Source organism: Lepidochelys kempii, chromosome 14 (assembly GCF_965140285.1).
Source record: "Lepidochelys kempii isolate rLepKem1 chromosome 14, rLepKem1.hap1, whole genome shotgun sequence".
Taxonomy (NCBI): Eukaryota; Metazoa; Chordata; order Testudines; family Cheloniidae; genus Lepidochelys; species Lepidochelys kempii.
The window spans coordinates 49,969,644-50,099,469 of record NC_136393.1 but is presented as its reverse complement, the minus strand read 5'-3'; the positions used below and the strand labels follow the sequence as shown (position 1 = coordinate 50,099,469).

General features: G+C 67.9%; 12 protein-coding genes and 2 long non-coding RNA genes across 18 annotated transcripts in view; 8 read left to right on the top strand and 6 right to left on the bottom strand.

The window, feature by feature from the left end:
- The window catches only part of SLC44A4 (solute carrier family 44 member 4), a 4,457-nt gene extending 1,080 nt beyond the window's left edge, over window positions 1-3,377 (bottom strand). The window contains exons 1-5 of the mRNA XM_078848388.1: window positions 3,275-3,377; window positions 3,085-3,159; window positions 2,375-2,453; window positions 1,940-2,039; window positions 762-894 (exon numbers count right to left, since the gene is read on the bottom strand). Coding sequence (XP_078704514.1) covers window positions 762-894; window positions 1,940-2,039; window positions 2,375-2,453; window positions 3,085-3,159; window positions 3,275-3,377 — 490 coding nt within the window. The remainder of the gene's footprint in view (window positions 1-761; window positions 895-1,939; window positions 2,040-2,374; window positions 2,454-3,084; window positions 3,160-3,274) is intronic.
- Window positions 3,378-8,288: 4,911 nt separating this feature from the next.
- Window positions 8,289-19,843, bottom strand: EHMT2 (euchromatic histone lysine methyltransferase 2). Its single transcript, XM_078848710.1, has 26 exons — window positions 19,672-19,843; window positions 19,056-19,312; window positions 18,622-18,694; window positions 18,390-18,487; window positions 18,131-18,307; window positions 17,695-17,817; window positions 17,417-17,528; window positions 16,780-16,881; window positions 16,383-16,528; window positions 16,009-16,152; window positions 15,149-15,372; window positions 14,806-14,991; window positions 14,304-14,386; window positions 14,078-14,184; window positions 13,864-13,986; window positions 13,670-13,771; window positions 12,976-13,080; window positions 12,445-12,599; window positions 12,107-12,274; window positions 11,874-12,018; window positions 11,497-11,574; window positions 10,900-11,015; window positions 10,638-10,724; window positions 10,443-10,521; window positions 9,637-9,812; window positions 8,289-9,106 (listed from the first exon to the last, which is right to left on the bottom strand). The coding sequence occupies exons 1-26, from the start codon at window positions 19,706-19,708 to the stop codon at window positions 8,926-8,928; spliced, it is 3,384 nt and encodes a 1,127-aa protein (XP_078704836.1). The 5' UTR covers window positions 19,709-19,843; the 3' UTR covers window positions 8,289-8,925.
- A 6-nt stretch (window positions 19,844-19,849) lies between these two features.
- Window positions 19,850-21,626, bottom strand: LOC144929368 (uncharacterized). The gene is made up of 3 exons (XR_013634601.1): window positions 21,545-21,626; window positions 20,295-20,349; window positions 19,850-19,956 (listed from the first exon to the last, which is right to left on the bottom strand). It is a non-coding gene; the product is annotated as an uncharacterized LOC144929368 (long non-coding RNA).
- Window positions 21,627-23,257: 1,631 nt separating this feature from the next.
- On the bottom strand, window positions 23,258-25,814 carry ZBTB12 (zinc finger and BTB domain containing 12). The gene is made up of 2 exons (XM_078848711.1): window positions 25,589-25,814; window positions 23,258-24,868 (listed from the first exon to the last, which is right to left on the bottom strand). The coding sequence occupies exon 2, from the start codon at window positions 24,585-24,587 to the stop codon at window positions 23,295-23,297; it is 1,293 nt and encodes a 430-aa protein (XP_078704837.1). The 5' UTR covers window positions 24,588-24,868; window positions 25,589-25,814; the 3' UTR covers window positions 23,258-23,294.
- A 1,584-nt stretch (window positions 25,815-27,398) lies between these two features.
- Window positions 27,399-40,505, top strand: LOC140904545 (complement C2). Its single transcript, XM_073326942.2, has 18 exons — window positions 27,399-27,786; window positions 28,246-28,479; window positions 28,664-28,849; window positions 28,982-29,155; window positions 29,414-29,536; window positions 29,825-29,961; window positions 30,744-30,885; window positions 31,922-32,068; window positions 32,236-32,325; window positions 33,503-33,643; window positions 33,992-34,083; window positions 35,140-35,251; window positions 36,357-36,504; window positions 36,705-36,781; window positions 37,045-37,136; window positions 38,892-39,033; window positions 40,071-40,120; window positions 40,257-40,505. Exons 1-18 carry the CDS (start codon window positions 27,741-27,743, stop codon window positions 40,440-40,442), a joined length of 2,319 nt encoding a protein of 772 aa, XP_073183043.1. The 5' UTR covers window positions 27,399-27,740; the 3' UTR covers window positions 40,443-40,505.
- A 1,829-nt stretch (window positions 40,506-42,334) lies between these two features.
- CFB (complement factor B) lies at window positions 42,335-53,001 on the top strand. The gene is made up of 18 exons (XM_073326925.2): window positions 42,335-42,383; window positions 42,792-43,007; window positions 43,514-43,699; window positions 44,010-44,183; window positions 44,300-44,395; window positions 44,753-44,889; window positions 45,401-45,539; window positions 45,906-46,058; window positions 47,883-47,984; window positions 48,372-48,509; window positions 49,692-49,789; window positions 50,159-50,276; window positions 50,924-51,077; window positions 51,150-51,229; window positions 51,641-51,741; window positions 51,973-52,105; window positions 52,420-52,469; window positions 52,705-53,001. Exons 1-18 carry the CDS (start codon window positions 42,335-42,337, stop codon window positions 52,852-52,854), a joined length of 2,274 nt encoding a protein of 757 aa, XP_073183026.2. The 3' UTR covers window positions 52,855-53,001.
- Window positions 53,002-53,990: 989 nt separating this feature from the next.
- NELFE (negative elongation factor complex member E) lies at window positions 53,991-60,356 on the bottom strand. 2 transcript variants are annotated; one of them, XM_078848712.1, is made up of 11 exons: window positions 60,121-60,356; window positions 58,797-59,017; window positions 58,169-58,241; window positions 57,371-57,516; window positions 57,216-57,290; window positions 56,421-56,455; window positions 55,677-55,873; window positions 55,299-55,443; window positions 54,972-55,026; window positions 54,430-54,532; window positions 53,991-54,116 (listed from the first exon to the last, which is right to left on the bottom strand). In XM_078848712.1, the coding sequence occupies exons 2-11, from the start codon at window positions 58,869-58,871 to the stop codon at window positions 54,043-54,045; spliced, it is 978 nt and encodes a 325-aa protein (XP_078704838.1). In that variant the 5' UTR covers window positions 58,872-59,017; window positions 60,121-60,356; the 3' UTR covers window positions 53,991-54,042. The 2 variants fall into 2 exon arrangements, with proteins under 2 accessions (XP_078704838.1, XP_078704839.1); XM_078848713.1 differs by having other exon boundaries at window positions 58,797-59,013.
- A 53-nt stretch (window positions 60,357-60,409) lies between these two features.
- Window positions 60,410-79,412, top strand: SKIC2 (SKI2 subunit of superkiller complex). The gene is given in 31 exon segments (XM_078848387.1): window positions 60,410-60,511; window positions 61,314-61,435; window positions 61,532-61,641; window positions 61,775-61,892; window positions 62,228-62,342; window positions 62,424-62,498; window positions 62,921-62,974; window positions 64,077-64,288; window positions 64,434-64,625; window positions 64,933-65,078; window positions 65,231-65,377; window positions 65,574-65,658; window positions 69,753-69,859; window positions 70,237-70,383; window positions 70,501-70,600; window positions 70,871-71,083; window positions 72,201-72,311; window positions 72,429-72,540; window positions 72,829-72,947; window positions 73,482-73,619; window positions 73,704-73,841; window positions 74,316-74,420; window positions 74,869-75,028; window positions 75,769-75,894; window positions 76,136-76,197; window positions 76,199-76,322; window positions 76,401-76,421; window positions 76,930-77,070; window positions 77,456-77,653; window positions 77,912-78,051; window positions 78,823-79,412. Coding segments are annotated over 31 exon segments (3,852 nt in total). The 5' UTR covers window positions 60,410-60,498; the 3' UTR covers window positions 79,024-79,412.
- A 1,141-nt stretch (window positions 79,413-80,553) lies between these two features.
- On the bottom strand, window positions 80,554-85,059 carry DXO (decapping exoribonuclease). The gene is given in 10 exon segments (XM_078848709.1): window positions 80,554-80,698; window positions 81,147-81,242; window positions 81,682-81,773; window positions 81,775-81,817; window positions 82,018-82,096; window positions 82,099-82,269; window positions 82,640-82,786; window positions 82,789-82,859; window positions 83,531-83,928; window positions 84,887-85,059. Coding segments are annotated over 10 exon segments (1,248 nt in total). The 5' UTR covers window positions 84,911-85,059; the 3' UTR covers window positions 80,554-80,571.
- Window positions 84,892-91,333, top strand: WHR1 (winged helix repair factor 1). The gene is made up of 8 exons (XM_073326948.2): window positions 84,892-85,016; window positions 86,923-87,029; window positions 87,615-87,760; window positions 88,960-89,055; window positions 89,171-89,310; window positions 89,707-89,804; window positions 90,081-90,228; window positions 90,600-91,333. Exons 2-8 carry the CDS (start codon window positions 86,927-86,929, stop codon window positions 90,643-90,645), a joined length of 777 nt encoding a protein of 258 aa, XP_073183049.2. The 5' UTR covers window positions 84,892-85,016; window positions 86,923-86,926; the 3' UTR covers window positions 90,646-91,333.
- A 47-nt stretch (window positions 91,334-91,380) lies between these two features.
- On the top strand, window positions 91,381-97,675 carry NEU1 (neuraminidase 1). Its single transcript, XM_073326947.2, has 6 exons — window positions 91,381-91,582; window positions 92,857-93,049; window positions 93,534-93,796; window positions 96,487-96,669; window positions 96,824-97,043; window positions 97,268-97,675. The coding sequence occupies exons 1-6, from the start codon at window positions 91,478-91,480 to the stop codon at window positions 97,489-97,491; spliced, it is 1,188 nt and encodes a 395-aa protein (XP_073183048.2). The 5' UTR covers window positions 91,381-91,477; the 3' UTR covers window positions 97,492-97,675.
- A 1,230-nt stretch (window positions 97,676-98,905) lies between these two features.
- ATP6V1G2 (ATPase H+ transporting V1 subunit G2) lies at window positions 98,906-102,150 on the top strand. Its single transcript, XM_073326939.2, has 3 exons — window positions 98,906-99,018; window positions 100,314-100,414; window positions 101,573-102,150. Exons 1-3 carry the CDS (start codon window positions 98,937-98,939, stop codon window positions 101,744-101,746), a joined length of 357 nt encoding a protein of 118 aa, XP_073183040.1. The 5' UTR covers window positions 98,906-98,936; the 3' UTR covers window positions 101,747-102,150.
- Window positions 102,151-106,874: 4,724 nt separating this feature from the next.
- Window positions 106,875-117,069, top strand: DDX39B (DExD-box helicase 39B). 4 transcript variants are annotated; one of them, XM_073326932.2, is made up of 11 exons: window positions 106,875-106,979; window positions 109,841-110,079; window positions 110,775-110,902; window positions 111,147-111,239; window positions 111,398-111,581; window positions 111,810-111,928; window positions 113,162-113,293; window positions 113,383-113,492; window positions 114,261-114,405; window positions 115,720-115,867; window positions 116,188-117,069. In XM_073326932.2, the coding sequence occupies exons 2-11, from the start codon at window positions 109,869-109,871 to the stop codon at window positions 116,202-116,204; spliced, it is 1,287 nt and encodes a 428-aa protein (XP_073183033.1). In that variant the 5' UTR covers window positions 106,875-106,979; window positions 109,841-109,868; the 3' UTR covers window positions 116,205-117,069. The 4 variants fall into 4 exon arrangements, with proteins under 4 accessions (XP_073183033.1, XP_073183034.1, XP_073183032.2 ...); XM_073326933.2 differs by lacking the exon at window positions 106,875-106,979 and adding an exon at window positions 107,000-107,172; XM_073326930.2 differs by lacking the exon at window positions 106,875-106,979 and adding an exon at window positions 107,201-107,352.
- Window positions 117,070-121,866: 4,797 nt separating this feature from the next.
- Window positions 121,867-126,818, top strand: LOC140904543 (uncharacterized). The gene is made up of 6 exons (XR_013634599.1): window positions 121,867-121,977; window positions 122,613-122,656; window positions 125,053-125,099; window positions 125,342-125,437; window positions 126,021-126,066; window positions 126,497-126,818. It is a non-coding gene; the product is annotated as an uncharacterized LOC140904543 (long non-coding RNA).
- The last annotated feature ends 3,008 nt before the right edge of the window (window positions 126,819-129,826 follow it).

The window sequence follows — 129,826 nt, the reverse complement described above, 5'->3', positions numbered from 1 at the left end:
ACGCGCTATCTCAGAGTAGAGACTGAACGTTAGGTCGGGCGCCAGGAAAAAGCTAACACTAGAAAGAGCCCAGGGCTGGGCTGGCAGGGGGCTGCGGGTCGGGAGTGAGGGCACCAGGAGCTGGGGGGGCCCAGGGCTGGGCTGGCAGGGGGCTGCGGGTCGGGAGTGAGGGGCACCAGCAGAGCTGGGTGGGCGGGGGCTGGGCTGGCAGGGGCTGCGGGTCGGGAGTGAGGGGCACCAGGAGCTGGGGGGCCCAGGGCTGGGCTGGCAGGGACTGCGGTTCGGGAGTGAGGGGCACCAGAGCTGGGGGGGCCCAGGACTGGGCTGGCAGGGGGCTGCGGGTCGGGAGTGAGGGGCACCAGCAGAGCTGGGTGGGCGGGGGCTGGGCTGGCAGGGGCTGCGGGTCGGGAGTGAGGGGCACCAGGAGCTGGGGGGGCCCAGGACTGGGCTGGCAGGGGGCTGCGGGTCGGGAGTGAGGGGCACCAGCAGAGCTGGGTGGGTGGGGGCTGGGCTGGCAGGGGCTGCGGGTCGGGAGTGAGGGGCACCAGGAGCTGGGGGGGGCCCAGGACTGGGCTGGCAGGGGGCTGCGGGTCGGGAGTGAGGGGCACCAGCAGAGCTGGGTGGGCGGGGGCTGGGCTGGCAGGGGCTGCGGTTCGGGAGTGAGGGGCACCAGGAGCTGGGGGGGCCCAGGGCTGGGCTGGCAGGGGCCGCAGGTCCAGAGGGAGGGGCGCTGGGGGGGGGGGGCTGCGGGTCGCACGCACCAGGGTGGTGAGGGACAGGTTCAAGCTGGGCTCGCACCAGGCCTGGTTCAGCACGTCCGCAGGCTTCGTCCCAGGCAGGAGCCCCCACGGGCGGGACCACCCAGAAGGCGTCGGGGCAGGAGGCGACGCAGATCTGGAGCACGTCAGAGAACGTCACACAGCGAGCATCACGTCGAGGGGGGCAGATGGAGGTGACAGAACCCAGGAGTCCTGGCTCCCAGCTGCCCCACCCCCCCAGCGCTCTAGCCACCAGACCCCACCCCCAGAGTTGGGGATAGAACCCAGGAGTCCTGGCGCCCAACCCCCCTGCGACGAAGTGGGACTGATCTTAACGTTTTCTCTGAATACTGGGTGGGTGCCTCAGTTTCCCCTAGGCATTTCCTAAGTCTCTAGGGGGTGCGCTAAGGGGGTGGGATGGTGGCAGAGCCCTAGAGGGCCAGTGGGATGGTGTCTGCACAGAGACTGGCCAACACCCCGTCTCCTGGCCACTGATGGCCTGGGCCCCTCCCCGGCAAGATGCCAGCTGAAGGGGTTGGGGAACAAAGAGATCAGGTGCCCTCCTGGCCCAGGAAAGGGACAAAGGCTGAAGGAGGGGGGCGAGAGTTTCAGTTTGGGGCTGGCTGGAGAAATGGAGGGAGGCCCAGACGGGACGACTCTGGCTCCCTGCCCCCCAAGATGGACCCGACTGAGGGGTCCAGTTCTCTGTACCCACTAGCTCTGTGTTAGACCATGTTCCTGTCGTCTAATAAACCTGTTTCCCCGGCTGGCTGAGAGTCCCGCCTGGCTGCGGAGTTGGGGGCAGGACGCTCTGGCTCCCCAGGACCCCGCCCGGGCGGACTCGCTGGGGAAGCGCACGGAGGGGCAGGGGAGGCTGGAGGCTCCGAGGTCAGACCCCGGAAGGTGAACGCTGGGGAAGCTCCTTGCCCTGGGGACAGTCGGCTCCGAGAGAGAGGAGGGTCCCCAGAGTCCTGCCCGGCTTCGCAGGGAGCGGGTGCCCGGGGACGCCGGGATGCCTCCACTCCCTCCAGAGCCAGGGAGAGAACCCAGGAGTCCGGGGCTCTGAGCCACCCCCCCATACGCACTCTAACCACCAGACCCCCCCTCAGATGTGAGACAGAACCCAGGAGTCCTGGCTCCCAGCCCGCCCCCGGGAGAGGACCCAGGCGTCCGGGCTGTACCTGGGTGGTGGGGCACTGCAGCCCGTTCATTGCTGTCGCCAGGATGTTGAGGGAGGTGACGCACTGGAGCAGGTCGAAATACAGCACGTAGGGTTTGCCCCTGGGGGAGAGGGGGGTCAGAGCCGGGGGAGGGCTGGGGGGATGGGGAGGAAGAGGAGTAGGAGGGAGGGGGGACGAGGCAAGGAGCTGGGGGGGGGGACAATGACAGAAGGGGTGAGAGCCAGAGGCTGCCCCCCTGTACGCGACATTCTGGGGGTGACATGGCCCAGGGAGGGAGGATGAGGTTGGGGGACAGAGAGGGGGCACAGGGGAGTCGGGGGATGAGGTTGGGGGCAGTGGGGTGGTCAAGGAGGGGCAGCCATGGGGAATGAGGGGCAGCCATGGGGAATGAGGCAGGGGGGCAGAGTGGGGCACCGGGGGGCAGGGGTTACTCACCTGTTGCCCCCGATGCCGCAGTAGGAGCCGGTGGAGTTGCGGGGGTAAATCACCTGCCGGGGGTCCCCGTAGAGCCAGGCTGGGGGCAAGGGGTGAACTGAGCGACCGAGGGACAACGCGGCTCCCGGCAGCACCCCCCCCACAGCGCCCCCCGCCTACCCCCCAAGCAACCCCCACCCTGCTCCTCCCACTGGCCCCCTGGCCCTGCGGGGCCCCATTGACCCTCTGGAGCCTGGCGCTCCGCCCCCTGCAGCACGGCCCCCCCAGTACCGCCCTGGGGCAATGGGGCAGCCCTGACTGCCAGGGGGAGAGCCCCTGCTGTCCCGCCCCCCCGCAGTACAGCCCCCCAGTACCACCCTGGGGCAATGGGGCAGCCCTGACTGCCAGGGGAGAGCCCCCCTGCTGCCCCCGCCCCCTGCAGTATAGGCCCCCCAGTACCACCCTGGGGCAATGGGGCAGCCCTGACTGCCAGGGCAGAGCCCCCCGCTGCCCCCGACCGCCCCCCGCAGTACAGCCCCCCAGTACCGCCCTGGGGCAATGGGGCAGCCCTGACTGCCAGGGCAGAGCCCCCCTCTGCCCCCGCCCCCCGCAGTACAGCCCCCCAGTACCACCCTGGGGCAATGGGGCAGCCCTGACTGCCAGGGCAGAGCCCCCCGCTGCCCCCGCCCACCAGGCCCGTTGCCCGGGGGGGGGGGGGGGGCGTCACTCACCCAGGATTCCCACCACGATGTAGCCGGCGAGGAAGACCACGAAGAGGATGCAGCAGATGATGTCGGGTGCAGCTCCTGCGGGGGGGGGGGGACGGACACAAGGATGAGACCGTGGGGGGGAGGAGGGGGGCAAATGAGCCGAGCCGGGACCGAGAGACAGAATGGCTGGGGGGGACCAGGAGCCTCTGACCGAGGGGTGAAGGGCTGGAACGGGCGAGGGGGAGGAAGGTCGGAAAGACACAGACAGAAGGGGGCAGAGGGGGAAGCGCTGCGAGGGGGGGGTGAAGAGGCATCAGCGAGGTCCCGGGGGCTAGGCAGGCTGCGGGAAGGGGGGGTCGTGGGGGTTGCACTCACCTCTGCCGAATCGGGCCCCGGAACGAGGGATCATATTTACACTGTTCCCCTGCAGAGAGAGGAGAGAGAGCGCGAACGGCCTGAGCAGGGGGGCTGGGAGCCAGGACTCCTGGGTTCTCTCCCTGGCTCTGGGAGGGAGTGGGGGGCTGGTGGGTCTGAGCAGGGGGGCTGGGAGCCAGGGACTCCTGGGTTCTCTCCCCAGCTCTGGGAGGGGAGTGGGGGGCTGGTGGGTCTGAGCAGGGGGCTGGGAGCCAGGACTCCTGGGTTCTCTCCCTGGCTCTGGGAGGGGAGTGGGGCCTGGTGGGTCTGAGCAGGGGGCTGGGAGCCAGGACTCCTGGGTTCTCTCCCTGGCTTTGGAGGGGAGTGGGGACTGGTGGGTCTGAGCAGGGGGCTGGGAGCCAGGACTCCTGGGTTCTCTCCCCAGCTCTGGGAGGGGAGTGGGGGGGGGGGTCTGAGCAGGGGGCTGGGAGCCAGGACTCCTGGGTTCTCTCTCCCAGCTCTGGGAGGGGAGTGGGGGGGGGTGGGTCTGAGCAGGGGGCTGGGAGCCAGGACTCCTGGTTCTCTCCCCAGCTCTGGGAGGGGAGTGGGGGGGGTGGGTCTGAGCAGGGGGCTGGGAGCCAGGACTCCTGGGTTCTCTCCCCAGCTCTGGGAGGGGAGTGGGGGGGGGGGGGTCTGAGCAGGGGGCTGGGAGCCAGGACTCCTGGGTTCTCTCCCCAGCTCCTGTGAGGGGAGTGGGGGGGGGTCTGAGCAGGGGGCTGGGAGCCAGGACTCCTGGGCTCTGGGAGGGGTGGGGTATCCAGTGGATTTGGGGGAATCGGACCCAGGTGTCCTGGCTCCCTTTGCAGGAAACTCCCAGTGGCTACTCCCAGGCAGCGGGTGAGAGTGACTGGGGGGGGGCGTGTCAAGGTTATTTCTGGGGGGGTCAGGGCCAGGGCTGATAAGAGCTGAGCCATCAGGAGCAATTACCAGAGATAAGGGCCGGGCGGGGCAGGGGAGCGGGCCCCCGGACAGCGCCCCCTCGTGGGGGAAGTCCTGGCCCCTTCCCGCTGCACCAGCCCACCAGCCCCCGCCACCCGCTGCCCCGGACCTGGTGTGAACACCCCCCCCACACTTCCTTATTGCCCCACTCGAAACCACAAAGTCCAGCCCCACCTGGGGGGGCCACCCACCTTCCCCCCCACGAGTCTAGACCAGCTGTGAGCCAGGCTGGGGAGGCTTTACCCCCCCATAGACACCCTGCACCCCAATCCCCCCTCTGCAACCTCACTCCAGCTGGGGTCCCCCAACTCCCAGCCAGCCCCTGCCTCCCTCCCCCCACCCGGCATCTCAGGGTCTGTGCTGGGCTGACCCCTCCCCCAACCCCCTAGACACCCCTTCCTGCCTGGGGGACGGGGACAGCTGGCCGGGGGCCCGAGGGGGGCTCAAGCTAAAATCTCCTCCCAGCTCTTAGCAGGAAATTCCTCCCTGGGGAGCCCCGACTATGAGCAGCCCTGGGGAGAGCACAGAGCAACTATGGGGGGGCGAGGTGCCCCTCACTCCCAACCCACAGCCCCCTGCCAGCCCGGCCCTGCCCCCCAGCCCTGCCGGTGCCCCTCACTCCCGACCTGCAGCCCCCTGCCCCCAGACCTGCAGCCCCCTGCCGGTGCCCCTCACTCCCGACCTGCAGCCCCCTGCCCCCCCCAGCCCTGCCGGTGCCCCTCACTCCTGACCCGCAGCCCCCTGCCCCCCCCAGCCCAGCCCTGAAGGAGAGGGGGCTGGGACATGCCGAACCCGCCCCATGGACGGACAGACGGAGGAACCGGACGGGCAGCAGGTGAAAGGGGAACAGGATGGGGGGGGGGGAGAAGAGGAAAGGGGGGCCGGGGGCATAGGGCGGGGGGGCCGGCGGAGGGCACGGGAATGGGGGGGCAGTGGAGCTGGGGGCCCCGGGGGCAGGGGGGCAAAGCCGCCCGCAGAAGGGAGCGGAGACCTGGGCCGCTGGGAGGAGGGGGCCGGGCCGGGGGGGCAGGATGTGGGGGGAGGCCGCTGGACAAGGGGGAAAAGGGGGGGGTCGCTGGGCAGCACCCCAGGCCCTGACCGGCGCCCCCCCCAGCGGGACGCCCCGGCGATAACGGGGAGGGTCCATCCCCAAGCACCCCGGGGGGTCGATAAGGTTCCGGGGGGGTGGCACGTCCGGGGGGGGTTATTGAGGGGGCCGGCGAAGATGGGGGGTTATTTCAAATTCCCGCCCCCCCCCGGATCTCACCCCCCCCCCCCAGATCTCACCCCCCCCCGTGACCGCGGGACCGAGCCCCCCCCCCCGGATCTCACCCCCCCCCCGTGACCGAGCCCCCCCCCCCGGATCTCACCCCCCCCCCGTGAGCGCGGGACCGAGCCCCCCGGCTGCAGGCTGGACAGTTTCTATTTCCTGGTTCCTGGTCATCACAAACAATCGGCCCCCCGCCCTCCCGCGGTGCCCAGGTGAGGTGACCCGAGCCGAGCCGAGCCGAGCCGGGGGCAGGTGGGCTTGCCCTGGCTGGGCGGGGGGACAAGGAACGGGACTCGGGCCCTGGCCCCCTGTACAGCCCCCCTCGCATCTCCCCCTCTTGGGCCAAGGCCTTGGGAGGGGGCCCGGCCCGGCCCCCGCAGGTGTGAACTCGGGGGCGGGGGGCGTTACTGGCGCCCGTGTAGACAAAGCCCGGAGCAGCAGGACAGTCCCTGTGAAACGGGGGGTCTGGGCCCCCCCGGCTTCCCCTGACTCCCAGAGCCGGATCCACCAGAGCCCGAGACCCGGGACGGTGAGAGTTGGGGGGCCCGGCCCTCCAGCCCAGCGTTGATCCTGTTCGGGGGTCCCCCCGTGACCCCCTTCCACAGGGCTGCTGGGGACGGAGCCCTGAGCCGACGTTGGGGGGCCGCTAAGCCTCGGGGGCTCCGGGCCGCCGCCCCGCGCGGGGGGGAAGGGCCCCGGGGTGTCGGGGCCCCCGCGCCGCCGTCCCCCCTCGAATTCGGGCACCCCGAAGCCCCGCAAACCCCACAGGAGCCACGTCAGGGCCCGGGGGGGCTAAGGGGGAAGCCCGCTGCTGCCCCCGGGACCCCCCCCCGCCCGGCTCTGCCCCCCATTAGCGCTCCCCGTGTTCAGCCCCCCCCCACCCCAAGGTGTATGCTGGGCCCCCCGACAAGGAAACCGAGAGGAGACTCCCGCCCCCCCTTACCGTAGGGCGCCGGGTCCGGCTGCTCCCCCTTGTCCTTGCGCCCCATGGCGGGGCCGGGGGCAGCTGGGCTGTGGCCGGAGGCTGCGGTTAGAAATGGGCCGGGCGGGGCGGGGCAGTTACCTGCCCCCCCGCCCCACGTCACAGACACCTGCAGCGGGCCGCGCCCCTGCACCTGACCCCAAGCCCCGCCCCCGTGCGCCAGGCCCCGCCCCGCATCTCACCTGCGCCGGGTGCCACGCCCACCGCCCGGCCCCGCCCCGCCCGGCCCCGGGCCCCGCCCCGACACCCCCACCCCCACCCTGCCACACAACCCTCCCCCCACTCACCCCCCCACCCCAGTGCAACACCAGCCTCCCCCCCCCCACACACTCACCCCTCACAACCGGACACACAAACGCTGCCTGCCAGATTCACCTGGACCTCAGCCTCCCACCCCAACCACGCAGGAGACCCACAATCACCCCCCACGCGGCCAGTCCTCACCCCCGCATCACCCCCCAACGAAACTCATCACACGGTGACACCCCTGAACCCGCAACCAAACAGCCGCCTGCAGCCGCCGGCCGCCAGAACCTCCCCCCGCTGGGTGCCCCGGACCCGCAGGTGTGACACAAACACAAACCACCCCGCACCCAGCACCGCCAGGCCCACAAACACACCATCGCACCCGCTGCAGAGGGGCGGGCCCGGGGCACCCCGACCCAGCCCGAGCTGCCTGAACCCCCCCGAGGAGCCGACCCAAACAGCACCTGCCCACAACGGACCTCAGCAACCGCAGGAAACGCCCAACCAGGTATAGCCCCAGCAAGGGGCGGTGATCGCACCCCCCCCCCCACAGAGCCCAGCAAGGGGCGGTGATCGCACCCCCCCCCCCCACAGAGCCCAGCAAGGGGCGGTGATCGCACCCCCCCCCCCCAGAGCCCAGCAAGGGGCGGTGATCGCACCCCCCCCCCCACAGAGCCCAGCAAGGGGCGGTGATCGCACCCCCCCCCCACAGAGCCCAGCAAGGGGCGGTGATCGCACCCCCCCCCCCAGAGCCCAGCAAGGGGCGGTGATCGCACCCCCCCCCCCCCAGAGCCCAGCAAGGGGCGGTGATCGCACCCCCCCCCCCACAGAGCCCAGCAAGGGGCGGTGATCGCACCCCCCCCCCCAGAGCCCAGCAAGGGGCGGTGATCGCACCCCCCCCCCCCCAGAGCCCAGCAAGGGGCGGTGATCGCACCCCCCCCCCCCACAGAGCCCAGCAAGGGGCGGTGATCGCACCCCCCCCACACACAGAGCCCAGCAAGGGGCGGTGATCGCACCCCCCCCACACACAGAGCCCAGCAAGGGGCGGTGATCGCACCCCCCCCACACACAGAGCCCAGCAAGGGGCGGTGATCGCACCCCCCCCCCCCCACAGAGCCCAGCAAGGGGCGGTGATCGCACCCCCCCCCCCCACAGAGCCCAGCAAGGGGCGGTGATCGCACCCCCCCCCCCACAGAGCCCAGCAAGGGGCGGTGATCGCACCCCCCACACACACAGAGCCCAGCAAGGGGCGGTGATCGCACCCCCCCCCCCACAGAGCCCAGCAAGGGGCGGTGATCGCACCCCCCCCCCACAGAGCCCAGCAAGGGGCGGTGATCGCACCCCCCCACCCGGGACAAACACACCGACACGCCCTGGCCGTGCTCCCGGCGTTTATTGGGTTCAGGCTCCCAGGACGTGACAGGTAAAAAGGGACCAAGCCCAGGGGGGGCTTTGGAGCCGCGGGGGGGGGAGCCCCAGAGGCGCGGGGGGGGGGGCTCCTGCATTTCCTGCAGCGCTGCCTTGCTGCAGCCAAGGGGTCACTGGCTGGCCCATCCTCTCTGGGGGGGCCGGGGGGAGAACTGAGCCCGGGGGGAGCCCCAGGGACGGGGGCTCAGGGGCCAGTTGTGGCTGGCAGGGTCCGCCCGGGGGCTCAGGGGCCCAGGGGGGCAGGTTGGGGAGGGTCCCCCAGGGAGCACAGGGCCCAGGAATCTGGGTCCCCTCAGGGGTCCGGTCGGGGCAGGGTGGGGAGGGCCCCCCCGGGAGCACAGGGCCAGGAATCGGGGTCCCGGGCAGGGTGGGGAGGGCGCCCCCGGGAGCACAGGGCCAGGAATCGGGGTCCCGGGCAGGGTGGGGAGGGCCCCCCGGGAGCACAGGGCCAGGAATCGGGGTCCCGGGCAGGGTGGGGAGGGCCCCCCGGGAGCACAGGGCCCAGGAACGGGGGTCTCGGAGGCTCGGCCGGGGCGGGGTGCCCCCAGGCGGGCCAGGGCCAGGAGCGGGGTCCCCCGGGGGCTCAGGGGCCCAGCAGGGGCAGCCCCCCCATGTCGGGCAGCAGCTCGGGGTGGGCCTCGAGGCGGGCGAGGCGGCTCTGCTCCAGGGCGATGGCCTCGGCCGAGTGTTTGCATTTCTCCGCCCCGCACTGGCAGGTGAAGTATTTGCTCTTGATGTCCCAGAACCGGTCGCCGTAGTCGAACCTGGGGGGGCACCGGGGGGTCACTGGGGGGGGCTCCGCCCCCCCCCAGCCGCTCCCACACGCCCTGCCCCCAGCCCGGTCCTGGGCCCCGCCCCCAGCCCGGTCCTGGGCCCCGCCCCCATCTCCTCACCCCACAGCCAGCCCCAGGCCCCGCCCCCCGCCGCAGGACCCGCAACCCCATCTCCGCCCCCAGCCCCAGGCCCAGCCCCAGGCCCCGCCCTCAGCTCCACACCCCACCAGCCCCAGGCCCCGCCCTCAGCTCCACACCCCACCAGCCCCAGGCCCCGCCCCCAGCCCCGCCCCCAGGCCCCAGCCCCCGCCCCCGGCTCCACCCCCAGCCCCAGGCCCCGCCCCCAGCCCCACCCCCAGGCGCTGACCCCAGCTCCACCCCCCGGCTCCACCCCCAGCCCCAGGCCCCGCCCTCAGCTCCACACCCCACCAGCCCCAGGCCCCGCCCCCAGGCCCCAGGCCCCGCCCCCGGCTCCACCCCCAGCCCCAGGCCCCGCCCCCAGCCCCGCCCCCGGCGCTGACCCCAGCTCCTCGCCAGCGCGGATGTCGCGGCTGCTGAAGAAGGCGATGCGGGGGAAGCGCAGGTCCTGGTGCAGCATGAACACCCGCACCGGGATGATGTTGGGCTCGCACAGGTGGTTGATGAACCGGCTCACGTTGCCGTAGTAACGGGCATCGATGCAGTACACCTCTCCGTCCTGCGGGGGGAGGGGAGAGAACCCAGGAGTCCGGGCGCCCCGCTGTCCCCCCTAGCCCCCGCCCCGAGCCGGGAGAGAACCCAGGAGTCCGGGCCCCCCGCTGTCCCCCCTAGCCCCCGCCCCGAGCCGGGAGAGAACCCAGGAGTCCGGGCCCCCCGCTGTCCCCCCTAGCCCCCGCCCCGAGCCGGGAGAGAACCCAGGAGTCCGGGCCCCCCGCTGTCCCCCCTAGCCCCCGCCCCGAGCCGGGAGAGAACCCAGGAGTCCGGGCCCCCCGCTGTCCCCCCTAGCCCCCGCCCCGAGCCAGGAGAGAACCCAGGAGTCCGGGCCCCCCGCTCTCATCCCTAGCCCCCGCCCCGAGCCGGGAGAGAACCCAGGAATCGGGGCGCCCCGCTCTCTCCCCAAGCCCCCGCCCCGAGCCGGGAGAGAACCCAGGAGTCCGGGCGCCCCGCTGTCTCCCCTAGCCCCCGCCCCGAGCCGGGAGAGAACCCAGGAGTCCGGGCCCCCCGCTCTCCCCCCAAGCCCCCGCCCCCTCCCCAAGCCAGGAAAGAATCCAAAAATCTGGGCCCCCCGCTCTCATCCCTAGCCCCCGCCCCGAGCCGGGAAAGAACCCAGGCATCCAGGCCCCCTCACCTTGTTGTCCAGGTCGAAGAGATATGAATCATCTTCCCGTACATCGGCCTCCGCGTCTGAAATCAGCTCCCCCACGTACCTGTGGCAGGGAAGGGGGCAGAGGCATCACGTCCTGGGTGAATCCCAGCCCTGCCCCCGCCCCAGCTGGTGCCCCCCCGGAGGGAACAGACCCAGTCCCCACCCCGGCTCACTCACTCGCAGATGAAGGTCCCTTGGGGGATGGTTTGAAGGGCTCGCACCCCCCAGCCCATCTTGGCCGTCCGGTACAGCTGCAGTCGGACCCTGCAGGGGAACAAGCTTCTTGTTAACCTGTGGAACTCCCTGTCACATGACATCCCAGCCCACCAGTTCCAGTCCAGCAACCGTAACATTGATTCCTGTTAGCCTGGGGAACTCCCTGCTACTGGACTCTCAGGGAGAAGGAACGGTGGGTGATGCCCCCTCCCTGGGGACTCACTTGATTCCGCTCTGCACGACCCGGTTCTTGCAGTTCCTCCAGCAGGTGCACGCCTGGTTACACTCGAAGATGAGGGGCGGCTCGATCTTGTTGAATTCCTGGAGCAGGCGCCCATCCTGGGGGGAGGAGGGATCATAATCTCTGAATCGCTCCCAAATTCTGCCTCCCTCAGATGGGTTGGGGAAGGGGGGCGAAGCCATGGGAACTGGGGTCTGAATATTCATGTGGGTCTGAGGCAGCCCTGCAGCCTATGGGGGGGGGAATCTGCCAGTTTCACCTGTAGGTGTGCAGGCTCCCCCCTCCCCTGACAGTTTCATGGCTCCCCCTACCATGTGTTGGCACAGCCAGCTTCTGGGCTTCCCCCACACCCAATGGGGAAGTTTCCAAGCTACCCCCATTCTTCTCTCATCTGAGAGTCAGTTTCTAAGCTTCCCCCTCCTACAAGCCCCATGGCTCTTTTGTCTGCCTCCAGGCTCCCCCCACCACATGTGCTCTTGTCAGTTTCCAGGCTCCCCACTGCCCCCATTGCTGTATTTGGTGTCTATCAGTCCCGATCCGAGGCGCAGTGTCCAGGCCCCCCCACGGCGGGCGTCTCACCTTGTCATACCAGCAGCGGATGCTGAGTTGGCCACACAGGCAGTTGCTGGAGGAGCAATCGTCCTGGCAGGTGCAGTGCTGGGGGAGCGGGGGGCAAAAAGGGGGGGGACACAGCTTAGCAGGGCCTGCCCCCACCGCGGTTGTCAGTTTCCAGACACCCCGCCCCACCCAGTTTGCACCTTCACTGGTTTCTCAGCTCCCCCGTTTCCCCTCCAAGCCACCAAAGGCCAGTTTCTAGACTCCGCCCCCCAAAAACAATTCTGCAGTTGTCAGTTTCCAGGCTCCCCTCTCCCCAAAAAGGTTCTGCATTTGTCAGTTTCTAGGCTCCCCTCTCCCAGGAGGCGGCTCCGGGCGGCCAGGCGCCCCGGGGCGGCTACCTGCAGGTGTGTGATGTTGCGGTCGATGTTCATGGTGGAGGTCTCGCAGTTCTCCGAGATGTATTTGTAGTCGTCGGGACACGGCTCGTCATCCACCGAGTTGACGCAGGGGATGGGCACGTTCTCGTAGCCGCGGGCCACGTCCCTGGGGGGCAGGAGGGGTGAGACCGGAGCCGGCCAGCAGGGAGCAGCCGCGCGCGCCCCCCCCCCCCGCCCCCCGGGCCCATCCCCACCTGCTGATGATGCGTTCGGTCCGCAGCGCCCGGTTGAGGATGCCCTGCCGGATCTTGCGGTTCAGCTGCAGGGCGAACCAGACCTCGGAGTTCTCCAGCGTCAGGTCCACGGGGCAGTCGCCCTCCTTGTTCCGCACCTCGGGGTCAGCCCCTCGCGACAGGAACAGCCTGGGCGGGAGGGGAGGGGGGGCAGATGGGAACCCCGGAGTCCTGGCCTCTGACCAGTAGCCCCCACTCCCCTTCCGGAGCCAGGAGCGGACCCAGGAGTCCTGGCTCCACCCCCCCCCCGGCTCTGACCAGTAGCCCCCTCTCCCCTCCTGAGCCGGGCGCCCGCTCACATGACGCAGTCGTGGAAGCTCTCGCGGGCGGCGATGTGCAGCGGCGTGTCCCCATGGCAGTTCACGGCGTGCAGGTCACACTGCGCGTTCAGCAGGACCTCGGCGATCTCGGCGCTGCCCGTGAAGGAGGCCCAGTGCAGGCAGATGTTCTCCTCCTGCGGGGGAGGGGTTACGGGGAGCCTTGAAACCGGCAAATCCCAGCTCCGCTCAGAAATGGGGGGGCTGGAAACCAGCAAACGCCCTGAGGGGAGCCAGAGATAGTGGCCAGCACCAGGGATGGAGCCAAGACACCAACACGCAGACGGGGCGGGGAGCCTGGAAACCGACAGAGACTTGGGGGGGAAGCCTGGAAACCTACACATGCAAAGACAGCGACAGGTACAGATTTGGGGAGCCGGGGGGGACGGACGGACGGACACTGAGAAGCCAAGACACTGATTCAGAGAAGGGAGCCGAGACCCCAGCAGCTGGGGGGGGTGGCGGGGGGGGGGGGCTGAGCCAGCTCCGGGGGAGCAAGAAACCGCCACTCACGTTGTCTGTCAGGGTGACGTCGGCGCCACGGGTCAGCAGCATGCGGATCACCTCGATGTGCTTGTGCTCCGCGGCCCAGATGATGGGGGTCCAGCCGCCGTTATCCTGCCGGGGGGGCCACGGGGGAGAGGGGTCAGCGCTGCTGGCTGGGTGAGAGTGACTCCTGCTGCCCCCCGCCCCGCTGCCTGCAGCCCAGCCCCTAGCCCCGCCCCGACTTCCCGGGGAGAGCCCCCCGCTGCCCCCCGCCCCGCCCCACCGCCCCGCCCAGCCCCTAGCCCCGCCCTGGGGCCAGCCCTGACTGCCCGGGGAGAGCCCCCCGCCCCGCCCCGCAGCCCAGCCCCTAGCCCCGCCCCGACTGCCCGGGGAGAGCCCCCCGCTGCCCCCCGCCCAGCCCCTAGCCCCACCCTGAGGCCAGCCCTGACTGCCCAGGGAGAGCCCCCCGCTGCCCCCCGCCCCGCCCCTAGCCCCGCCCTGACTGCCCGGGGAGAGCCCCCCGCTGCTCCCTGCCCCGCCCCACCACCCAGCCCCTAGCCCCGCCCTGGGGCCAGCCCTGACTGCCCGGGGAGAGCCCCCTGCTGCCCCCCGCCCCGCCGCCCAGCTCCTAGCGCCGCCCTGGGGCAACGGGGCCAGCCCTCACTGTGACAGGGGGTGAGCTCCCCACACTGGGGGCCGGACGCCCGGGTCCCCGACTCACCTGGGCATTGACGTCCACCTGCCCCGTGGCCAGCAGCAGAGAGACCATGGCCAGGTTCCCGCACTTGGCCGCGTGATGGAGGCAGGTCGAACCATCCTCCTCCTGGGGGGGGACGGGGTGGGGGGAAGACTGTGTGGTGACTGGCAGACAGGTATCCCCCCGCCCCCCGGCCCCCCCCGTCGCCCCGCCCTGACCTTGCTGTAGACGCAGCCGCCCCGGCGGACGATGTAGCGCGCCGTCTCCACCTGGTTGCTCACCACGGCCTCCATGAGCGGCGTCCGCCGCGTCTTGTCCACCGCGTTGATGTTGGCACCAGCCTGGGGGGGCGGGGGGGGAGTTTCAGAGCCAGGATCTGACCCCGCCCACTGCCAGACGCCCCCCGCCCCGCCCCCGGGCCCCGCCCCCCACCTGCAGCAGCACGTGGCAGATCTCGAGGTACCCCTTCTGGGCGGCGGCATGCAGTGGGGTGCGCTTGCTTTGCTGGTCGCTCTGGAAGTTGGGGTCCAGGTTGTCCACTGGAGGGGGGAGGCAGAGAATCGGGGAACAGGATCAGAGCCAGGCGTGGGGTCACAGACCCAAATGCCCCCCCCATCACCCCACGGCCCCCCAACCCCTCCCCACAGCCCCCACTCACGCAGCATCAGCAGCACCTTCTGCAGCTCGCCCTGCTTGACCGACAGGTAGAGCTGGCGGGGGTGGAATCGCAGCTTCTTCCGCCTGGCGGAGCGAGGGGACGAGCCAGAGAGAGACGGGGTCAGCGGCAGGGCTGGTGGGGGATGCAGAGAGAAGGGGAGGCAAAGGGATGGCGCACGGGGGGGGTGCGGTGGGATCACAGGTGTGTGGGGGAGGGAGTCCTGGGGGGCCAGAGGGAGGCAGACTGGGGATAAGTGGGTGCCGTGAGTCACAGCTGGACGATACCAGGGGGCAGAGAGAGGTGGCTGGGGAGGAAGGTGGAGGCCACAGGGAGGGTTGGGAGGGACCCACGGGGCACTGGACTCCAAGGAGCAGGACAACGTACTGGTGGGTGCCGTGGGATCAAGGTGGCTGGGGCGGAGACAGGTGTGTTGGTGGGTGCCGTGGGATCACAGAGAGCAAGAGGGTCATGGGAAAGGGGGGGGAGGGTCGGGGGGTCCCACCTCTCAGCCTCCTGCACGATCAGGGCCTTCTCGAGCTGCTCGCGGCCCGGCCCCGGGCCCAGCCCCAGCGGCGAGATGGCAGCGCCCGACGGCAGGGTCAGCACAGGGCCCCCGGAGCTGTCGATCCCGTCGGCCAGTGGGTCGGGGGGGACCAGGCGCCCCTCGCCCTTCCCTCGCATCCGGGCGCTGAACGGGAGAGGAGGGGGCAGCAGGGTGGGGGAGTCAGAGTCCGGGACACCCCCTCCGTGACGCGGCCCCCACAGTGCCCCCCACCCCCTCCCCAACACTGACGCAACGTGGGGGCTCCCCACCCCCCCCAGCACGCGCCCCCCCGGCGGCTCACCTGGGCTGGCTGGTGTCGGCGCGGCCGGGGGTGTCGGGGGGCTCCTGGCCAGGGGGCGGGGGGGCGGGGGCGGAGGTGTCGGCCCGGGCGATGGTGATTTCCTGGGCCTCAGAGGCGTCCTCGCCGCAGTGCGGGCAGAAAATCCGCCCGTTGAGCTGGGACACGCAGCCCTTGTGGAAGCGGTGGGTCACCCGCAGGTCGGGGTGGCACTCCAGGAAGGTGCCCTGTGGGGAGACGGGGCCCCTCACTCCCGACCCGCAGCCCCTGCAGCACCCCTCGCTGCTGACCGGCAGCCCCCCAGCTTCCCTCGCTCCCGACCCGCAGCCCCTGCAGCACCCCTCGCTGCTGACCCACAGCTCCCCAGCTCCCTTCACTCCCGACCCACAGCCCCCCAGCTCCTCCGGCACCCCTCGCTCCCGACCCACAGCTCCCCTCGCTCCCGATCCGCAGCCCCCGAAGCCCGCAGCTCCCCTCGCTCCCGACCCGCAGCCCCCCAGCTCCCCTCGCTGCTGACCCGCAGCCCCCCAGCTCCCTTCACTCCCGACCCACAGCCCCCCAGCTCCTCCGGCACCCCTCGCTCCCGACCCACAGCTCCCCTCGCTCCCGATCCGCAGCCCCCGAAGCCCGCAGCTCCCCTCGCTCCCGACCCGCAGCCCCCCAGCTCCCCTCGCTGCTGACCCGCAGCCCCCCAGCTCCCTTCACTCCCGACCCACAGCCCCCCAGCTCCTCCGGCACCCCTCGCTCCCGACCCACAGCTCCCCTCGCTCCCGATCCGCAGCCCCCGAAGCCCGCAGCTCCCCTCGCTCCCGACCCGCAGCCCCCCAGCTCCCCTCGCTCCCGACCCGCAGCCCCCCACTCACGGCCGTGCAGAAGTGCCCGCAGCCAGGGCAGCACTGGTGTTTCACCATCCGGGCACGATGGGACTCGCACAGAACCATGAGGGGCACCCGGCTGGACGGGCGCATGGTCTCCCGCTTCAGCACACTGCAGCTGCAGCCGCTCAGCTGGGGGGGAAATGGGTCGGGGGGGGTCAGCCCGGACACCGGGGTCCCGCCCCTCCCCAGAGTCCCACCCAGCTGCATCTCAGTGCAGGGCCAGGGTCCCCAGATACCCAGCCCCCCGTGTCCCACCCCACAGTCAGCCACAGCTCGGGGCAGGCAAGGCTCCCTTCCCATCCCAAACACTCCGTGGCCCCCGCACGCCGCCGGCCCCCCCGCCGGCCCCGCCCCCTCACCTCCCCGTCAGCGCTCTCGGTGGCCATGCAGTGGCTGCGTGCGGCCTCGCTGAGCCGCTCGATCTTGGGGGCCTCCATGCGGCAGGAGCAGAGGGGCAGCTCCTCGAAGCGCTCGGTCTCCAGCGAGCTCGTCTCGTTGGACACGCCTGGGGGGGGACCCCAGTGGGGCCGGTGAAGGGTTTCAGGTGAAACCAGAGATCAGTGGGGGAAGGGGGATTTGGGGGGATTCCGGCAGGGTTGGGGGGGGAAGGGGAGCGTTGAACCCAGCAGAGTTGGGGGGCCCCCAAGGTGGGAGGGGGGTGTGATTTGGGGGGCGGGGGGTGGAGAAGGGGAGAACACAGACCGGACACTGCGGGGGGGAAGCGGAGGGGGTGCCCATGGGGGGCCGGGGTCTCACCTGCATTGTTGGGGGACAGCGCCCCCTCACCCGGCAGCTCCAGGCACCCCAGCGGCACCTCCGTGTACTCGCTCTGCCCGGCCGCGGAGACCCCGTTGACACCTGGCCGAGAGGGGGAACGAGGGGGCCGGGGGCCAGGGAAGAGGGAGCGACAGAATCGGGGCATAAGGGAGATGTGGGCAATGAGCAGCAGCTGCTCCCCCTCCCCTGCCCCCCAGACGCCCCCCCATTCTCACACCAGGATCCCAGCCTTCCGATTACCCTCTTGCCCGGGTCACACTGACCCTCCCCCGGCACGCCATCTTCGCTGGCCCATTTCTCTGGCACCGTTTGGGGTAGAAATGAGCCGCCAGTGCTGGGAAGCCCAAAGTCCCGGCTTCGCGGCGGTACCGACCTGGCGGCCTGGCATCCAACCCCCGGAGAGGGGGTGGGCACCAAAACCACCGAGGAATCCCGGCTGGGGAGAAAACACAGCAGGTGGGCAGGAGCGTGGGAGAATATCTCCCAGACCGGGGAGGCTCCAGACACGGTTCCGAGACCCCCGCAAAGCCCAGACCCTCCTCTCTCTGCCGCCACGACCCGCTGGGCCCCACCCCACTTGGTTCCGGAGCCACGGGCCACCACACGCCCCCCTCACCTCGCCCATCCTTGGGCCGAGCCTCCTTCCTCTTGCGTTTTCGGGACGGTTTGACCCAGGGGCTGTCATTTTTCCAGCGCTTCTTGGCCTTGCGCTTGGTGCTGGATGCGCTCTGGGCAGGGGGGAGCGAGTTGGAGCCGGGGGGGGGGGGGGGGGCACAGAATGATGGCGAGAGCAGGGGGGGCAAGGAACAAGAGAACAAAAAGGTCATGGGGGAAGAGAAGGAGGGTGAGTTCTACCACCACCCCTCCCCCATCCTGCCCCCCCCGGAGGCTCACCCTGTCCGACATGGTCCCGGATTCGTCGTCTTCTTCATCCTCTTCTTCATCCTCTTCCTCCTCCTCCTCTTCCTCCTCCTCCTCCTCCTCGCTCATTTGTTCCCCCACCCTGTCTGCCTCCGACTGGACAAGAGACGGACAAAGCTCAGCAGGGGGGGGCGGGAAGCAACCCAGGCATCTGGGCCTGGCTCTGACTGAGCTGGGATTCCCCTTCCCGTCCCAAACACACTGTGCCCCACCCCAGAGTCAGCCGCAGCTCAGCACAGGGCCAGGGGTCCTCAGATAACCGGCCCCCGCACCCCACTCCAGAGTCAGCTGCATCTCAGCGCAGGGCCAGGGGTCCCCAGATAACCAGCCCTCGTGCCCCTCCCCAGAGGCAGCCGCATCTGAGCGCCAGGCGAGGGGTCCCCCCGTGCGCAGCCCCCCCATGCCCCACCTTGCTGTCCGAGTCACCGTGCTCATCCACGGAATAGCTGTCGTAGAAAAGGCTGAAGTCCTCGCCCACCTCGGTCTCCCACTCCTCCAGGGCCCCCCCCACACCCCGGGCCCCCGAGGGGTCCCCCAGGGGGCGGGAATCGCTGGGCGGAGCCGCCATTTCCTCCGTCACCGTGATCTGGGGAGGACAACAGGTCAGAGCCACCCTGAGCCCCGGAAGGGAGGGAGGGAGGGACCCAGGTGTCCGGGAGAGGCCATACCTCAGTGCTGGCCCGCGGGCTGGATCTGTGCAGGGAGGACGGGAGCCGCTTGTGAATCAAATCCGTCCCGTAGTCCAGCTTCGGCCGCTTGGCCGGCTCTGGGGGGAGAGGGAATGAAGGGGGGGGGCAGGAGAGAGATTCCCCCCCAGCTCTGCTGATGCCCCTCAATCCTGACCAGCAGCCCCCCAGCTTTGCCATGCCCCTCACTCCCGACCCGCAGCCCCCTGGATACCTGGCTCCTCGATGCTCCGCAGGTCGTCAGAGACTCGGAAATGCAGCATCTCGGAGACTCGCTTTTCGGGGACCTGGGGACAGGATTTTGGTGGGGAGGGGTGGTCAGACACGGCACTCAAACCTGGAACAACCCCTCCCTTAGGCGGTGATGGAACCCAGGCGTCCGGGACATTGTCCTTAGGGGAGGGGCCGCAGTAGCGGTGAGAGGATGGGGCCAGGCATCGGGGACGACACCCCGGGGGAGGGTTAGCCTGGGGTGTGGTGCGAGGGGACCCAGGCATCCAGGATGACACCCTGGGGGGGCGCTAACCTGGGGAGGGGCACGAGGGGACCCAGGCGTCCAGGATGACACCCGGGGGGGGCGCTAACCCGGGGAGGGGCACGAGGGGACCCAGGCGTCCGGGACAACAGCCCTCCCCCGCCAGAACCCACCTGTCCATTGCTGGGCTTGGCCATGGTCTTGCGGGCCCGGTGGACCTTGGGCTTGGGGTCCGGGGGGGCGGTGGGCTGGGGATCCCCCGCGGGCCCCCCCTCCGGGGGCAGGCGGGCACCAGGCAGGCTGAGCAGCCGCATGGCCAGGCTCTGCACCGACGGGGGCGACTTGCTGGTGCCCGTCAGGGACATCTTGGCGCGGCTCGGCCCCCCCCCGGCCTTGCTGGGCGAGGAGGGGAGCGTCTTGCTGGCGTGGCCTGGGGGAGAGACGTGGTGCTCCTCACTCCCGACCCGCAGCCCCCCGGGGCCCCTCCTCCATGTCCTTCTGCCCCCCCCCCGGGCCCTTCACGCCCTCCCCAGAGCCTCCCCCGGGTCCCCCTTCCCTCCAGGGGCCCCTCACTCCCGACCCACAGCCCCCCGGGGCCCCTCCTCCATGTCCTTCTGCCCCCCCCCACCGGGCCCTTCACGCCCTCCCCAGAGCCTCCCCCGGGTACCCCTTCCCTCCAGGGGCCCCAGACTCCCGACCCGCAGCCAATCGCTCCCTCCCCGACCTGCAGCCCCCCGTCCCCTGCCCCACAAACCCACAGCCCCCCGGCCCGCAGCCCCCCCCACTCACCTGGCAATCCCTTGCTCCCCGAGCCGGTCGTGACCATCACGGTTGCCAGAGTCCCCTCCTCGTCGGGTGATCCTCCAGCCGCCTCCTTGGGGCCCCCAGACGCCTGGGTCCTCGCTGCCTCGTCCCCACTGTTTCCCGCTGCGGGGGGACTCTCCCCGCCCCCTCCCCTGCCGCTCTCCCCGTCCCGGGCCGGCATCCACTTCTCCTCCGGCCCCAGGGCCCTCAGCGGGGGCGGGGCCCCGGTGGGGAGGTCGCGGGGGGGCACCTGCCCCATGGCATGCTGAGCTGGGGGGCGGAGGGGATTGTCCATGTTTCAGCAGCCCCACGTTCGGCCGCAGGGCTGGCGTGGGGACCCGTCTGTCTTTAACCCGCCCCACGGGCCCCGGGCGCGCAGGGGACAGAGGGAAAAGGGGGCGTGAGGACGCCACGGGGGGCTGGCAGGGGGCGCGTTGGACGGTGTCACCGGGAGCCCATAACGGGGCCGGTGGCGTTACCCCGGCTGGGCCCTCGCCCCGGGAGCCCCCAGCGCCCCCCCCCGGCTGGGGCGATATCCCCGCCCCACGATCCACCGCAGAGCCCAGTGCCGGGGGGCATGGGGGGGCACTGCCCCTCCCCCCACTCACCTTTCTCCCCCGGCTCCTTCTCCGCCACCGGGGCCGCCCCCCTCGGCTCGTCCCGCTGCGGAGAGAGACGGGGTCAGAGGGTGCCCAGCGCCCCCCGCCGGCCCCCCACGGCCCGACCCCCACCAGCCCCCCGCCGACCGACCCCCAGCCGGCCCCCCACCCCGCACTGCCCCCCGCGGCCCGACCCCCACCCGGCCCCCTGCCGACCGACCCCCAGCCGGCCCCCCACCCCGCACTGCCCCCCATGGCCTGACCCCCTCCAGCCCCCCACCCCGCACTACCCGCCCGGCCCGACCCCCACCAGCCCCCCGCCGACCGACCCCCAGCCGGCCCCCCACCCCGCACTGCCCCCCACGGCCCGACCCCCACCCGGCCCCCTGCCGACCGACCCCCAGCCGGCCCCCCACCCCGCACTGCCCCCCACGGCCTGACCCCCTCCAGCCCCCCACCCCGCACTACCCGCCCGGCCCGACCCCCACCAGCCCCCCGCCGACCGACCCCCAGCCGGCCCCCCACCCCGCACTGCCCCCCACGGCCCGACCCCCACCCGGCCCCCTGCCGACCGACCCCCAGCCAGCCCCCCACCCCGCACTGCCCCCCCGCCGGCCCCCCACGGCCCGACCCCCACCAGCCCCCCGCCGACCGACCCCCAGCCGGCCCCCCACCCCGCACTGCCCCCCACGGTCCGACCCCCTCCAGCCCCCATCCCGCACTGCCCCCCCGCCGGCCCCCCACGGCCCGACCCCCACCCGGCCCCCTGCCGACCGACCCCCAGCCGGCCCCCCACCCCGCACTGCCCCCCACGGCCCGACCCCCACCCGGCCCCCTGCCGACCGACCCCCAGCCAGCCCCCCACCCCGCACTGCCCCCCCGCCGGCCCCCCACGGCCCGACCCCCACCAGCCCCCCGCCGACCGACCCCCAGCCGGCCCCCCACCCCGCACTGCCCCCCACGGCCCAACCCCCACCAGCCCCCCACCCCGCACTACCCGCCCGGCCCGACCCCCACCAACCCCCACCTTGCACTGCCCCCCCGCCGGCCCCCCACGGCCCAACCCCCAACCAGCCCCCCGCCCCGCACTGCCCCCCACGGCCCGACCCCAGCCAGCGCCCCCCCCCAGGCTGTACCGGGTCTGTGCGGGGGGGCCCGGGGAGTGATTCGCCCCCCCCATTAGCCGCTGTCTCATCAGAGACACCCGCCCCCCCTCCGGGCTGCGCCCGGACGCCTGGGTCCCTTCGCCCCTCCCCCACCTCGCCCGCTCCCGCCGCCTCCATGGCCCGGTCCCGGCAGGCGCGCGGCGGCAGCGCCCGGCAGTGACGTCACCCGCGGGGCGGGGGGATTTAAAAGGACCGCGGGCGGGGAGACCGAGACCCCGCCCCCAGCGCCCTAAGCCCCGCCCCCGGCGCCCTAAGCCCCGCCCCCACCTGGGGCCACTCCACCCCCCCAGCGATCCCCATTGGTGTTTCCCTGGGAACGTCGGTCCCGCAACCCAGACCCGCCCCCCCCCCCAGCTTGGAGAGAACCCAGGAGTCCGGGCCCCCAGCCCCCCCTGCGCTCTAACCACCAGCCCCCAGCCTCCCCAACGTCCAGCTAGAGAACCCAGGAGTCCGGGCTCCCAGCCCCCCTCCCCTCCCCGAGCTTGGAGAGAACCCAGGAGTCCGGGCCCCCAGCTCCCCCTGCGCTCTAACCCCCAGGCCCCAGCCTCCCCCACGTCCAGCTAGAGAACCCAGGAGTCCGGGCCCCCAGCCCCCCCTGCGCTCTAACCACCAGCCCCCAGCCTCCCCAACGTCCAGCTAGAGAACCCAGGAGTCCGGGCTCCCAGCCCCCCTCCCCTCCCCGAGCTTGGAGAGAACCCAGGAGTCCGGGCCCCCAGCTCCCCCTGCGCTCTAACCCCCAGGCCCCAGCCTCCCCCACGTCCAGCTAGAGAACCCAGGAGTCCGGGCCCCCAGCCCCCCCTGCGCTCTAACCACCAGCCCCCAGCCTCCCCAACGTCCAGCTAGAGAACCCAGGAGTCCGGGCTCCCAGCCCCCCTCCCCTCCCCGAGCTTGGAGAGAACCCAGGAGTCCGGGCCCCCAGCTCCCCCTGCGCTCTAACCCCCAGCCCCCAGCCTCCCCCACGTCCAGCTAGAGAACCCAGGAGTCCGGGCTCCCAGCCCCCCTCCCCTCCCCGAGCTTGGAGAGAACCCAGGAGTCCGGGCCCCCAGCCCCCAGCCTCCCCCACGTCCAGCTAGAGAACCCAGGAGTCTGGGCTCCCAGCCCAGCCCCCCACCCGCTCTAACCACTGCACCCCACTCCCAAATAAAACAGCTTGGACACTTCTTTCTTTTCTTTCCTTTTAATAAAAAAAAAGTTTTAAACAATCTAAAAACTGGTTGAAAGGACGTGGAGGGTGAGCCCCAGAGCCGGCGCCCCCCAGAGGGGGACAGCCCCACGCCCCATCAGCCAGCCCCCACCCCAGGGCCAGAGGGGAAAGGTCTGTGCCCCATCCCCGCCCCCGCCAGTCCCTCTCTAGTTCCTAGTGGCTAAATCTGCACTTGGCTAGCTGAAGGTTGCTAAACCCCTGTCTTGCCATCGGGAGAGACGGACAAAAACCTACTACTACCAGCTACTGGAGACGCCCCCTCCCGCCGCCGTAGGTCACCCGGCCCGGCATTTCGCTCTGCACATCCTGGGCTCCAATTCCCCTGCCGGGGATGTCCATTCTTTGGCTGCTGGGAAAACGCACCCGGCTCTGACCCGGTAGCTCCCCTCCTCTCCCCCTCCCCGAGCCGGAACCCGGGGTCCTGGCTCCCAGGCCCCCCTTGCTCTAACCACTACACCCCACTCCCCTCCCCGAGCCCGGGAGAGAACCCAGGCGTCCTGGCTCCCAGCCCCCCCCTGCTCTAACCACTACACCCCACTCCCCTCCCCGAGCCCGGGAGAGAACCCAGGCGTCCTGGCTCCCAGCCCCTCCCCCCACCCCGGCTCTGACCGCCAGCCCCAGCTGCCCTCCCGGCGCCCGCTAGGGCAGCAGGACGTTGATCTCGGAGACGCTGGCCTCCAGCACGTTCTCGGCGGTGGTCTTGCCGTGCTGCTCCTTGAGGTGGCGGCGGATGGCGGGCTTGTGGGCGAAGCGCACGTCGCAGTAGGAGCAGCGGTAGGGGCGCTGGCCGCTGTGCAGGTTCATGTGGTCGTGGAGGGTGGACTTCTGGGTGAAGCTCTTGCCGCAGACGGCGCAGGAGTGGGACTTGACGCCCCGGTGGACGTTCATGTGCCGGTTGAGGTTGCTGCTGTGGTTGAACTGCTTGCCGCAGCGGGGGCACATGAAGATGAAGTGCTGGGCCCGCATGTGGAAGACCAGCTTCTCCACCCCCTGGAAGGCCTCCTCGCACTTGGCACAGCGGATGCTGCGCAGCGGGTGGGGGCCCGCCGGCCCCCCGCGCCCGGCCCCGGGGCGCCCGCCGGCCTCCTCCGCGTAGGTGCCCCCCGGGAAGATGAGCAGCCCCTCGCCCTCGGCGTCCTCGGCCAGGCTGTAGCAGGCCTTGACCACGCCCTGCGGGGCCGGCTCGGACGGCGCCGGCCCCTCGGCCACCGTGGAGTTCACCTGGGCCTCCTGCTGCTGCTCCTTGGCCCAGCCGGGGGGCGGGGACCCCTCCTTGGCCCAGGCCGCCTGCTGCTGCTGCTGCTTCTTCTGCCGCTGGGCCACCTCCAGGGCCGACTCCACCTTGACGATGCAGATGTCGGAGACGCCGTCGTCGTCCCCGTAGTCCTCTTCTTCCTCCTCGTCCTTCAGCTCCAGCTCCTCCAGCTCCAGCTTGGGGGGCCAGGCCGGGAGGCGGTGGCGGGCCCGCTCCTGGGGCGAGGGGCCGGCCGGCGCCCGGGGGGCCCCCCCCTTGGCCGGGGGGGCGCCCTCCTTGAGGCCGATCTGGGGCTGGATGAACTGGGAGAGGGCGTTGCGGCACTTCTCCACCACGTGCTCCATCTGCAGGTAGCTGGCGGCCGTCAGGTAGTTGACGATGTCGCGCACGGCGAACTCCAGGGCCCCGGTGTAGCAGGAGAGGAGCAGGTCGGCCACGATCTTGGCGCTGTGCATGAGGGAGACCTGCAGCTCGGAGGAGGGGTTCAGCAGGAACTGGTCGCGCAGGAACGGGGAGCAGGCCGCCAGGATCACCTTGTGGCCCCGGAACTTCAGGCTCTCGGCCACGATGGTCACGTCGCAGAAGCGCTCCTCCGAGCGCAGCTGGTTCATGTTCCGCAGCGTGGCCGCCTCGTGGCCCGGGAGCTGGAACCGCAGCAGCTCCACGCCCGACGCCATGCCGGGGGGGGCCGGGGGGGGCCGGGGGGGGCTCGGGGGAGTTGTGGGGCTGGAAGGGGGAGCCGGGGGGAGTTGTGGGGGCTGGAAGGGGCAGCCGGGGGGAGTTGTGGGGTGGAGGGGGAGCTGGAAAGGGGAGCAGGGGGCCTGGAAGGGGGGGCTGGAAGGGGGAGCTGAGGGGAGTTGTGGGGTGGAAGGGGGAGCTGGGGGGCTGGAAGGGGGAGCTGGGGGGGAGTTGGGGGGCTGGAAGGGGGAGCCGGGGGGCGACTGGAAGTGAGGCCGGGCTGGAGGCAGACAGGAAGGACAGGGTTAGCTGAGGCCGGACAGCCCCCGGGCACCCCCTTTCTCCTTGTCATGCTCCCCCTTTCGCCCCGATCACACCCTGCCGGCCCTGGCTGCCTTCCCCGTGCCCCACATCCGGGGGGAGGGGGGACCGAGGCAGGCACCCACCTGATCGGCTGCAAAGTGGCCCTGAACCCACCCTGGACAGAGCTCCCCCACTGCGCCCCTCCCCCACTGCACCCAACCTCTGCGCCGCGCCCCACCCCCATTACACCCACCCCCCTGCACCCCTCCCCCACTGCACCCCAACCTTTGCGTCCCGCCCCACCCCCATTACACCCACCCCCCTGCACCCCTCCCCCACTGCACCCAACCTTTGCGTCCCACCCCACCCCCATTACACCCACCCCCCTGCACCCCTCCCCCACTGCACCCAACCTTTGCGTCCCGCCCCACCCCCATTACACCCACCCCCCTGCACCCCTCCCCCATTGCACCCAACCTTTGCGTCCCGCCCCCCTTACACCCACCCCCTGCACCCCATTGTGCCCCTCCCCCTTTGCACCCAACCCCCTGCGCCCCATTGCACCCCTCCCCCACTACGCCCCTCCCCCATTCCACCCCCCCTGCGCCCCATTGTACCCCTCCCCCACTGCCCCCTCCCCCTTTACACCCGCCCCCCCATTGCACCCCTCCCCATTCCCTGGGTGGCCCCCCCTCACCTGCAGGCGGCCGCGGGTCCCGGCCCCCCGGGGTTTCTGCCCCTCGCTTCGCTTTGGGGGGTTTGGGGGGTTTTCTATTTTTGCACAAGGAGCCAACTCCAGAGAAAGGGAATTAAAGGGGCCAGGCGAGGGGCTCTTAAAGGGGCAGGACCCGGCGAGGGGATTATTGTCCGCCAGATGAAAAGTAAACGGGGAAGGTAGGAGAGAGGACAGGGGGGGGGACAGGCAGCCCCACCACCCCGGTGCATCGTGGGATACGGGGATGCGTTGGGGAGGAGGCAGCCTCGCTGCATTGTGGGATACGGGGGGGAGGCGGACCCGGTGTGGGAGAGGGCAGAGGGGGAGGTGGCCTCAGTGCATAGTAGGATATGGGGGTGCGTGGGGGGGAGGCGGCCCCATGCATCGTGAGATATGGGGGGTTGGGGAGAGGCAGCCCCGGTGCATCATGGGATACAGGGGTGCGTGGAGGGACAAGGCCCCGGTGCGTCGTGGGATATAGGGGATTGTTGGGGGGAGACAGCCCCAGTGCATCATGAGATATGGGGGTGTGTGGGGTGAGGCAGCCCCAGTGCATCATGGGATACGGGGGTGTTTGGCAGGGCAAGGCTCTGGTGCATCGTGGGATACGGGGGGACAAGGCCCCAGTGCATCGTGGGATATAGGGATTGTTGGGGGCGATGGCCCAGTGCATCCTGGAATATGGGGGATTGTTGGGGGGGGAGATAACCCCAGTGCACACGGGGGTGTGTGGCAGGGCAAGGCTCTGGTGCATTGTGGGATACCGGGGTGCATTGGGCGGAGGTGGCCCTGGTACATCATGGGATATGGGGGTACGTGGGGGGCAGCCCCAGTGCATTCTGGGAGCTGGGGGCACTTGGGGATTTGGTGGCTACTTCTCCATCCAGGGGCCCCTTTAATTCTCCCTTTCGCGTCCTCCCCTTTAAGAACAGTGACGTCATCACGCGGCGCCAAGCACCACATGGGCGGGGGGGCGAGGGACATTTTTTACCCATAAAATCACCATGGAAACCACCCCCCCACACACAAACGTGCCCCTCCCCCATCTCCCACTCTGAACGTGGAGGGGGCTGGGGGCCCGGACTCCTGGGTTCTCTCCGGGTGGGGAGTGCGGTGTGGTGGTTAGAGCAGACGGGGGGGGGGCCGGACTCCTGGGTTCTCTCCCGGTGGGTTCAGGGAGTGGGGTCTGGTGGTTAGAGCAGACGGGAGGGGGCCCGGACTCCTGGGTTCTCTCCCGGCGGGTGCGGGGAGTGGGGTCTGGTGGTTAGAGCAGACGGGAGGGGGCCCGGACTCCTGGGTTCTCTCCCGGTGGGTTCGGGGAGTGGGGTCTGGTGGTTAGAGCAGACGGGAGGGGGCCCGGACTCCTGGGTTCTCTCCCGGCAGGGGCGGGGAGTAGAGTGTGGTGGTTAGAGCAGACGGGGGGGGGCCCGGACTCCTGGGTTCTCTCCCGGCGGGTGCGGGGAGTGGGGTCTGGTGGTTAGAGCAGACGGGGGGGGGCCCGGACTCCTGGGTTCTCTCCCGGCAGGGGCGGGGAGTAGAGTGTGGTGGTTAGAGCAGACGGGGGGGGGCCCGGACTCCTGGGTTCTCTCCCGGCAGGGGCGGGGAGTAGAGTGTGGTGGTTAGAGCAGACGGGGGGGGGCCCGGACTCCTGGGTTCTCTCCCGGCAGGGGCGGGGAGTAGAGTGTGGTGGTTAGAGCAGACGGGGGGGGGCCCGGACTCCTGGGTTCTCTCCCGGCAGGGGCGGGGAGTAGAGTGTGGTGGTTAGAGCAGACGGGGGGGGGCCCAAACTCCTGGGTTCTCTCCCGGCGGGGGCGGGGCCGCGGGGCTGGCTCGGGGCTCACTAATCCTGTACCCATTAACCGGGGATCCGGGAAATGAGCCCTTGTTTGTGCAGCCCCGTGCGTGTCACGAAAACAAACAGACCCTGACCCTGGGGGCCGCAAGGCCAGACCCCCGCCCCTTCTCCCTCGGGAACGCTGCCAGCCCTGAGCAGAGGGGCGGGGGGGGCAAGAGCCCAGCCCTTTCGCCTGGAGAGGGAGGGGCCTGAGGCTGGGCCTGGCCCCACAGGGGAGGGTCCCCATAGGAGAGCAGCCGGGGCCAGGAGCAGGTGCGCGGGTCCCCCCCAGGAACCACCATGGCCCCCTCCCTCTGCGCTCTCCTCCTGCTCGCCCTCCACCCAGGTACGGGGGGGGGGGTGCAGAGCCCACCAGGGATGGGGCGGGCGAGGGATGGGGAGGGAGTTTGAGGGGGGGTCGAACTCAGGGGGGGGGGTGGGACTGAAACATCCTCCCCGCACTCCTTCACTGGGCCTGTTTCTCGTTCCCCTTTTCCTGTCCCCCCATCCTGCTGCCCATCCCGCCCTCTCTCCTCCCGTCTTCTGCCTCCATCCCTCTTCCTGCCTTTTCCCCCTCTCGCAAGCCGCCTCGTTCTGTCTTTCTCTCATTCCCCTGTTCGTTCTGTTCTTTCTTTCTCTCCCCCCCTTACCAGTCTCTCCTTCCTTCTCTCTCTCTTTCGTTTTTTCTCATTCCCTTTTTCTTTCCTTCCCTCTGTCTCGTCTCTGTTCTTTTTTTCTCTCTCCCTTTTCCTCCAAATCTCTCTCTCTCCTCCCTTGGTCCCTGCGTGTTCCCCGTCTCCCCCAGGTGCCTGGGCGCAGCCCCCCGAGGAGGCAGCGCCCTCCTGTGGCCAGGACGTGGCCATCCGCAATGGCACATTCGCCCTGTCGGACGGGTACCGCCGGGGCAGCGTGCTCACCTACTCCTGCCCCCCGGGCTTCTACCCCTACCCCCTGGGCAGCCGCCTCTGCCAGGACAACGGGCGCTGGACCACGCTCCGTACCCCGAGAGGCTCCGTCTCCACCAAGCCGCTCTGCAGAGGTACGGGGTGCCCGGACACCGGGGTTCTCTGGAAGGGGAGTGGGGGCTGGCGTTTAGCGCGGGATGGGGTTGGGAGCCTATCCCCAGCTCTCGGAGGGGAGTGGGGTCGAGTGGGCTGGAGGGGTGGGGGGCCAGGAGCCAGGACTCCTGGGTTCTCTCCACTCAGGTTCCATTCTGGTTTCAGAGATCCGCTGCCCGGCGCAGCTGGCGTTTGAGAACGGCTCGTTCCAGCCGCGCCGGGCATCCTACCCCGTGGGCAGCGTCCTGACCTTCGAGTGCCTGGACGGGTACACGCTGCGGGGGCCAGCCCAGCGCATCTGCCAGGGGAACGGGCACTGGGATGGGGGCACCCCCGCCTGCGACGATGGAGGTGAGGACCCCCATATCCCCTGTATCCCCCAAGAACCCCCATGTCCCCAGGGGGCTCAGGGGTGGAGGTGGGTCCTGGGGGGTCGGAAACTGAGGGATTCAGGGGGCCGTTCTCACCTCTCTCTCCCCCCAGCTGAGCACTGCCCCAACCCCGGGGTGCCAGCGGGGACGACGAAGAGTGGCAGCCGGTACCGGCTGGGCGAGCGGGTCTCCTACCGCTGCCAGCCAGGGCTGTCTCTGGTGGGCTCTGCCCAGCGCATCTGCACGGAGGCCGGGGAGTGGTCGGGGGCCGAGCCCAGCTGCAGAGGTGAGTGATTCCCCGCCACCCCATCCCTTCCCTCCTCCCCTCCCCCCCATCCGTGGCCCAGGGCTCCCCCTTCTGGCCCTCTACCCCCTCCAGGTTCTCTCATCCCTGCAGCTCCTTCACCCCGCTCCGCAACTCCCCACCATCTGCCCAGGATCTCCCTCCCCTTCCCTCCTTGACCCTCTGTCTCCCCCACACCTCCGGCGCCGTGCTCCGTGCTGCCTGGCTAATGGGGGCCCCGCTTCCCCCCTGCCCGCACAGCCCCTTTCTCCTACGACCGGGTGGAGGACGTCGGGGCCGAGTTCGGAGCCTCCTTCTCCAACGTCTTGGGCTTGGCCAGCTCCTCGGCCTCCTCCAGCCTCAACACCTCCATCCTAAAGACACGTGAGTCTGCCTGGGAGTGTGGGGGGGGGCAGGCACTGGGGAGTCTGGGGGGGATTCTGAGGGGGTGGGGACCAGGGGGAGAGGGTGGTCTCTGCGGGGCGAAGAGGATGTGGCAGGGGTGGGAGCCCAAGAGATGGGGGTAACTCATGGGGTAGCAAGAGGCAGTGGGGGAGGAGGGAATTGAGGGAGTAGGGGTTGGTACTACGTGGTGTAAGGGAGGTGGTGCGCACGGGGGGGATCCCCCTCCCCAGGATGGTGCAAATAACCCCTCCCGGTTCCCCTGCCCAGCAACGTTCCTGGGCCGCAGGCTCATTCTTAGCGACGACAGCTTCCTTAACGTCTACCTGCTGGTGGACTCCTCGAAGAGTGTCAACAAAGAAAGCTTCCAGATCTTCAAGGAATGGGTGGAGAACATTGTGGACCGGGTGAGTCCGGGGTAGGGGTGGCAGCTCCGCTGTCAGGAACTATGTCCCAGCATTGGTTCTAAGCACCTCAACACCAGCCATGGCTGCTGCGGTTTTTCTAGGGGTCTCTACAATGGTTCTGGGCGCCTCAATGTCCATTGTGGATGCTGCAAGTTCTGGGTACTTGTATGTCAGCTCAAAGGTTCTTCACTGCCAGACATGGGTGACACAAGTTCTATGCACATGCCTGCTGGTTCTAGGTACGTCAACGCCAGCCATGGACGCTGCTTGTTCTCGGGGCTTGTGCGCAGGCGGTACATGCCGCAGGCCAGCCATGAATGCTACAGTCTCTAGATGCCTGCATGCCTGTTCTCAGTATCTCGGTGGTAGCCATGAGCACTGCAGATTGTAGCTTCTCACACATCAAATCTAGGTATTCCAGTGCCAACAATGAGTGCTACAAGTTGTAGGTGCCTCTCCCCCGTTCTAGGAATCTCACTGCCTTATATGGCTGCTGCAAGTTCCAGGTGCTCATAGGCTGAGTCTACCTACAGTGACAGCTTATGGGCATTGCAAGTTCTAGGTGCCGCCACCTTGGTTCTAGGTTATTCAATACCAGCCACATGTGCTGCAAATTCTAGGTGTCTCAGTTTTGGTTTTAAATGCCTCAGCACCTGCTCTGGGCCCCTCAGCACTGGGTCTAGGTCTCTCTCATTGCCAGAGCTCACTTTCCTGTTCTTTCTCATACGCTGTCCTCCTCTTCCTCTGTTTCCTGTTCCCTCCCTATCTCTCACCCGTTCCAGATTGCCAGCTTTGAAGTAGCGTCCAGCTTTGCTGTGATCTCCTACGCCACCAAACCCAAGAAAATTGTTGCCATTTATGATCCTGAAGCTGCTGAAGCAGATGAAGTTATCAAAAAGACAAAGACGGGGATGAATTTTCAAGGTTTTGCATGCTTCCTCTTCGTGTGGCCTCCCTAATGCATGGGGGTCTCGCGCTTTCAATACCACCCACGACCCGTATTAGGTGCCGCAGGACCCTGGGTATTACCTGGGTTCTAGATGCCTCAACACCTACCTTCAGACTGGGAGATGGATGCTGGTGGTCTCATCAAGCCAGTAATAAACCATCATTAGGGTTTCTAAAAATAATAGAATGTAATTTGCTAACTCAGAAAGCATTGCACCCACCATGAACTAACTCTATTATGGATCTTACTGTGACAGATAAAGAGGAATTGATCACTGGACTGGAAGTCAGTGGTTGCCTAGAGACCAGTGGTCATGACCTTGTTGCATTCAATATGAGCAAACAGAGACGGTCCCAGCCAGAAATATACATATTTAGTGCTTCAAGAGAACTAATTTCCCCAAACTAAGGAAATGCGAGTGGGACTGAGTGGGAGGAAATGTTAAGTTCTAGGTGCCTCAATACCAGCCCTTAATCTCACGAGAATTTTAGTTGCCTTAGCACTAGTCCTGGGCGCTGTTGGTTCTTGATGACTTAGCACCACGTGTGGGCACTATGCTTCTAGGCACCTCAACCCCATTATTGGTTCTAGACGCCTCAACACAAGTCCTGGGTATTCTAGGTTCCAGGAGCTTCAATAGCTGCATCTCCTTTAGGGCTCTAGATGCATCAACACCAGCAGAGCCAACCCATGCCTGCTGATGGGGGTGGGCAGAGCGAGGGCAGCTGGCTTCAGCAGTGTTACTGAGCAGGTTCAGTCCATGTGAGCATGCTCAGTCCAAGCGAAGCAGCAAATCTGTGGGGGAGGAAGGAACGTGCTCGCACATGCCCCCTCACGCATCACCTCTGAAATTGAGCTCTAGATTCCACTGCCTCTAGATAGATCTATTCCAGCTATTGTCATTACTGGTTCTAGGCTCCCCCACATGAGTTTCAGATGCTTCACTATATCCTGGGTTCTAGGTGCCTTAACACCAGTTCTAGGTATATGGGGTATTTTATCCTTTTGCAGATCATGGCAACGGGACTGGGACCAACATCCGAGCGGCGCTGCTGGAGGTGTATAACATGATCCTGTTCCAGAAGGAAACCTTCAACCGGGCGGGCAAGCCGGATGCGTGGAAGAAAATCCGGCATGCCATCATTGTGCTGACAGATGGTGAGGAGCAACTGTTCCATTCTTTGGGGGCCAGGGAAAGGGTTATCTGACCCCACCTTCAGTGGGTGTAGGTCAAGCTTCCCAACTGCATAGCCCATTGTCAATGTGCCCCTGTCTTGGGGGAAGGGAATGGGTCATATCTCCTAACCCATAGGATGTTGTTTCAGGCAAATACAACATGGGAGGATCTCCCAAGGATGCGGTTGTCAAGATAGAAGATGTCCTAGAGATCAAGCCAGACAGGAAAGACTACCTAGGTGAGTCTGCCAACACACTTGGGTCCATTCCACATGCCAGTGATGGTTGCAGTCCTTCACTGATGTGATCTACCTGTTCTAGGTGTCTCCATGCCGGTTCTAGGTGCTTCATTACTTGGCTGTGGCTACAGTTCCAGGATCTTGGCACTTCCAATTCTAGATTTGTCAATATCTTCCTTGGCGCTGCAATACCAGGATCTGGTGCTTCAGCACCCATCCTAAGCAGCTCAGTAGCTTACCACCAAGTTATTTGTACTGCTGGTTCTAGGTACCACTACATTTGTTCTATTTTCCTGAGACCAGACCTGGTTATGAAATGAGTTTTCTTCCCACAAAAAAGTTTTGATGAAAGCAACAAAGGCTTTTATTAAGAATTTTTTTCAGGCGTTTCTGGGTGTTTTTCAAATTTTGCCATTTTTTTTCAGTTTTAACTGAAAATAGATAGTGCCTGCTGAAAATTTTTGCCCAAAAAGGTCATTTTTCTTTGTTCAGGGGGAGGGACGTTCCACACTTAAACTTTTGAGTTGCTCAATTTGCTACCAAGTTTTCTGTTTTCTTGATTCTAGGTGCCAGTTATAGGTATGAATAATAATAATTCAATTTTATTTATATGCTACAATGTCCAAATTCCTCTGTGCACCCTATTCCTCACTACCCAATTCCTTCTACTGTGGGTTCTACGTACCTCAACACTGGTTCTAGGCATTATTAGGTCCTAGATGGTCCTAGGTCCTTGGTTTGTCAGAAGCTGGGAATGAGCAACAAGGGATGGCTCACTTGATGATTACCAGTTCTGTTCATTCCCTTTGAAGCACCTGGCATTGGGCACTGTCAGAAGACCAGATACTGGGCTAGCTGGACCTTTGGTCTGACCAAGTATGGCCTTTCTTATGCCCTAGTAATAAGTTTTAGGCACTGTGCCAATTCTAGGCACCACAGTACCCATCCTAGTGCCTTGCTGCTGGGCTATTTACACTGTTTGTTCTAGGTGCCTCAACACCATTTCTAAGCACGGCTGGGTTCCAAAATGCCCTAATAACTGGTTCTGGGCACACTGCTGGTTGTAGACGCCACACGACCAGGGACAGGGCTCTCCAGTGACTTTCCATCCTCAACACCAGCTCCAAACCCTTCCGATTCTCGCTGCCCTCATGCAGTTCCTTGACTTGCCTCCTAGATGTCTATGCCTTTGGGATTGGGACGCTGGAGGTGGACTGGGATGGCCTTAATGAGATCGCTTCTAAGAAGGAAGGGGAGAGGCACGCCTTCAAGATGGACTCAAGCCAGGATCTCAAGGCTGCGTTCGAGGATGTCCTGGGTACGTAGGGGCCAACCCATGCGACGGGTGCAGCGTCCCCCAGTCACAGCGAGGGGGCCTCGTCTTTGCAGGCTGTCTAGTCAAGCTGCCAAGGAGGAGGACTGGGGTGTCATGTCTCCCTGTTTGGAACTGGGTGGGGGCGTCTCTCCCAGAGGGGAACCAAGCCGGGGCGGGGGGGTCTCTTCCCATGGGGCACCAGTCTGAGGGAGCAGGGGCTCTGCTGGGACTATGGGGCCATGTGGGCTTGGGGATCTTCCAGGACAGTGACCCTAGGATGTGGAGGACACACAGAGGGATGTGGCAAGCAGTGACCCCGAGGACTAACCCTCTTCCCCCGACATGGCATAGACCCAAAAAACATCCACGATCTCTGCGGGCTAGGAAACGATTCGCTGAGTGCCACGTCCCAGCAGCGGAACCCCTGGCACGTTGTCATCAAGGTGGGTCTGTCTGCTGAGCCCTCTTCGGGGGACCGCTGTCCCGTTCCCTCCCTCCCTGGGGCTGGGACCGCTGTCCCGGACACCTGGGTCCCGTTCCCTCCTTCCCTCCCTGCGGGCTGGGACCGCTGTCCTGTTGTGGAGTCCCCAGGCGAGGCTCTGGAACTCCTTCCTACGAAGCCGGGCAGGACTCTGAGGAAGTCCCCTCTCTGGGAGCAGCCTGTCTGCAGGACACACAGCTCACCCGGCTTCCACCTTCCTGGGTCTGACCTCGGAGCATTCAGCCTCCTCTGCCCCTCCGTGCGCTTCCCACAGCGAGTCCCCCCAGGCGGGGTCCTGGGGAAGCCAGAGGGTCCTGCCCCCCAACTCCGCAGTCAGACGTGACTCTCAGCCAGCCAGTAAAACAGAGGGTTTATTAGACGACAGGAACATGGTCTAACACAGAGCTTGCAGGTGCAGAGAACAGGACCCCTCAGCTGGGTCCATTTTGGGGGCAGTGAGCCAGACAACCACGTCTGCACTTCACTCCATGTCCCAGCCAGCCCCAAACTGAAACTCCCTCCAGCCCAGCCCTGCTCTGGGCTTTGTCCCTTTCCTGGGCCAGGAGGTCACCTGATCCCTTTGTTCTCCAACCCTTCAGCTCTCGCCTTGCAGGGGGGAAGGACCCAGGCCATCAGTTGCCAGGAAACAGGGTGTTGGCCATTTATGTCCCCTGGCCCTTTGCTCTGCAACAATGACACCCCCTTATCCCACCCCCTAGAGACTTAAGAGATGCCTAGGGGAAACTGAGGCACCCCTACAGCATTCAGAGGAAACATTAAGAACAGTCCCACTTTGTCACACCTGTTCCCTCCCTCCCCGAGGGCTGGGACCACTGTCCCAGACACCTGGGTCCCGTTCCCTCCCTCCCTGCAGGCTGGGACTGCTGTCCTGGATGCCTGGGTCCTTTTTCCTCCCTCCCCGGGGGCTGTGAGCACTGCTGGTCCCCCTAGCAGTGTTGGGAGAGGAGGCATTCCTCCCACAGCCCCTCCCTGCATTGGCCCCTCTCCCTGTCCGTAGGGGACGACAGGCGCGTCGTGCCGGGGGTCCCTGGTTTCTGACTCGTGGGTCCTGACGGCCGCACACTGCTTCAACCAGGTGACAGACACGTCCCTCTGGAGGGTAAAAGTGGGTAAGGGACCCTGCACAGCACTCGGCCCTTGGAACCCAGGAGTCCTGGCTCCCAGCCCTCCTCTCTAACCCACCTGGCCCCACTCCGCTCCCAGAGCTGGGAGAGAATCCAGGCGTCCTGGCTCCCAGCGCTCTAACCACTAGCCTCTTTCCCGGCACGCGCCCGCTGGCAGAGTCGCCTCCGGCACGGGTCTCCCCTTGGCCCTTTTCCCCCTGTCCCGCAGCACGCAACCTTTTCTCAGCTCTGACCCGAGCGCTTCGTTCCCCTCGCCGCGCCCCCGCCCGGCCCCTGGGCAATGGCTTGTGAAAGCCCAGCCTGGCGCCTCGGCTCGCCCAGGTCCCGCTGACGGGCAGGAGAACGGCCTCATGGGCCGACAAGGGGAATGAACAGAGCAGGGCAATGAGCGAGTGAGCCGTCCTGCCGGCCAGTCCCAGCCTCTGGCAGTCCGAGGGCTGGGAACTTGGGCCACGGGGCGGCGTCCCTGCCCATCCCGGCTCGTAGCCACCCACAGACCCATCCTCCAGGAGCTTTGGCCTTACAGCACCCTCCAGCAGTGAGTTCCACAGGTTGTTGGCATGCTGGGCGACGCCTTGTGTGGATTTGGAGCCCGCTGCCTGGTCACTTCTTCGCCTGCCCCCTGGTTCCGGCGTTCCGGGAAGGGGTGAATAACGCTCCCCTGGTCCCACTCTCCAGCCGGCCCGGTTCACAGCCCCTCAGTCATCTCTTTCCCAAGCTGAACGGGCCCAGGTGCACGGACCAGCCCCTGAATCAGTTCTGTTCCCTTCTCTGCCCCCTTCGCTTTCCTGAGGGGGCGCCCGGAGCTGTGGGCAGGGTCCGGGGGGGCGGCTGGCGGCAGCTGTTTGGACTCGTGGCCGAGTCAGACCCACCCCACGTACCCCGACGCACTCCCTGTTGCGGGCACCGTCCCCCCAGGGCCCCAGGAGACCAGGCAGGGGGGAAGTCCCTGGGTACAGACTCGAACCCAGCCCCCAGTCTGCTGCCAGCCCCATGTCCCGAGGAGGAGCGTCCAGGGTGGGGGCCCGTCCCCGGGCTGTGAGGGGCGGCCGTGGGGCTGGGCCAGGGCTGAGGCTGTGTCTCGGGGCAGGGACGGTGGAGATCCCCATCCAGAGCAGGATCGATCACCCGAGCTACAACGTCACGGCCAAGGCCGGCCAGGGCATCCCAGAATACTACGACTACGACGTGTCCCTGATCAGACTGCAGAAGGCCGTGCAGTTCTCGGGGCAGGTCAGGTGAGCGCCCCCTCCTGGGGAGAGAGGGCGGGGAGCGGAGCCGGGGCCGGGGCCCTCTAGGGGGCGCCGGCTCCCATCTGCCCCCCAGGGCAGGGACTGGCTGGCTCAGGGGGGCGGGGAATGGGGCAGGGGTCTGTCCCCTCTAGGGGGCGCCGGTCCTGATCTGGCCCCAGCTCAGCGCCCGTCTCTCTCCTCCCCAGACCCATCTGCCTGCCCTGCACGAAGCGAGCGAACCGAGCTCTGAAGATGCCCCAGGGGACGACGTGCAAGGATCACGGTGCGTGCGACGTCCCAGGGGCCACGCCCGCCCCTTGCTGGGGGGCACACGATCGCCCCGTGCGTCCCTCGAGGCTGGCGGACCAGGGAGCGTCTCGCGGCACCGGGCTCCGCGGGCAGGGGCAGGAGGGCGTGGGGGGCGCCGCTCCAGGCTGTGGGCAGAGGCGGCCGGCTCGGGGGGCAGGGCTGAGGGCGTGGGGGGGCCCCTGCTGCCCTTCCAGGGAACCCAGGCGTCCTGCCCTGACCTGGCTGTCTGCCCTGCAGAGCTGGAGCTGCTGGGCCTGGAGCGGGTCCCCGCCCACTTCGTCTCCCTGAGCAGCGAGAGGTTAAACGTGCAAATCAAGACCAACAAGTCGGTAGGTGGGTCCCTCTGCCCCCCCCAGGGTTCCTGCCCCATCTGGGGGGGATTTGCAGCAGGGGAGAAACTGGGGGGGCTGACGGGGTGTCCCCCCCACCCCGATCTCTGCTGAGCTGTCTCTCACACAGTCTCTCTCGCACACCGCCACACACGGTCTCCCTCGCACCCCCCCCACCACACACACCCTGGTCTCCCTTACACACATCCTGACACACACACACACTTGTCACTCTCGGCGCGGTGACCTCCCCCGGGGAGACCAGGCCGCAGGCTGCGGGGGTTGTGCTGGGCCGAGCCCGGGCCGGAGGGTTGGGCTGCTCCGTGCGATCGGCGTCCGTCCCTCGGCAGCCCGGCTCGGTCTGTGCGGGGCGAGCTCGGCCCCGGCCCGGCTGCCGCAGTGATCCCCGGCCAGCCCCTGCCGGAGCGTCAGCCGGGCCGGGGCTCACCGGAGCCGCGCGGGTCTCACCACGGCAGCCGCACGCAGAACCGCGGACACGGGGCCGGCCCGCCCGCTCATTCTCACACAAGATTTTTAGGCGTCAGCAAAATGCCATCAAATCTGAACGAACCAGAGCGCGGTTCCCAGGCGGGCCAAAGAGCGAGGCTGGAGGTCAACAGCAGCGCGTCCCACACATGCGAGCGGGCGGCAGAAACCTGACGTCCTCGGACAAATCCGTCCCCCGCGCCGTGCCGGAGAAACCCCGACGTCCTCGGACAGACCCGTCCCCCGGGCCCCGCCGGAGAAACCCCGACGTCCTCGGACAGACCCGTCCCCCGGGCCCCGCCGGAGAAACCCCGACGTCCTCGGACAGACCCGTCCCCCGGGCCCCGCCGGAGAAACCCCGACGTCCTCGGACAGATCCGTCGTCCCCCGGGCCCCGCCGGAGAAACCCCGACGTCCTCGGACAGATCCGTCGTCCCCCGCGCCCCGCCGGAGAAACCCCGACGTCCTCGGACAGACCCGTCGTCCCCCGCGCCCCGCCGGAGAAACCCCGACGTCCTCGGACAGACCCGTCGTCCCCCGCGCCCCGCCGGAGAAACCCCGACGTCCTCGGACAGACCCGTCGTCCCCCGCGCCCCGCCGGAGAAACCCCGACGTCCTCGGACAGACCCGTCGTCCCCCGCGCCCCGCCGGAGAAACCCCGACGTCCTCGGACAGACCCGTCGTCCCCCGCGCCCCGCCGGAGAAACCCCGACGTCCTCGGACAGACCCGTCGTCCCCCGCGCCCCGCCGGAGAAACCCCGACGTCCTCGGACAGACCCGTCGTCCCCCGCGCCCCGCCGGAGAAACCCCGACGTCCTCGGACAGACCCGTCGTCCCCCGCGCCGGAGAGCCCCCTGAATCGCGCCCGGCACGGAGCAGCAGAGAGGGGTTTAGGGGGGTGAAGAGGACGGGCTGACCGGAGGCGGGTAACGGCAGCTACAGGACGTGGCTTAGAAACCGATTTGATCCCGTTGTTGAGCTCCAGAAGCCGGGCAGGGGAGTCGGGCCGCAGCAGCTCCCCGCCGGTCTCACCGTGCGCTGGGCCGTTCGTGGGGGGCAGGGGATCTCCTCTTTCCCCAGCACCAAGACCCCCGGCTCCGGCCAGCTAATTCCTGAATTGTCCACAAAACACCTCACGGCTTCGGAGCCCCTCGAATCACGGTTACGAGCTGGGAGAGAACCCAGGAGTCCCGGACCCCCCCCCCCGCCCGAGCTGGGAGAGAACCCAGGAGTCCTGGCGCCCAGCTAAGCCCTGGTTCTCGCCCCCAGCGCCCTTCGTGCATTGCGGGTGCCATCCAGCGTGACATGATCTACGCCAACGTGTCACACGTGTCCCAGGTGGTGACCGACCGGTTCCTCTGCTCCGGGCAGGAGGCCAGCGGCGGCTCAGAGGAGGCCTCTACCTGCAAAGGTGACATGGGACCTGTCCCCTCTGGGGGGCGCCGGCTCCCCCCGGCCCCAGGGCAGGGACTGGCTGGCTCAGGGGGGCGGGGAATGGGGCAGGGGCCTGTCCCCTCTAGGGGGCGCCGGCTCCCCCCGGCCCCAGGGCAGGGACTGGCTGGCTCAGGGGGGCGGGGAATGGGGCACGGGCCTGTCCCCTCTGGGGGGCGCCGGCTCCCCCAGGGCAGGGACTGGCTGGCTCAGGGGGGCGGGGAATGGGGCAGGGGCCTGTCCCCTCTAGGGGGCGCCGGCTCCCCCCGGCCCCAGGGCAGGGACTGGCTGGCTCAGGGGGGCGGGGAATGGGGCACGGGCCTGTCCCCTCTGGGGGGCGCCGGCTCCCCCAGGGCAGGGACTGGCTGGCTCAGGGGGGCGGGGAATGGGGCAGGGGCCTGTCCCCTCTAGGGGGCGCCGGCTCCCCCCGGCCCCAGGGCAGGGACTGGCTGGCTCAGGGGGGCGGGGAATGGGGCACGGGCCTGTCCCCTCTGGGGGGCGCCGGCTCCCCCCGGCCCCAGGGCAGGGACTGGCTGGCTCAGGGGGGCGGGGAATGGGGCAGGGGCCTGTCCCCTCTGGGGGGCGCCGGCTCCCCCCGGCCCCAGGGCAGGGACTGGCTGGCTCAGGGGGGCGGGGAATGGGGCAGGGGCCTGTCCCCTCTGGGGGGCGCCGGCTCCCCCCGGCCCCAGGGCAGGGACTGGCTGGCTCAGGGGGGCGGGGAATGGGGCAGGGGCCTGTCCCCTCTGGGGGGCGCCGGCTCCCCCCGGCCCCAGGGCAGGGACTGGCTGGCTCAGGGGGGCGGGGAATGGGGCAGGGGCCTGTCCCCTCTGGGGGGCGCCGGCTCCCCCCGGCCCCAGGGCAGGGAGTGGCTGGCTCAGGGGGGCGGGGAACGGGGCAGGGGCCTGTCCACTCTGGGGGGCGCCGGCTTCCTCCGGCCCCAGGGCAGGGCCTGGTGGGCTCAGGGGGCAGGGAACAGGGTCTGTCCCCTGTGGGTCTGAGTTCTGGTTTCCCCCACAGGTGAATCTGGCGGGGGGTTGTTCCTGGAGAAGAAGAAGAGGTATTTCCAGGTTGGTAAGCCCCTCCCCCTGGCTTTCTTGCCCGGACGCCTGGGTCCCATCCTCTCTGTCCCCGGGGCTGGGAGCTGTGCAGGTGGGGGGAGTTGTCCCAGATGCCTGGGTCCCATCCCCGTGTCTGTCTCCCCAGGTGGGCGTGGTGAGCTGGGGCACCTACAACCCGTGCCTGCTGAGGCCGAAGAAGAACGAGGAGGTGACCAGGAGGCTACCCCCCCGGGGCCACGTCCCCCGCGACTTCTACGTCAGCCTCTTCAGGGTGCAGGACTGGCTGCTCCGGCACCTGGGGGGCAAGGACAGAGAGACCTTTATCCCCTAGCGGGGACCCCCCGCTGCCCCCCACGGCCTGCGCCTGCCCCCACAATAACAGAGTGTTTGCTAACTGGGGTCTCTGTCTGGTTTGTGCCCCCCGCCTTTTTCCTGCCCCGGCCTCCAGCGCTGCGAGCTTCCCTATGGCAGTGCCCCCGGCCGCACATCCCCCCAGCGCTGCGAGCTTCCCCATGGCAGTGCCCCCGGCCGCACATCCCCCCAGCACTGCGAGCTTCCCCATGGCAGTGCCCTCAGCTGGGCATCTCCCAGCGTTGTGAATTTCCACATGGCAGTACCCCTGGCTGTGTACCCTAGGGCTGTGAACTTCCCCACAGCAGTGCCCCCAGCCGTGCTCCTGTGACGAAGTGGGAATGTTTTAATGTTTTCTCTGAATACTGTGTGGGTGCCTCAGTTTCCCCTAGGCATTTCCTAAGTCTCTAGGTGGTGCGACAAGGGGGTGGGATGGTGTCTGCACCGAGACTGGCCGACACCCCGTCTCCTGGCCGCTGATGGCCTGGGCCCCTCCCCGGCAAGGTGCCAGCTGAAGGGGCTGGAGAACGGAGAGATCAGGTGGCCTCCTGGCCCGGGAAAGACAAAGGCCGGAGGAGGGGGGGGAGAGTTTCAGTGTGGAGCTGGCTGGGGAAACGCGGGGGGGGGCGGCTGCAGGGGAAAGCCCGGGGCTGGGGGGGAAGGCCCAGGGCTGGGGGGGGAAGGCCCAGCACCGGGGTCCAGGCTCCCCCACAACATGGACCCGGCTGAGGGGTCCTGTTCTCTGCACCTGGACCATGTTCCTGTCGTCTAATAAACCTTCTGTTTCGCCGGCTGGATGAGAGTCCTGGGGAATCGCAGGAAATGGGGGGTGCAGGGCCCTGACTCCCCCACCCTCTGTGACAGCACCCTAGGGCTGTGAGCTTCCGCACAGCAGTGCCTCTTGCCAGGCAACCCAGGTTTGTGAGCTTCCCCATGGCAGTGCCCCTGATTGGGCACCCCAGCACTGTGAGCTTCCTCACAGCAGTGCCCCTGGCCAGGGCTGCGAGCTTCCCCCTGGCAGTGCCCCCAGTCGGGCACCCCCCCCAGTGCTGTGAGCTTCTCCACAGCAGTGCCCTCTTATCTCATTCCCTTCTCCAGGGGTCTGACTCCCCTCCCCAGGCAGGCAGGCCCAGGACAGGGGTGAACGGGTGGTTCTCAGCCAGACTGGGGGCAGGGAGTGGAAGGGGGAGGGCGCTGGGGGCCGTGACCCCCCTGTATACAAATACAGACCTTGGACTTGGGCCCCCCATGTGCTTGCTGCGTGTCTGGGGTGGGATTGGAGTGGGAGGCTGGGAGCCAGGACTCCTGGGTTCTCTTCTCACCCTCCTTTACCCGACCGAAGCTGCCAGTTCTTAGGAAAGGCAGTGGGTGCCCCCCCCGCCCGCGGTTTGGCCCCGGGCCAGGGGCAGCTGGCGGCCGGTGCAGGAAAGCGGAAGTTTATTTAGGGAGGGGAATAATTCGGGAGGGGAATTAATGGGGGGGGGGCATTTCCCAAAAGTCAGCTGGCCAGTTGGGCTGGGGGGGAAGGGATCCCCCCGCCTCCATGTGCCCCCACCCTTGATCCCCCTCCTGATGCTGGCTCATTCCCCGCCCCCCCCCCCCCCCGCCAATTCCCCTCAGACCGCCCCCCCCCCCCCGTCATTTCCCAGACACGCTACAGGGCAGGTTTCGCAAGGGGCAGCGGGAACTGGCAGAGACAGACCCCCCCCCGCCCCCCAGGTCCCCCTCAACCCCCTCCCTCCGCCACTTGCCCCCACAACCCCTCCCCCTCCCTCCGAGCACCTGCCCCAGAGCCGCCCCCCAGCCCCGCCCCAGGGCAGCGGGGCTCGGCCAGACCCGGCTCCGCTCAGCCCCGCACGGACGCACGAAGCGATGGGACCCGCAGCCCCACTGCTCGCCTGGCTCATGGCGCTGAGCCTCGGTGGGTCCCCCCGCCCCCCAACTGCCCCCCCGGCAGCCCCACAACCCGGCCCTCAACTCAGCCCCTTAACCAGGCTCCTTAGCGCAGCCAGCCCCACGCAGGGGCCTCCCCAGCCCAGCCCCCCAACCCAGCCAGCCCCTCCCAGCTCAGGGCCCCCAGCCTGGCTGGACCCCCCTGCCAGCCAGTCCCGCCCCCCACCCCGGGACTCGGTCAGAAAGGGGGATAATTGGGGTCGGTCCGACACATATTGCCCCTGCCCGGCAGGTGGGTTTTTATGGGTCCCACGCAAATGGCCGGGCGCCCCCTGGCTGGACGGGGGGGATATTTGGGGGGGCCCCACACCAATGGCCGGGCGCGGGGGGGGTCCCTGGCTTTGCCCTGACACTCTGGTGTCCCACCCCACCCCAGGCACGGCCGCCAGCGACGCCCCGAGCTGCGACCCCCAGGCGGCGCCGATCGTGGGGGGCTCGGCCAAGCTGCAGCGGGAGGGGCAGGTGCTGGTCTACCAGTGCCCCGAGGGGCAGTTCCCCTACCCCACGCCGGTCCGCCAGTGCCGCGCCGACAGCCGCTGGAGCCCCCTGAGAGCCCGCGACGGCCGCCCCTTCGCCAAGGCCGAGTGCAGAGGTGCGGGGCCAGGGGAGGCTGGGGGCCATGGGGGGGGCCTGGGAGCTGGGGGGGGTTGGGGGCCGGGGGGGTGTCCGGGAGCCGGGGGGGGTTCGGATCCCGTGCGGAGGCGAGGGGCCGTGGGGGGTGTCCGGGGGCCGGGGAGGGGCTGGGAGCTGGGGGGGGGTTCGGATGCCGGGGGAGGCGGGGGGGGGGTTCGGATGTCGGGGGAGGCGGGAGGCCGGGGGGGTGTCCGGGTGCCGGGGGGGGTTCGGGTGCCGGAGGAGGCGGGGGGCCGGGGGAGATGTCCGGATGCCGGGGGGTGTCTGGGAGCCGGGGGGGGGTTCGGATGCCGGGGGAGGCGGGGAGCCGGGGGGGGGTTCGGATGCCGCGGGAGGCGGGGGGGTGTCTGGGAGGCGGGGGGGGGTCCGGGTGCCGGGGGAGGCCGGGGGGGGTCCGGGTGCGGGGGGGGGGTCCGGGTGCCGGGGGGGGGGGTCCCGGGACAGACCGCCCCCCTGTCCCCGCAGCGATCCAGTGCCTGGGCCCGCTGGAGTTCGACAACGGGCACTTCCACCCGCGCCAGCCCCGCTACAACATCAGCCAGACTCTGACCTTCGAGTGCTTCGAGGGGTACACGCTGCGCGGGCCCCCCGTCCGCACCTGCCTGCCCAACGGGAAGTGGAGCCGCGGGACGGCCATCTGCGACGACGGAGGTGAGGGGGGAGCCGCGTGCTCGGGCAGGCCCCGACCTGGGCCAACGCGCCCCGACAGGGGTCCACACGGGCGAGCACGCCCCAAGCCAGGCTGACGCTCCCGGACACGCCCCGACAGGGGTCCACACGGGCGAGCACGCCCCAAGCCAGGCTGACGCTCCCGGACACGCCCCGACACGGGCCCACACGCCCCGACACGGCTTGGCACGGGCCGACACCCCCCAGCTGGGGCCCACACCCCCGACACGGGTTGACACGGGCCCACACCCCCCAGCAGGGGCTGACATGCTGACACCCCCTCTCCCCGCAGAGGGCCAGTGCCCGGATCCCGGCATCCCCATCGGGGCGATGAAGGACGGGCAGCAGTACCGGGTGGAGGATCGGGTCCGGTACCGGTGCGCCCGGGGGCTCGTCATGTTCGGGTCCAAAGAACGGACCTGCCAGGAGTCCGGAGCCTGGAGCGGGACAGAACCGCAGTGTCGAGGTGATGAGATGGGGGGAACGGGGGAGGGGGCGGCGTGGGGGGGAACGGGGGAGGGGGCGGTGTGGGGGAGTGACCCCCAGTTTCTCAGCCCCCCCCATTTCTTCCTGCCCCCCCAGACCCGTCCACCTACGACACCCCCGAGGAAGTGGCCTCCACGTTCATCGCCTCCCTCTCGGAGACCGTGGAGGTGGCCGATCCGAACCGGTCCACCTGTGAGTCACGTGTGGGGGGGGGGTTCAGGGGGGGGGAGGCCGGGGAGCTGAGGGAGGATCACAGTTTGAGGGGGGAGGGCAGCCTGCTGGAGTTGGGGGATCACAGGCCGGGGGGCAGGAATAGGGAGTTTGTTGTGCGGGGGGGGGGTCAGGATGGGCATGGGGGGGGCAGCTGGGGGGCCGTGGCTGAGAGGCCTGCCTGGTTGCTGGGGGAGGGGGCGGGAAGCCCTGCCGGGGGGTGTGGGGGTGTGGGGGGGCTCTGCCAGGGGGCGTGGGGGTGCAGCAGGGGGGCATCCGGCTGGGGTGCGTGGGAGGGCGGAGGGGGGTCCGGCCGGCGCTGACCTCCCGCCCCCCCAGCGGAGAACGTGAAGCGCAAGATCCGGATCGAGGCCGGCGGGTCCATGAACATTTACCTGGTGCTGGACGCCTCCGACAGCGTGGGGGAGGGCAACTTCTCCCTCGCCCGCGACGCCCTGGTCCAGCTCATCGAGAAGGTGGGGACCCGCCCCCCAAACCCCGGCACCCCCCAAATCCCCTGGGAACCCCAACCTCCTGCCCCCCAAAAAAACACCTCGGGCACCCCAAAGTCCCCAGCCCCCCAAAAGCTCAGCACCTCAGGCCCCCCCACCTTCACCAGCCACCCAAAGCCCCCAGCAGCCTGGGCAGCCCCTAAGCCCCCCAATATCCCCAACGCCAGCACCCGTGGGGCCTTCCAGCTCCCCCCATACCCGCCACCCTCCCTGGCCACCCCCCACAGACCTCACAATCCCCAGCCCCCCAGGACCTCCACAAGCCCAGGGGCTTGGGGGCCCCCAACTGCCCCTGCACACCCGCTCCCCACACCCCAACTCTGTGCACCCCCCGCAACCAGACCCTTAGCCCCAACCCCAGGGTGCCCCATAACTGAGCCCCTCACCCGGGGGGGGGCAGCAAGACACCTGCCCCGTGCCCAATGGGTGCCCCCGCGGCCCCCCCCCGCCCTGACGCTCGCCCCCCCCCCCGCAGATCTCCAGCTACGGGGTCTTTCCCCGCTACGGGGTCCTGACCTTCGCCACCGACCCCCACATCGTGGTCAGCACCTTGGACCCCCAGAGCAGCGACGCCGACTGGGTCAGCACCAAGCTGGGGGAGCTGAAATACGACAGTGAGTCGGGGGGGCGGGGGCTCGGGGGGGGCTGCAGGGGGCTGGGGGCTCCGTGGGGTCACTGTGGGGGGGCTGCAGGCGGCTCGGTGGGGGTCTTGGGGGGACATGGGGGCAGGGGCTCTTGGGGGGTCACTGCAGGTGCTGTGGGGAGCTCCGTGGGGGTCACTGTGGGGGGGCTGCAGGCGGCTCGGTGGGGGTCTTGGGGGGACATGGGGGCAGGGGCTCTTGGGGGGGTCACTGCAGGTGCTGTGGGGGGCTCCGTGGGGGTCACTGTGGGGGGGCTGCAGGCGGCTCGGGGGGGGACGCGGGGGCTCGGGGGGTGGCCGCGGGGGGCCCGGCCGCCCTGACCCCCCCGCGCCCCCCCAGGCCACAAGCTGCGGAGCGGCACCAACACGCGGGCCGCGCTCCAGGCCGTGCTCAACATGGTGATCCAGCAGGAGCAGGACGAGCTGCGGCGCGGCCACAAGGTGGCGCCCGTCGCCAACTCCACCCGCCACGTGCTGATCCTCATGACGGACGGTGAGACCCCGAACCCCCGAACCCCGAACCCCCAAACCCCCGAACCCCCAAACCCCGAACCCCCAAACCCCTGTACCCCTGAACACCCCCGTACCCCAACTCCACCCGCCACGTGCTGATCCTCATGACGGACGGTGAGACCCCGAACCCCCGAACCCCCGAACCCCCAAACCCCGAACCCCCAAACCCCTGTACCCCTGAACACCCCCGTACCCCAACTCCACCCGCCACGTGCTGATCCTCATGATGGACGGTGAGACCCCAAACCCCAAAACCCCCAAACCCCCGAACCCCCAAACCCCTGTACCCCTGAACACCCCCGTACCCCAACTCCACCCGCCACGTGCTGATCCTCATGATGGACGGTGAGACCCCAAACCCCCAAACCCCCAAACCCCTGTACCCCTGAACACCCCCGTACCCCAACTCCACCCGCCACGTGCTGATCCTCATGATGGACGGTGAGACCCCAAACCCCCAAACCCCCAAACCCCCGAACCCCCAAACCCCTGTACCCCTGAACACCCCCGTACCCCAACTCCACCCGCCACGTGCTGATCCTCATGATGGACGGTGAGACCCCAAACCCCCAAACCCCCAAACCCCTGTACCCCTGAACACCCCCGTACCCCAACTCCACCCGCCACGTGCTGATCCTCATGACGGACGGTGAGACCCCGAACCCCCAGAACCCCCAAACCCCCGAACCCCAAAACCCCTGTACCGCTGAACACCCCCGTACCCCAACTCCACCCGCCACGTGCTGATCCTCATGACGGACGGTGAGACCCCGAACCCCCGAACCCCCCAACCCCCTGCACCCCTGAACACCCCCGTACCCCAACTCCACCCGCCACGTGCTGATCCTCATGACGGACGGTGAGACTCCGAACCCCCGAACCCCCCGAACCCCAAAACCCCCTGCACCCCCCCGTACCCCAACTCCACCCGCCACGTGCTGATCCTCGTGACGGACGGTGAGACCCCAAACCCCCCCGAACCCCCTGTACCCCTGAACACCCCCGTACCCCAACTCCACCCGCCACGTGCTGATCCTCATGACGGACGGTGAGACCCCGAACCCCCGAACCCCCCAACCCCCTGCACCCCTGAACACCCCCGTACCCCAACTCCACCCGCCACGTGCTGATCCTCATGACGGACGGTGAGACTCCGAACCCCCGAACCCCCCGAACCCCAAAACCCCCTGCACCCCCCCGTACCCCAACTCCACCCGCCACGTGCTGATCCTCGTGACGGACGGTGAGACCCCAAACCCCCCCGAACCCCCTGTACCCCTGAACACCCCCGTACCCCAACTCCACCCGCCACGTGCTGATCCTCATGACGGACGGTGAGACCCCGAACCCCCGAACCCCCAAACCCCCGGTACCCCTGAACACCCCCGTACCCCAACTCCACCTGCCACGTGCTGATCCTCATGATGGACGGTGAGACCCCCCAACTCCCCCTGTACCCCAAACCTCCCTGTACCCCCATACCCCAAACCCTCCTGTACCCCTGAACTCCCCATACCCCAACTCCACCTGCCACGTGCTGATCCTCATGACAGACGGTGAGACCCCCAACCCCTCTGTATCCCCAAACCCCTCTGGGCCCTGAACCCCCCAGAGCCCCTGTACCCCCGAACACCTCTAGAGTTCCCTATGCCCTGCCCAGCCCCACTGAAGCCCCAACCCCCCTATCCCCCGAAGCTCCCTGGCTCCAGGCAGCCCCTCAGCCTCTGGACCAGAGCCCCCCACCCCTCCCACAGCCCCCACCGGTGCCCAACCCCCTCCCCCCTCACTCTCCTCTTCCCCCCAGGGAACACCAACATGGGGGGCTCCCCGGTGCCGGTGGTGGGGCAGATCCGGGAGCTTCTGAGCATTGGCTGGGACAGCCGCAACCCCCGCGAGGACTACCTGGGTGAGGGAGGCCCGGGCCTGGGGGGGCCGCAGGAGTGGGGCAGACCATTGAGGGTCCATGAGGGGCTGCGAAGGGGAGATCCATAGGGCTGGGGTCAATGTGGGGCTCCACCGGGGAGGAGGTCCATAGGGGTTGGGTCGGGATGCGGGTCTGTGGAGGGCTCTGGGGGGGGGGAAGTCCATGGGGGTGGGGAGATCCATGGGGGAGAGACATGGGGTCGGCAAGAGGGGTCCATGGGGGACTCTGGTGGGAGGTCCATGTGGGTGGGGAGGGCCATAGGGGAGGGATGTGAGGTTGGTGAGGGGCTCTGGGGGGGCTCCATGGGGGGGAGGGCCGGCGGGGGGGTTCCATGGGGTCTCCACCAGCCCAGCTCACCCCCCCACACAGATATCTACGTGTTCGGGATCGGGGCCCTGGTGAACCAGGTGAACATCGCGGAGCTGGCCTCCAAGAAGGACCACGAGACTCACGTCTTCCACATGCGGGACATCGAGGACCTGCAGAAGGCCTTCCACGACATGATCGGTACGCCGGGACCCCCGGCATCCGGCTCCCCGGCCCCCTCTGCCCCGGGACCCCCGGCGTCCGGCTCCCCGGCCCCCTCTGCCCTGGGACCCCCGGCGTCCGGCTCCCCGGCCCCCTCTCTCCCATCTCCCGGGACCCCCAGCGTCCGGCTCCCCGGCCCCCTCTGCCCCGGGACCCCCGGCGTCCGGCTCCCCGGCCCCCTCTGCCCCGGGACCCCCGGCGTCCGGCTCCCCGGCCCCCTCTCTCCCATCTCCCGGGACCCCCAGCGTCCGGCTCCCCGGCCCCCTCTGCCCCGGGACCCCCGGCGTCCGGCTCCCCGGCCCCCTCTCTCCCATCTCCCGGGACCCCCAGCGTCCGGCTCCCCGGCCCCCTCTGCCCCGGGACCCCCAGCGTCCGGCTCCCCAGCCCCCTCTGCCCCGGGACCCCCCGGCGTCCGGCTCCCCGGCCCCCTCTCTCCCATCTCCCGGGACCCCCAGCGTCCGGCTCCCCGGCCCCCTCTGCCCCGGGACCCCCGGCGTCCGGCTCCCCGGCCCCCTCTCTCCCATCTCCCGGGACCCCCGGCGTCCGGCTCCCCGGCCCCCTCTGCCCCGGGACCCCCGGCGTCCGGCTCCCCGGCCCCCTCTCTCTCATATCCCGGGACGTCCGGCTCCCCGGCCCTCTCTGCCCCGGGACCCCCGGCATCCGGCTCCCTGGCCCCCTCTGCCCCGGGACCCCCGGCGTCCGGCTCCCCGGCCCCCTCTCTCGGGACCCCCAGCATCCGGCTCCCCGGCCCCCTCTGTCCCAGGATCCCCGGCGTCCGGCTCCCTGGCCCCCTCTCTCTCATATCCCGGGACGTCCGGCTCCCCGGCCCCTTCTGCCCCGGGACCCCTGGCGACCATCTCCCCGGCCCCCTCTCTCCCATCTCCCGGGACCCCCGGCGTCCGGCTCCCTGGCCCCCTCTGTCCCGGGACCCCCGGCGACCAGCTCCCCAGCCCCCTCTCTCCCATCTCCCGGGACCCCCGGCGACCAGCTCCCCAGCCCCCTCTCTCCCATCTCCCGGGACCCCCGGCGTCCGGCTCCCAGCCCCCCACCCCCTCTGGGAACCCCGGCATCAGGCACCTCATCCCCGCTCTGGGCACTAGACCCCACTCCCCACCCCGGGCTGGGAGAGAACCCAGGCGTCCTGACCCCGTCTCCCCCCAGACGAGAGCGAGACGCTGAGCATGTGCGGGCTGGGCTGGGAGTTCGAGAAGGCCGAGGACCACCAGAAAAACCCCTGGCACGTCAGCATCAAAATCGCCGTGAGTGGGGGGGTCGTGTGGGGTGCTGGGTGGGGGGGCGTGTGGGGCATGTGGGGGTGGGGCACAGGGGTGCTGGGTGGGGGGGCGTGTGGGCCTCGAAGCTCTGGGGGAAGAGGGAGCTGGAGGCGAAGGGGGTGGGCTGGGAAGGTCACCGGGGGAGGGGGGGTTATGGGGGGCCGGGGGTTGGGGTAATGGGGCACCAGCTGGGTGGGGGAGCCGCCCTCTCATGCCGGGGTCCCTGAGTCAGGCTGCGCCCACTACCCGGCTGCTGGGCCCCCCCACGGGATCCCGGCTTCGGCCCCCCCCGCCCCCGGGGCCGGTCTCCCCCCATGCCCCCCCGGCGGCACCCTCACCCCCCTCCCTCCGCAGCGCCCCGGGAAGGGGCTGGAGTCCTGCAAGGGGGCCCTGGTCTCCGAGTACTTCGTCCTCACGGCCGCCCACTGCTTCAACATCGACGACCGGGCCCACTGGATCACCGTGGACATGGGTGAGCCGGACGCCTGGGTTCTCCCCTGGCTCGGGGAGGGGTGCGAGCTGGGGACGGAGCCGGACGCCTGGGTTCTCCCCTGGCTCGGGGAGGGGTGCGAGCTGGGGACGGAGCCGGACGCCTGGGTTCTCCCCTGGCTCGGGGAGGGGTGCGAGCTGGGGACGGAGCCGGACGCCTGGCTTCTCCCCTGGCTCGGGGAGGGGTGCGAGCTGGGGACGGAGCCGGACGCCTGGCTTCTCCCCTGGCTCGGGGACGGGGGCGGGAGTGCGAGCTGGGGACGGAGCCGGACGCCTGGGTTCTCCCCTGGCTCGGGGAGGGGTGCGAGCTGGGGACGGAGCCGGACGCCTGGCTTCTCCCCTGGCTCGGGGACGGGGGCGGGAGTGCGAGCTGGGGACGGAGCCGGACGCCTGGGTTCTCCCCTGGCTCGGGGAGGGGTGCGAGCTGGGGACGGAGCCGGACGCCTGGGTTCTCCCCTGGCTCGGGGAGGGGTGCGAGCTGGGGACGGAGCCGGACGCCTGGCTTCTCCCCTGGCTCGGGGACGGGGGCGGGAGTGCGAGCTGGGGACGGAGCCGGACGCCTGGGTTCTCCCCTGGCTCGGGGAGGGGTGCGAGCTGGGGACGGAGCCGGACGCCTGGGTTCTCCCCCAGGGAAGGCGACCTCGGTGAACAGGGTGGCCGGACTCTGGAGTCACCCCCAGTACAACATCGGGAAGCTCAAGGGGGCCGGGATCCCCGAGTTCTACGACTACGACGTGGCCCTGCTGAAACTCACCCAGAAGGTCAAGTTCTCCTTCGACTCCCGGTGAGTGGGGGTCCGGGGCCCCTCCCCTGCCGGCCCCCCAGCCACCCGCTGACCCTCTGCTGCCCCCCACAGGCCCATCTGCCTGCCCTGCACGGAGGGCACCACCCGCGCCCTGCGCAAAGCCCACCCGCAGACCACCTGCAACGACCACAGTAAGAGAGGCCCCCCCGCGGCCCCCCCAGTGCCCCTCGCTCCCCGCCCCGCAGCCTCCTGCCCCCCCGGTGCCCCTCACTCCCGCCCGCGGCCCCCGCCCCCCCCGGGGCCCCTTGCTCCCACCCTGCGGCCCCCCCGGGGCCCCTCGCTCCCGCCCCGTGGCCTCCTGCCACCCGGTGCCCCTCGTGCCAGCCCCGCGGCCCCCCAGGGCCCCTCGCGCCCGCCCCGCGGCCCCTTGCTCCCGCCCTGCGGCCCCCTGCCCCCACCCCCAGAGCTGCCGGTGCCCCTCACTCCTGCCCCGCAGCCCCCTGCTGGTGCCCCTCATTCCCAAGCTGCAGCCCCCTGCCCCCCCAGCGCCGCGGGTGCCCCTCCCTCTGGCCCCGCAGCCCTGAGTCTCGCTGGGCCCCTAGAGCGGCTGCTGCTGACGGTGGGCGAGATCCCGGCGCTCTTCGTGCACGAGGACAGGAAGAAGCTGGAGCGGAAACACGTGAACATCAAGAACGGTGTCAAGGTGAGGGACCCCGGCGTCCGGGACGGGTGGGAGCGGGCGCCCGAGAGGGGACAGGCCCCCTGCCTCGCCCCCCCCAGCCGGGCTGGCCCCTGCAGGCCGGGGGAGCTGCGGGGCGGGCTCAGTGGGGTGCCCTATGCCAGGCGGGGGGCGCCCCCGGGGGTGTCTCGGGGCGGTGGGAGCCCCCGGGGGCGTGGGGGGGCCCCGCGGTGCTGAGCCTCCCTCTGCCCCCAGAGATCAGCCTGCGAAGCCGACGCGAAGAAGGCGCCGATCTACGTCAACGTGACGGACGTGAAGCAGGTGGTGACGCCCCGATTCCTCTGCACCGGGGGGATCGACCCCGTCGTAGACCCCAACACCTGCAAGGGTGAGCGCTGCCCCCCGGGGGGGATCCCCCAGGGGCCCCCGAATCTCCCCCACTCAGCCCCCGGCTCCCCACTGGCCCCAGGTTGGGATTCCCCCCAGGGGCCCCCTGGATCCTCACAGCCCCCCCACCCTGGGCTTCCCCCAGAGCCCCCAAATCTCCCCCAGCCACCCCCCAGATCCTCACATCCCCCCCGGGCTAGGATCCCTCCAGCCCCAACTGTCAACCCCTGGCCAGCAGCAGGGATCCCCCAGCTCCCGGCCACGACCTCCCCGCTCCCCCCCCAGCTCCCTCTAACCATCTTCTTCCTCCCGCAGGCGACTCTGGAGGCCCCCTCATCATCCCCAAGGGCAAACGCTTCTTCCAGGTGAGAGCTGCCCCCCATCCCTGCCCCGGGGGAGCCGGCGCCCCCTGGAGGGGACAGGCCCCACCCCTCTGAGCCAGCCAGTCCCCGCCCTGGGGCCGGGTGGGAGCGACCACCCCCTAGACGGACAGGCCCCCCCTTCTCAGTCCTTGCCTTCTGCCAATCAGGGGAGCTGTCCCTGGGGTTCTGGTGGGTCCTACACAAATGGCCGCCCCTGACTGCCCCCTTCCCTCCCCAGGTGGGCGTGATCAGCTGGGGGGTGTTCGACGTCTGCAAGCAGCCCAAGCGCAAGGCCCCGGCCTACGCCCGCGACTTCCACCTGAACCTCTTCACCGTGCTGCCCTGGCTGCGGGAGAAGCTGGCCGAGGAGGGGCTGGGCTTCATCTGAGGGGGGCCGGGGGGACCCCAGCCTATCCCCAGCCCCCAGCCGCCGGCTGCCCCTCATGGAGGGACAGGAGCCCCCCCCCACGTCCCTGTAAATAAAGGTTCGGTTCCCAGCCCCTGCTGGATGGCCCGGCTGGGAGGCCCATGAAAAGAGAGAACTCGTCCCATGACTGGGGGGGCTGTGCTGTGGGGCGGGGGCAGCAGGGGGCTCTCCCCGGGCAGTCAGGGGCTGTGCTGTGAGAGCGGGGTGGGGGGACGGGGTGGGGGGCAGCAAGGGGCTGTGCTGTGGGGAGCGGGGCGGGGGGCAGCAGGGGGCTCTCCCCGGGCAGTCAGGGGCTGTGCTGTGGGGTGGGGGGACGGGGTGGGGGGCAGCAGGGGGCTCTCCCCGGGCAGTCAGGGGCTGTGCTGTGGGGAGGGGGGTGGGGGGCAGCAAGGGGCTGTGCTGTGGGGAGGGGGGTGGGGGGACGGGGTGGGGGGCAGCAGGGGCTGTGCTGTGGGGAGTGGGGTGGGGGGACGGGGTGGGGGGCAGCAGGGGGCTGTGCTGTGGGGAGTGGGGTGGGGGGACAGGGTGGGGGGCAGCAAGGGGCTGTGCTGTGGGGAGCGGGGCGGGGGGCAGCAGGGGGCTCTCCCCGGGCAGTCAGGGGCTGTGCTGTGGGGTGGAGGGACGGGGTAGGGGGCAGCAGGGGGCTCTCCCCGGGCAGTCAGGGGCTGTGCTGTGGGGAGCGGGGTGGGGGGACGGGGTGGGGGGCAGCAGGGGGCTGTGCTGTGGGGAGGGGGCGGGGGGCAGCAGGGGGCTCTCCCCGGGCAGTCAGGGGCTGTGCTGTGAGGAGCGGGGTGGGGGGACGGGGTGGGGGGCAGCAGGGGGCTGTGCTGTGGGGGAGCGGGGTGGGGGGACGGGGTGGGGGGCAGCAAGGGGCTGTGCTGTGGGGAGCGGGGCAGGGGGCAGCAGGGGGCTCTCCCCGGGCAGTCAGGGGCTGTGCTGTGAGGAGCGGGGTGGGGGGACGGGGTGGGGGGCAGCAGGGGGCTGTGCTGTGGGGAGCGGGGTGGGGGGACGGGGTGGGGGGCAGCAAGGGGCTGTGCTGTGGGGAGTGGGGTGGGGGGCAGCAGGGGGCTCTCCCTGGGGAAGGCAGACTCAGGTGGTGCAGTTTCAGTGAGTTTATTAAGGTGCTAACGAGCCCCTGCCCCCGCCGGATCAGAACAGGTCCTCGTTATAGACCACTTGCGAGCGCTTGTCCCGGTGGGAGCCCTTCGCGCTGTTCTTCACGGCTGGGGGAGGGATGGGGGGGGGTTAGTGCTGGCTGGGGAGACAGTCCCCCCCAAACACACACCCAGCTGGGTTAGAACCCAGGCATCCCTGCTCCCAACCACTAGACCCCACTCCCCTCCCCGAGCCAGGGAGAGAACCCAGGAGTCCGGGCTCGCAGCCTCCCTGCTCTAATCACTAGACTCCCCTCCCCTCCCCGAGCTGGGGAGAGAACCCAGGCGTCCGGGCTCCCAGCCCCCCCCACTCTAACCCACCACACCCCCTCCCCCCACCCCGAGCAGGGAGTGGACCCAGGCGACCGGCCCGCCCGCTTACCCAGTGATCCCCAGACGGATTTCCCGGTGGCCGCGTCCAGCATGGGCTGTTTGCGCGCGATGCTGACTTTCAGCTGCACGTCCTCAACCACGGCCCCGTTGAGCTGTGGGGAGAAGGGGGCACGGCTCAGAGCCCAGCCCCTCTGCCCCCGGCCGAGCCCACAGCGCCGGGCAAGGGGTCCCTGGGGAACCTGCCCCGCCCCACCCCAAAGCCAGCCGCATCCCAGCACCAGGCAAGGGGTCTCCGGGGAACCTGCCCCGCCCCACCCCAGAGCCAGCCGCATCCAGCACCAGGCGAGGGGTCTCCAGGGAACCTGCCCCGCCCCAGAGCCAGCTGCATGTCAGTGACGGGCGAGGGGTCCCTGGGTAACCAGCCCCACCCCAGAGCCAGCTGCATCCCCGTGCCGGGAGAGGGTCCCCGGGGAACCAGCCCCCGCCCCGCCCCAGAGCCAGCTGCATGTCAGTGACGGGTGAGGGGTCCCTGGGTAACCAGCCCCACCCTGCCCCAGAGCCAGCGGCGTTGCCAGGCCAGGGGGGCCGTACCTCAGCAATGGCCTGATCCGCTGACTCCATCTTCTCATACGTGACGAAGGCGCAACTGGGGGGCGAGATGTGAAAGGGGAGTCACTGGCCCCACCCCTGCCACAGCCCCGCCCCTTTAACTCCTCCCCATTCTTTCCAGCCCCGCCCATTCCTCCTCTGAAGCCCATCCCTCCTTTAGCTCTGCCCTTCTGTGCCTTTGCCATATCCTAGCTCCTCCCCTATTTCCTTCCAGTCCCACCCACTTGCCATAGCCACGCCCACCTCCAACTCAGGTCCCCTCTCTGCCCCACCCCTCAGCTGAAGCTCCACCCCTGACCCCGCCCTCACTTGCGGGGGTTGTCCATGGAGAGGTCGATGATGGTGCCGAAGGGGGAGAAGGCTCCACGCAGCAGGCTCTGGGTCATGTCGGTGCCGTAGACGTAAACCGTGTTCCCCTTGCGTGGGGCCCGCCGGTCCGGGAACGAGTCAGACCCTGCGGGAGACGGGGTCAGAGCCGCCGGGGAGAGCAGAACCCAGGAGTCCGGGCTCCCAGCCCCCCACACTCCAACCCACTAGACCCCCAACTCCCCTCCCAGAGCCAGGGAGAGAACCCAGGAGTCTGGGCTCCCAGCCCCGCCTGCTCCAACCCACGAGACCCCAACTCTCCTCCCAGAGCCAGGGAAAGAACCCAGGCGTCCTGGCTCCCAGCCCCCTGTGGTGCCGTACGGCGGAAGCTGCTGTCCCGCTCCCGGTCCCGGTCCCTCTCGCGGTCCCTCTCCCGGCTCCGCTCCCGGCTCTGCTCCCGGTCGTAGTCCCACTCGAAGGTGCGCAGCCCCTCGCCGCGCTCCGGCTCCTTCTCGGGGTCCCTCTCGTCCTCTGGCTCCTTCTCGGGGTCCCGCAGGCGCTCGCTGGAGCTCACGAAGCTGCGGCGGGGCAGGATCGCACGCCGGGGTTACGGCAGTCACTGGGGGTCTGCCCCAGCCGGGCCAATGCGTGGGAGCGCTCGGGGGCCTGGGGCAGTTATGCGAGGGCGCTTAAGGGCCTGGCCTGTCTCGGGAGGGGCGCTCGGGGGCCCCGTCCTGTCTCAGGGCAGTTATGGGAGGGGTGTTTGGGGGCCTGGGGCAGTTACGGGTAGGGCGCTCAGGGGCCTGGCCTGTCTCGGGAGGGGCGCTCGGGGCAGTTACGGAGGGGCGCTCGGGGGCCCGTCCTGTCTCAGGGCAGTTATGGGAGGGGTGTTTGGGGGGCCTGGGGCAGTTACGGGTAGGGCGCTCAGGGGCCTGGCCTGTCTCGGGAGGGGCGCTCGGGGCAGTTACGGGAGGGGTGCTCGGGGGCCCGTCCTGTCTCAGGGCAGTTATGGGAGGGGTGTTTGGGGGCCTGGGGCAGTTACGGGTAGGGGGCTTGGGGCCGGGCCTGTCTCGGGAGGGGCGCTCGGGGCCCAACCCGTCACAGGAGGGTCTCACGTCCACTCACCTCTCGTAGAGGGATTTCCGCTGGGGGCGCCGGGACTGGAGCAAACAGAAGAGAACGTCATCCCCTGTGAGCGCAGCCCAGCCCACCCCACCGAGTCGCGCTGGGAACCCCGGCGTCCGGGCCACGGCTCAGCATTCCAACCGCCCCTGCGGCAGGTGTCGACCTGGGACTCCCCTTCACCCCCTGCCCCATCTGCTCACAACTCCCCTCCCAAAGCTGGGACAGAACCCAGGAGTCCTGGCTCCCAGCCCGCCTGCTCTAACCCCCCAGACCCACTCTGAGATAGCGCGCTCGCCTGCTCTAACCCCCCAGACCCCACTCCCCTCCCACAGCTGGGATAGAACCCAGGAGTCCTGGCTCCCAGCCCGCCTGCTCTAACCCCCCAGACCCCACTCCCCTCCCACAGCTGGGATAGAACCCAGGAGTCCTGGCTCCCAGCCCGCCTGCTCTAACCCCCCAGACCCCACTCCCCTCCCACAGCTGGGATAGAACCCAGGAGTCCTGGCTCCCAGCCCGCCTGCTCTAACCCCCCAGACCCCGCTCCCCTCCCACAGCTGGGATAGAACCCAGGAGTCCTGGCTCCCAGCCCGCCTGCTCTAACCCCCCAGACCCCACTCCCCTCCCACAGCTGGGACAGAACCCAGGAGTCCTGGCTCCCAGCCCGCCTGCTCTAACCCCCCAGACCCCACTCCCCCTCCCACAGCTGGGACAGATCCCAGGAGTCCTGGCTCCCAGCCCGCCTGCTGTAACCCCCCAGACCCCACTCCTCCCTCAGAGAACCCAGGCATCCGGTACCTCCTGGCATTCGTCATCGGCCGACAGGCTGCGCTGGAATGGCTGGAAGGTCGGGGCTGGTCCTTTCTCAGGGTCCTAGGGAGAGACACAGAGTGAAGGGGTGTCCGGGGGGGGGGTCTCCGCTCCATGGCACCCCCTGCCCCTCCTCCACTCACCTTCAGCTTCCCCTCCAGCGTCCGCGAGCGCTTGAACCCGCAGTTCTTGTTCTCCGCCTTGATGGCGCTGATGGCTCCCGTCTTCACCAGCATCTTGGCCTGCTCCGTGGCCGTGGCCGTGTCCACCACCGGCTGGTCTGAGATGGCTGGTGGGAGGGGCAGGGATAGGACCCAGGCGTCCGGGCTCCCCGCTGTAACCACCAGCCCTCACTCCCCTCCCAGTGCTGGGGAGAGAACCCAGGCGTCCGGGCTCCCCGCTGTAACCACCAGCCCCCACTCCCCTCCCAGTGCTGGGGAGAGAACCCAGGCGTCCGGGCTCCCCGCTGTAACCACCAGCCCCCACTCCCCTCCCAGTGCTGGGGAGAGAACCCAGGCGTCCGGGGCTCCCCGCTGTAACCACCAGCCCTCACTCCCCTCCCAGTGCTGGGAGAGAACCCAGGCGTCCGGGCTCCCCGCTGTAACCACCAGCCCCCACTCCCCTCCCAGTGCTGGGGAGAGAACCCAGGCGTCCGGGCTCCCCGCTGTAACCACCAGCCCTCACTCCCCTCCCAGTGCTGGGGAGAGAACCCAGGCGTCCGGGCTCCCCGCTGTAACCACCAGCCCCCACTCCCCTCCCAGTGCTGGGGAGAGAACCCAGGCGTCCGGGCTCCCCGCTGTAACCACCAGCCCTCACTCCCCTCCCAGTGCTGGGGAGAGAACCCAGGGCTCCGGGCTCCCAAAGACCGCCCCGTGACCCCGCTCTGAACCCCAGCCCCCACCCCTCCTAGAGCTGGGAGAAGCCAGGCGTCCGGGCTTCACAGCGTTTAATGCCTCCCTGGCTGGCCTGGCTGGTCGAAGTCTGTTGCTTCTTCAGAGCCAGGAGAGCCTTTTTCTGGGGGTCAAAACGGAAAAGTCAGTGCGGGGGCAGTTCCCCCTCCACCCCTTCACCCCACGGCCCGCATTCCCCTCCCTGCGCCCCACAGGCCCCACATTCCCCTCCCCACGCCTCATCGGCCCTGTACTCCCTGTCCCCGCATTCCCCTGCCCGCACCTCATGGGCCCCATGTTCCCCCTCCCCACACCTCATGGGCCCCACATTCCTGCCCCCCTGCCCCACGGGCCCCACATTCCCCTCCCCACACCTCATGGGCCCCACATTCCTGCCCCCCTGCCCCACGGGCCCCACATTCCCCTCCCCCACACCTCATGGGCCCCACATTCCTGCCCCCCTGCCCCACATTCCCCTCCCCATGCCTCATGGGCCCCACATTCCTGCCCCCCTGCCCCACGGGCCCCACATTCTCCTCCCCATGTCTTATAAGCCCCACATTCCTGCTCCCCACCCCTATCCAGGCCCCACATTCCCCCCCTCCCTGCCCCTAGCCCAGCCCTCCGGGCCCATCTAGCCCGGTATCCCGCCTGCCGAGGGGGGGTTATGGGCTCTGACCTTCTTCTTCAGCTTAGCGAACTTCTTCTGCAGGGCCTCCTCTTCCTCGGTGAGGGCGGGGGGCAGGACGAGCATGGCGGGGGGCTAGTGCTGGCCAGCCCAGAACCGGAACCGGGAGCAGGGCTAAACGCCCACAGGCAGGGAGCCTCCTGGGGGGGGGGCTGTTCCAGGGCGAGCCCCCAGCGCTGCCCGGGTCTGGTCACTGGTGCTGTGGGTCCTGCCTGAGGGAACAGACAGAGCCCTGACTCCCGGGGGGTTGCTTAGCTCCCCGCCCCCGGAAAGTACCCACAATCCCCTGGGGAAGCCTTTCACCAGCACCCACAGTGCACTGGGGCAGCCCCCAGCTTCTCCCACAATGCAGCCTGGCTGGGGAGAGCCCAGAATGCCCCAGGGCCCCTGGGGTGCACGGGACCCTGCCATCCCACAATGCACCTGCTCTACCCAGAATGCCCCAGGCCTAGGTCAACCGACACTCGGCATGGGCACCGCCGGCCTTCATTGCACCTGGCCCCCAGCCAACCTCAGCCAAGGTACCGCCATCCCCATAATGCCACCGCTCCACAATGCACTGGGGCCGATGCCAACCGCTCCCATGATACCCCCTGGGCAGACCACCGACCCCAGCGCACTGGGGGAGCCCGCCCACGGCTCCCACGATGCACCGGGGCCGACGCCAACCCCCCAGCACTCTGTCACCCCCGCCAGCCGCTCCCATGATGCACCAAGGACGCCCCCGCCAGCCGCTCCCATGATGCACTGGGCCCCCCCCACCAGCCGCTCCCATGAATGCACCAGGACGCCCCCACCAGCCGCTCCCATGATGCACCAGGACGCCCCCACCAGCCGCTCCCATGATGCACTGGGCCCCCCCCACCAGCTGCTCCCATGATGCACCAGGACGCCCCGCCAGCCACTCCCATGATGCACTGGGCCCCCCCCCCCACCAGCCGCTCCCATGATGCACCAGGACGCCCCCGCCAGCCACTCCCATGATGCACTGGGCCCCCCCCCCCCACCAGCCAGCTCCCATGATGCACCAGGACGCCCCCGCCAGCCGCTCCCATGATGCACTGGGCCCCCCCCCCGCCAGCCGCTCCATGATGCACCAGGACGCCCCCGCCAGCCGCTCCCATGATGCACTGGGCCCCCCCCCCCACCAGCCGCTCCCATGATGCACCAGGACGCCCCCGCCAGCCGCTCCCATGATGCACCAGGGCCGACGCCAACCCCTCCCCCCCCCCAGCGTCTCGGGACCCCTACAGCGCGGGCGGGGGGCTGGAAGTCGGGGTCCCCGCGCGCCCAGCGCCCCCGCCCCCGCACTGACCCTCGCCGCTGCCCGTCGGTGGCCGCTCCGCGATGCCCCGCCCCCCGCTCCGCGGCCTATCGGCGGAGAGGCGCCGCTCATTGGCCTGCGCGGCGGCGCGAGGGCGGAGCGCTCAAAGGCGGGGCGGGGCGACTCATTTACATACGGGCCCCGCCCCCCGGGCGGGAAGACGAGAGACGCGTCCCGGCGCCGTGCCTCCGCTTTCCCGGCTCGAGAGAGTCACTTCCGCCCGCAGTGCTGCCCCTCGCCGGCTTCCGGCCCCGCTTCCGCCCCGCAGTGCTGCCCTCGGCCCGCTTCCGGCCCCGCTTCCGCCCCGCAGGGAGATGAGCTGGCGGAGGGGGGAGCGCTTCCGGGGCAGGGGGGCGGCCCGCGGCGGAGATGGAGAGGATGAGTGAGAGGGGGAGGGGATATGGGGGGCTGGGCTGGAAGGGGAGCGCTTGGGTGTCCGGGGGGCGGGGTGTCCGGGGGGAGCACTTGGGGGGCGAGGTGTCTGGGAGGGGAGAGCGGGAGGGGAGGACTGGGGGGGTGTCCCAGAGAGTGGAGTGGGGGGAGCACTTGGGGGGGCAGGGTGGCTGGGAGGGGTGGGGTGGGAGGGGAGGACTTGGGGGTGGGGTGTCTGGGAGGGGTGGGGTGGGAGGGGAAGACTTGGGGGGGGTGGGTGTCTGGGGGAGCACTGGGGGGGTGGGAGGGGAGGACTGGGGGGTGGGGGTCGTCTGGGGGGTGGGGGGAGCACTTGGGGGTGGGGTGTCTGGGAGGGGTGGGGTGGGAGAGGAAGACTTGGGGGTGGGGTGTCTGGGGGAGCACTGGGGGGGGTGGGAGGGGAGGACTGGGGGGGTGTCCCAGAGAGTGGGGTGGGGGGGAAGCACTTGGGGGGGTGGGGTTGTCTGGGAGAGGGGGGGGTGAGGGGGAGCACTTGGGGGTGGGGGTGTCTCGGAGGGGTGTGAGGTGGGAGGGGAAGACTTGGGGGGGTGGGGGTGTCTGGGGGAGTGGGAGGGGAGGGACTGGGGGGTGTCCCAGAGAGTGAGGTGGGGGGAAGCACTTGGGGGGGCGGGGTGTCTGGGGGGGAGGGGAGGACTGGGAGGGTGTCCCAGAGAGCGGGGTGGGGGGGAGCACTTGGGGGGTGTCTGGGAGGGGTGTGTGTGTGTGTGGGTATCTTGAGGCCGAATGTGGAGTCTGACCCCCCCCTCCCCCAGAGCTGCCCCCCCGGGGGCCCATGGAGCTGCCCCTCTCCATGCTGGAAGTGGGCTGCGCCGGACGCTTCGAACTCCTCACCTGCCCGGAGCAGCCCGATGGGGACACGTTCCCCCTCTCCACGGTGAGCCCCCCAGCGCCGGCGTGGAGCCAGCGCCCCCCGCTGCCCCCCGTGCCCTGCCCGGCCGGTGTTCGAAGTCTGCCTTCTCTCTGCTTCCAGCTGCCCCACGGGCTGCCCCCCTACGCCCTGGACCTGGCCTCGGAGCTGGAGCGGCGCTTCCTGGCCAGCCCCGAATGGCTGCCCCTCCACAGCTTCGAGAGGGCCCACAGGTGAGCGGCACGGGCCAGTGGGGCCCCAGGGCATCTGTCCCCAGAGGTGGCTGATCCCTTGGATGGGGGGGGCGTGTTGGAGGGGGCTCTGGGGCGGGGACTGGTGATGACTCCGCCCCTCTGCCACCCCCAGGGTCTGGCCTCGGGAGAAGGACATCTGGTCGCTGCTGGAGACGGCCCCCACCCCCGTGCACTCCACGCTGCAGACAGAGCGGGACCCCACCACGGGGCAGATCCTGGCCTTCAGAGAGGTGAGCGCGCCGGCCCGGACGCCGGGGTCCTGTCCCTTCCCTCCGCGGGGGCTTGGAGCCATCTAGCACCCCAGAGGTGTGGTCCCAGACCCCGGGGTCTGGTCCCTGTGCTGCCCGGGCTTGGGGGCCGGGTGGCCCCTGGGCGTGCCCACCCTGACGCCGGGATCCTATCCCCTTGCTCTCAGTGGGGTGGGATCTGTGGAGGCCCCTCGGGGTGAGCCTAGTCCTGGACGCCTGGGTCCCCAACCCCCCTCAGCCCCTCCCCCAGGGTCTTGGAGCCGCGCGGCCCCCTGTGGACACTGCCCGCTCTGATCCCCTCCCGCTCTCCGCCCCAGGCGCCATTGGACAACATGGGGCTGTCGGCCAAGAACTCGCTCTCCTTCCAGCGGGCACCGGGGCCCCCTGCCCAGGCCCTGCGGGGCAGCAGCACCAACTATCCCTTCTGGCCAGGTACGTGACCCTGCCTGCCCCCCGAGCTGCCCCACCCTGCCCTGGGGGCTGCTGGGACTGAGCCTCTCTCTGGCTCCCTAGGCGGGATGGACGAGCCCAGCATGGAGCAGATCAGCGCCAAAGGCCACCTGGAGGAGGACATCGACTTCGAGAGAGGTACTGGGGACCCTGGCGTCCTGCATCCCCCCCGCCCCACCTGCCCGCCCATGTCCCATGTCCCATCCCCACCCCAAAGCCAGCCAGTTCCCATGTCCCTTTCCCTGCCCCCCTGAGCAAGTCGGCCAGTGCCTGCCCTGGGGCCGGATGGGAGATGGCGCCCCCGAGAGCGGACAGGCCCCATGTCCCATTCCCCGCCCCCCTGAGCCAGCCAGTCCCTGCTGTGGGGCTGGATGGGAGATGGCGCCCCCCCAGAGGGCAGAGACCCCATGTCCCATTCCCCATCCCCCTGAGCCAGCCAGTCCCTGTCCTGGGGCCGGGTGGGAGATGGCGCCCCAGAGAGGGGACAGGCCCCATTCCCTGCCCCCCGAGCCAGCTTTCCCTGATGAAATTCTGCCGCCTTTTCCTTCCCCGCTGCCCAGACTTGCTGACGGTGCCGCCGGGCTGGAAGAAGGGGGTGGAGTTCAAGCCGCAAGGTACTGACCCTCCAACTGGGGAGCCCTGGGGAGGGGGAGCGGGTTGGGGGGGACCGGCAGGGCTGCCCCCTGCCCAGGCTGGCTCTTGTCCTTTCCTCCCGGCTCCTGGCCAAGGGGGAGTGTGTGAGCCCAGTGCGGCAGCTGGACAGATGCTGGCTTGTTGGGGCGAAGATGGGTGGGGTCTTGGGGAATGGGGGGGGCAATGGGGCCCAAGCTTTTGGCTGCTGGGCTGTAGCTGGGCGGGTGCTCATTTTGGGGGGTCCCCTCTGAGATCCCTGTCACGGAGTCCCAGGGCGATGCTCTGGACCTGCTCCCTACGAAGCCAGTGAGGACTCTGGGGCAGTCCCCTCTCGGGGAGCAGCCTGTCTGCAGGACCCACAGCTCACCCGGCTTCCCCCTTCCTGGGTCTGACCTCGGAGCATTCAGCATCCTCTGCCCCTCCCTGCGCTTCCCACAGCCAGTCCACTCAGGGGGTCCTGGGGGGGCCAGAGGGTCCTGCCCCCTAACTCCGCAGACAGACGTGACTCGCAGCCAGCCAGGAAAACAGAAGGTTTATTAGACGACAGGAACAAGGTCTAACACAGAGCTTGCAGGTGCAGAGAACGGGACCCCTCAGCTGAGTCCATTCTGGGGGGCAGTGAGCCAGACAACCCCGTCTGCACTTCACTCCTCGTCCCCAGCCAGCCCCAAACTGAAACTCCCTCCAGCCCCTCCTCCTCTGGGCTTTGTCCCTTTCCCGGGCCAGGAGGTCACCTGATCCCTTTGTTCTCCAACCCTTTAGCTCTCACCTTGCAGGGGGAAGGGCCCAGGCCATCAGTGGCCCGGAAACAGGGTGTCGGCCATTCTCTGTGTCCAGACCCCTGCACACACCTGCCCTCTAGGGCTCTGCAATGATCATACACCCTTATCTTAAGATACATAAGAACTGCATAGGGGAAACTGAGGCACCCCCACACTATTCAGAGGAAACATTAGGAACAGTCCTGCTTCGTCACATCCCCCAGCCCAAGGACCCAGTGTGTGTCCCCCACAGTGGGTTGGTCCCCTTGAAGCCCTCCCTTCCCCAGCTCTTCACCCCTGTATTTGTCCCCCGCAACTGCAGTGCTCCAGGCTTCCCCGGGGCTGCTGCCCCTGTCCGGCCTGCTGGGGGCGCTGGACTCCTTTGAGCTGGGCGGCTCCAGTGAGGAGGAGGAGGAGGAGAAGAGGAAGACAAAGGCCAAGGGGCCAGGGGGGAAGGAGGGAGACACCCCCCCGGCCCCCACCCCCGCTGTGAAGAGGGCAGACAGCCTAGGGGAGGGAAGTTTTGGGGTGCCAGTCAGGGTGCTGGGGGGGGAATCTGGGGTTGGTGTTCGGGGGGGTCTCAATGAGCGGGGTTCTTGTGAGGGGACTAACGGGAGGGGATGCTCTGGGGGGCACTAGGGCGTGGTGTGAAGAGCAGAGGTAGGGTGCTGTGGGGCAGGGGGAAGGGATTGCCCTGGATGCTGAGCCCTCTAACCAGCCCCTCTGCCCCCCCCAGGAGGTGACCCACGGGCCCCCGCCGCCCACCCAGGCCATGCCTCCACAGCCCCCCAAGGAGCAATGGGCAATTCCTGTCGATATCTCTTCGCCTGTGGACGACTTCTACAAACGCATCCCTGACCCGGCCTTCCGGGTGAGACCCCCGCCCTGGGCAGCGCTGGGGGGCTGTGACCCTGTGTGGGGGGCATCTCCCCGGCTGCCAGTGCTGGGGGGCTGTGATCCTGCGGGGGGACACTATCCTGGCTGTCAGTGCTGGGTGCTGGGGTCTGTGGCGGTGGGGCCCCAGGGGGGGCGCTGTCCTGACTGTCACTGCTGAGCTGCGGGGGGCCGTGAGGGGAGGGGGGCGCTGTCCCCGGTCCATCAATGCTGGGGGTCTGTCCTGCAGAGGAGGCCCAGTGGGGGGCTCTGTTCCGGCTGACTCGGTTTCCCCACGCTCCCAGTGGCCGTTTGAGCCGGACGTGTTCCAGAAACAGGCCATCCTGCACCTGGAGAAACACGACTCGGTCTTCGTGGCCGCACACACCTCGGCGGGGAAGACGGTGGTGGCCGAATACGCCATCGCCCTGACCCAGAAGCACATGACCAGGTGAGAGCGTGCACCCCCGACCCAGATCCAGCCAGCGTTCCCCCCAGGGGACAGGCCCCGTGCCCCGTTTCCTCCGCCCGTGCCGTTCCACACACCCCCACAGCCAGCCGGCTGCCCCGTCTTTACCCCTTTCGGTCCCGTCTCCCCACCAGGACCATCTACACCTCCCCCATCAAGGCTCTGTCCAACCAGAAGTTCCGCGATTTCAAGAACACCTTTGGGGACGTGGGGCTGCTGACGGGGGACGTCCAGCTGCACCCCGATGCCTCCTGCCTCATCATGACCACCGAGATCCTGCGGTGAGGGGTTCCCGGGGCTGGGGGGAGGCTGGGCAGGGGGCTGTGGGTTGGGAGTGAGGGGGGCAGGGGGCCGTGGGTCGGGAATGAGGGGCAGCAGCAAACCTGGGGGGCAGCTGGGTGGGGGGGGGAGTGAGGGGCAGGGGCTGTGGGGCTGGCCAGGGGGCCATGGGTCTAGCTGTCTGTCCGTTTGGCTCAGGTCCATGCTGTATAACGGCTCAGACGTGATCCGGGATCTGGAGTGGGTGATCTTTGACGAGGTTCATTACATCAACGATGCAGAGGTGAGTTGGGGGGCGCATCGTGGGCAACATAAGAGCGGCCAGACTGAGTCAGCCCGACGGACCCTCTAGCCCCGTGTCCTGTCTTCCGACAGTGGCCAGTGCCAGGTGCCCCAGAGGGAATGAACAGAACAGGGCAGTTATCAAGGGATCCATCCCCTGTCACCCATTCCCAGCGTCTGGCAAACAGAGGCCGGGGCCACCATCCATGCCCTTCCTGGCTAATAGCCAGTGATGGACCCCGATCCTCCATGAACCTACCTAGTTCCTTTCTTAACCCTGTTCTAGTCTTGGCCTTCACAACATCCTCTGGCAAGGAGTTCCACAGGGTGACTGCGTTGTGTGAAGAAATACTTCCTTGTGTTTTAAACTTGCTGCCGATTCATTTCACTGGGGGACTCCTCGTTCTTGTGTTATAAGGGGTAAATAACACTTCCTGATTCACTTTCTCCCCCCAATCAGAATTTTATAGATCTCCCTCATATCCCCCCATGTCGTCTCTTTTCCACGCTGAACAGTCCCCGTCTTATTAATCTCTCCTCACACAGCATCCGTTCCACACCCCTAATCATTTTTGTTTCTGAAACTTTTCCAATTCCAATATATATTTTTTGAGATGGGGCAACCCCATCTGCACGCAATGTTTGGGATGTGGGCATACCATGGATTTATAGAGAGGCAACATGGTATTTTCTGTCGTCTTCTCTGTCCCTTTCCTGATGATTCCCAGCATTTTGTTCGCTTTTTTGACACCGCTGCACATTGAGTGGATCTTTTCAGAGAACTCTCCACACTGACTCCAAGATCTCTTCCTTGAGTGGGAACAGCTAATTCAGACCCCATCATTTTGTATGCATGGTTGGGATGATGATTTCCAACGTGCATTACTTTGGTTTATCAACATTGAATTTCATCTGCCAGTTTGTTGCCCAGGCACCCAGTTTTGAGAGACCCTTTTGTAGCTCTTTGCAGTTTGTCTGGGACTTAACTATCTTGAGTAATTTTGTAAATTTTTTGCAAACTTTTCAACCAGTTTGCCTGGTACTGAAGTCAGGCTTATCTGCTCGTAATTGCCGGGGTCACCTCTGGAGCCCTTTTTAAAAATTGGCGTCACATTAGCTGTCCTCCCATCATCTGGTACAGAAGCCGATTTAAATGATCAGTTACAAACTACAGTTGTTAGTCCTGCAATTTCACATCAGACTTTCTTCAGAACTCTTGGGTGAATCCCATCTGGTGCTGGTGACATATCAATTTCTTCCAAAACCTCCTCTAATGACACCTCAATCTGGGACAGTTCCTCAGATCTGTCACCTAACAAGAATGGCTCAGTTTTGGGAATCTCCCTCACATCCTCAGCCTTGAAGACCGATGCAAAGAATTCATTTAGTTTCTCCGCAATGGCCTTGTCATCCTTGAGTGCTCCTTTCACACCTCCATCGTCCAGTGGCCCCACTGGTTGGGTAGCCGGCTTCCTGCTTCTGATCTACATAAAAAAAATTTGCTTTTAGTTTGAGTCTTTGGCGAGCTGTTCTTCAGATTCTGTTTTGCCTTTCCTAATTATATTTTACACTTCCTTTGCCAGAGTTTATGCTCCTTTCTATTTGCCTCAGGAGGATTTAACTTCCACTTTCTAAAGGATGCCACCTTGCCTCTCACTGCTTCTCTTACTTCATTGTTTAGCCACGGTGGCACTTTTTTGGTTCTCTTACTGTGTTTTTTAATTTGGGGTATACATTTAAGTTGAGCCTCTATTACGGTTGTCATGGGGTCACCGGGCAATGCTCAGGACCTGCTCCCTACGAAGCCAGGCAGGACTCTGGGGGAGCCTCCTCTCTCTGAGCAGCCTGTCTGCAGGGCAAAAAGCTTCCACCTTCCTGGGTCCGACCTTGGAGCATTCAGCATCCTCTGCCCCTCTGTGCGCTTCCCCCAGCGAGTCCACCCAGGCGGGGTCCTGGGAGGGCCAGGGGGCCCCGCACCCCAACTCCGCAGTCGGACGGGACTCTCAGCCAGCCAGGAAAACAGAAGGTTTATTAGTCAACAGGAACACAGTATAGGGCAGAGCTTGTTAGCACAGAAATCAGGGACTTTCAGCCAAGTCCATCTTGGGGAGCCCTGGGCCAGACACCTTGGACTCCCCCCTCCAGCCCCCCCCACGCAGACTGACCCAACCTCCGACACCCACCAGTTGCCCCTCCTCCTTCTCTTTTTCTCACTTCCCGGGTGAAAGATGTCACCTGGTTGCACCCCCTTCTGGGTCCCAGGTCACACAGGTGCAAACAGCTGGGCAGCCTCTCCTGCCCCCGGGCCCCAGCAAAAATCACCCCCCCTCCCCCAATTCTCATCCCCGAATTACTGGTGCAGCACACAGGGAAACTGAGGCACACACAGTATTAGTCTGGGACAGTAAGACTCACACGCAACGTAACGAGATAAATAAAACCCCGCTTCGTCACGTCTTGTGTCTTTAAAAAGTTTCCATGCAGCTTGCAGGGATTTCACTTTTGGCGTTTTTTGTACCTGTTAATTTCTGTTTCGCTAACCTCCTCGTTTCTGTGTCGTTCCCCTTTCTGAAATTAAATGCTACAGTGCTGGGCCGCTGTGGTGTTTTCCCTGTCACAGGGACGTTAAATGTAATCAGACTACGGTCACTATTGTCAAGCGGTCCAGCTCTGTTTACCTCTCGGACCAGATCCTGCGCTCCACTTAGGACCAAATGAAGAACTGCCTCTCCTCTCATGGCTTCCAGGACCAGCTGCTCCAAGCAGCCGTCATTTAAGGTTATCTCTGCAGGGGCTGTGGGGCTGGCCAGGGCTGACCTGTACCCAGTCAATATGGGGATAGTTGGAATCCCACATTATTATTGACGGCAAAGAGTCCCGTGGCACCTTTTATAGACTAACAGACGTATTGGAGCATGAGTTTTTATTTTTGAGTTTTTATTTTTGTAGCCCCTCTTATCTCTCTGAGCATTTCGCAGTCACTCGCACCATCCTGGTCAGGTGGTCGGTAGTTTATCCCTACTGCTATATTATTATTCAAGCACGGAATTACTATCCAGAGAGATTCTATGGGACCGTTCAGTTCATTTAAGATTTTTACTTCATTTGATTCTACGCTTTTTCACATCTAGTGCCCCTCCCACACCAGCACGACCTGTTCTGTCCTTCCGATATATTTTATACCCTGGTATTACTGTGTCCCACTGCCTATCCTCATTCCACCAAGTTCATGTGATGCCTGTCCTGTCCATCTCCTCATTTAACATGAGGCACTCTCGTTCACCCATCTTAGGATTTAGACTTCTGGCATTGGTATAAAAGCACTTTAAAAACTTGTCACTTTTTAGCGGTCTGCCATTACACGATGTAATTGAACGGGGCTCTTTCATTTGACTGTTTCTCATCAGATCCTACCCGTATTTTATCATCTTCCATCCTCTCCTCTTGACTAGGACATAGAGAATCTCCATTGATGGATCCTCCCCTAAGGGATGTCTCTGTCCGAACCACGTGCTCCTCCGCACCCCTCAGCTTTCCCCCAGCCTTTAATTTAAAAACTGCTCCACGACCGTTTTCATGTTAAGTGCCAGCAATCTGGTTCCAATCTGGTGTAGGTGGAGCCCGTCCTTCCTGTACAGGCTCCCCCTTTCCCAAAAGTTTCCCCTGTTCCTAATGCATCTGAACCCCTCCTCCCTGCACCATTGTCTCATCCCCGCATGGAGACCCAGCAGCATGGGGTGGTCAGGCAGGGGAGGGGAGAATGGGGGCAATCAAGGGGCTTGGGGTAAGGATCACTGAGGGGCGACTGTGGGGGCAGGATTGGGGTGGGGGATCAGGGAGGGGTCTCTGGGGGGGCCTATGGCTTGAGCTAACACTCTCCGTGACCCCCCAGCATGGCGTGGTGTAGGGGGAGGGAGGGCGGGCATACTATACACTGACACCCCCCCCCCCGCAGCATGGTGTGGTGCGGTGCGGAAGGAGTGGGGGCAGGCTGTACACTGATTTTTCCCCCCGCCCCGTTCCCTCCCAGCACGGCATGGTGTAGGGGCAGGGGGGCATGCTGTACACTGACACCCCCCCATTTTCCCCCCCCAGCGCGGTGTGGTGTGGGAGGAGGTGCTGATCATGCTGCCAGAGCACGTGAACATCATCCTGCTCAGCGCCACCGTCCCCAACACGCTGGAGTTTGCCGACTGGATCGGGTGAGGGGGGGGTTCCGGGGGGGGGGGGGGGGGGCTGAGAGTGGTGGGGACAGGAGGGTGGAGGCTGGGGAGGATCGGGGGCGGGGGAGGGTGGGGGGGCTGGGAGGATCTGGGGTGCTGGGGATACAGAAGCTGGGGGGAAGCGGGGTGTATGGTGGGGGGGGCTGGGAGGATCTGGGGTGCCGGGGATACGGGGGCTGGGAGGTGTATGATGGGGGCGCTGGGAGGTTCTGGGGTGCTGGGGATACAGAAGCTGGGGGGAAGCAGGGTGTATGGTGGGGGTGCTGGGAGGATCTGGGGTGCAGGGATCTGGGGGCTGGAAGGGCTGGGGGGCAGGCGGGAGGGCCCACGGGTGCTGACACCCCCCAACGCCGCAGGCGGATCAAGAGGAAGCGGATCTACGTGATCAGCACCCTGCGGCGCCCGGTGCCCCTCGAGCACCATCTCTACACAGGCAACAGCCACAAGACCCAGCACGAGCTCTTCCTGCTCCTCGACGCCCGCGGCACCTTCCTCACCAAGGGGTGAGCCCCCCGCACCTCCCCCGGGGCCGGGCTGGGGGTCTCCCCCGCCCGCTGTCCCCCAGGGCCCCCTGTTCCCTCCGAGGGCCGGGCGTCTCCCCTCACCCGCTGTCCCTGCAGGTACTACGCGGCGGTGGAGGCGAAGAAGGAGCGCTCCAGCAAACACGCCCAGACCTTCGGGGCCAAGCAGCCCACGCACATGGGCACTGGGCCGGGCCAGGTCAGCGCCAGGGGTTACGGCCACGCTGCGGGGTGGGGGGGGCAGCTGGGATTGCAGTGGGGCGGGGGGGGGAGTTCACTGTGATGTGACAGGCTCCAGGGTGACAGTGGGGTGTGGTGGGAGGTGGGTGTGGGGGTGTCCTGGGGACTGGGACAGGCATGGGGGGTGCGCTGTTGGGGGGCAGTTAGGGGGAATATGGGATTGGGGGCAGGGTGGAGATGCGGGGGAGCTCAGGGCCCCAGCGTGACCCCCCTCCCCGTCCCCCGCCAGGAGAAGGGCGTGTGGCTCTCACTGATGGACGCGCTGCGGAAGCGGGACCAGCTGCCCGTGGTGGCCTTCACCTTCTCCCGCGCCCGGTGCGACGACAACGCGTCCGCGCTCACCACCCTCGACCTGACCACGAGCGCCGAGAAGAGCCAGGTCCACCTCTTCTTCCAGAAATGCCTCTCCCGCCTCAAGGGCTCCGACCGCCAGCTGCCCCAGGTCAGAGCCGGGAACGGGACAGGAAGTGGGGCTGGCACTGGCCCAGCTCCTCGTGGATGGGACAGGAAGTGGGGCTGGCACTGGCCTGGCTCCTCTGGATGGGACCGGAAGTGGGGCCCTTAATAGGGCTCGAAGTGCTACCCTACAGAGGTCAAAGGGCGTGGGTGGCCATCTTGGGCATTGGGACAGGCTGGGCTCTCCAGGGAGGGGACAGGAAGTGCACGTTCATTAAAGGGAGGCCGGAGAGCTGGCAGTGGACACTGCAAGGCAGGCCCAGGGCTTTGGGCGGGCTCTGCTGTGATGGGACAGGAAGTGGGCACCCTGGCATGGCTGCTGGAGGTTAAAGGGCACTCAGGCAGGAAGTCCCGCCCCACAGGGCTAGGGTTGCTGGGGGTCCACAAGGTGGCGCTGAAGGACCTGGCAGGTGCCGCCCTATAGGACGCTTCTGGGGCCAGGGAGACAGGAAGTTGTGCCCCGCTGGGCGAAAGGGGGTTGGGAGAAATCTCTGTCTGTGTAGTGCTTCCGGGTCACTCAACAGGAAGTGACATCAGCTGGGTCCCTTGGCGTGTGTGTCTGACTGGCCCATTGCCCCTCTCCGTTGAGGGAGGGGTTGGAGGGTGCCAGACAGGAAGTCCCGACCCCAGGGAGAACAGGGTTGGCGGGAGGGCATGGGCGGGGGGGGCCCCAGCCAGGCCAAAGGGCACTCAGCAGGACGTGACTGGGGGGTGGCGGGAGTGAGGCGAGCACTTCCTGTGTGGCGCCCTTTGACCTGGAAGTTGTAGTCGGCCACCCCGGAAACGGGTCCCTGCTGGAAGGGTTTGGCCTGAGCCTGCTTCCAGGTCAAAGGGCACCTCTCGGAAAGCGGGGTGGGGGAGGGGCAGGAAGTTGGGGTTGGCGTTAGTTGGTCAGGCACTTCCAGGTCAAAGGGCGCCACACAGGAAGTTGTGTTGGGTGACGCAGGCAGTGGGCGTGCTGGGTTCCTGAGGGGTTGGCTTGAGTGCAGGGCTCCCTCGGGCACTTCCGGGGCGAAGGGCGCTGGACAGGAAGTCTCCTGGGGCGAGGCAGGAAGCGGGGTCTCCAGCGCGCACCCGGCTTTAATGTGTCCCATCCCCCCCAGGTGCTGCACATGGTGGACCTGCTGAAGCGGGGCATCGGGGTGCACCACAGCGGGATCCTGCCCATCCTCAAGGAGGTCGTGGAGATGCTCTTCAGCAAGGGGCTGGTCAAGGTGAGAGGGGGCGGGGCGGGAGGGAGGAGCCAGAGGGGGCGGGGCTGGGCAGAGGGGGAGGGGCGGGGCGGGGCGTGACCACATGTTTTGTGTCCCCCGTCTCCCCCTCCCACCCAGATCCTCTTCGCCACCGAGACCTTTGCCATGGGGGTGAACATGCCGGCCCGCACCGTGGTCTTCGACTCCATCCGCAAGCACGACGGCTCCAGCTTCCGCGACCTGCTGCCAGGTGGGTGCTGGGGGCCTGTGGTGTGGGGGGCGGGGCGGGGGCAGCAGGGGGCTCTCCCCGGCCACCAGAGCTGGCCCCATTGCCCCAGGGCGGCGCTAGGGGGCAGCGCTGTGGTGGAGCACCAGGGGGCGCTCTCAGGCTCCGTGGGTCCCTTGCAGGCACGTACATCCAGATGGCGGGGCGGGCCAGGGGCTGGTGGCTGTGCTCTGGGGCGGGGGGGAAGAAGGGGGCTGTGCTGTGCCCTGGGGGCACCAGGGGGCGCTCTCAGGCTCCGTGGGTCCCTTGCAGGCGAGTACATCCAGATGGCGGGGCGGGCCGGGCGCCGGGGGCTGGACACCACGGGGATGGTCATCGTGCTCTGCAAGACCCGTGTGCCCGAGATGGCCGACCTGCACCGCATGATGCTGGTGAGCGATCTGCCCTGGGGCAGGGGGTGTCGTCGTCGTCTCTCCCCCCCCCCCCCCCCGGGGACTGAGCCTGGCATGGCCTCCCAGGGGCGGAGGAAGGGCCCGGATTGTGTCCTGGGGCCCCCCGCCATTCCCTGCACATGGATACCCCGAGGGACCCCCCCAACCAGCTACCTACACTGGGGACATACGCCCACCCCCTTCCTGGCCTGGCTAGCTGCCTGCCCTGACTCCTCCTCCCCCCCCCCCCCCCCCCGGCGGGCGCTTGTCCAAGGGATACGTGCCCCCTGCGGCCAGGCCACCTGCCCCAGCCGCCCCTCCTGGGGAACCCCTCGAGCGCTGGGGGAACCCCTCGCCCTCCCAGCCGCCCCTCCCGGGGAACCCCTCGCCCTCCCAGCCGCCCCTTGCCCTCCAAGCCGCCCCTCCCGGGGAACCCCTCGCCCTCCCAGCCGCCCCTCCCGGGGAACCCCTCGCGCGCTGGGGGAACCCCTCGCCCTCCCAGCTGCCGCTCCCAGCCGCCCCGCTGCCCCCCAGGGGAAGCCGACCCAGCTGCAGTCCCAGTTCCGCCTGACCTACACCATGATCCTGAACCTGCTGCGGGTGGAGGCCCTGCGCGTGGAGGACATGATGAAACGCAGCTTCTCCGAGTTCCCCAGCCGCAAGGACAGCCAGGTGAGGGGGGGCGGGGCGGGGGGGGCACCGGGGGGGCCAGCTGGGGTGGCCGAGCAGCCCCTGAGGCTCTGTCGCCCCCCGCAGGCCCACGAACACACCATCGCCCAGCTGAGCCGCCGGCTGGCCGCCATGGAGGAGGTGGACACGAGCGGGCAGCTCAGCGACCTGCCGGAGTACGGCCGGGCCGTGCAGGAGCTGCAGGAGACGCGCCGCATGATCCAGGTAGGGGCTGCCTGCAGGGGGCGCCCGCCGCGGGCGGGGACTGGCTGGCTCGGGGGGCGGGGTATGGGGCATGGGGCCTGTCAGGGGCACCGGCTCCCCTCTGGCCCCAGGGCGGGGACTGGCTGGCTCGGGGGGCGGGGCATGGGGCCTGTCAGGGGCACCGGCTCCCCTCTGGCCCCAGGGCGGGGACTGGCTGGCTCGGGGGGCGGGGCATGGGGCATGGGCCTGTCAGGGGCACCGGCTGCCCTCTGGCCCCAGGGCGGGGACTGGCTGGCTCGGGGGGCAGGGCATGGGGCCTGTCAGGGACACCGGCTCCCCTCTGGCCCCAGGGCAGGGGACTGGATGGCTCAGGGAATGGGGCCGGGGGCCTGTCCCTTCTGGGCGGGGCCGGACTGTGGGGGCAGGCTGGCTGGGTGGAGGGGCGGGGAATAGGGCACGGGGGGCGCAGGGTAACGGTCTCCTCCCTGGCTGCAGAGGCGGGTGGCAGAGTCGGCCAGCGGGCTGAAGGCTCTGGCCCCGGGTCGAGTGGTGATAGTCAATAACCCGGCTCACCGGAACGCCCTGGGGGTGATCTTACAGGTGAGGGGCGCTAGGGGGCGCTGTGCTGCAGGGAGGGGATGGGGGGACGGACATGCTTCCTCTTCCTGCCCCAAACCCCTTCACAGCGTTGTGTTCTGCTGTTCCCGCACTGGGTGCGCCCCACCCCAGAGGGGCCGCATCGCGGTGCCGGGAGGTCCCGAGGTAAACACCCCCTACCCCAGAGGGGCTGCGTCTTGGCGCCAGGCCGGGGGGTCCTGCAGGTAACCAGCTGCTCACGCCCCACCCCAGAGGGGCTGGCTCTTGGCTCCAGGCCAGGGGGTCTCTGGGTAACCAGCCCCTGCACCCCACCCCAGAGGGGCTGGCTCTTGGCTCCGAGCCAGGGGGTCCCTGGGTAACCAGTTCTCCCCAACACCACCCCAGAGGGGCCACCTCTCTGTGCCAGGCCGGAGGGTCCCCAGGTAACCGACCCCCCATCTCCCCTTTGCAGGTCTCCTCAGACACGGCCAACCGGATGTTCACCACCCTGGTGCTGTGTGAGAAGACCCCTGAGGGGAGGACCCCAGGAGGGGACACGGGAGGGGGCAGCCCCACCCCAGAGGTTCCCTTCCCTGATGACCTGCTGCTCAACAAGCTCTTCCTGCCGGAAGGTAGGGGGCTGGGAGCCCGGACGCCTGGGTTCTCTCCCCGGCTCTGGGAGGGGAGTGGAGTCTGGTGGGTTAGAGCCGGGGGGCTGGGAGCCCGGACGCCTGGGTTCTCTCCCCGGCTCTGGGAGGGGAGTGGAGTCTGGTGGGTTAGAGCCGGGGGGCTGGGAGCCCGGACGCCTGGGTTCTCTCCCCGGCTCTGGGAGGGGAGTGGAGTCTGGTGGGTTAGAGCCGGGGGGCTGGGAGCCAGGACGCCTGGGTTCTCTCCCCGGCTCTGGGAGGGGAGTGGAGTCTGGTGGGTTAGAGCCGGGGGGCTGGGAGCCCGGACGCCTGGGTTCTCTCCCCGGCTCTGGGAGGGGAGTGGAGTCTGGTGGGTTAGAGCCGGGGGGCTGGGAGCCCGGACGCCTGGGTTCTCTCCCCGGCTCTGGGAGGGGAGTGGAGTCTGGTGGGTTAGAGCCGGGGGGCTGGGAGCCCGGACGCCTGGGTTCTCTCCCCGGCTCTGGGAGGGGAGTGGAGTCTGGTGGGTTAGAGCCGGGGGGCTGGGAGCCCGGACGCCTGGGTTCTCTCCCCGGCTCTGGGAGGGGAGTGGAGTCTGGTGGGTTAGAGCCGGGGGGCTGGGAGCCAGGACGCCTGGGTTCTCTCCCCGGCTCTGGGAGGGGAGTGGAGTCTGGTGGGTTAGAGCTGGGGGGCTGGGAGCCCGGACGCCTGGGTTCTCTGCCCCGCTCTGGCTAGCGTCTTCCCCCCAGGGCCCTGCGGCCACACCGTGGAGCAGCTGGGCCCCTGCGACCTGGCGGCGATCACGGGCAAGACGCTGCGGGTGAACGCCGAGCGCATCCTGGAGGACGTCAAAAAGAGACAGATGCCGCGGTTCAGGTCAGGGGGTCCCGGGGCTGGGGCGCGGGGGGAATCCCATCTCACTGTGGGTCAGGAGTGGGGCGGGGGCCTCCAGGTGAGGGGAAGTGGGCTCCCCTGGCTGGGGAGGGGACCCCATATTCTCCTGGTGGGGTTGGGGGTCCCAGGTGCCGGTTCAGGGGGGGCGCTGGCGATTTGGGACGTGGGAAGTGTGGGGCGGGGTGGGGCTGGGGGGCCAGGGCTGATGTGTGCCGTTGCAGGAGCGACCCCCCCCGGCCCCTCGGCTGTGCAGGCGGGCCCAGGAGCTGCTACGGCTGGCGGAGGGGGGCGCCGGGGGGGCTGCCCCGCCTGGACCCGGTGGGCACCCTGCAGCTGAAGGAGCTGGCGGTTGCGGAGGGCGCCATGCGGCTCCGGCGCCTGGAGGAGGCGCTTGCCCGGCTTCCAGTGCGTCCAGAGCCCCCCGCTTCCCCCAGCAGGTGAGTGGGGCCGGGGCCGGCGGCGTGGGGGGACTCCACCGACCCCCCAGGACCTGCAGCTCGCTGTGTCTGTGGGGGGCCTCTCACTCACTCACTCACTCTCCCTCTCTCACATGGCTGGCCGAGCATGGGGGCGGATGGGGGTTTGGGGGGGAATTGGGGCCAGTCTCACCCCCTCCCCCGTCCCCCCCAGTACCTGCGGCTGGCCAAGTGGGGGGGGATGGGGGGGGGGAATTGGGGCCAGTCTCACCCCCATGTCCCCCCCAGTACCTGCGGCTGGCCAAGTGGGGGGGGATGGGGGGGGGGGAATTGGGGCCAGTCTCACCCCCTCCCCGTCCCCCCCCAGTACCTGCGGCTGGCCAAGTGGGGGGGGGATGGGGGGGGAATTGGGGCCAGTCTCACCCCCATGTCCCCCCCAGTACCTGCGGCTGGCCAAGTGGGGGGGGATGGGGGGGGCATGGGGGTTTGGGGGGGGAATTGGGGCCAGTCTCACCCCCATGTCCCCCGCAGTACCTGCGGCTGGCCAAGTGGGGGGGGATGGGGGGGGCATGGGGGTTTGGGGGGGGGAATTGGGGCCAGTCTCACCCCCATGTCCCCCCCAGTACCTGCGGCTGGCCGAGCGGCTGCGGCTGCGGGCAGAGCTGGAACACCTGCGCTTCCTGCTGTCGGACCAGTCCCTGCTGCTGCTGCCCGAGTACCAGCAACGCGTGGAGGTGAGCCCCGCCCCACACCCCTGCCCCACGGCCCCCGCCCCACAGCACTGCCCCCGAGTACCAGCAACGCGTGGAGGTGAGCCCCGCCCCACACACCCTGCCCCACAGCCACGGCCCCCGCCCCCACAGCACTGCCCCCGAGTACCAGCAACGCGTGGAGGGTGAGCCCTGCTCCACAGCCACGGCCCCCGCCCCACAGCACTGCCCCCCGAGTCCCAAAACACGTGGAGGTGCAGCCCTGCCCCAGGGCCCCACCCCACAGCGTTGCCCCAGAGCCCCCACAGTACCAGCACCATGCGGTGAGCCCTGCCCCTAGTCCCAGCGCTGCGTGGCGGTGAGCCCTGCCCACAGCCCGTCGTTCCCCCCAGGTGCTGCGGGGCGCTGCGCTACGTGGACGCGGGGGGGCGCGGTGCAGCTGGCCGGGCGCGTGGCCTGCGAGATCAGTAACCACGAGCTGCTGCTGACGGAGCTGGTGTTCGACAACCTGCTGACGGAGCTGCGGCCGGAGGAGAGCGTGGCCCTGCTCAGCTGCCTGGTCTGCCAGACCAAGGACCAGGCCGAGCCCCAGGTGCCCAGCGTGCTCCGCAAGGTGAGCCCGGACGCCTGGGCTCTCTCCCCGGCTCTGGGGGCCAGGCCGCCCAGGTTCTGCCCCCCGTGTGGGGGCTGGTGGGGAGAGGCTGGGAGCCAGGACTCCTGGGTTCTCTGCCTGGCTCTGGGGGCTGGGGCTGTGGACCTCCTGGGTTCTAATCCTGGGACTGAGGGGGGGAAGGGGCTGGGAGCCCGGACTCCTGGGTTCTCTGCCCAGGATGGGGAGCCAGGCCCCTCACTGCTGGCTCTCCCCGGCAGGGGCATGGAGCGGATCCGGGCAGTGGCCGAGCGCATCGCCCTGCTGCAGCGGGAGTGCGGCCTGCGGGAGTCGGTGGAGGATTTCGTGGCGCAGTACAACTTCGGCCTGGTGGAGGTGGTGTACGAGTGGGCCCGCGGCATGGTGAGCGGCCAGCACCCCAGGGGGGCCCCCAAAGTCCCACGCCCCCCAGCCAGCCAGGCCCCCGCCCCCCAAGCGGGAGAGGAAGCCCAGGCCATGTGTTCCGACACCCCCCAGCCAGCCAGCCCCCTGCCCCACCGAACGGGAGGGGAACCCCAGGGCCCCGTGTCCCATGCCCCCGGACAGGAGAGGAAGCCCAGGCCCCGTGTCCCAAGCCCCCGTAGCCAGGCCCCCCTGCCCCCGGACGGGAGGGGAACCCCAGGCCCCGTGTCCCAAGCCCCCGTAGCCAGGCCCCCTGCCCCCGGACGGGAGGGGAACCCCAGGCCCCGTGTCCCAAGCCCCCCGTAGCCAGGCCCCCTGCCCCCGGACGGGAGGGGAACCCCAGGCCCCGTGTCCCAAGCCCCCCGTAGCCAGGCCCCCTGCCCCCGGACGGGAGGGGGAACCCCAGGCCCCGTGTCCCCAAGCCCCCGTAGCCAGGCCCCCTGCCCCCCGGACGGGAGGGGGAACCCCAGGCCCCGTGTCCCAAGCCCCCCGTAGCCAGGCCCCCTGCCCCCGGACGGGAGGGGGAACCCCAGGCCCCGTGTCCCAAGCCCCCGTAGCCAGGCCCCCCTGCCCCCGGACGGGAGGGGAACCCCAGGCCCCGTGTCCCAAGCCCCCGGACAGGAGAGGAAGCCCAGGCTCCATGTCCCAAGCCCCCGTAGCCAGGCCCCCGCCCCCGGACGGGAGGGGAACCCCAACCAGCCACGTCCACGTCCCCCGCCCTCTCTCCCCCAGCCCTTTGCCGAGATCGCCCGGCTGACGGAGGTGCAGGAGGGGATCATCGTGCGCTGCATCCAGCGGCTGGACGAGACCTGCCGGGACGTGCGCAACGCGGCCCGGGTCATCGGGGAGCCCACGCTGCACGCCAAGATGGAGCAGGCCTCCAACCTGATCAAGAGAGACATCGTCTTCGCTGCCAGCCTCTACACCCAGTGACCCCACCGTGACCTTTAACCTCTGTGAGGTCAGCATCTCCTGCCCTCTGACCCTTCACCCCCAGGGCAAGGCAAGAGCATGTGGACTGTGATTGCAGGGATCAGCCTTTGCCCTGTGACCTTTCACCTCTAGCCATGGCATCTGCCCTTTCACCCCAGCTGGTAGGCCGGGGCAGGGGGGCCGCTAGCTGTGATTTCACCCCATGGCAGCTGGAGGTTGGAGTCTAACCTTTGCCCTGCAGCTCAGGGGTCAGTGGGGGGCAGCAGCCCTGACCCCTCCCCCCAGCTCCCCTAATGGCTGACAATGGGGGGCAGGGTGGAGAGACAGGAATCTGGTGCCCCCCAGCAGGGGCCTCTGTGTCCAACCTGTTAATAAATCTGTCTGCAGCAGCCGCCGTGTGGGGGCTTGATTGGGGAGTGGGTGAATCCCCCCATAGCCCTGCGGGGGTAGCTTCCCTGTAGGTGTCAGTGCCCCCCATGCCCCAGCCTCACGTCCCAGCTGCTCCTCTGGGGCATTCGGGGGGGGCCCTGTACTGGGAGCATCTGACCCCCCCCCCCATGCCAGGAGAAACCCAGGAGTCCTGTGCTCACCATGCTGAGGGGTCTTCCTACTGCACTTTGGTATTCAGAGAGACAAACCCCTTTTCTCCCCCCCCCGCCCAGAGCAGGTGGGCTGATCCATGCCCCCCCCCCGCCCAGAGCAGGTGGGCTGGTCCAAATGTGGCTCCACCTCTGCTTGTGTCCATAACTGGTTCGGTCCATGAATACTCCACCAGGGGGGAGCAGAGTTCCCTTGGCGATGGAATGTCCCATTGCAAAGGGGAGCAGAATGCTCATGTGACCATGGAAGGAGGGGAGTAGCTTTGAGGTGGATTGTTCCATTACAGCTGGGGGGGTGCCCCTCTACAGCCCCCCCCCCCCCTTGGCTTGTTCCAGCTGCCCCCTGGGGCCCTGCACAGCCAGGCGGAAAGGTTCTCGCTGCTGGGCCCCTCCTGCCCCCAGCCCAGGGGTCACTCCCACCCCAGCTGTGGTAGGAGCAGCTCTCTCCCTTCCCAAGGGGGGCGGGGCTCTCCCAGAGGAGGGTGGAGCCTGTAGCTCCACCCCCAGTAACCTGACCCTAGGAGTTGCCAGCAGCAGAGGTCAGGCTGTCCTAGCAGGTGCCCAAGGCTGGGGGCCCCAAGGCAGCTTGTGACCTCGAGGGGGGCAGGTTCCCCCTGTTACCCCCCAGCTGCCAAGTCATGACCTCCCTCCGTGTCCCACAGGGGGCAAAGGTCACACTCCTCCCCTTCACCTTCCAGATGGGGGGTCATGACCTTTTCCTGCTGCTTGTGGGCAGCCAATCTTTGCCCTTTACCTGTGTCACTTGACGGTCCCACCCTGACCTTTCACCCTTTCCCAAGAGGGGGTCCTGACCTTCCACACACCCCCTGGGGGCCAGATGCCCCTGGACAAATGGACATGGCAGGCACACCGCCCTGACTCTCACACATGGTTTATTAGTGCCCCGCCCCACATCCTCCCCCCCCCCCCCATTCCTCCCCCCGGCGGCTCAGTCCGGACTCTTTCCTCCGCTCATGGTCTCCACGTACCAGGCCGGGAGGAAGACGTGCTCCGTGCCCTGGTGCCGGGTGTAGGACACGGGGCGGCCGGGCTCCCAGGCAAAGAGGTGCACGAGTCTGGGGAGAGAAGGGGGGGGTGATAGCGGGGCACCTGGACCCAGGACTCCTGCGTTCTCTCTCTGCCATCTGGGAAGGGAGTGGGGTCTAGTGGTTGGGGGGGAGGTGGGGGGGTGGCGGCAGCAAGGAGCCAGGACTGCTGGGTTCTCTCTCCAGCTCAGAGAGAGGAGTGGAGTCTGGTGGTTAGAGCGGGGGGGCCGGGAGCCAGGGGGTTTGAATTCAAACTCCTGGGTTTGAATCCAAGCTCTGGGAAGGGAGTGGGTTATAGGCCAGGGGTTCTCAACCCTTTTCTGTGAGTGCCCCGTCCCTCCCCGCTATGAGTCTAACGCCAGTCATGCTTCACCAACCCTTGACACCTGCTTATGGCCCCCCAGTTGAGAAGCCCAGGTCGAGGGGGGAGCGCACAGGGGCACTGGGAGTCGGGGCTCCCACATTCTCTTCTACTCACTGGGGATCATCCTCCGTCACCACCTTCTTGAGGAAGGCCAGGAAGGCCTCGCAGAAGTTCATGCAGACGGCCGGCTTCCAGCAGCCTCGGTCGCCCTATTGGGGGGGGCAGGGGGGAAGGGACCAGCTTCAAGTCACTGCTGGGGAGTGGGGTGCGAGGGTCTAACACAGGAGGGAGGCAGGGCTGGCCGGGGGCAGGGGGGAAGGGACCAGCTTCAAGTCACTGCTGGGGAGTGGGGGTGCGAGGGTCTAACACAGGAGGGAGGCAGGGCTGGCCGGGGGCAGGGGGGAAGGGACCAGCTTCAAGTCACTGCTGGGGAGTGGGGGCGCGAGGGTCTAACACAGGAGGGAGGCAGGGCTGGCCGGGGACTGGAGGGGCCCATGGTGGGAGAGAAATGGGGAGCACGGAGGTCAGAGGGATCGCAGGGGCTAAGGGGCACAGTGACAGATGGGGGGGGCCCTACAGCAGTTGGAGGAGTAGTGGGGGGGCTGGAGAGGATGCGGGGGCAGGGCCGGCCTGGGGGGGCAGCTCACCCCGGATCAACTGGAAGATCTTCATGGTCTCGAAGGTCTCCAGGGTGGCCACAGAGCCATCGGGGGCACGGAAGCCGGCCACAATGCGGGAGACCGCCGGGCAGGAAGGACTGCGCCCACCACTTGATCAGCTTGTACCTGGGGGGCAGGGAGGTGGGTCAGCCTGGGTCACTAGCACCATCCCCCCCAGCCTCCGATCCACCCCCGACCCATGCAGGAAATACAGGGCTGAGAACCCCCCAGCCAGCCTGGCCACTCAGGGAACGTACACCCAGGGCTGCACTAGGCTGGGGGTGTTCCTTGGGGTGGAGCTGGGGAGGTACCGGGGGGGTTCTCACCTATAAAAGCTCCTGCGCTGAGCGGGGCTGTGCAGCTCCTTGCACGTCTTGAGCTCCACGTAGCAGGCGGGGGGCTCGGGCCAGGCCCCGCGGGGTCGGCGCAGTCCACCTCCCCGGCGAAGAGCAGTGAGTGGGAGCCCAGCCGCGTGCGCACCACCGTGCAGAATGCCTCGTTGGTGTTCACCACCCCCGTGGGGTCCGGGCTCCCCGTCCGGGGTGTCTGGGGGGACAGGCACAGGACGCCTGGGTTCTCTCCCCCAGCTCTGGGAAGGAAGGGGGGAGCTAGTACTTAGAGCAGGGGGGAGCTGGGAACCAGGATGCCTGGGTTCTCTCCCCAGCCCTGGGGAGGGGGTGTGTGGGTCAGTGGTTAGAGCAGGGGGAAGCTAGGAGCCAGGATGCCTGGATTCTCCCCCAGCGCAGAGATGGGAGGTGGGGCTAGTGGGTCAGAGCATGGGGGACTAGGACCCAGGACGCCTGGGTCCTCTCCCCAGCTCTGGGAGTGGAGGGGGGCACTAGTGGTTAGAGCAGGGGGGGAGCTGGGAACTAGGATGCCTGGGTTCTCTCTCTCAGTAGGGGACGGGAAGGGGGGGAGTGGGAGCCAGGACTCCTGGGTTCTATTTACCCGCACACATGTAGCGCTCGAACTTGTAGCCCATGTAGGCCAGCTCCTGCAGCATGTCGGAGCGCTGCTCCCGCTGCTGCCGGGCCGCCGGCGTCTCCACCTCACTCACGTACAGCGTGCCCCGGAAGAGGCTGACTCTGAGATAGCGCGTTCGTAGGGCGTCGTCAGTACCTTGGTAAGGTGCCCCCGCCAGGTCACGAAATCTGCGTTCACGGGGCGCCTTGGGGGGGACACAAGGGGGTGGCATCGCCACATACAAAATCGGTAGGTTTCAGAGTTACCCGTTCTCTGCTGAGCTGAAAGCGGCCATCTGAGCCCTAGGGTATCAGGCTCTCGGCAGACTCAGGTATTCAGACCGGCACCCCCGCCCCGTGCTCCTGAACCCCCGCAGCCTGTGTGGGGGCAGGGGGATCTGGTGGGGAGTGGAGGGGGGAGGACCGCGATGGACCCCAGCCGGGGACTCCCTCTGTGCTGACCCCTCCCTGCCCAGCCAAGCCAGGACCATGATGGACCCCAGCTGTGCTGACCCCTCCTCCTCCTCCAGCCAAGCCAGAACGGTGGGGCAGCCCACGCCAGTCTACGCAGGAAGGGCGGGGGGGGGGGGTCTACCTGCCTGCCCCCAGGCCCCCATCTCCCTCTGCTCATACGCTGGCTTCACAGTGACCCCTCCTGCCTGGGAGGACCCCATTAAGCCACAGCACCCCCTGCCGGTCCTACCCATAAGACATAGCACCCCCGGCCAAACTGGAGGACCCCACTCACTCCAGAGCTCCCCCAGATCAGCAGTGGCCACCAGCAGTTCCCCTTGGAACTGGAGACTCACCCCCGAGATCAGCGGGGAGCCCCCAGCACCCCTGCTGGCCCGGGGCTCTCGGCCTGCCCCTCGCTCACCCCGCGGCGTCGCCCTGGGCCCGCAGCCGGTCCCGGTTCCCGGCCACCCACTGCAGGAGATGCTCCAGCCCCTCGCGCCGGCCCTCGTCCCGCCGCACGTAGAGGTCACGGTAGCCGTGCCGCAGGTCGAAGGCAGGCTCGGGGCGCTCGGCGCGGGGCGGGGCGAAGTAGCGCAGCTGGCGGGCGTCGGGGTGGTAGCAGCGCTGGGCGTCCAGGGAGAAGCGTCCCTCCTCGGCCGGCCGGCGGTAGAAGGGGAAGGGCCCATCGTAGAGGGCCGGCTCCGTGGGCAGGGTGGGGGGGGCCCAGCGGCCGCGCTTGGGGGAGCCCCCCAGCTCCGCGGGGGCCTCGGGGGCTCCGCTGCTGCGCTTGGCCGGGCGGGCGCCGGGCTCCATGGCAGCCTGGAACAGCGAGAGGGAGGTGAGAACCGGGAGCTCGGCTGAGAGGCACCCCCTCCCCCGCTAGCCGCCCCCTCCCCCGCCAGCCCCCACTCCCCAGGGGGGTCCCCTAGCCCCGGCCAGACCCCCTCCCCACAGGGCCCCCTTCCCCCCCCGCCAACCTCCCCGGGGGGCCCCTCCCCACTCCCCAGGAGCCCCCCCCACCAGCCCCCACTCCCCAGGGGGGTCCCCTAGCCCCCTCCCCCCGCCAGCCCCCACTCCCCAGGGGGGTCCCCTAGCCCCCTCCCCCCCCGCCAGCCCCCACTCCCCAGGGGGGCCCCCTAGCCCCCTCCCCCCCGCCAGCCTCCCCGGGAGGCCCCCCCGCCAGCCCCCACTCCCCAGGGGGGCCCCCTAGCCCCCTCCCCCCGCGCCAGCCTCCCCGTGGGCCCCCTCCCCGGCTAGCCGTCCCCTCCACCCCTGGGGGCCCCCTCCCCCACCAGCCCCCACTCCCCGGGTGGGGCCCCCTAGCCCCGGCCAGACCCCCTCCCCACAGGGCCCCCTTCCCCCCCCGCCAACCTCCCCGGGGGGCCCCTCCCCACTCCCCGTGGGCCCCCTCCCCCACCAGCCCCCACTCCCCGGGTGGGGCCCCCTAGCCCCGGCCAGACCCCCTCCCCACAGGGCCCCCTTCCCCCCCCGCCAACCTCCCCGGGAGCCCCCTCCCCCGCCAGCCCCCACTCCCCAGGGGGGGCCCCTCCCCCCCGCCAGCCGCCCCAAGGGGGCCCCCCCACTCCCCGGGGGGCCCCTCCCCAGCCCCCTGGGGGGCATTTCCGCTGCAGGCCCCGCCCCAGCCCTGGCAGCCCCCGACCCCCCCAATCTCCCCCCGGCCGCCCCCCCGGGACCCCTCCCACCCTCTGACCTTTCACCCCGACGCCCGATCCCTTTCCCGCCCGTCCCTCTCCGGTGACCTTTGACCCCCCCTCACCCTCGGGCTTCCGCCGGACGTCATCGGGGAGCGACGGGGGCGGGGAGCTGGGCCCGGTGGGCTCGCGCCGTGACGTCATTGGACCGCGCCCGGAAGAGGCGCTTGGATCCCGGAGCCTCGCGCAGAGTCAGTGAGGAGAGGGGTGCTGACGTCATCACTCGGGGACGGGGGCGGCTGGTCGGGCGGGGGGAACCCGGCGAGAGGGGGAGGGGGGGTCTGGCGGGGAGTCGGGGGGGACTGGCTGAGGGGGGGGTCTGGAGGAGGGGAGGGCGGGAACTGGCTGGGGGGAGGAGGGGAGGGGAGGGGAGGGGAGGGGGGGTCTGCCGGGGAGTGGGGGGGGACTGGCTGAGGGGGGAGGGGGGTCTGGAGGAGGGGAGGGCGGGAACTGGCTGGGGGGGGAGGGGAGGGGGGGTCTGGCGGGGAGTCGGGGGGGGACTGGCTGAGGGGGGGGTCTGGAGGAGGGGAGGGCGGGAACTGGCTGGGGGGAGGAGGGGAGGGGAGGGGAGGGGGGGTCTGGTGGGGAGTCGGGGGGGACTGGCTGAGGGGGGAGGGGGGTCTGGAGGAGGGGAGGGCGGGAACTGGCTGGGGGGAGGAGGGGAGGGGAGAGGGGGTCTGGCGGGGAGTCGGGGGGGACTGGCTGAGGGGGGGGTCTGGAGGAGGGGAGGGCGGGAACTGGCTGGGGGGGAGGAGGGGAGGGGAGGGGAGGGGAGGGGGGTCTGCCGGGGAGTGGGGGGGGACTGGCTGAGGGGGGAGGGGGGTCTGGAGGAGGGGAGGGCGGGAACTGGCTGGGGGGGGAGGGGAGGGGGGGTCTGGCGGGGAGTCGGGGGGGGACTGGCTGAGGGGGGGGTCTGGAGGAGGGGAGGGCGGGAACTGGCTGGGGGGGAGGAGGGGAGGGGAGGGGAGGGGGGGTCTGGTGGGGAGTCGGGGGGGACTGGCTGAGGGGGGAGGGGGGTCTGGAGGAGGGGAGGGCGGGAACTGGCTGGGGGGGGGGGAGGGGGGGTCTGGCGGGGAGTCGGGGGGGGACTGGCTGAGGGGGGGGTCTGGAGGAGGGGAGGGCGGGAACTGGCTGGGGGGGAGGAGGGGAGGGGAGGGGGGGTCTGGCGGGGAGTCGGGGGGGACTGGCTGAGGGGGGAGGGGGGTCTGGAGGAGGGGAGGGCGGGAACTGGCTGGGGGGAGGAGGAGAGGGGAGGGGAGGGGAGTCAGGGGGGGACTGGCTGAGGGGGGAGGGGGGTCTGGAGGAGGGGAGGGCGGGAACTGGCTGGGGGAGGAGGGGAGGGGAGGGGGGGTCTGGTGGGGAGTCGGGGGGGACTGGCTGAGGGGGGAGGGGGGTCTGGAGGAGGGGAGGGCGGGAACTGGCTGGGGGGGAGGAGGGGAGGGGAGGGGGGTCTGGTGGGGAGTCAGGGGGGGACTGGCTGAGGGGGGAGGGGGGTCTGGAGGAGGGGAGGGCGGGGAACTGGCTGGGGGGAGGAGGGGAGGGGAGGGGGGGGTCTGGCGGGGAGTCGGGGGGGACTGGCTGAGGGGGGAGGGGGGTCTGGAGGAGGGGAGGGCGGGAACTGGCTGGGGGGGAGGAGGGGAGGGGAGGGGGGTCTGGCGGGGAGTCGGGGGGGACTGGCTGAGGGGGGAGGGGGGTCTGGAGGAGGGGAGGGCGGGAACTGGCTGGGGGGAGGAGGGGAGGGAGGGGGGGTCTGGTGGGGAGTCAGGGGGGGACTGGCTGATGGGGGAGGGGGGTCTGGAGGAGGGGAGGGCGGGAACTGGCTGGGGGGGAGTCGGGGAGGGGAGGGGAGGGGGGGTCTGGCGGGGAGTCGGGGAGGACTGGCTGAGGGGGGGGTCTGGAGGAGGGGAGGGCGGGAACTGGCTGGGGGGGAGGAGGAGAGGGGAGGGGAGGGGAGGGGAGGGGGGGTCTGGCAGGGGGGTACCGGCTGAGGGGAGGAGAGGGGAGTGGGAAAACTGGCTGAGGGGATCTGGCTGGGGGGGTGACTGGGATGGATGCCCACCGGGGGGGGCTCCCGCTGTGCTGACCCCTCGCCCGCCCCCAGCCCCATGGAGCGCCGCCGACAGCTGATCTCCGACACCCTGAAGGCCAAGAAGCGGCGCCTGCAGCCGGGACCCGACCCCGGGGACGCGGGAGAGCCGGACAGACCGGGTAACGGGGGCGGGGCGCCAGGACGCCTGGGTTCTCCCCCGGCTCTGGGCGGGGAGTGGGGGCTGGAGGGTCAGAGCAGGGGGGAGGGGCGCCAGGACGCCTGGGTTCTCCCCCGGCTCTGGGCAGGGAGTGGGAGCTGGAGGGTCAGAGCAGGGGGGAGGGGCGCCAGGACGCCTGGGTTCTCCCCCGGCTCTGGGCGGGGAGTGGGGGCTGGAGGTTCAGAGCAGGGGGGAGGGGCGCCAGGACGCCTGGGTTCTCCCCCGGCTCTGGGCAGGGAGTGGGAGCTGGAGGGTCAGAGCAGGGGGAAGGGGCGCCAGGACGCCTGGGTTCTCCCCCGGCTCTGGGTGGGGAGTGGGGGCTGGAGGTTCAGAGCAGGGGGGAGGGGCGCCAGGACGCCTGGGTTCTCCCCCGGCTCTGGGCAGGGAGTGGGAGCTGGAGGGTCAGAGCAGGGGGAAGGGGCGCCAGGACGCCTGGGTTCTCCCCCGGCTCTGGGTGGGGAGTGGGGGCTGGAGGTTCAGAGCAGGGGGGAGGGGCGCCAGGGCGCCTGGGTTCTCTCCTGGCTGACCCTGTGCTGTTGGTTGGCAGAGGGCTCCGGGGCGGTGGAGTCGGCCCTCCGGTATCTCGCCTCCCTCTTCCCTCGCCAGCTGTTCGAGGACGCACTGCCCCCCCTTGTCCTGAAGCACCAGCTCTACAGCCTGGTGAGGGATCGCACGGCCGTGGACAGGCAGCTGGTAAGAGCCCCCACCCCATTCCCTCCCCCCATCAGACCCTGGGGCCCCTTCAGCCCAGTCTGCCCCCTGTGACGGGTTGGGTCACAGAAACCCCCTTGAAACGGCCACCTGATGTGCTGGGACTACCTCTGAGCCCATTTTCCCTGACAGCTAGAACCCTGCCTTGTTGAGCCAGACACACCAGCTGCTAGAAACGTCTGAACCACGTCCTCAAAAGCTGCAGACTTAACTGAAAACAGCTTAAGAAGTGCTCCTGTCTCCAGCTCCCAATGGGGTCCAAACCTCAAATAAATCCGTTTTACTCTGTCTAAAGCTTATACAGGGTAAACTCATAAATTGTCCCCCCTCTGTAACACTGATAGAGATGCCCAGTGGTTTGCTCCCCCAGGGATTAATACTAGCTCTGGGTTAATTAATAAGTAAAAAGTGATTTATTAAAAACAAAAAGTAGGATTTAAGTGGTTTCAAGTAATAGACAGAACAAAGTAAATTACCAAGCAAAATAAAATAAAACACCCAAGTCTAAGCCTAATACAGTAGGAAACTACATGCAAGTAAATCTCATCCCCACATATTTTCCAAGAAGCTTCTTTCACAGACTAGACTCCTTTCCAGTCTGGGCCCATCCTTTCCCCTGGGACAGTCCTTGTTCCAGCTCAGGTGGTAGCTAGGGGATTTTTCATGACTGCAGCCCCCTTTGTTCTGTTCCACCCCCTTATATAACTTTGGCACAAGGCGGGAATCTTTTGTCTCTTTGGGTCCTCACCCTCCTTCTAAATGGAAAAGCCCCAGGGTTAAAGATGGATTCCAGTACCAGGTGACATGGTCCCATGTCCTGGGAGACCCCAAGCCTTCATTCTTCCTGGCCTGACTCACAGGAAGGCTTGCAAGTAAACAGAGCCATCTACAGATAATTGTCCTAGTTAATGGGAGCCATCAAGATTCCAAACCACCATTAATAGCCCACGCTGCATAATTACATTAGGACCACAGCGTTATGTTTCATATTTTTAGTTTCAGATACAAGAACAATACATTCATACAAATAGGATGAATACATGCAGAAGACCATAATCTTTGCATGGCATATGTATCATAAAACATATTCCAGTTATGTCATATTTATATTGATAAGCATATTTCTATAAAGCATTATGGGGTGCAATGTCACACCCCCCATTAACTGTCTCCCCCTGCAGAGCCGGCTGAAGGATGAGGGGCTGATCCGGCTCTTCCAGCTCGGATTTGACTCGGATGTCTTTGGGGTGGCATTCACCCAGGACTACACGGCCAAGGTGGGTCTCTGTCCCCCCAGTAGGGCTGCTGAGGCCCCCGGCAGTGGGAGCAGGGTCCCCACAGCCCTTGGGGGTGCTGGCTGCTGGTGACAGCCCCCCCCCCATCTCCGCCTAGGTGCTGCAGTCCGTGGCGGGGAAGGAGCACGCCGGGACGGTGCGCCAGTTCTTGGAGACAGCACTCGCCACCTGCCCTGAACTCAGCTACGACAATGGCCGCATGCAGAGGGACTTCGGCTTCCAGGACCCGGACATCACGTGGGTGGCTGGGAGTGTGGGAATGGGCAGGGCCCAGGCGGCCTTCCTGGGCCCCGTTGCAGCCACGTTCCCCTTCCCCTCCTCACCCTTGCGCCTGCTTGGTGTTCTAGGCTGCTTTCCCCACCCCAGAGGGGCCGCATCTCTGTGCATGACCTGCATAACCATCCCCGCATCCCATCCCAGAGGGGCAGTGCCCAGCGCCGGGCGAGGGGTCCCTGGGTAACCAGCCCCAGTGCCCCACCCCAGAGGGGCTGCGTCTCAGCGCCAGGCCAGGAGTCTCCATATAACCAGCCCCAGTGCCCCACCCCAGAGGGGCCGCAACCCGGCGCCAGGTGAGGGGTCTCTGGAGCGAAGGACACTGAGGTGACAGGTCTCTTCTCCTGTCCCCTCTTCCAGGCAGCTGGTAAATGCCGGGGTCCTGACCGTCCGTGACGCAGGCAGCTGGTGGCTAGCCGTGCCTGGAGCTGGGCGCTTCGTTAAATGCTTCATCAAAGGTTTGTGTGAGACAAGCCAGCCCCCGCCCTGGAGCCAGGTCAGAGCCGGCACCCCCTAGAGGGGAAAAGCTGACTGGGTGGGATAGCTCAGTGGTTTGAGCATTGGCCTGCTAAATCCGGGGTTAGTGGCTTACTCCTTGAGGGGGCCATTTAGGGATCTCGGGCAAAAATTGGGGATGGGCCCTGCTTTGAGCAGGGGGTTGGACTAGTTGACCTCCCGAGGTCCTGATATTCTGTGATTCTATGGCTGAGTCCTCTCTCTCTCCCCGGGCCCAGGACGCAAGGCCGTGCTGGGGATGATCCAGAAGGCCAAGTACAAGGAGATTTTGCTGTCGGATCTGCAGAGCCGCCGGGCTCCCAGTGCCGTGAAACTGGGGCTCCCCTATCACATCCATGACCTCATTGGGGCCCAGCTAGTCGACTGGTACGACCCGTCCCGTCCCCCGCCCCGAACCAGGGAGAGAACCCAGGAGTCCTGGCTCCCAGCCGTCCGCTCTAACCCACCAGCTCCCACTCCCCTCCCAGAGCTGGGGAGAGAACCCAGGGGTCCTGGCTCCCAGCCCCCCCACTCTAACCACAGGCCCCACTTCCCTCTAGGGTGACCAGATTCTCCGTTTTTATAGGGACAGTCCTGTTTTTGGGGACTTCTTTTATATAGGCGCCTATTACCCCCCACAGTTGCTATCTGGTCACCCTTCTCCCCTCCCAGAGCTGGGAGGGAACCCAGGAGTCCTGCTCCATCCCTGTTGTCCCAGCAACTAAGCTAAGCTAACAGCCTCTCTCTGATTCTTCCAGCATCCCCAGCACTTCCGGGACCCTGTTGCGATTGGCCGACTCCTGACCCCGCAACCTGAGGAGCTCCGGGAGATCTGTGCCAAGGACTGACTGACGCTGGGGGGCGGAGGGGGCTCACCTTGGCTCCCTGCCGTGGGGGCTGGGGTTTCCCATCATGCAGCGGGGCTCAGCCGCTCTGGGCCCCTGCACAGGGACTGTGGGTCTAGGCGGTTTAATTTATTTTGTGGATCAATGTTTGCACTTGGGGGACGGGGGGAAGGATCCGGGCCTGGCCCGTGGGACTTGGGGGGAGGGGCAGGGAGATTTGAGCCACACCCTGGCTGCGGCTCAGCGGAAGGGCCGTGGAGGGTAATAAATGGGGGTTTCTCTGCTCCCCCCAGCCTCCTGGGGTCCCTGTTTCCCCGCGGCGCATCCCTGCCCATCCTGGGCTGTGCAGGGGGCCGAGGGGCAGGCCCCCAGCGGTCAGAAATGGATGGTTTGTGAAGGAGGGTGGGGGAGCCAGGGCCAGGTGTGGGGTACGGTGCCCCCTAGTCTTGGGGTAGGGAATTGCAGCAGCAGAGACCCCTGTACTGAATCAAGCCTCTCCCCTCCCAGAGCCGGGAGAGAACCCAGGAGTCCTGGCTTCCAGCCCCCCCTGCTCTAACCACCAGCCCCTGCTCCCCTCCCAGAGCCGGGAAGTTTTGGTGGGCGCTTTCCCTTTAAGGGAGGGGAGATGGGCGGGGCCAGAGCTCGGTCACGTGACCTTTTGTGCGTCTGTATCCAGGCGGTCCCCTCAGCCAATCACGTGCCTCGGCTTTGAGTCATGTGACTACCCCCCCCCGCTACAGTGTAACCAGCGGCGCAGGCGGCGGGTTTAAAGGGGCCGCGACCCACGGGCCATGGGGCGCCCCCGGGCCCTGCCCCTCGCGGGGCTGCTGCTGCTGGGGCTCTGCGGGGCCCGGGCGCTGCCCGCCCCCGGGGCCTGGACGGGATCCGCGGAGCAGGTACGTGTCCTCCCTCTGCCCCCCCAGGATCGGCCCCCCATCAGCCCCTGCGCTCTCCCTCGGCCCCCCATCAGCCCCTGCGCTCTCCCTCTGCCCCCCCCCCCAGGATCGGCCCCCCTCTGCCCCCATCAGCCCTTGCGCTCTCCCTCTGCCCCCCCAGGATCGGCCCCCCTCTGCCCCCATCAGCCCTTGCGCTCTCCCTCTGCCCCCCCAGGATCAGCCCCCCCCAGGATCGGCGCCCCTCTGTCCCCCCCCCCCGATCAGCCCCTGCACTTCTCCTCTCCCCCCCTGGGATCGGCCCCCCATCAGTCCCCCCCGAGATCGGGGCCCCTCTGACTCCCCGGTCAGCCCCTGCGCTCCCCCTCAGCCCCCTCCCGGGATCGACACCCGCACCTCATCCCGCCTTTTCCCTGCCCCCCCCCCCGTAGAGCCCCCGTCTGACCCCATCCCGCCCAGACTCTATGCTTGCCCCCATACAGCCCTGTTTGCCCCCCTCCCACTCCTCCCCTCTGCCACCCTACCCGGGAACGGCCCCTCTGCCCCCCAGCACCTGGGTACAGCCCCCCCACCCAGGTAGGGCCCCCCGGAACCTCATCACCCCTCAGCCCCCCAAAACTTGGGTACAGCCGCCCCCTCTGTCCTCCCCGGGATCTCGGTAGCCTCCACACAGTTACAGCCCCCCAGCGGCCCCAAACCAGGTACGGCCCCTGTGCCTCACCATCTAGGTTCTCCTCCCCCCCACACCAGTACCTGCCCCCCTCACACACACCCAGGTACTGCCACGAGGTGCCGCCCCACCTGACCCCCACAGCCGGGTACAGCCCCTCGGTACCCCCCACCCCGCCCAGGTGTCAGAGTGGAAGCCAGGTTAGTCTGTATCCGCAAAAACAACCAGGAGTCCTTGGGGCACCTTAGCGACGAACACGCTGATTTGCCCACGAAAGCTTGTGCCCAGATAAATTCCTTCAGCTCCAAGGTGCCCCAAGGACTCCTCGTCCCAGGTCCGGCCCCCCCAGCCCCGCCCAGGTCCGGCCCCCGGTGCCGTGTCCCGCCACGCGTTTATCCCGTGGTTGGGGACTGGAAACGGAGCCTTCCCCATTCCCTGTAACGGGGGCCTCAGTTCCCCTGTGGGGCATCCGGGCCAGCCCTGACTGCCAGGGAGAGCCCCAGGGCCTGGCCCCCGGCTGCCCCCCGCCCTCTGCAGCCCAGGGCAATGGGGCAGCCCTGACTGCCCGGGGAGCCTGTAACTCTTTGGCCCCTGTTGCTCTGGGCAGGTCAGTCCCCTGATCACCCTGGAGCAGCTGCTGTGGGTGAGTGGCCGGGAGATCGGGGAGGTGGATACGTACAGGGTCCCCCTGATCGCGGCGACGCCCCGCGGCTCTCTCCTGGCCTTCGCTGAAGCCCGGAAATCATCCTCGTCGGACTCGGGGGCCAAATTCATCGCCCTGCGGCGCTCCACGGACGGAGGTGTGTGCGGAGAGAGAGTGGGGCTGCGGGTTGGGAGTGAGGGGCACCAGCAGAGCAGGGGGGAGCCCAGGGGGCTGCGGGTTGGGAGTGAGGGGCACCGGCAGAGCTGGGGGCTGCGGGTCGGGAGTGAGGGGCACCGGCGGAGCAGGGGGGAGCCCAGGGGGGCTGCGGGTCGGGAGTGAGGGGCATCGGCAGAGCTGGGGGCTGCGGGTCGGGAGTGAGGGGCACCGGCGGAGCAGGGGGGAGCCCAGGGGGCTGCGGGTCGGGAGTGAGGGGCATCGGCAGAGCTGGGGGCTGCGGGTCGGGAGTGAGGGGCATCGGCGGAGCAGGGGGGAGCCCAGGGGGCTGCGGGTCGGGAGTGAGGGGCATCGGCAGAGCTGGGGGCTGCGGGTCGGGAGTGAGGGGCATCGGCGGAGCAGGGGGGAGCCCAGGGGGCTGCGGGTCGGGAGTGAGGGGCATCGGCAGAGCTGTCTCTCTCGCCCAGGCGCGACATGGTCCCCCAGCTCGTTCATCGTGGACGACGGGACGCAGGTGGATGGGCTGAACCTGGGGGCCGTGGCCGTGGACCGGGCGAACGGCTCCGTGTTCGTGTTCTACGCATTCTGCATCCACCAGCCGCAGCCCTGCATCTCCAGCACCATGCTCATTCGCAGCTGGGACGACGGCCTGTCCTGGAGCCGCCCCCGCAACCTCTCCCAGGAGATTGGCCTGGACAGGTTTGCCCCAGGGCCCGGGCTCGGCATCCAGGTGGGCACTCGGGGAGCTGCCCCAATTTCTGTCATGGTGTTCTACTCGGCTGTGCCCCCACCCCAGAGCCAGCCGCATCTTTGCGCTGGGAAAGGGTGTGACATTCCCCTCGTGTTATCCGGACCAGTGATCTGCTAGGTCACTCCAATCTTTGACTCTGGGAGCCAGCCTTACCCTGCTCTGCTGCGAGAACCCCCACTCCTGGGCTGTCCACATACAGCCTTTGGCATGTAAGCTGCTCCCGGCTACTTACAAGCGAATGACACTAGCCAATATCTCTGGTCCCAGATATGACCCTAGGAACCTCTGTCTTGGAGTGCCAGTTATGCCCGCTGGACGCTGCAAGCGTCTATAAATTCATGAATTTAACAAAGAAATTGATACGTACCAGGCTTGTTCTCCCAAGGGGAGGCTCTGACAGGCTTCAAACTGAACACATGGCTTCCAGTAGACTAAACAAACAGATTTATTAACTATAAAGATACATTTTAAGTGATTATAGGTCAAAGCACAACCAGTCAGATTTGGACAAATGGAATAAAAGCAAAACACATTCTAAGCTGAGCTGAACACTTTCAATGCCCTTCAAGACTGAGAGGCTTCTCACCGCAGGTTGGCTGGTTGCTCTTCAGCCAGGCTCTCCCCTTTGATCAGCGCTTCAGTCGTTTGGAGGGGGTGGTGTCTGTAGATGTAGGTGGAAGAGAGCGAGCATGGCAAAATGTCTCTCCCTTGTATCATGTCCTTTCTTTCCTCCTAAACAACAAGGAGTCCGGTGGCACCTTAAAGACCAACAGATGTGTTTGGGCAGAAGCTTTCGTGGGTAAAAAACCCACTTCTTCAGATGCACGGTGTGAAAATTACAGATACAGGCATAAATATACTGACACGTGAAGAGAAGGGAGTTACCTTCCCAGTGGAGAACCAGTGCTGACAGGGCCAATTTGGTCAGGGTGGGTGTGGTCCACTCCCAATAATTGATGAGGAGGGGTCAATACACAGAGAGGCGAAATAGCTTTTGCAGTGAGCCAGCCACGCCCAGGCCCTGTTCCAGCCCAGACTGATGGCGTTACGTTTACAAATGAATTGTAGCTCTGCAGTTTCTCTTTGAAGTCTGTTTCTGAAGTTTTTTTTGTTCAATTATGGCTACGTTTAAACCTATACCAGAAACCCACTGACCGCTATCTTACCTACATGCCTCCAGCTTCCATCCACGACACACCACAGGATCCCTTGTCTACAGCCAAGCCCTAAGATACACCCGCCTTTGCTCCAACCCTCAGGCAGAGACAAACACCTACCTGATCTCTATCAAGCGTTCTTACAACTACAATACCCACCTGGGGGAAGTCAGGAAACAGATTGACAGAGCGAGATGGGTACTCAGAAGTCACCTACTACAGGACAGGCCCAACAAGAAAAATCGCAGTGGCCATCACATACAGCCCCCAGCTAACACCTCTCCAGCACGTCATCAACGATCTACAACCTATCCTGGAAAACGATCCCTCACACTCCCAGACCTTGGGAGACAGGCCAGTCCTCGCTTACGGACAGCCCCCCAACCTGAAGCAAATACTCACTACACAGCACAGAAACACTAACCTAGGAACCAATCCCTGCAACAAACCCCGTTGCCTACTCTGTCCCCATATCTATTCAGGGGGCACCGTCAGAGGACCCAGTCACATCAGCCACACTATCAGGGGCTCGTTCACCTGCACATCCACCAATGTGATCTATGCCATCCTGGGCCAGCAATGCCCCTCTGCCATGTACATTGGCCAAACCGGACAGTCCCCACGTAAAAGAATACTTGGATTGGGGGAGGGATAGCTCAGTGGTTTGAGCATTGGCCTGCTAAATCCAGGGTTGTGAGTTCAATCCTTGAGGGGGCCATTTAGGGATCTGGGGTGAAAATTGGGCATTTGCTCCTGCTTTGAGCAGGGCGTTGGACTAGATGACCTCCCGAGGTCCCTTCCAACCCTGATAGTCTATGATACACATCGGCCATCAGGAATGGTAACCTAGAAAAGCCAGTAGGAGAGCACGTCAACCTCCCTGGACATTCAATAACCTGGTTAAAAGTAGCCATCCTTGAACACCGGCCTCCTCCTTGTTTTTGAGGATACAGACTAACACGGCTACCCCCCGCTACTTCTTTCCTCTTGGCTTTGCCCCAACCCCCAGAGTCGGGTGAGCAGGACCTCATCGTACTCCCAAGCTGCCCAGAGGAAGGGGGTGTCTCCCTCGAGGGTCTCACGCATTCTTCTGTTGCTGCCTAGGCCGGTGTCCTTTGCTCCCGCATTAAGCCACGAGGACACGCTTTCAGCCTCATAACTACATACAGGAAATTACAACCTGTAACCTCCCTAGAACAGAGACTGGAGCCACCATGCTCCGCGCATCGTGAGCCTTCCAGAGACACCCGGCCTGGCAAACTTTGCCTTGGGTACACCACGATCATTTTAGAGAGATGAACATGGAGGTGGAGGGTGTCCCCCCAAGGTACAGAGCGTCACAAGGGGTCCCCGGGTAACCAGCCTCCCCCACCCCACCCCACCCCAGAGCCAGCCGCATGTCAGCATAGGGGGCGGGGTCCCTGGATAACCAGCCCCTACCCCACCCCAGAGGGGCCGCATCTTGGCTGGGGGGATGGTGACTCTGCCCCCTCTCTCCTTGCACGGCCTCAGAAACGCTACGAGCCCTACACGGGGCGTCTGATCATCTGTGGCCACAGGACGCTCGACCTGGACGGGATTTACTGCCTGCTGAGTGACGACCACGGCGAGACCTGGCGCCTGGGGGGGGCCCTGCGCGGGATCCCCTACGGGCATCCCAAGTTACCCCACGACTTCAACCCCGACGAGTGCCAGGTGAGCAGGATGGGACCCAGGCGTCCGGGACAGGTGCCCCCGCAGCTCCCAGTGCCCAGACGGGGAGGGGATGGGACCCAGGCGCCCATGGCGAGTGGGTGGCAGAGTGGAAGGAACCCAGGCATCCAGGTTAACCTCCCCCTCCCCCCCACAGCCCTACGAGCTGCCGGACGGGTCGCTGGTGATCAACGCCCGGAACCAGAACTTCTACCACTGCCCCTGCCGCATCGTGGCCCGGAGCTGGGACGCCGGCGAGACCCTCCCGCCCGAGGCCGTGACCTTTGACCCCACCCTGGTGGACCCTGCCGTGGCGGCCGGAGCCGTGGTCACCGGCGGGCTGGTCTTCTTCAGCAACCCGGCCAATGCCACCCACCGTGCGTGGGGGGGGGGCAGAGATGGGGGAGGGATCGGGGGGCAGAGCTGGGGGGGTCCCTGTGGGGTGCGTGAGCTGCAGGGGGTTGGCTGTAGGGGGCAGATGGGGCATGTGGCGGGCGCATGGGGAGGGAGGGCAGGGGCCTGCATTGGGGGAGCTGCGCAGGGGGGTGGGGGGCACATGAGGGCTCCGAGCGTCTCACCCACTTTTCTTTCCCCCCCCCAGGCCTGAATCTGACCCTGCGCTGGAGTTGGGCCAAGGACACCTCCTTGTGGCAGCACCCCCTGCAGGTCTGGGCGGGGCCCAGCGGCTACTCCTCCCTGGACGTCATGGAGCCGGGGGACCCCCGCAGGGAGCCCCCCACCCTCTACCTCATCTACGAGAAGGGGCGGAACCAGTCCATTGAGAGCATCTCATTGGTCAAGATCAGCCTCTCCGGGAGCCTCTGACCCCCACCGCCCCCTCCCCCCCACTCCCTGGCCCCAGACAGCACTGAGACTCCTGGGGGTCCCTACCTCACTCCCAGCCTGGCCCCAGGAGCGCGGGAGGGGGAGGGAATCGGCCCTCAACCCTGGAATCAAAGGGGAGCTAACGACCCACGGAGCAATAAAGGAAACAAAATTTCCCCCACGAGTCTCTGGCCGGCTGAAATAATTATAAGGGGGCTGCGGGTCGGGAGTGAGGGGCACCGGCAGGGCCGGGCTGGCAGGGGGCTGCAGGTCGGGAGTGAGGGGCACCGGCAGGGCTGGGCTGGCAGGGGGCTGCGGGTCGGGAGTGAGGGGCACCGGCAGGGCCGGGCTGGCAGGGCTGTGGGTCGGGAGGGGGGTGACACGGAGTACCCAGGCGATGCTCTGGAACTGCTCCCCATGAAGCTGGGCAGGATTCTGGGGGAGTCCCCTCTCGGGGAGCAGCCTGTCTGCAGGACACACAGCTCCCCCGGCTCCACCTTCCTGGGTCTGACCTCGGAGCATTCAGCCTCCTCTGCCCCTCCGTGCGCTTCCCCCAGCGAGTCCATCCAGGCGGGGTCCTGGGGGGGCCAGAGGGTCCTGCCCCCCAACTCCGCAGTCAGACGTGACTCTCAGCCAGCCAGTAAAACAGGTTTATTAGACGACAGGGACATGGTTTAACACAGAGCTTGCAGGTGCAGAGAACGGGACCCCTCAGCTGGGTCCATTTTGGGGGGCAGTGAGCCAGACAACCCCGTCTGCCCTTCACTCCATGTCCCAGCCAGCCCCAAACTGAAACTCCCTCCAGCCCCTCCTCCTCTGGGCTTTGTCCCTTTCCCGGGCCAGGAGGTCACCGGATTCCTCTGTTCTCCAACCCTTTAGCTCTCACCTCGCAGGGGGGAAGGGCCCAGGCCATCAGTGGCCCGGAAACAGGGTGTCGGCCATTCTCTGTGTCCAGACCCCTGCACACACCGGCCCTCTAGGGCTCTGCAACGATCATACACCCTTACCCCACCGCCTAGATACTTAAGAACTGCCTAGGGGAAACTGAGGCACCCCCACAATATTCAGAGGAAACATTAAGAACAGTCCCACTTCGTCACGGGGGGGGGCACCGGCAGAGCTGGGGGGGGCAGGGGGCTGCGGGTCAGGAGTGAGGGGCACCGGCAGAGCTGGGGGTGGCAGGGGGCTGCGGGTCGGGAGTGAGGGGCACCGGCAGGGCTAGGGGGGGCCAGAGCTGGGGGTGGCAGGGGGCTGCGGGTCGGGAGTGAGGGGCACCGGCAGAGCTGGGGGGGGCAGGGGGCTGCGGGTCGGGAGTGAGGGGCACCGGCAGGGCTGGGGGGGGCCAGAGCTGGGGGTGGCAGGGGGCTGCGGGTCGGGAGGGGGGAGCACACGTGCGGGGGGGCGCTAGGACCCAGCCCCCCCCCGGTACCCAGCGCAGCCCGGCCATGGCGAGCCAGTCGCAGGGAATCCAGCAGCTGCTGCAGGCGGAGAAGCGGGCGGCCGAGAAGGTGGCAGAAGCCCGAAAACGTGAGAGCCGGGAGGGGTGGGGGGCGGGAGGGGATGGGGGGGTGGGATCTGGAGGGGGGATGGGTTCTGGAGCAGGAGGGATGGGGATGGGGGGTGGTGAGGGGGGGAAGAGGGGATGGGGGTGGGGAGATCTGGAGGGGGAGCGATGAGGGATGCTGAGGGGGGGAAAGGGGATGGGGTGGTGGGATCTGGAGGGGGAGGGATGGGGGGTGGTGAGGGGGGGGAAGAGGGGATGGGGGTGGGGAGATCTGGAGGGGGAGCGATGAGGGGGTGAGGAGAGGATGGGGGGATGGGTTCTGGAGCAGGAGGGATGGGGGTGGGGGGTGGGGAGGGGGGGAAGAGGGGATGGGGGTGGGGAGATCTGGAGGGGGAGCGATGAGGGATGCTGAGGGGGGGAAAGGGGATGGGGTGGTGGGATCTGGAGGGGGAGGGATGGGGGGTGGTGAGGGGGGGAAGAGGGGATGGGGGTGGGGAGATCTGGAGGGGGAGCGATGAGGGGGTGAGGAGAGGATGGGGGGATGGGTTCTGGAGCAGGAGGGATGGGGGTGGGGGGTGGGGAGGGGGGGAAGAGGGGATGGGGGTGGGGAGATCTGGAGGGGGAGCGATGAGGGATGCTGAGGGGGGGAAAGGGGATGGGGTGATGGGTTCTGGAGGGGGAGCGATGGGGGGGTGAGGAGAGGATGGGGGGATGGGTTCTGGAGCAGGGGGGATGGGGGATGCTGAGGGGGGAAGAGGGGGAGGGGATGGGGGCGGTGGGATCAGGACGGTGGGTGGAAGAGCATGGGGGGATGGGTTCTGGAGGGGGAGGGATGGGGGCTATGGGGTGCGGAGGGGGGAGAGGATGGGGGATATGGCCACAGGGCAGGGGGTCTGATCTGATGGGGCTGGGGGTCCAGGGGTGGAGTGGGAGGGGCTGTTGGTGGAGTCTGGCTGTAGGGGGGAGGTTGGGGGGATAAGGGGGGGCAGTTGACGGGCACAGGGGAGAAGCGATACTTGGGGGTCGGGTGACGAGGGGACAGGGTCTGGAGTGGGGTTTGGTAGCAGGGAGGGGGGAAGTCCTGGGGCAGGGGGCACAGCTGGGGGGAGCAGACGTTGGGGTGGAGACCCCACAGAATCCCCCCTGGGTTTGGGGGCATCGAGGAAGGGTCCCCCGATACCAAGGACGGGGCCTGGGAGCCTGGACAGATGAGGATGGAGAGCCCGGACTCCTGGGTTCCCTCCCTGCTCGGGGAGGGGGCTCTTGTAGCTGGGTGGGGGGTGCCAGCCCGGACTCCTGGGTTCTCTGTCGCCCCCAGGGAAGGCCCGGCGGCTGAGGCAGGCGAAAGAGGAGGCGCAGGTGGAGATCGAGGGGTACCGGCTGGAGCGGGAGCGGGATTTCCAGCAGAAGCAGCAGGCGGTGAGAGGGGGTGCGGAGAAGTGGGGTCGGGGGAGGGGTTGGCTGTTGGGGGGTAGGTTTGGGGCAGGATCAGGGCGGGGTTGGGGGGATTGGTGGCTTGGAGGGGTCGGGGGCATGGGAGGCGAGGTGGGGGGGCAGTGGTGGTGGTCAGGGGGCAGTGGGGCAGTTGGAGGGTGGGGGGATATTGCAGAGGTCTCCGCCCCGGTCTCACCCCCGTCTCCCGCAGGCGCTGGGCCCCCGGGGGCGGCGGGGGAGGTTGGGGGGCTGCGGGGGGTCGGGGGGCTGTGGGGGGTCGGGGGGCAGGGGATTGGGGGGTCTCCGCCCGGTCTCACCCCCCTCTCCTGCAGGCGCTGGGCTCCCGGGGGCGGTGGGGGAGGTTGGGGGGCTGCGGGGGGTCGGGGGCAGGGGATTGGGGGGTCTCCGCCCGGTCTCACCCCCCTCTCCTGCAGGCGCTGGGCTCCCGGGGGCGGCGGGGGAGGTCGGGGGGCTGCGGGGGGTCGGGGGCAGGGGATTGGGGGGTCTCCGCCCGGTCTCACCCCCCTCTCCTGCAGGCGCTGGGCTCCCGGGGGCGGCGGGGGAGGTTGGGGGGCTGCGGGGGGTCGGGGGGCTGTGGGGGGTCGGGGGGCAGGGGATTGGGGGGTCTCCGCCCGGTCTCACCCCCCTCTCCTGCAGGCGCTGGGCTCCCGGGGGCGGCGGGGGAGGTTGGGGGGCTGCGGGGGGTCGGGGGCAGGGGATTGGGGGGTCTCCGCCCGGTCTCACCCCCGTCTCCCGCAGGCGCTGGGCTCCCGGGGGCTGCGGGGGGTCGGGGGCAGGGGATTGGGGGGTCTCCGCCCGGTCTCACCCACCTCTCCTGCAGGCGCTGGGCTCCCGGGGGCTGCGGGGGGTCGGGGGCAGGGGATTGGGGGGTCTCCGCCCGGACTCACCCACCTCTCCTGCAGGCGCTGGGCTCCCGGGGGCTGTGGGGGGTCGGGGGGCTGCGGGGGGTCGGGGGCAGGGGATTGGGGGGTCTCCGCCCGGTCTCACCCCCGTCTCCCGCAGGCGCTGGGCTCCCGGGGGCGGCGGGGGAGGTTGGGGGGCTGCGGGGGGTCGGGGGGCTGCGGGGGGTCGGGGACAGGGGATTGGGGGGTCTCCGCCCAGTCTCACCCCCCTCTCCCGCAGGCGCTGGGCTCCCGGGGCCACGTGTGCGCGGAGGTGGAGTTGCAGACGCGCCGGCGGGTCCAGGCCATGCAGGGGGGCCAGGCCCAGGGCAAGGAGCGGGTCCTTCGCCAGCTGCTGGGCCTGGTGTGCGCCGTGCACCCCCAGCTGCACCCCAATTACCGCCTGGCCGCCTAGGGGCTGCCCCATTCCCCCCAGCTCTGCCCCCTGTCCCAAGCTCCACCCCAATTACTGCCTGGCTGCCTAGGGGCTGCCCCATGGACCCCCCAGCTCCACCCTCTGCCCCCCGGCTCTGTCCCCTGCTCCCCAGCTGCACCCCAACCGGGGGCGCAGAGCTCCCTACCCCGTGCCCCCCCCCGAGAGCTCTTGTGGGTGTGCCCTGATCCCTAATGGACTGATTGCCCCCTGAACCCTTAAACCCGTCCCCTCCAGCTGTACCCCAAATATCCCAGCTGTCCCCCCAAACTGTCCCATCCAGCTGTACCCCCAGCCCCTCCCCACCAGCTGTCCCCCTATATCCCAACCCCGCATGTCTCCTGCACTGATTGTGCCCGTGAAATGTGAATAAACGGTGACCAGTGGAGAGAGCCTCGTTATTTCAGTGTGGGGTGGGGCAGGACACCTGGGTTCTATCCCAACTCTGGGAGGGGCATGGGGTCTATTGCATTCAAGCAACTGGCTCTGGGGTGAGGCGTGGGGGGCTGGTTATATGGGGAGCCCTCACCCGGCACTGAGCTGCGGCTGGCTCTGGGGTGAGGCGCGGGGGGCTGCTTTTATGGGGAGCCCTCGCCTGGCCCTCAGCTGCGGCTGGCTCTGGGGTGGGGCGCGGGGGCTGGTTATAGGGGGAGCCCTTGCCCGGCGCTGAGCTGCAGCTGGCTCTGGGGTGGGGCGCGGGGGCTGGTTATAGGGGGAGCCCTCGCCTGGCCCTCAGCTGCGGCTGGCTCTGGGGTGGGGCGTGGGGGCTGGTTATAGGGGGAGCCCTCGCCCGGCGCTGAGCTGCGGCTGGCTCTGGGGTGGGGCGCGGGGGCTGGTTATAGGGGGAGCCCTCGCCCGGCCCTGAGCTGCGGCTGGCTCTGGGGTGGGGCGCGGGGGCTGGTTATAGGGGGAGCCCTCGCCCGGCCCTGAGCTGCGGCTGGCTCTGGGGTGGGGCGCGGGGGCTGGTTATAGGGGGAGCCCTCGCCCGGCCCTGAGCTGCGGCTGGCTCTGGGGTGGGGCGCGGGGGCTGGTTATAGGGGGAGCCCTCGCCCGGCGCTGAGCTGCGGCTGGCTCTGGGGTGGGGCGCGGGGGCTGGTTATAGGGGGAGCCCTCGCCCGGCCCTGAGCTGCAGGTGGCTCTGGGGTGGGGCGCGGGGGCTGGTTATAGGGGGAGCCCTCGCCCGGCCCTGAGCTGCAGCTGGCTCTGGGGTGGGGCGCGGGGGCTGGTTATAGGGGGAGCCCTCGCCCGGCGCTGAGCTGCGGCTGGCTCTGGGGTGGGGCGCGGGGGCTGGTTATAGGGGGAGCCCTCGCCCGGCCCTGAGCTGCAGGTGGCTCTGGGGTGGGGCGCGGGGGCTGGTTATAGGGGGAGCCCTCGCCCGGCCCTGAGCTGCAGCTGGCTCTGGGGTGGGGCGCGGGGGCTGGTTATAGGGGGAGCCCTCGCCCGGCCCTGAGCTGCGGCTGGCTCTGGGGTGGGGCGCGGGGGCTGGTTATAGGGGGAGCCCTCGCCCGGCGCTGAGCTGCAGCTGGCTCTGGGGTGGGGCGCGGGGGCTGGTTATAGGGGGAGCCCTCGCCTGGCCCTGAGCTGAGGCTGGCTCTGGGGTGGGGCGCGGGGGCTGGTTATAGGGGGAGCGCTCGCCCGGCGCTGAACTGCGGCCGGCTCAGGGTGCAGCAGAGGGGGTTCACTTTGACGATAGCGACCATCCTTTCTCCCCTCTCGTTCTCCTGCCCCCCCAACCCATCTTTCCGGGCCCTTCTCGCCAACCCCGCCCCTCGCACTGTGGTTTGACTGGCTGCACCTGGTGAGCAGGAGGCGGCTGGGCTCTGGGCACCCCAACTTCCGCTGCCTCCCATTGAGCTCAGGGTGGCACCAGGTCCAGGGGTGCAGCCAGCAGGTTGCGTCCTTCCCTGCCACAGTGTTTGCAGCCACTTTGCCCCTCTGCCTGCTCCCGGGTACCAGCCCCTCTCCAAGGGGGGCTGGGGCAGCGTGGGCAAAGCCCTGTCCAACCGTCGCTGCAGTGCAAACCCCTGACTCTGCAGTTCGAACCCCAGCCCCGGTATTTCACCAGGACCGATCGTGTTTGCACGACTGTCCATACGACCACCCCCTTCCGCTGGTCAGGCTTTGGGAGGCTCTGTACCAGGCCTCTCTCTCACCAACGCGCACAGTCCCGCAGAACTCACCGCCCCCACTGCCCCGGATCAGCTCACTGCCAGGCGTGCAACTTGGGGCCGCGTGGCAGTTTGAGCCCCCAGATTGGTGATCTCACATCATAAAAAATTCATACTTTTTCTCAACGACTTGGGAGAAAACATCAGAGCGTGATGGACAAAACGTGCCGACGACCCAAACCCCGGGAGAGCGGGAACCGGTGAAGAGACAGGGCCCGGATCCCGAGCGGTCCGGTGGGTCGCAGGGGAGCTGGGCCGGAGCCAACAATCTGCGTGTCAACCCGGCTCCGTGTCAACGTCTCCCTCGAGCAGAGCGTGGCGGCTGCAGGGCCAGGCTGGGGGAAGCGGCACAGGCCGAGGGACGTGCTGGCTGCCACTTTCCACGGCCTCCATTGGCCCGGAACGGCGAACCTGCGGCCAGTGGGAGCTGTGATCGGCCGAACCTGCGGACGCGGCAGGTAAACAAACCGGCCCAGCCTGCCAGCGATTTCCCTGATAGGCCGCGTGCCAAAGGCTGCCGATCCCCGGTCTGAAGGAAGGCCATCAGCTGCCGTTTGGAGGCAGTTATGCACAATACTGAAGATCTCTTTCTAAATTGGCCTGCAGCTTTCGCCACATATTGCTTTCCCCACAGTGCCTGGCACCCCGAAAGTTAGCATTGGTGTTGCCTGCACAGAGTCTCAGTGGGAGAAAATCCCATACCAGGGAGCAGGTTTTGGTCCTGTTTGTTCGACGCATCCCCACTAAGTGTAACAGAGGAACACTCGTCCGACTCACGCCGCACTTCTTCAGTGGGTAAAGGAGCTAGGACGTCGCAAACAATTGCCTCAGATTTTGTGCCAGCAGATGAAAACTTAGGCTGGCAATTTCGTAATTATTTGTGAGGTACGGTGAGCGGACTGGAAACCCTGTCCGTGCCGGACTGAGTGGGCAGCAAACACCCCCTTGCTGCCAAAACCTTTTTCCGCTTCTGTGTCTTGCCTCAGAAGAAACCCGGAAATGGTTGGAGATAAACAAGTTTCTCGGCGTCTCTGTGTTTCTTGCTCTGGAGCTGCATTTCGGCCGCCGTGATCAATGGAGCCACGTGTTCCACACGTCTCGTGGACCCCTGGGCTGTCGGCCGGTGCCGAAGGGCCTTTCGTTAAAAACTTGAACTGCTTTTGGAGGTCTTCGTTAAAATGACACAGCCGTTCCGGAGACATTTTTCTAGCCAAGGCAAACTACTGCTTCTTCTAGGGACACAAAAGAACCAAAGCAACACGGGCAGCAACCGCAGCTGGTGATGGAAGGGAGCTGCCAGCTGGGCGACGGAGCGGCAGCCGCTTGCTGGTGACGCCTAGCTCCGAAGACAGCGCCCAGGCCCGCCGCAGCGCAGAAGTCAGGGCAGCGCGGTGACCACTGGCTCAGCCCAGCGTCTGAACACAGCGGGCTCAGGGCGACTTTCGGCTACCACAAAATGTGCAATTAACGCCCCCTCCCAGGCTAGGCAAACCCTGGAGCTGGGACGAGACGACCCTGCTGCTTTCAGCCTGCAGCTCGGCGAGCCAGCAACCATCAGCGTTCGCCAGTCAGATCGGGCGGACGCTGACAAGCCATTTAGCCAGGTGCCCGTCGCTGACGCGGGTTCCCACCTTCTCGGCGCTGGCCGTGTGCCGAACGGACAGGGAAATGAACCCGCGCGGCGACCCAGCAGGTTGCTCGAAGCCGTCTGCGTTGAGCCTGGCAGTAAGGAGGGCTCAGATGCCGGGGTGGTAATACCAGGCCAGGCTGACGTCTCCGCTCTGCCGTGTGGCCGGAGAGCGGGCGCTCCTGCCGGGGGGCCAGCCAGCGCTGCCGGCGCAAGTCGGGGACCTGTGCCCAGTTTGGGCCAAAGAGTCGGGACGGCTGGGTCAGAGCTGGAGAAGGGGACTGTGCTCCCCCTCACTACAGGGAACATGGCATTATGTGGGCGTGGCCAGAAGGGGGTGCGGCATCACATGGGGTGTGGCCAGAAGCGTGCATGGCATAACAGGGCATGGCCAGAGGGGATGTGGCATCACGGGGTGTGGCCAGAGGGGACCGAGGCCTCATGGGGGACGTGGCCAGAGGGGAGCATGGCATCACGGGGGTGTGGCCAGGGAGAAGTGTGGCTTCATGGGGGACGTGGCCAGAGGGGAGCATGGCACCACGGGGGTGTGGCCAGGGAGAAGCGTGGCATCATAGGGGCGTGGCCAGAGGGGAGCATGGCATCACGGGGGTGTGGCCAGGGAGAAGTGTGGCCTCATGGGGGACGTGGCCAGAGGGGAGCATGGCATCACAGGGGTGTGGACAGGGAGAAGCGTGGCATCATAGGGGCGTGGCCAGAGGGGAGCATGGCATCATGGGGGTGTGGCCAGGGAGAAGCGTGGCATCATGGGGGCGTGGCCAGAGGGGAGCGTGGCATCACGGGGTTGTGGCCAGAGGGGAGCGTGCCCTCAAGGGGGCGTGGCCAGAGGGGAGCATGACATCACAAAGACGTGGCCGGGGGGGGGAGCGTGGCCTCAAGGGGCTGTGGTCAGAGGGGGACATATCATTATGGTGACCATGGCCACAGGGCAGCGTGGCAACATGGAGGGCTGCCCCCCCCCCGGCGCCATGACCCCCAGTGACGTCAGCCCAGGACAAGGCCTCAGAGGCAAAGTGAAGCCTGAACCAAACTACTCCCAGTCCCTCCCCCCATGGCCGGCACTGCCAGAAGGACCCCGTGGGAAAAACAATCCCCCCGCCCCCTCCGGCTGCGGGGAGAGGTGCCCTCCTCAGTCGCCTGATCAAACACATGCACCCGCGAATCCGGAGCGCTCGGGTCCGTCCCCGTCGGGGGAAAGAAATGCTACACAGTGCCCCACTGTTGTGTGTGTGTGTTTTTTAATCAATCAGGCGCTGGGCTAGACAGCCCCATCCGGCGCTGGGTCCTCGCCGCCGCGCGCTCCGCTCCTCCCCCGCCCCGCATGCCGGAAGTGGAGGCGCTGCTCACTTGTGGCCGCGGCCGCTGCGCGGAGGAGACTTGGGCGCCCCTCCCCCCGCAGGAGGTAAGAGGCCTCGGCGAGAATCGGTCGCGCATCGCCGCCATCTTGGGGCATCCGCCGCCCGGGGGGGCCGATACCCCTTCTCCGGGCGATTCTCTCTCCGATGGGCCCGGGCTCGGGGGCCATTTCCCGCTCCCGACCCCCGATCATGGGCCTGGAAGGGGCCCCGGGGGCCGGGGTGGACGGATTCCCCATTGTGCGTCTGTATGGCCGGGAATCCAAGATGGCGCCGGCCCTGCTCCCGTCTCCTCCTCCCGGCCCGCTCCGCCATCCGCGAACATCGGCCCCGTCCTGCTTCCCTGCCCCCGGGGGCCCGGCCGAGTGGGGAGGGGGGACGCCCCCGCCGCCCCCCAGCGGGATATTGGGGGGCCGCGAAGTAAACAAATAAAGAAATATGGCGCTTAAGACGCCCCCCCCCCGGCTATAGGGGGAGCCTATGGCCAGCCGCAGGGCTCCTTGCAAGCGGGGGTGGGGGGGTGCAGTGCATGGGTGCGGGGTGCAACATGGGGTATATAAGGGAGGGGGCGTGGGAGTTGCAATGCAGGGGGAGGGGTGCAGGGTGGGGGCGGCAGTGCGGAGGGAGGGGGGTGTAATGTGGGGGGTGGGATCTCCCCGGTGGAGGGGGAACAAGGGTGGGGGGTGCAGTTAATTGGGGGTAGTGTCCAAAGGCTGGGTAGGTGCATGGGGAGGGCGGGACCCCTGAAGTGTGTAGGGGCCATGGGGGGGGCGTGGAAGCAGATTTCCCCCCCCCCCCATCTATTGCAAGCTGCATGTGGAGACTTGGGGGCTGCCCCCTGGCAGCCTGGGAAGCAGGTTGCTGTGGGGTGCGGGCAGCCCCTGTTTCCTCCTGGTTGGCAAGGGAAGATGGGGGCACCTCCGTATGGGGGCACCTCCAGGGAGGGGTGTGGGGTGCTGGGGCAGCTCCCCCCGATCCTTGACATTGCCGGGGGGGGGGGTGGAGTTACAGGGGGTGCATCTGCCCCCGGCCATTGTTTGCTTTGTCCTGCGCAAGGGGAGGGTTTTGGGGAGCAGTAGACGGGAGCATCCCAATGTCTGACGCACCTGCTGTATGTTGGGGGGGGTAGGAGCGTGACCCCAAATCGTAATCTCCTTCCCCGCTCCCCTCCCAGAGCTGGAGAGAGAACCCAGGAGTCCTGGCTTTCACTGTGTGTCTGGAGTCACTAGGGAGCCCGGGGGCCCCCCCAGTATTGCAGGCTGTAGCTAGGGATCGGGGTCCAGTTTGCAAAGGACACTGGTGGGGTTTGGGGGCTACGGCTGCACCCCAAGGATTGCTTGTTGCACACGGACCTCCCCTCAACGTGGGGCTTCTGGGGCATGGCTGCACCCCATTATCTGCTGCGGGGTACGGATCCAGCCTCCCCCGTACCCACGGTTTGCATTGGAGGTGAACCCTAGTGCCCCTGGAGCTCACGTGTGGGTGGGATCTAGGGGGGGCGGCTGCACCTCATTATAGTGGGGGGGCTGGATTCTATATAGCAGTACATGGGGGGGGCATATGGGGTGTGAAAACAGCCCGCCAGGTACTGGGAGGGGGAGCGGGAGGATGACCCCCCAAAACACTCCTCTGTAGCCGGCTCGCACTGGGGCAGGGTGCATGTGTGGGGTACACATGCGGCTCCCCAGGGCACAGTGGGCTCAAGTGGATGTGGGGGTGCAGCAACACCCCCGGAGTTAGTCCCGGGGTGGCTGGGGGTCGAGCGGCACCCCCCGATTGCATGGCTCCCTTGGGGTTAGGGGGTATCTCACGTCCGCAGGGCCAGGGGGTGCTGGACGAAGGGGGGGCATTTGGGGTCTCAGCACCAGTGGGAGATTTGGGGGTGACCCAATTTGAACCCCATACTTGGGGGGGGGGCTATTGAGGGAGACATGGAGACGTTAGCTGGATAAAGGATTTTCCTAATTGGATTCTGGTCCAGCCCCAGGGCAGGGACTGGCTGTCTCTGGGGGCGGGGAATGGGGTGTGGGGGGCGCCGGGGCGAGGGCTGGCTGTCTCTGCGGGCAGGGAATGGGGTACGGGGGCTGGCTGTCTTTTGGTGCGAGGGCAGGCTGTCTCTGCGGGCGGGGAATGGGGTATGGGGGCGCTGGTCTTGGGGGAGGGCAGGCTGGCTCTGGGGGCGGGGAATGGGATGGGGGGGGCCGGTCCCAGGGCGGGGACTGGCTGTCTCTGCAGGCAGGGGATGGGGGGGGGCGGTCCCGGGGCGGGGACTGGCTGTCTCTGCGGGCGGGGAATGGGGTCCAGGGGGCGCTGATCCCGGTTGAGGGCAGGCTGGCTCTGGGGGCTGGGAATGGGGTCCGGGGGGCGCTGATCCCGGTTGAGGGCAGGCTGGCTCTGGGGGCTGGGAATGGGGTCCGGGGGGCGCTGATCCCGGTTGAGGGCAGGCTGGCTCTGGGGGTGGGGAATAGGGTCCAGGGGGGGCCGATCCCGGGGTGAGGGCAGGCTGGCTCTAGGGGCGGGGAATGGGGTCCAGGGGGGGCTGATCCCGGGGTGGGGGCAGGCTGGCTCTGGGGGCGGGGAATGGGGCCCGGGGGGGCCGATCCTGGGGCGGGGAATGGGGCCCGGGGGGGCCGATCCTGGGGCGGGGAATGGGGTCCGGGGGGGCCGATCCTGGGGCGGGGGCAGGCTGGCTCTAGGGGCGGGGAATGGGGCCCGGGGGGGCTGATCCCAGGGCGAGGAATAGGGTCCGGGGGGGCTGATCCCGGGGCGGGGGCAGGCTGGCTCTAGGGGCGGGGAATGGGGTCCGGGGGGGCCGATCCCGGGGCGGGGGCAGGCTAGCTCTGGGGGTGGGGAATGGGGTCCGGAGTGGCCGGTCCCAGGCCCCCGGCTGACCCCGCTGCCCCCCCAGTCTCAGCAGGCCCCCTCCCGGTGCCGCCATGGCGGAGAACGACGTGGATAACGAGCTGCTGGATTATGAGGATGACGAGGTGGAGAACCAGGCGGGGGGCGACGGGGTGGACGTGCCCCCCAAGAAGGACGTCAAGGGCTCCTACGTCTCCATCCACAGCTCCGGCTTCCGGGACTTTCTGCTGAAACCCGAGCTCCTCCGCGCCATCGTCGACTGCGGCTTCGAGCACCCCTCGGAAGGTCAGCCGGACGCCTGGGTCCCACTCCCGGCACTCGGGGGAGGGGGGCCGTGGGGGTCAGAGCACGGGGGCTGGGCACCAGGACTCCTGGGTTCTCTCCCCAGCTCTGGGAGGGGAGTGGGGCCTGGTGGTTAGAGCGGGGGGGGCTGGGAGCCAGGACTCCTGGGTTCTCTCTTGGGGAGGGGAGTGGGGCCTGGTGGTTAGAGCAGTGGGGGGCTGGGAGCCAGGACTCCTGGGTTCTCTCCCGGCTCGGGGAGGGGCGTGGGGCCTGCTGGTTAGAGCTGGGGGGGCTGGGTGCCAGGACTCCTGGGTTCTCTCCCGGCTCGGGGAGGGGCGTGGGGCCTGCTGGTTAGAGCGGGGGGGGCTGGGTGCCAGGACTCCTGGGTTCTCTCCCGGCTTGGGGAGGGGCGTGGGGCCTGGTGGTTAGAGCGGGGGGGGCTGGGAGCCAGGACTCCTGGGTTCTCTCTTGGGGAGGGGAGTGGGGCCTGGTGGTTAGAGCAGGGGGGAGCTGGGAGCCAGGACTCCTGGGTTCTCTCCCGGCTCGGGGAGGGGAGGGGAGTGGGGCCTGGTGGTTAGAGCAGGGGGGGGCTGGGAGCCAGGACTCCTGGGTTCTCTCCCGGCTCGGGGAGGGGAGTGGGGCCTGGTGGTTGGGGGGCTGGGTGAGCCCCGGCTGACCCCAGCCCCGCTGCCCTGCAGTGCAGCACGAGTGCATCCCGCAGGCCATCCTGGGCATGGACGTGCTGTGCCAGGCCAAGTCGGGCATGGGCAAGACGGCCGTCTTCGTGCTGGCCACGCTGCAGCAGCTGGAGCCCGTCACGGGGCAGGTGAGGGGGCCGGGAATGTGGGGGGCGGGACCCACTGGGAACGGCCTGGGGGGGTAGAGCCCATTTCGGGTGTTGGGGGGCGGGGAGAGACCAATTGGTGACTGACGGGGGGAGGGAAGGGAAGGGGGAGACCATTGAATTGGGAGGTGGAAGGGCCGGTTGGAAGTGGCCGGGGGGCTGTGAGGAGGGGGGCTAGGGCTGCGTGGGGATGGGGGGTCCCCGCACTAACGCCCCCGTCCCCCAGGTGTCTGTGCTGGTGATGTGCCACACGCGGGAGCTGGCGTTCCAGATCAGCAAGGAGTACGAGCGCTTCTCCAAGTACATGCCCAGTGTCAAGGTGAGGGGCAGGGAGCTGGGCGGGGGGGGGCAGCCAGGCTTGGGGGAGGCAAGGAGCTGGTTTTGGGGGTGAGGCGCCATCTTGAGGGGTGGGGGCAGGGAGCGGGACTGGGGCGCAGGAGGGCAGCCAGCGGAGGGTCTCACCCTGCCCCCCCCCAGGTGGCGGTGTTTTTCGGGGGCCTGTCCATCAAGAAGGACGAGGAGGTGCTGAAGAAGAACTGCCCCCACATCGTGGTGGGGACGCCAGGCCGGATCCTGGCCCTGGCGCGCAACAAGAGCCTCAACCTCAAACACATCAAGCATTTCATCCTGGACGAGTGCGACAAGATGCTGGAGCAGCTCGGTGAGCGGGGGGACCCCCTGGGGCCCCGTAGAGCAGCGGGAGGGGCAGGACGGGGACATGGGGGGACCCTATAGCGTAGGAGGGGCAGGTTGTCCCTGGGGGCAACTGGGCGCATCCCATTCCTGACCCCGCCCTGCACGGCTGGGGGACGTGGGGCAGGTTTCCTGTGGGGGGTCCCAGCCACCCTGGGCTCACCCCGTTGCTGACCTCGCCCCCTTCTCCCCCCAGATATGCGCCGGGACGTCCAGGAGATCTTCCGCATGACCCCGCACGAAAAGCAGGTCATGATGTTTAGCGCCACCCTGAGCAAGGAAATCCGCCCTGTCTGCCGCAAATTCATGCAAGACGTAATTACCCCCTTCTACCTTCTTTGCCCCCCCGGCGCCCCCGCCCCCGGGGCGGCGCACGGGCCGCAGCGCCAGGACCGGCCCCTAGCACAGGCCCCCAGAGCTTCCGGAAGATCACTCGGGTTACGCTAGCCTCGGCACCCCCCCGGCGCGGAAAACAGGGCGCCCCCTCTTCCCGCCCTCCCCCCCGCCCCCCCTTCCTTCCCAGCGCGGCATCCACCCGGCACCGCAGCCTCCGGATCAGCTGGCCCCATACACCCAGGCAAGTGAGTGCTCCGTCTACCACGCACAGAGCCAGAGACCCCCCACCCCCCCTCCCAGCCCCCCCGGCGCTCTGGAGACTGGCAGCACCCCCCGTGGCGAAGAGCAGCGGCGAGAGCGGAGACGGCCCGGCGGCGGCTCGCAGAGACTCGGCGGCGCCAGGATCCGGCTTATCCTTTTTCGGAACCGGCCTCGGGGGGCGGGGTTGGGGCTCACGGCAAATCTTCCCCCTCCCCCCCACCAAGAGCGAGACGTGGGGGCAGTGGAGTGCGGGAGGCAAGGGGTTAATCGGAACCCCTCCTCCCCGAGACGGCCCAGGGGGGCTTCACCTGGGGCTTGCTGGGGGCTACGCCAAGGGGAGGGCGCTTTCCCGGGCTCAGGGTTTGCATGCTGGGAAATTTCCCAGTGCATGCTGGGGGCTGTGTCAAGGGGAGGAGCCTAGAACTTTTGCCTCCTAGCTGGGAGCCCAGTGCATGCTGGGAAATCTCACCGGGCACCAGAGAAGGCAGGCAACCTAGCTGGGTCCAGCCCCTTCCTTGCCTGCCATTTCCCAGCAGGCACTGGGCACTGGCAGGTTGGCGTCTGTGCCCTCTGGCCGTGCCCTCCCTGTTGGCTGGCTGTGAATGGGGGCGTTATGTCTTGGGGGGCTGCTCCCCCCTCCGTTCCCCAGCGTGGGGCCATCAAGCCAGTGGCCCTGGCTGGTAGGGTCGTGGAGAGTAGTGGGGTGCTTTCCCCACAGGACCCCCCCCGCCTGCGGGGGCGGAGCAGTCCAGGGGGGACGGGGCAGTATGCTTCCTAGAGCGCTCAGCCCTGGGGCCTCAGGGCTCGCAGCCCTGGGGGCTCAGCGGGGACCCGGTGTCCAGGCTGTTATCCAGGGGGCCCTGGGAGGGTATCTGGGGCACAGGTGGGGCGTGGGGGCGGGGTCTCTCCCCCAGGGCGGGCGGCGGGGTTCACCCTGCTCTGCCCCCCCAGCCCATGGAGATCTTCGTGGACGACGAGACCAAGCTGACGCTGCACGGCCTGCAGCAGTATTACGTCAAGCTGAAGGACAACGAGAAGAACCGCAAGCTCTTCGACCTGCTGGACGTGCTGGAGTTCAACCAGGTAGCGCCCCGCGGACCCAGGCGTCCGGGACGGGGCCCCAGGCCTCCGGGCGGTGCGCGCTCTCTCACCCCCTCCCTCCGCCCCCCCAGGTGGTGATCTTCGTCAAGTCGGTGCAGCGCTGCATCGCCCTGGCCCAGCTGCTGGTGGAGCAGAACTTCCCGGCCATCGCCATCCACCGGGGCATGCCCCAGGAGGAGAGGTGAGGGGGGCTGGGGCTCCGGGAGGGGGGGCGGGATGGGATCCCGGGGGGCAAGCGCTGGGTCCCCCAAACTCTGCAGCCTGGGCCGTGTCCCACAACGCCTGGCTCGTGACCAGCCGCAGACCCCCCCCGGCAGCCCCAGAGCCGCGCGCCAGCCGAGCCCCCCCGGTCCCAGCACTGGACCCCGGGAATACACCGCCGTCCATGGAAGGCGGACGTGCGCCGGCCTGTGCAACCCCGGGCGGGTTTACCGCAGGCTTCGTCCCAGCTCCCTGGGGCAGGTCCGTGGGGAATACGTTCCTTGCCTGCAAACGAGATGTCCGGGGTGGGCACGAAGTCGGAGCTCGTCACCGCCAGGACCCCGCAGCCCGGTTACACCGGGCAGCACCGAGACGAAGCGGGTTGTGGATTGGGACTCGCCTGCTGGACGGGGGCTGGTGACGGCCGAACCCCCAGCCGGGCGCTGGTACCTCCTCCCTGGCATTGTGCCCCTCCGCCGGCTCCAGGGCAGCCGCCCAACACGTTCCCGGGGCGTCGTGCGCGTTCGTGGTGCCCCGATTTGACTTTCAGCTGATGGTCGCCTCGCCCCGATACCGCCCGTGGCCTGCTTCGTTGGCACGCTCGCAAGTCTATGTAAATGAGGAATGTGGGGGTTACAGGACACTCCCCTGAGTTAGTGTCACAGTGGGGGTGCTTTGTCCATGGGGGGGGCTGCCGGGGGCTCAGGCCAGGCAGTGACCCCAAATACCTTCCCCTGCCCCCTCCCAGGCTGTCCCGCTACCAGCAGTTCAAGGATTTCCAGCGCCGGATCCTGGTGGCCACCAACCTCTTTGGGCGGGGGATGGACATCGAGCGGGTCAACATCGCCTTCAACTACGACATGCCCGAGGACTCGGACACCTACCTGCACCGGGTGAGCCGGACGCCTGGGTCCCATCCTGCGGGGGTGTTGGGAGCCGGGATGCCGGGGTTCTGTCCCAAGCTCTGGGAGGGGAGTGGGGGCTAGTGGTTAGAGCAGGGGGCTGGGAGTACTCCTGCGGGCATTCTGCGCCAAAACATTCCCACAATATTTTCAAGTTTTGCAAAAACCTGGGAATTTTATTTGTCAAATAAATGTGGAGGCTCCAGCCTGGCAGTGGGGAGCTCAGGCCGCTGGCTGCACAGAGGTGGGAGATCACCCGGGTCACGACTCGGCAGGGTGACTGCACCCAACCCTGACAAGTGCAAGGACCCAGGGCCCTGCCCCTCCATGCCAGGTGCACCAGGTGTGGACAGGCAGGCCCAGCAAGGCAGGATCCAAGTGTGGAGGGGCTTAGGGTGGGGGGATCCAGGTGTGGGGTGTGGGACAGTCTGGCGGCTCAGTGGGGGATCCGGGTGCGGCGGGGATCTGGATGCACAGGGGCTTGCTGGGGGGTTCTGGGTGCAACGGTAATGGGGCTCTGCAGGGGGGTGTCCAGGTGAAGGTGGTTGGGGCTCGGTGGGGTGGGGGTGAGGGTGGCTTGTCGGGGCGGTCCAGGTGCAGAGGAGTGGGGCCCTTCGGGGGTGTTCTGTGTGCGGGGCTGGGTGAGGCTCAGCAGGAGGGTATGGGGGGTCTGGATGGGTGGGGGTTGGGCGGATGGGGCAGTAGCTCCCTGTGCAGGGATCCCTCCCCCTGCAGCTAAGGAGCGATGGGCGCAGGAAGTGGTGGGAGGGGGAGGAGTTTACAGAGCTTCCTGCAGCCGGGGGGGCAATCTGGGGGTGGGGGAAGAGGAAGTCCCGTCCCCCCCCAGCAGGGCGGGGGAGCAATCTGGGGGTGGGGGAAGAGGAAGTCCCGTCCTCCCCCGGCAGGGCGGGGGAGCAATCTGGGGGTGGGGGAAGAGGAAGTCCCATCCCCCCTGCCCCGCCGGGATTAGCAGCTGATCCCAGCGCAGGGTAGGAGCCACCAGCCAGGTCCCCCCGCCCCGGCCCCACAGAGATTTACCCCTCTGCCAGCTGCCCTGGGCACCCGACATACTGCTGGGGAGGGGCACACGGCCGCTCTTGGGGCTTCCCTTGGCTTCCCCGTCAGAAACGCATTTCTCTGCGGGGGAGCAAAGCAGTCTGCGGGGGACGTGAATTCTGCGCCTGCGCAGTGATGCAGGATTCCCCCAGGAGCAGCTGGGAGCCAGGACTCCTGGGTTCTCTCCCCGGCTCTGGGAGGGGCGTGGGGGCTGGGCGGCGCGAGGCTCTAACCCCCCCATCCCTATAGGTGGCGCGGGCTGGGCGGTTCGGCACCAAGGGCCTGGCCATCACCTTCGTGTCGGACGAGAACGACGCCAAGATCCTCAACGACGTGCAGGATCGCTTCGAGGTGAACATCAGCGAGCTCCCCGACGAGATCGACATCTCCTCCTACAGTGAGTTCCCGGGGGCCGAGGGGGGCAGCCCCTGATGGGCCGGGGATTGCTGCGAGCACACGGATCCCTGGTGGGGAGCCCAGGGAGGGGTGCAGGGACTGAGGGGGGGTGGCCCTGTCAGCTGATCTCTGCCCCCCACCTCCTTGGAGGCCCGCGGTGCCTGTAATGTCTTCCCCCCGCCCCTGCCATTCACGTGGGCTCTTCCTGAGATTCCCCTGTGGGGCCCAGCCCCCTGGCTGTGCCGAGGGGGGAGCAGGACGGGGTGTGGGGGGTTCCCCGGGGGCGCAGCCATTAACCTCCCTCTCCTCTCCCTCCCGCAGTCGAACAGACTCGATAAGGGGCGTCCTCGACACTCCTCGTCCCGCGTCGTCGTCCTTCTTTTGGTGGTTTTAACGCCTCCCCCACCCCACCCCCGTTTCATTTCCGAGAGCTGAGGAGGAGGATGGCCCTGCCCTGAGGACCGCAGCCCTGTCAGACTTCGGGGGGCGGGACGGGGGCGGGAGAACCACTGGAAGAGTGGACTGGAGCGGTGGGGGGGCATCAGGACAGCAGGGTTCACCCCGTCCTGCCCTGCTGTGGTGGGAGGATCCCACCTCCCACCCACCCGCTGTGGGAAGCATCCCACGTCTCCCACCAATGATCCCTGACCTTTGTTGGCACCGATAGAAGGATCCCACTGCTCCCACCAACAGTCCCTGAACCCACTTCGCCAGGTGCGGGATCCACCACCGCCGAGCCCTGATCCCACGTGGGCACTAACCCAAGGAGGATCCCAGCTCTGCCACCAGCGCTCCCTGGTCTGGCTTGCTGGCCCCCCCGGAAGACGGCTCCCACGCCTGTCGCCAGCTCCGACCCCGTCCTGTAAGAATTCCAGCCTCGCGAGCCCTTCGCTCCCGGCCGGGCTGACGCAGGGCCCCCTCCCCCGGTTCCCTGCGACTCGAGGCCATTTTTGTTTTTATAGGAAAAAAAAAAAAGAAAATCCTGAAAAAAAAGCCCCCACCCCCCGCGTCCTGTCTTTTATACCAAGGTTGGAGCCGGTTTTACCAGCGTCTTGCGGTTTTTGTGCGTTTCCTCGTTTTTCGTTGTCTGCATGGAGCGTCCGGGCCACGCGGTGCCCTGCCGGGCCAGTGGGCGCTGGGGGCACCGTGTGCGGGCAGGTTTGGTAACGTCGCCCTGAGGATGGATTAAAAGACTTGTCAGAAGCCAGAGCCTGCTGCTGCTTTTTTGGGGGGGGGGGGTGTCGTCCCGGACACCTGGCCCCTGGGAGGAACCCCCCTCAGTGCGATGGCCCTTCGCGGGGGTCCGCGCTCTCCAGGGCCAGGCCCCGCTGCCCCCAGGGAGTCCCCTCACCCTGGCCCCCCCGGTCCTTCCCACGGCTCCGGCCTGCAGGGACTCTCTGCCAGCGTCACAGGAGGGTTATGGGGGGTCTAGATGCACCCCAGGCAGGTCTTGGGGGTCTCAGGCCTAGTGCCCCTCAGCACAGGCCATGCTGGGCCAGGTCCCTCAGCCCATTGTCCTGCCACTGGCCAGAACCAGCTGCTCCCGAGCTGGGGGGGCCCCCAGTCACTGGGTCCCCAATCTCCAGGCCGTGGTCTGGGTCCCAGCTGGCAGGCGGGCTCACACCTGGTCCCCAGCAGCAACAACCCCCCTATGCTGTTACACAGGGAAACTGAGGCACACAGTACACATGCAAACACAGGAAAATCCCCTGCTTTGTCACACCTGGCTCCCAGCCCCCCCCTGTTCTAACCACTGGATTCCCCCCTGCCCCAAGCCCGAAGAGAACCCAGGCGTCCTGGCTCCCAACCCACTTCAATCACTGGACCCACCCCCCTCCCTTCCCAGAGCCAGGGGAGACCCCAGGCATGCGAAAGGAGGTTACAGAGGTTCCTGTCCCAGCAGTGTTCTGGGCTCAGTGGATTTGGGGTTCCAGGAGGAGTCGGGGGGGGGGGAGCTCCCTTTCCCTGGATTGCTTGTGGGGCTGGGCTGCTCCCACCCTGATCAGCAGGAGTTTTCCCTCGACCCCAGAGCCAGGGCTGTAACTCCCCCCACCCCGCCTTGCCCCCACCTGCCCACATCTCCCTCTAGCCCGAGGAGCCTCCCCCTTGCCCAGGTCCCCCCCAATGGAGCAGCCTCCTGCCCCGAACCCCAGCTGCACCATGGGAGCGAACTGGCCCAGGGCTCTTAACCTTCCCGGGTGACTGCGCCCCGTTCAGGAGCCGGCTTTGGCTGGCGTCCCCCCGAGTTGAAAACCACGTGCTTCCGAAATCAGACATCAAAGCAGGGAAGCATCCCAGCCGCTCGCACTGAAATATTCCTTCCTTCTGCCCGTTCCCGTCCAATTCTCCAATCAACCGCCCCCCGGCTCTAGGGCGGTAAAAGCAGGCCGACCTCTAGCTGAGTTGCTGGAGACCCCTGCGGACCCCCGAGGACCGCGGACCTACAGGAACTTCGGCCGAGTTCTGTCAGCCGCTAGCAGTGGCCGTAGGGAGGGTTGGTTGCCACCTGGGCAATCTCCCCAGGAGCAGGGGGGGGGGGGTGTGGGGAGGAACAGACCAGATCCAGCCCCATAGATACCCGGGGTGAGGGAACGAGGGGAGTAGAGGCTCTTCCCCAGAGGCACCCAGGGGCAGGGCGATATGGGGGGCAGGGGATGGGTGGCAAAGGTGGTTTTTTAAATCTTTATTTGGCTGAACCTTTTCAGTGAATCTCCCAGCCCAGCCAGGGCCTGAATTTCAGAAGCAAGAAGGGGCTTTGGGGCCATTTTTCTCCCCCGGGGGAGAAGCGGGAAGGAGGAGGGGAGCCGAGCCCGACGCCTCCCTTGGCCGCTCCCCGACGAGTTCACCCTGCGTGGGCCTGAGACGAGCCAATGGCTCGTCCCCTCCCGGGTCTCCCTGTCTGGTGCGGCCGGTTGGGGATCAGGAAAGGAGTGTGGGTGGCACCTTAGAGACGCCCACGAATCTCCCCGGCCTCTGTCGCCCCGCGGCTGTTCCCGGCCACCAGAGCCACAACCATCAACCTGGGGACCAAGGAAGGGAACCCGCCCGTCGGCTTTCGGGCAAGCTTTGTAGCCGCTTCTCCTCGGTCTGACACCTGGAGACGAAGCGGGACTGTTCTTAATGTTTCCTCCGAATGCTGTGTGGGTGCCTCAGTTTCCCCGTGCCATTTCCTGCGTCTCTCAGTGGGGGGATCAGGGGGTGGGCTTGTGGCAGAGCCCTAGAGGGCAGGTGTGATGGTGTCTGGCCAGAGAATGAATTCCCAGCTAGCGCAGGGCACCCACGGCCTCTCTGGGGCAGCGGCCAAGACTCCCCCTCGAGCGAGCCACGGGGCTCCTGCCCCAGCCCGGAGCAGATACGGGGCCCGGGGTTCTCGCTCTGGCTGCAGCTGGGTGGTTTCAGGGGCTCTGCCAGCCACAGCCGGCCGGGGTCAGGCTGAATCTGAGCCAGGGCCGGACGCTGAAAAGGGGCTGTAGCCGGGTCGCTAAAATGTGCCACTGTCCAAGGGGCTTTTGTTCTTTTGCTCCCCCCCACCCGGAGAGGCTCCCAGCAGCCTGGGAAAGGAAAGAAAAGAAAATCCAGGGGCACACGCCTGCTGGGGGAGCGGGCGAGGGGTTTGGGCCCAGAGAAGGGAATCGAGAGGGGCTATGGGGAGGGGAGACGCGGGTGAGTGGCAAGGGGGCTGGGGGAGAATAGGGGTGGGGCCCCTGTGAGCCCCACACGCTCCCCGCACCATGGGAGCCAGGATCTGGGGTGACCTGGCCCCTCTGCAGGGTCTGAGCCCTCTAGCTCCGTCCTCTCTGGAAGCCCCTTCAGGTAGGGGAAGGCTGCTCTCAAATCCCCCCTCTCTCCTCTCTGCGGCAGACGAAACAGCCCCAGTCCCCGCAGCCGCTCCTCGTTCGTCACGGGCCCCAGCCCCCCGATCATTTTCCTTGCCCTCCGCTGGACCCTCCAATTTGTCCACATCCCCTCCGTAGTGGGGCCCCCAAAACTGGACGCAACACCCCAGGTGTGGCCTCCCCAGGGCCGAACGGAGGGGAATCATCACGTCCCTCGATCTGCGGGCAACGCTCCTCCTAATCCCGCCCGCTTTGCCGTTGGCCTTCCTGGCACGAGGGCCCGCTGCTGACACGGACCCGGCTTCGCCCACTGTCACCGCCAGGGCCGGTTCGGCAGCCCGGCCGCCGAGCCGCTCGGTCCCCCGCCTGGAGCGGGGCTGGGGATTCTTCCGTCCTAAGGGCAGGACGCGTGGCCCACCGTGGTAAATGGGTTGGGGTCCCCGCTCCAGGGAGCTGGGAATTGAGCCCCGATCTCCGGAGGCCCAGCTGAGAGCCTTCACCGCGGGGCCCGCCTTCGATTTCCCAGCCAGCCGCCTGTAACTCCTGGTGGAAAACGCCGGCATGGACGTGGCCAGCCGGGGGGCTCGGGGCAAAGTGACCAGGCTGGGCGGGAAAGACGCCCCGGCTGCGATGGGTTTGTCGGGCTGTGAAAGCGTCTCCCAAGGGGGTAGGGCTGGGAGCCCCGGGGCTGGGAACACGTCGGATGGGGCCCCGGGGCCAGGGCTGGAGGGAAGGATCCGGCCTTGGGATCGCACAGGGCGTGGGTGAGATGGGCCCGTCGGGGGATTTTCGTATGTCAGGTTTCTCTGGAACAAAGAACCGTCTGTGGATGGAGGGGGACTGCCAGGGCGGCGGGAGAGTTTGGGGGCCAAGGCAGGGACGGGTGGTAAGGGGGCTGCGGGGTCGGGAGTGAGGGGCACCGGCAGGGCCGAGGTGGGGGGCAGCCCAGGGCTGGGCTACGCTCTCTAATATGGGGTGCCCCCCTGTTCCTGGGCAGAGGAAATCCCAACACTGTTACCCCACCTGTCTGGTCACTACCCCACTACCCAGCATCTCCGACAGGGACACCCACATTCTGGGCTTTGTGGTGGGGAGTGTCCCGGACTGCAGCCCCCTCCCCCCGGGCTCTCGCGGCTCCGTACGGCCCCCGGGAGTCGCCCCCGCCAGCGACGGCCCTTCCTGGGGGTCCGCTCGGTCCCGCTGCCTCCCGCGACCGCCCCTCTGAGCCTCCAGCCACCTGCTCTGCCGGGGACCCCTCGGGGAGTCCCCTCGCTCCGGACCCCCAGGTTCCCCCAGAGGGAGCGTCGCCCCCCGATCGCCAGCCTGCAGGGCCTCTCCGCCAGCATCACCCAGGGGGGTTAGTGAGCGTCTGGACCCAGCCCTGGCAGGTCCCAGGGGCTCAGGCCTGGCCAGTCTCAGCCCCGGCCAGCTGGGCCTGGCCCCGTCCCCTGGGGCTCCGGCTGCTCCTTGTCCCCCTTCCAGCCGAGCCCCCATGTCCCCTCCCCTGACAGACCCTCCTCGCCCTTTGTCTTCCGTCCCAGGCTGCTGGGGCCCCCCCTCTTCTCTCCTTTGTTCCCCCCGGCTGGACCCTGCTGCTGGGGGTGGGGCCTCCCGGTCACCCGTCTCTGGGACCCCCATCTCCAGGTCGCTGTCTGGGGTCCTGGCTGCTGGGCGAGGTCACCCCTGGTCCCCGGCACCAACAACCCCCCTCCCCCGGCCACGTTGTTACACACGCAGCACAGGGGAAACTGAGGCGCGCACCGTGTTGCTGCGAAACACTGAGAAAATCCCCCACTTCCCGACAGGGGGCCCGGGGGGCTGCCCTCGGCCTGTTCTCCCAGGATCTGTGGGGCGAGGGCCGAGGGCGATGGGGGCTGTGGGTGAGGCCTGGTAGTCGGGCCCCCCCGAGTCGAGATTTTGGGTGTGCCCCCTTTCCCATGGGGGGGACTGGCTGGCTCAGGGGGCCCAATGGTGTATGAGGGGGGGAGGCCAGGAAGCCCCCTGCTACCTGCTCCTCATTCCCACCTCCCCTTAGAAACAGCCCCGCCCCTCGGGCTTCCGCCATCTTTGTTAAGGGCACCGCCTCCGCCATGTTGGATGACGGCACGGGGGGGGCGGCCGCGATCAGGCAGCGCCGGGGGCAGCCCGGGCCCAGGAAGGACCCGGCATAAATAGCCCCGCAGGGAGCGCACGTGTCTCTCTCTGCGCGGGCCCCGGCCGGACCCATGGGGGGGGGCCGGACGCCTGGGTTCCCTGCCGCCGCTGGCCGGCCTGGGTGAGTCCCTGCCGGTGCCCCTCACTCCCGACCCGCAGCCCCTGCTCGGGGGGGGGCAGGACCCGTCTGTCCCCCCCCAGATCAGGGGCAGGTCCGTGGCCGGGGGGGCTCAGATGAGGGTCTCCCGGGGGCCCCCGAGATCCGGTCAGAGGCTCCAGTGAGAACAAGGGGTTTGCCTCCAGCCCGCTCCAGAGACCGGGGGGTTAGAGCGGGGGGGCCCGGACTCCTGGGTTCTCTCCCGGCTCGGGGAGGGGGGGCCGGTGGCTAGAGCAGGGGGGCTGGGAGCCCGGACTCCTGGGTCCCCTCTCGGCTGTGGGAGGGGAGTGGGGGCCGGTGGCTAGAGCAGGGGGGCTGGGAGCCCGGACTCCTGGGTCCCCTCTCGGCTGTGGGAGGGGAGTGGGGGCCGGTGGCTAGAGCAGGGGGGCTGGGAGCCCGGACTCCTGGGTCCCCTCTCGGCTGTGGGAGGGGAGTGGGGGCCGGTGGCTAGAGCAGGGGGGCTGGGAGCCCGGACTCCTGGGTCCCCTCTCGGCTGTGGGAGGGGAGTGGGGGCCGGTGGTTAGAGCAGGGGGGCTGGGAGCCCGGACTCCTGGGTTCTCTGCCTGGCAGGGGGTAAATGCTCTGTTGGTGATTTGCAGGCGGCGGTGGAGTTGGCGCTGAGGCCCCCCCCGGGGGCGTTTAGGTAAGTTCCTGCCCTGGCCCCTCGCTTCCAGCGGGGTCGGGTCCCCCCTTGCTCCGGCTCCTTCCCGGGGGGGCCGTTGCAAAGATGAATCCGCTAGACTAGAGTCTCCGACCCCCAGTGACGATACGCAGCGCCCTGAGCAACGGCGCCCCGGCCCCCCCCAGCCCCGCCGGCGCCCCTCCCTCCCGGCCCCCGGCCCCCCCCAGCCCCGCCGGCGCCCCTCCCTCCCGGCCCCCGGCCCCCCCCAGCCCCGCCGGCGCCCCTCCCTCCCGGCCCCCGGCCCCCCCCAGCCCCGCCGGCGCCCCTCCCTCCCGGCCCCCTGCCCCCCCCAGCCCCGCCGGCGCCCCTCCCTCCCGGCCCCCTGCCCCCCCCAGCCCCGCCGGCGCCCCTCCCTCCCGGCCCCCTGCCCCCCCCAGCCCCGCCGGCGCCCCTCGCTCCCGGCCCCCTGCCCCCCCAGCCCCGCCGGCGCCCCTCGCTCCCGGCCCCCTGCCCCCCCCAGCCCCGCCGGCGCCCCTCGCTCCCGGCCCCCTGCCCCCCCCAGCCCCGCCGGCGCCCCTCGCTCCCGGCCCCCTGCCCCCCCCAGCCCCGCCGGCGCCCCTCACTCCCGGCCCCCTGCCCCCCCCAGCCCCGCCGGCGCCCCTCACTCCCGACCCGCAGCCCCCTGCCCCGTCCCCCCCCAGCCCCGCCGGCGCCCCTCACTGCCGACCCACAGCCCCCTGCCCCGTCCCCCCCCAGCCCCGCCGGCGCCCCTCACTCCCGGCCCCCTGCCCCCCCCCCCCAGCCCCGCCGGCGCCCCTCACTCCTGACCCACAGCCCCTGTCACGGAGTCCCTGGGCGATGCTCTGGAACTGCTCCCCATGAAGCCAGTCAGGACTCTGGGGTAGTCGCCTTTCTGGGAGCAGCCTGTCTGCAGGACACACAGCTCACACAGCTTCCACCTTCCTGGGTCTGACCTCGGAGCATTCAGCATCCTCTGCCCCTCTGTGCGCTTCCCCCCAGCGAGTCCGCTCAGGCGGGGCTCCTGAGGAAGCCAGAGGGTCCTGCCCCCCAACTCCGCAGTCAGACGTGACTCTCAGCCAGCCAGTAAAACAGAAGGTTTATTAGACGACAGGAACATGGTCTAAAACAGAGCTTGCAGGTGCAGAGAACGGGACCCCTCAGCTGGGTCCATTTTGGGGGGCAGTGAGCCAGACAACCCCGTCTGCCCTTCACTCCATGTCCCAGCCAGCCCCAAACTGAAACTCCCCCCAGCCCCTCCTCCTCTGGGCTTTGTCCCTTTCCAGGGCCAGGAGGTCACCTGATTCCTTTGTTCTCTAACCCTTTAGCTCTCACCTTGCAGGGGGGGAAGGGCCCAGGCCATCAGTTGCCAGGAAACAGGGTGTCGGCCATTGTCTGTGTCCAGACCCCTGCACACACCTGCCCTCTAGGGCTCTGCAATGATCATACACCCTTACCCCACCCCCTAGATACTTAAGAACTGCCTAGGGGAAACTGAGGCACCCCCATACTATTCAGAGGAAACATTAAGAAGAGTCCCACTTCGTCACAGCCCCCTGCCCCGTCCCCCCACAGCCCCGCCGGCGCCCCTCACTCCCGACCCGCAGCCCCCGGCGCCCCGCCGGCGCCCCTCACTCCTGACCCACAGCCCCCTGCCCCGTCCCCCCCCCAGCCCCGCCGGCGCCCCTCACTCCCGACCCGCAGCCCCCTGCCCCGTCCCCCCCCAGCCCCGCCGGCGCCCCTCACTCCTGACCCGCAGCCCCCTGCCCCGTCCCCCCCCGCCCCGCCGGCGCCCCTCACTCCCGACCCGCAGCCCCCTGCCCCGCCGGCGCCCCTCACTCCCGACCCGCAGCCCTGGGCTGTACAAGTCAATATTTTCATTAATGACTTGGCTAACGGAGCGGGAGGGTGATGAGCCGAGCTGGGGGGTTGCCAGCCCTTGGGAGTCGCAATGATTTTGACCCACTGGAGAATGGGTCTGAAGTCAGTCAGATGAAATTCAATGGAGACGAGTGCGAAGTACGTCCCTTGGGAAGGGGAAAGGTGGAAACCCAGAACCCCGAGCCGGGCTAGGGGGCCATCCTGCTGGAAATAGAACGGGTCACGAATAGGGGGATGAGTCAACAGGGAGATACAGCGGGTGGGGTGGTCCCGGGAGGGTGGGGGGCGGGTCTGGGGAGGGACGGATGAGATCAGACCAGACTGGAGTCACTAATGATGGGAAATCAGGTGGGTCTGACCTGCTCCAGACTTGTGGGGGGGGGGGGGGGCAGAACTCCTGGGTTCTCTCCCTGGCTTTGGGAGGGGAGTGGGGGCTGGGGGTTAGAGCGGGGGGGCTGGGAGCAGGACTCCTGGGTTCTCTGCCTGGCAGGGGGAAATGATCTGTTGGTGATTTGCAGGTGGTGGTGATGTGTCGACCTGGTGCTAAGGCCCCTGGGGCATCTGGGTAAGTCCCTGCTCTGGCCCCTCGCTCCCCGCCCCCCGCCTTGTCCCTGTGGGGCCCTTGCAATGATGATTCCGCTAGACTAGAGTCTCTGACCCCAGTGACGATATTCGCAGCGCCCTGAGCAGCGGTGCCCCTCCCTCCTGACCCGCAGCCCCCTGCCAGCCCAGCCCTGGGCTCCCCCTCAGTCCTGACCCGCAGCCCCCTGCTAGGACATTAACCCTCTCGCCTCTATTCCCCCCCAGCTGGATTCTTGCCCCATGTCTATCTCTGACATGAGCCCAGTGGGGTGAGACCCCTGGGGTCTCTGGATGGAGGGACCAGAACAGTGCGGTGGCAGGGTAAGGAGTGGGAAACCGGAGGGGGGGGGGCGCTCTCCCTGGCAGTCAGTGTTGGCCCCACTGCCCCAGGGCAGTGCTAGGGTCCTGTGCTGCAGGGAGTAGAGGGGTTGGGCTGGGTGGCCCTGATCCGGGGAGCAGGGGGTGACGATTTGTTCCTCGACAGGAGCTCCCAGCTCAAGGTTGGGATTCACATGAAATAACACAACTTAGACTGACCCTGCTCCCTTGGGGATCGGATCGGATCGGAGGGGTGGGGTGGGGAGATAGGTTCTGGCCACCCCATGTTACCAATCTGTCCTGAGCTAATGGGGGTCCCCCCACCCCAGGGCCTGGCTGGCTGGATCTGACCCTGAGGTCTCCAGATTGGATCGGAGTGTCTAATGACAACCCAGCCTGCTCCAGAGACCTGTGGGGTTGTAGTGGGTTGGGTGTGTCTGGGAGCCAGGATGCCTGGGTTCTCACCCTGGCTCTGGGAGAGGAGTGGGGTCTAGTGGTTACAGCAGGGGAAAGGGGGGCTAGGAGCCAGGACTTCTGGGTTTTTCTCCTGCAGTGGGACATAACTCACCTGTTTGGTGATTTGCAGATACTGTGACACTTGGACTCAGCAAGGAGGCTCCTGGGGTGTCTGGGTAAGTCCTTCCCCTGGGCTGCTGCTCCTAGTTGGGTCGGGCCTCCCCCCAGTCTTGTTCCCTGGGCTGCCGTTGTGGTGACGAATCCGCTAGACTAGAGTCTCTGATCCCAGTGACGACCCTTGCAGGGCCCTGAGCAACGGCCCCCACCAGGCCTTCTGGGGCCCACTGCCAGCCCATCCCTGGGCCCCTCGCCAGGACTGCTTGTGCCCCCCTCACTCCTGACCTGCAGCCCCAATTCCAGAATCCTTGGCACATCCCAGTGTCCCCCTCTCTCATGTCCCAAAGCCTGGAGTTTGGCCTGACTTCGCTCAGGTTCATGAGGCCTGAATCGTGGCTCAGGGGGTCCTGCCTGTTCTCCTGGGGGGACTGAAAAGCCTCCATATAAAAACATTGATTTTAATCAACTTTTACATTTGTACTTCCTTAGTTGTCCAAGGAAAGGTGCTTGCTGGATTTCGGCTTTGGTTACTCACCAGCACCCCCTCTGGCTGCGACGGAGACTGGAATCCAGGGCCCTGCTCGGTGGGTGATGGGACAGGCTGCTGGACTGAACAATGGATGGGGAAGTGAAAGGAGAAGTGGGGCGACTGCACAGCCCAGGCCTGCCTCACTGTTCAGTGCGGACAGGAGCCAGGGGCTGCGGATTGGGAGTGAGGGGCACCCCAAGCATCTTGCAGGGGAAGGACTTGAGCCTGGGGGTGTCACGTAAAGAACAGGGATGTTGCCTCAATAAACAATCCTGGAACAAATTGAGTCTTTTCCTTTCCCTCGTGGGGGCTGGTTCCGTGGGGTCCGTTCCTCACCCAGCTTGGGGAGGCGGCTGGCTCTGGGGGGGGGGGGGGGGCAGGGGTAAGGGGGCTCCTTCTGTGGGGCTGGTTCCTCACCTGGCCCGGGGAGGCGGCTGGCTGGGGGTGGGGCGGGCAGGGGGCTGGCTCCGTGGGGCTGGTTCCTCACCCAGCTTGGGGAGGCGGCTGGCTCTGGGGGGGGGGGGCAGGGGTAAGGGGGCTCCTTCTGTGGGGCTGGTTCCTCACCTGGCCCGGGGAGGCGGCTGGCTGGGGGTGGGGGGCTGGCTCCGTGGGGCTGGTTCCTCACCCAGCTTGGGGAGGCGGCTGGCTCTGGGGGGGGGGGGGGGGGCAGGGGTAAGGGGGCTCCTGTGGGGCTGGTTCCTCACCTGGCCCAGGGAGGCGGCTGGCTGGGGGGGGGGGGGCAGGGGCCTGGCTCCGTGGGGCTGGTTCCTCACCCGGCCCGGGGAGGCGGCTGGCTGGGGGTGGGGGGGGCAGGGGCCTGGCTCCGTGGGGCTGGTTCCTCACCCGGCCCGGGGAGGCGGCTGGCTGGGGGTGGGGGGGCAGGGGCCTGGCTCCGTGGGGGGGGCAGGGGGCTGGCTCCGTGGGGCTGGTTCCTCACCCAGCCCGGGGAGGCGGCTGGCTGGGGGTGGGGGGGCGCAGGGGCCTGGCTCTGGGGGGGGGGGGGCAGGGGTAAGGGGGCTCCGTGGGGCTGGTTCCTCACCCGGCCCGGGGAGGCGGCTGGCTCTTGGGGGGCAGGGGGCTGGTTTTACAGGGGTCACCTGCCTGTGGCTGGCGCTGGGGGGGGTGGGTCTGGCGGGGGGTTAAGTTCTGGGGCCCCTGAGTTGGGGCGGGGGGGAGCCACTTGGGGCAGCCTATGACCCCTGCCCTTTAACCCCTTGTGACTTGTTGACCTCTGACCCTTCAGCTGCTCAGGGAGGGGCCCTGGGATTACCTCGGGGCACTCCCACTTCCTGTCCCCGGGGGTCCGTTTCCGGTCTCATCAGGTCGTTTCCGGTACGCGGGCAAAATTCACGCTGACTTCCGGTGCAGCGTGTTGACGTCAGTCTCCGCCGTGGGCGGGCTCCGCGCCCTACTTCCGGTGCGGTCGTGATACGCCCTGGCTGGGGGCTCTGCTCACCCTGGCAACGCTAACCTCTGCTTTCCTCCGACTGAGCATGCGCCCCCGCGGGAGGGCCCCGTCCCTGCTCTCCCCCTCCCGTGGGGGAGTGGGGCTGCCCGTGGCGAACGCCTGAGCCGCTCCCGCCGTGCGGGGCTTGCGCTGCTGTCCGGGCTCCCCGCTCCCGCAGAGTTCCCCTGGCTCATCCCGCGTGGATCGGCGTGTCTGCTTCTTCGGAGCCGGCCGGCGACGGAGTGACTGGGTCCCTCTGGGTCATAATCCGAGCAGGCACTTAGCAGTCAGCTACATGGACAAGAAGGACCCCTATGGGGGCTTCCCGCGGTCGCACATGCGTATTGGAGGCAGTAGGAGCCATGTTTGCTAAGGGCAGCCCTTTCAAATAATAGAGGAGCGAAGCCGGGGTGCGCAGCCATCTTGGAGGTGGGCTGCGGATAGACCGGTTCCCATTGGTTTCCAGGGCAACCCCGACCGCCATCTTTGTTTAGGGCAAAATCTGGCGGCTCCGATGAGGTGAATCTAGGTCGGTAGCCATTTTGGATGTGGTTGATGGGGCGCTTTTCTCCCTTATACCTAATGGCGCAGCCGCCCCCCTCCGCCATCTTTGTTGTGGGTAAAGAGACTGGCAGCCTGTTAGGGCCAGAGGGTCTGTTCAGGGCCCAGGGCTGCCCCCAGTTCTTTAGTTATTGTTGCGTCTGCCCTGTCCTGGAGGCGGGGAGAGAACCCAGGAGTCCTGGCTCCCAGCCCCCCCGCCCCTGCTCTGACCCACCAGGCCCCGCTCCCCTCCCAGAGCCAGGGAGAGAACCCAGGAGTCCTGGCTCCCAGCCCCCCCGCCCCTGCTCTGACCCACCAGGCCCCGCTCCCCTCCCAGAGCCAGGGAGAGAACCCAGGAGTCCTGGCTCCCAGCCCCCAACCTCTAACCACGAGCCCCCCCCTTAGCTTGGGGGAGAACCCAGGCGTCCGGGCTCCCGTCCCCCAGACCCCACTGCCCTTCCCAGAGCCAGGAGAGAACCCAGGAGTCCTGGCTCCCAGCCCCGCCCTGCTCTAACCGCCAGCCCCGCCTCCCTGAGCCGGGAGAGAACCCAGGCGTCCGGGCTCCCCAGAGGCCCCACCCCTTGCCGGGGGAGTCCCTGCCCAATCCGGTCCTTCCTGAAACCCGACCAGCTGCTGGATTTTCCCCCCATCTCGGGCTGGGCTCGGAGCCTTTTCCCCTCCCTGCCACGCTCCCGGGCCCGCAGCCCCCCCGCAGCGGGGTCCCCCCCACTTAGGGGGTGCTCGGTGCCCCAGGACCCAGCAGCGGGGCCCCGCCTGCGAGGCCGGCCGGGAGCAGCCATGGAGCGAGATTTCCCGGGGACCCCCCCGCCCCCGCAGGTCAGAGAGAGCTGAAAAGCGGGGGGAGCGAGGCAGGATTTTGGGGGTGCCACTTCCCCCACCGTGGGGAGTTTGGGGGTGAAATCCACCCGCTTTGCTGTTTTGTGGGGGCAGGGAGTTTGGGGGGTACCCCAACCAGCGATCGTGTGGGTGTGTGTTTCGGGGATCCCTCTTTCGGGGTGTACCCCCCGTCTGCCGGAACAAGCAGGGAGGATGGGGCTTTGAAAGGAATCAGCGGGCGTTTCAGGGTGGGCTGGATATTTTGGGGGGTGCGAACCTCTGCTGCCCTCCCTGACAATGTGGGGATGAAATTGACCCGCTGGTGTTTTGGGGGTGCTTTCCCTGCCAGAACCGGGGTGATACTGTGGGGTAAAGTAGCTGGCATTTCAGGGTGAGCTCGCTATTTCGGGGGTGTTCCCCCCCCAATCCGTGGCCATATGGGGTGAAATCAGCCCGCTGGTATTTG

Bases quoted from the DNA above. Each gene is read 5' to 3' on its own strand.
- EHMT2 (XM_078848710.1), bottom strand. From the start codon at position 19,708: ATGGTCACGACCGGCTCGGGGAGCAAGGGATTGCCAG. The intron at 13,081-13,669 runs GTGAGTCGGGGA...CCCCCCCGGCAG, and splicing joins AGGTGGACGTCAATGCCCAG to GATAACGGCGGCTGGACCCC. The intron at 10,725-10,899 runs GTGAGTCCCCAG...GTTCCCCTGCAG, and splicing joins GTCGTGCAGAGCGGAATCAA to GGTCCGACTGCAGCTGTACC.
- ZBTB12 (XM_078848711.1), bottom strand. From the start codon at position 24,587: ATGGCGTCGGGCGTGGAGCTGCTGCGGTTCCAGCTCCCGGGCCACGAG.
- LOC140904545 (XM_073326942.2), top strand. From the start codon at position 27,741: ATGGCCCCCTCCCTCTGCGCTCTCCTCCTGCTCGCCCTCCACCCAG. The intron at 28,850-28,981 runs GTGAGGACCCCC...CTCTCCCCCCAG, and splicing joins CCCCGCCTGCGACGATGGAG to CTGAGCACTGCCCCAACCCC. The intron at 32,069-32,235 runs GTGAGGAGCAAC...ATGTTGTTTCAG, and splicing joins CATCATTGTGCTGACAGATG to GCAAATACAACATGGGAGGA.
- CFB (XM_073326925.2), top strand. From the start codon at position 42,335: ATGGGACCCGCAGCCCCACTGCTCGCCTGGCTCATGGCGCTGAGCCTC. The intron at 43,008-43,513 runs GTGCGGGGCCAG...CTGTCCCCGCAG, and splicing joins CGCCAAGGCCGAGTGCAGAG to CGATCCAGTGCCTGGGCCCG. The intron at 47,985-48,371 runs GTGAGGGAGGCC...CCCCCCACACAG, and splicing joins CCCCCGCGAGGACTACCTGG to ATATCTACGTGTTCGGGATC.
- NELFE (XM_078848712.1), bottom strand. From the start codon at position 58,871: ATGCTCGTCCTGCCCCCCGCCCTCACCGAGGAAGAGGAGGCCCTGCAG. The intron at 57,291-57,370 runs GTGAGTGGAGGA...GTCTCTCCCTAG, and splicing joins CGCTGGAGGGGAAGCTGAAG to GACCCTGAGAAAGGACCAGC. The intron at 55,444-55,676 runs GTACGGCACCAC...CGTCTCCCGCAG, and splicing joins GCGGGACAGCAGCTTCCGCC to GGTCTGACTCGTTCCCGGAC.
- WHR1 (XM_073326948.2), top strand. From the start codon at position 86,927: ATGGAGCGCCGCCGACAGCTGATCTCCGACACCCTGAAGGCCAAGAAG. The intron at 87,761-88,959 runs GTAAGAGCCCCC...CTCCCCCTGCAG, and splicing joins CGGCCGTGGACAGGCAGCTG to AGCCGGCTGAAGGATGAGGG. The intron at 89,311-89,706 runs GTGGGTGGCTGG...CCCCTCTTCCAG, and splicing joins TTCCAGGACCCGGACATCAC to GCAGCTGGTAAATGCCGGGG.
- NEU1 (XM_073326947.2), top strand. From the start codon at position 91,478: ATGGGGCGCCCCCGGGCCCTGCCCCTCGCGGGGCTGCTGCTGCTGGGG. The intron at 91,583-92,856 runs GTACGTGTCCTC...TGCTCTGGGCAG, and splicing joins GGACGGGATCCGCGGAGCAG to GTCAGTCCCCTGATCACCCT. The intron at 93,797-96,486 runs GTGGGCACTCGG...GCACGGCCTCAG, and splicing joins GGCCCGGGCTCGGCATCCAG to AAACGCTACGAGCCCTACAC.
- ATP6V1G2 (XM_073326939.2), top strand. From the start codon at position 98,937: ATGGCGAGCCAGTCGCAGGGAATCCAGCAGCTGCTGCAGGCGGAGAAG. The intron at 99,019-100,313 runs GTGAGAGCCGGG...TGTCGCCCCCAG, and splicing joins GGTGGCAGAAGCCCGAAAAC to GGAAGGCCCGGCGGCTGAGG. The intron at 100,415-101,572 runs GTGAGAGGGGGT...CCTCTCCCGCAG, and splicing joins TCCAGCAGAAGCAGCAGGCG to GCGCTGGGCTCCCGGGGCCA.
- DDX39B (XM_073326932.2), top strand. From the start codon at position 109,869: ATGGCGGAGAACGACGTGGATAACGAGCTGCTGGATTATGAGGATGAC. The intron at 113,294-113,382 runs GTAGCGCCCCGC...CCGCCCCCCCAG, and splicing joins ACGTGCTGGAGTTCAACCAG to GTGGTGATCTTCGTCAAGTC. The intron at 113,493-114,260 runs GTGAGGGGGGCT...GCCCCCTCCCAG, and splicing joins GGCATGCCCCAGGAGGAGAG to GCTGTCCCGCTACCAGCAGT.